Source organism: Salvelinus alpinus, chromosome 29 (assembly GCF_045679555.1).
Source record: "Salvelinus alpinus chromosome 29, SLU_Salpinus.1, whole genome shotgun sequence".
Classification (NCBI taxonomy): Eukaryota; Metazoa; Chordata; class Actinopteri; order Salmoniformes; family Salmonidae; genus Salvelinus; species Salvelinus alpinus.
The window spans coordinates 39,320,834-39,446,107 of NC_092114.1; the positions used below are offsets into that span (position 1 = coordinate 39,320,834).

The 125,274-nt window shown below is 45.2% G+C and overlaps 1 protein-coding gene across 2 annotated transcripts; it reads left to right on the forward strand.

Moving 5' to 3' along the window:
• The first annotated feature begins 4,958 nt into the window (after nucleotides 1–4,958).
• Nucleotides 4,959–89,633, forward strand: LOC139558697 (poliovirus receptor-like). 2 transcript variants are annotated; one of them, XM_071374019.1, is made up of 10 exons: nucleotides 4,959–5,235; nucleotides 30,916–31,025; nucleotides 31,325–31,568; nucleotides 31,891–32,190; nucleotides 32,561–32,678; nucleotides 33,237–33,385; nucleotides 81,719–81,857; nucleotides 82,009–82,066; nucleotides 87,306–87,401; nucleotides 87,887–89,633. In XM_071374019.1, the coding sequence occupies exons 1-10, from the start codon at nucleotides 5,148–5,150 to the stop codon at nucleotides 88,106–88,108; spliced, it is 1,524 nt and encodes a 507-aa protein (XP_071230120.1). In that variant the 5' UTR covers nucleotides 4,959–5,147; the 3' UTR covers nucleotides 88,109–89,633. The 2 variants fall into 2 exon arrangements, with proteins under 2 accessions (XP_071230120.1, XP_071230119.1); XM_071374018.1 differs by lacking the exons at nucleotides 81,719–81,857; nucleotides 82,009–82,066; nucleotides 87,306–87,401; nucleotides 87,887–89,633 and adding an exon at nucleotides 39,919–40,649 and having other exon boundaries at nucleotides 5,000–5,235.
• Nucleotides 89,634–125,274: the final 35,641 nt, after the last annotated feature.

A 125,274-nucleotide genomic window follows, 5' to 3' on the forward strand; every position in this document is an offset into this window, starting at 1 on the left:
GATAGCATTATAGAACTCTCGGCGCTATAATGCTTCCAGTTAAAAGTTGTAACTCTTTCTCAATAATTAATAAAACACGGCCAGTAACAACAGGTTCTAAGAGTACGATTCTAAAAAGTTTAAATAAATGATGTTTAGCAGAACCGAGGGGAGAATAATTGTTTTACTTATCACCACAGGCGGGCAATGGGATAGAGATAGTCCATTCATACATTCATGGCCATGTTTCGTGGTCACAAAATTGTTGTCAAATACTTAACTTAGGTTAAAATCAGCATGAAACACCTATTACACATTTCTAATTTGCCAGTTATAGAGGGATATTCATTCCACATGACCAGGCTTTATGTCACAGATAACCAACTTTGATGGATGGCCCTGATGTCAGAGGGAGGGGAGAGTAAATGTGGCAGTAATTGGACATGACATTTTAATGGCAGCCTATCTGTCGTTAGGCTCATCAGAGAGGCTTTAACATGCTGCCTGAGCATACAACACATACTGTACTGGTATCACAACATGCAATGAAATGACCAGTCTCTCACACACACACACACACACACACACACACACACACACACACACACACACACACACACACACACACACACACACACACACACACACACACACACACACACACACACAAAGGCCATCACTCACACAGCAGCATCTCACAGTGGGTGGCATGCTTCATTCTTTGAACTCAGTCCACAGGTGGTGAACAGAATAACCATCAGTCTCCAGTCCAGCTTGTATCTGCACTGTAACATCTTGAGTGATCTAGGGGTCGTGAGGTTAACATCACAAAGAGCAGTTGATTATAATTCAAAACAATTTGGCTATATCAACCCTCTAGCCTCTGGGTTTTTGAGGGATCTGGGGCCGTGAGGTTAACGCCCCTAGAATAGTTATTATCGTGAATCTTAATATGAAAACAAGATTGTATTTAACTGCACCTATGGGGTCTGTGTTGGTGAATTCTGGGGTCATTGGGTTAACAATACAAAACAAATGTATGTTTGTTGTCATCAACAGGCTCCCATCTCACTTTCCCACGTGGCTATTTCTGAGTCATAACAATTGAGTTGAGACTCAGTGGATAAAAGTAAATGGTAGCAATGGCAGGTTGCTTTATTGCAGACTGTGAAGGAGTGCCCACTTAGTCTTCCACAAGGGTAAACCGCTGTTGAACTGCCAATTATGTGATACACTTGCTCAGCATCCGCTCTGCTGCTTACATAAATGAGTATTCGTGTCTCAATCCATTCTCAGTAATTGTTTTAGCTAAGTCTATATGTGATGGGAGTAAAATGCCTACTATTTCACATGGCAGAGGGGCCAAACAGCGGACATGTGTCAAGTACAAGGGATGTAAAACCCACAGGCTCTCTCACACTGGGAGAGAATGTGAGGAAATTAAACCGGACTGGCAATCTCGCCAGACTCACACATCTAGCCAGCCAGCCCCTGCCTCAATGAGCTCTCCCCCCTTTAATCTGTCCTCCAAACATTGTTTTCTCCCCCTGGGGAGCCGGCTTTCTATTTATGGAGGAGTGTTGAGCGGATGTGAGACAATCAGAGCGCCTGCCTGCCATTGTGTTTGCGTGTGAGCTGTGCATTGTGGATGAGGAGTGGATGAGCGGACACACAAACAGGGGCCAGCGACACCGTACAGGGAACAGAACAGATGCAAATGAAACGTGTAAAAAAATGGCAAAACATGGAGAAATAAGACGTACCAGATGCAACAACGACTTCTAGGAGAGGCTCTCTCAGTATGAGGACAAAAGCCTCTCTGTGTGTGTCACATGAATGTATACACTTAAGGTGAAACAAATGATGCACACACAAGGGCCTCAGTATATATTCACAAAAACACAGTTACCACCCTTGTGCCTGAAACTCAAACCCACACAACTTCTTAAATCCGGCAACAAGCGTGCTGGAAATAAAAGAGCAGGGAAAACACTAATTAACTGTAAACAAAGTCCACGGTACTAAACTAATGAAGATATTCATGAGTCGGAGAACACCAGGGATGAGGTGGCGGAGACACCGAGAGAGAAACAGATAGCAGAAGAGGACTAGAAAAGAGTGGGAGAGAGAGATGGGAGAGAATGAAAGATAGAATGAGAGCGGGAGGGGAAGAAAGAGAGAGTATTTCAGGAGGGGTGAGAACCCTTCCTCCCCGGGGCCCCATGTCTCTCCAGCCCTTTAATGTCTTTAATTAAAGCGAACAGAACTATCTGCTGCTCCCTTGGAGTACCATTACTGAAGCAACATTTAGCTACAGCTCAGCTAATAGGGGAGGGGGAAAGGGAGAGGGTTCAACTCTAATGATGGCATGAAAAGAAAGGGGGACGAAGGAAGTCATCGTGGGGAGGGAAAATATGGCGGGAGGAGGAGAGAGGAGGTGTGAGATCAACACTTAAACAAAATGAAGCAGGCTGCCACGGCTAAGACTTACGGCGGCAAACGTGTCGCTCCGACTGACACACGATCACATTAAGCGACAGCTTGTTTAATCAATCTGATTCCTCTGAGCCAATCACTGGCCACAGGGGCAATTTCTCAAATGGCACGGACATGGTCTGGCCGAGAGAGGGGGAGACGGAAGAGGCTACCAAACCTCAGATGCATTTACTGTAGTCGTCTCTTTTGATGACATGGTTTAACCAAATCAGATTTTTGACGGGCAGTTTGTTTTCCAGAGATACTATAGGCATGGTCTTTCTGTTGGTCTGCATGTCACCGTGGAAGGACTAGTCTTCCATTGAAGCCTCCCTGCAGAATGTTGGGTTAAGCCATCAGTAGTGCCATTCAGACAATTGGCAGAGTTTTGGGTCAGAAAGGCACATTTTATTAGTTGAAAAAGATTGCCCATTGAACAGTGCATTATTTCAGTGTTTAAAGTTCACCAGCACATCTAAGACAATATCTAGAGGTAGTTGGAGGTAATAACTTTTATTGCCCCCCCCCCCCCCCCACCTCCCCCCCTTGGTCTCCATGGAGATAACCTTAACACAAACCCTAATAAACCCCAGGGCTAAAGTTAAGAATCCTTTTTGACTAAGACCCTTTAAACCTACATTTGTGCCAGCTAGATGTTGCAGATGACATGGCCAGCCCAATCTACCCTTGGTTGAGTGATGGTGAACATTGCCTCCATTTTGCCCAGGCACAATGATGGCATCCAGCTCAGCTTTGGCCTCCTGCTGTTTGTTGTGTTCAACCTCCAATCTCAGCCATGTCAGCAGGCTCCTTATCGTGATGGACAGCCACCTCTCACCCACCGCTCCACATGTTTGCAGATCGAAAGATTATCTGGCAACCTGCGGGTTCCCTTCCCTCTTAGAAAAACATACAAATCTATATCCACACAAATCAGATGGCAACCATATGGGCCTTGGGGCTTGTTGGAATGGGAGTGAAAACGGAGGACCACATATACAATTCATGGACTCCTGTACAAAGGAAACAATGAGGGAGAGAGCACTTTGCTAGCTTGCCTAGCTCCAGCGGTGGAACAAAGCATCTTGGGTAAATAACACAATAGGTGTCTGAGTTGACAGCCAGATAGCGGGTGGTAGTTGATTTATTTTCCTGCCTGGAAGGAGATTGAGGAGCCAAGGCCAGGACGACCTGTACTCAAGGCGGTGGATTTGGCCGCAATTGCATCAAATTGACAACAGATGGCACACTGTAGTTGGTGATTTGTATGCTGTGTACACCCACACACGGGGGTGGTCACTAGTTTAGAGGACAGAAGGTTTTCGATGCTCCACCACTATTAATTATTTGATTGAGAGTATTGCTAAGACAGAGAGTCAGCTGGTGAACACTATGATAATGAGCTGCTAATAGCAAAGTATCTCACAGCTTGTGGCCATACCAATCACAGGGCCATATTCTGAGGCAACATTCTCCTCTGAGCGACATGTATACATACATAAGGAGGTTATGAAGGCGTGTTTATGCATAGATATTTAAATAGGTGACATCTTGGAAAAAGTTTGGAAATTATGTTAGGATGAACAACACCAGTCTATAATCATCAATAGACTGAATACCACATTTTGTGCAGGTTGTTGATGATGAAAATCAAGCAACTAATTGTCAAATGCTCCCTATTTTTTTTTACTAGTTGCCTTTATTAATATTATTGGTGAGTGCCTTTGATCAACAGAGGATTTAAATTAATATGTGTATGCACTCAATTCTGTATATCGCCCTGGATAAGAACGCCTGCTAAATGACTAAAAATGTTTTTTTTAATTTTCTTTTTATGAAAGTCAAAATCTTATGAAACAGCTGGTCAGCTATAATATTTGTTCTGCAAATATTATTTTGAGGACATTCCTGAATTTCATGCTTCATAGTAATGAGTGTTGGTGGTGGGAAAGTTGGTGGTGATCAATTTAACGGAAGCATTTTGATATCTATCTATGCTGCCTTTCAACCTGTGGTCTCAGCATATACAGTACATATTAATCATTTGTTGCCGCTCACTCAAAATAGGCCAATTATCCACTGTGTAGCCCGCCACTGTGATATCATTCATGCCATATCATACAGGGAAAAATGTATATAAAATACAGAGAAAATGGATCTCTATGGAGACCTATATTTATCCACAAATCATATAGGTCAGTGAAATAAGAAAGAATGTTCTCTATTGGAATAATACAAAAAAATTGTCTGTATGCTTTCCTATGTTGAAGTTTTAGAGACACATTTATTTTCTTAACTTCTCAGATCGTTTTGGTGGTTTATTGTGACGATTTTGTGACATCACAATCAATGTCCCAGAATGCGTGGGAACGCTGAGTGGAACACTATCGTTACTTTCTTCCCGTTCAACAGCAACAAACACACCGTAGACCTCTACCTGTACGCGCTACGTCCGCCCCACACGGGGAGGGGTTTTGAATGCTGTTGTGCGACTGTCAAGAGTCACTGTAATTTGAAATCGAGGAAATAAGACGTCGGACTGAAGAGCAAACGGTCCGTACCCATAACTTACCGACTCCGGTCTGTTTTGCGGTTTATTCCTATTAGATTTCCCCCCTGAGAAATCAGTCAAGGAATATTCATTGCGTTCTGGTGTGGTGGTGGGGATTTCATGTCCACCCCGTCTTTTTAGAATGGCGAGAGACTACGCTAAACATTGCCCCGTATCACCAACGAAAAACAGTTTGCTGGTGATAGCAGCGATCCTTCTGATTATTCAAGGTAAGAAACATGAACATTTACTTCTATTCTGTCATCTCAGGTTATTTTATTAGCCTACCTCTCTCTGCGTGTTCTTTCTCTGTTACTATGGGTCACGTTCATTCAAAGGTTCGGGTATCGGGAAACAGACATGAGCCATCCACCGTCCCATGTGAAAAGCATGCACATTGTGTGGGTCACCCACACGGTCATACACGATTTCAGAGGTGGCGGTGGTGGATTTCTCGAGACCTGTTGTGGAAGTTGACTTGTACACAATACCGTCTGGTGCCTTTTATCCCGAGTTTTGGTACGCCATGTTATGCATGCAAGGTGTGGCCTCCCGTGGGTATTTATTTCTCAGAGCGCTTAGACAGCAGGTGTGATTGTTCTGAATCACCTTACCGGTGTGCATGTTCCGCTTCTACTCCCCGGTTGATTTCTTCAGGTCTGTTTTGGTTTCTTCAGATCTGTTCAGGTAACATGTTTCATTCAGACAATAGTGATCTAGCTGATCATTTACACGAGCAGAAAATAAGAAAAAGGGGTGTTGTACAACAACAGTCAGCCAATACAAATGGTTATGGGGTCGTGTTGTGTGGTGTCCTCTATCGTAGCCCCAAATCTTCACTGTCAAAACTGTAAAATTAAGATGGTAACTGAATTAACTACAAAGGAAGATGGTAACTACATATACCCTCAACACTTCTTTGTTTTAGCCTTATAACAATGGCAATTGTCATGTATCCAAGAACTCACCTGCATACAGCACAATTGAAGAGTGCATTGACTGAAAGCCTAACTATCAAAACCTGAGCATGGATATGAAAAAGAAAGTATGAGGTCACATAAGGTTGGACTGGTGTTTGACCTGAGAGAGTACAGCTGTCTTGTTTGTAGCCTGTTAGGGTTTAGGGCTATTTGATTTGTGAGGGATTTGGTGGTTGATCGCACAGTGTTCCGTAGCCCTAGTCTATGTGTTTACATTTACTGTAGCCTGATTCTTTTAATCATATTATGAGTTTCTGGGTAGAGGTTTGCATGGGTTTATAGGTCAAATAGATTTTGAGCTGGTTTTCATTGATACTCATTACTGGCAGGCATGAATTTGGGGAATTGAGGTGTCCATCTTGTCTGTTACTAGTGTTCTATTTGATAAATGTTGAATTCAGGCCAGGGTTGTGAAAAAATAAATACGCTTTGTGTGCTGTCATGTTTTTTTGGAACCCAAAGCATATTCCAGTTCTCTAGGAATTCTTCTTGCTCTTTTTATGCCCAAACAAATCCTTACAAACAGGTGTCAGTATATTAAGACCTGACAGTATGAAGTGAAGCGAAACCATTTCTGAATGTTCACGATTTCAGAGCTCAAGCAACATTTTAAAGCATCACGAATGCACTTAATATAACAAACACTCCCCCATCCTATACCCACATCAAAAAAAAATCCAGCCCTTTCACAGCATGCCCATTCTCTCTCTCTAGCCTATTTTCAGACTGTGCTCCAGCTCCCGTCCGGGCCCTTTGTTGGAGCAGCTTTAGTCATTGGTGAATTAAAAGGCCCAATACGCCCTCCATCTCCCCCCTGAGTTCTGGGCCCCATTGTTTATAGATGTCTGGTTTGTCAGAGACTCTGGCAGAGGGGGTGGGGAACGCAAACTGCGAAAATGTTTAGACAAAAGTCCCTGCACGTCCTCAGCTCAGCCAAATCAGGCCTCTCGCTGTAGGGGAATGTATCCACCGTTTCCTTCTTGCATGTAGAGGTTTTCAGGTGTGTTCAAAGACAATAACCAACTCCTATTATAACAACATTATCAAAAGAAAATCATTTTTAATAAATTTTTTATTAACAGTAAACCGTCTCCAAGGATTACTGTGGAATAACCCAGATAGTCTTACAGGGAAATGGAATAGAACTGCACCCGCATAAATAGGTGAAATGACGTGCGTTAACGAATGCAAATAGAATCATACATGAGTAGCCTTACGGAGGAGTAATGAGATTCGATTGAGACGTGTACACCATAAATAAATGCCCTCTCCACCGTTTGAGTAACTTCTAAATCGTTTGCAGCAAGTTGGTTAGGTCAACCCCTCTTGCTGATGCCACCGAGATGGTGGCAGATAAGCTACCGATTTTTTTTTTCTCCCAGTCTTCAAAAACCTCTCCACCCACCTGCAGTTTGAGATAAAACGGAGGCTAAAGAGATGGGTTTCTGAGTGGGCTAGGAAAACAACTCTTCTCTCGCCCGTCCATGTGCCCTCTGCCTAAATCAGAATGTCTGTCTTGGCTCCCTGCGACTCTCCTGCGTTAAACATGTCATTGTCATTCTGCACACCAACATCTCTCTCAGCCAGTGTCGGGGTGAAAATGTATTCGCAGCACTTCTCTATTTAAAACAGACACAGAATATAATTATAATTTTTTTTCGCTGGGCCAGTGCAAGCCTTATTAATTACTTTTATATCCCTCAGCAATTCCAGGGGTTGATTTGAAAATTGTGCCTGACAGCTGCAGCACAATGCTTGTCCTCACCACTTCAGTGTGCTTTCCTTCAAGCACTTCATCACGACATCTAGTCTCTGCAGACCTGGGGACCGCTCTGTCTGGCTGTTGAAAGGCATGACAAAAACAAATGCTGATTTATCTACACGGTCGAGGTCGTAACCCCTCTATGATATGTAATAGACGGTCTCTGGTCTGGATCAAACAGGAGCTGAGCACCGGCACCTTTTTCCACCGCTTTATTATCAGTTCACTTTTGTTGAGTCTATAGGCAACTTGAACCTGAGGACTAAACACAAATGGATCTAGTTGCTTCCTGTAGAGAGATCTTATTACCACTTCCTTCGCCTTCTGATTTTAATTTGTGCAGCTCCCTCAACCCCAGGCATCCAAGAAAAAATGGAATGGCATAAAATGACGTGCATGGAAAAAACGAAAACATGCATTTTAGCCAGGATGCATTTGTATGACTCTGAGCGAAAAATGTTTTTTTATTTTTATCTCAACTAGTGGCAAATGCCCCATGTTGTCTTTGGTAGCAAACAAAAACAGAAATGTTGCTTCCGTTTGGCAAATGAAACTGACAGGCATGTCTATGCCCGACAGTCTTAACCCCAGAGTCTATTTTCAGTGCAGAGGCTTTTAGAAATGTGACGAGCCTAATAGCGCGGGAGGTTTCTATGGTGATCACTTTGGGGGGGGGGGGGGGTGACTTATATTCGCCCAGTTTTCACACTGGGTGAGTGATTGCCGCAGAGGTTGCTAATAAGGTGCATTCTCTTTTCAAGTATGCTCCGTTGCATTTTTTGCATGCCATTTCTAGTAGGCCCAATCCGATGTACCTGGCGTATAAAACCCAGGCCTATACAAATGTTTAAATAGTTAAGACCGTTTAACGGGTGGGAAATGTGAGCACATACTAAGGTGACTTACTGTTTTTTTAGCATCACACATTCGTACACAGGAGGCTGGCAGAATCATCCAGCACATGGCACTGAACACAGTTAATCAGACACAGGAGCGTGATCTGATCCAACTGGAACACAGAATGATCGGAATAACACCATGTAGCCTCCATATTGAACTTGACAAGTTTGGGGGAATTGCCAACCGCTCGCTATTCCTGGAACTTTCTATAGCTTCTGAGTTTATTGCACTGCGAACACTGCCACTCTCTGTTGAGTGTCAAAATGCTTCTGGTTTTCTCTGAATCTGCCGCCCGGAGCGTGTCAGAGGGAGCGGGATGCCTCCTTGGACTGTGTCCACTGGAGACTATGGAGGAAGACACACGAGGCTTATGACGGCACGGTAGAGGGAAAACGGTTAAGGCGTTTTAGTGTGTACCATTTCACCGACCTAGAATAAGTGGTAATGGCAGCGACCCTCCACAGACTCTGGTTGTTCTCACCCGCTGATATGCAGTACATAACCCAGTGCCGTATTCTGAGGAGCACCACAACAAGCCAAGGTGACTGCATGCAATGTAAGGCATGGCAGTAACGCCGTCGTTGGCGCGCCTGCTTTCCCACAGCGCGTTACGCCTCCTTATCCAAGCTCCCCCTGGCCAGCTTGTTTGTTGGGTGGATTACAGAAGGGGATGGCATGAATTCCTCCGTTCAGGTTTTTGTCTGTCTGTGACTCACGGATGATGCAGGCTGGACTCTGCCAAAGGGAAGACATGGCAGGTCTCCCACCTCCATCATCATCATCATCAGTCACTATCGCTCAGTCGGTGTGTGTCACATGGTGTGACGCTCATCGCGTCGCCCCTGGTGATCAGAATGCAAGCTTCCCCAATGCTGGAGGTCATCTGCCTTTCTGGCTGAATTTGAAGAATTTCCAGATTAGCTTCGCAGCAAGGTTCACAAGTTCATTGGCAACTGTTTGTGTGTATTTGTGTATGCGGTGGTTTCCGTCCACTGCAAATATATTGTTTGTCTGGAAAGCACTGTAGCAAGGGTTTTGAATCAATACAGGTTAAGGTTACCCATTCGCTCACTCATCCCGTTGCCTTATATGGCCAGTGGAGCGAGACGGCATGATTACGGTGGTTCGCAGGGTTATTTAACATAATCGCTCTCTCAGCCTCTCTCCTCGCTGCTGTCTTTATCCACTCTTGCATTTATGCTCATCATCCCTCCCTTCCTCTTTGTCTTCCATCTTCACTCTCTCTCAAAATCAAATTGTATTTGTCACATGTGCCGAATACAACAGGTGTAGACCTTACAGTGAAATGCTTACTTACAAGCCCTTAAACCAACAATGCAGTTTTAAGAAACCCCCCCTCAAAATAAATATATATTATAAAAGTAACACATAATTAAAGAGCAGCAGTAAATAACAATAGCGAGGCTATATGCAGGGGTACCGGTGCTGGGAGAACCGGTGCTGGGGGAACCGGTGCTGGGAGAACCGGTGCTGGGGGAACCAGTGCAGAGCACAAGATCTCTCTTGTGCTCAATCTTTTCTCTTTCACGTCTCCCACTCTCTGTTCAAAGTGTGACCAGATAAGCAGTGAGTAACGGGAAGGTGTTAACTTGTGCCTTTAAGGCATGCAACAGATTCCTTGGCCCGCGCAAAGGTGATTAATAAATGTTTCATCCAACATTTTCCCAGGATTTTATGCTCCAGCCAGGCATAATGTGCCTCGATAGCAGGAATTGGTTTCTATTGATTGGTTTATTGTCGATGTTAAGCAAGCTCCACAGTCTGCCGAGTGTCTGCTCAGTGCTGAGAAATGCTGTCTGAAATGACACTGTCCTAAAAAAAACATATCTCGCCCTCTTTTCCTGTAAAAGGCTTACCAGCGTGATTACTTGTGAAAAGCGAAATTGGCTTTCTGCCCTCTGTCTTTCACCAACTCCCGTTCTGTCTCTCCCTCACACATTAAAGCCCGTCCTCTAAGATGAATCCCGGGCACCCTCCCTGGCTCTCTCTGTTGCGTTGATCCTTTCTCTCTTTCATATTTTCCCCCCGAAATCCCTCCATCTTTCGCTGACTCGGTGGCTGAGCGGGTCAGGCATGGTCATGTTTATTTGAGTGCTTATCTGTAATGGTGACCCTCAGACCGAGGCCACAAGCCTCCATCTATTGCCGTCTCTCTCTCTCTCACTTCACCTCTCGCCACGTCCAATCTTTCTCTCTTTGTACTCGGCCTCTCCAGCCACCATTTCCTTATTCATCCCTGTTCTCTCTCTCTCTCCTATCTTTTCAAGCCATTCCTCTGCACACTTTCCCCCCGAGTCTAGACGTCTACACACAGCAGAGCAGATTAGTTGGACTGTCTCACTTCCTCTCCCTTTCCCTCTCCTCCTGCTCAATTCAATTGAGTTTACCGTCTTGTCTTGATCAATATGCCCTGATTTTGCCAAACTATGTACATGATGCAGTAATATCTCAGAGAATACGCTACTCGCCCTCCATATCTCGTTCTCGGATTTCCCAGTTCTGTCATAGATTATTTGTCTGCTCCTGTCATTCTGACACATGATTTTCAGCCTGAGTTGTTGAACCCAGATATCATAGTGCAAAAGGCTGGAAGAAGTGCTTATTTGAACTATCTATCCCTGAGGAGTTTGCTGTCTCCCCCCCCCCCCCCCCCCTCCTCCAGCCGTGATGTTGCAGCTGTCTCGCTCTACATTGTCCTCGCTGTTCCCTCTCAATGCTGTGTTTGTGTGTGTTCAGGGAGAGAGAGAGTTCACTGAGAAAAGGCCCCTGCAGTTGATACCCCATAACGACCAACGATGATTACAGTTAGTATTGTTTGTTCATTCGCTGTTCTTGCTGGTCTGTGTTTACTAATCTAATTTTCATTTCCTCTTACAATTAATATTTCTTTAAAAAAAAACAAAAAAATGATTTTCAATAGCGTGCCTCTTTTCAGCACTTAGACCCGTAGCCAAGATGACATGCCTCCCCGTTCATTATGAATGAAGATATAAAAAATATTTCTTCTGCCTGAAAACGTATGCCAGCTCAAACATTGTCTTTGCACCATAAATCAGAACAATGTAGCACAGACTAATTGCAGTGTCGCGTTTGATGATTAATTAACGTGGCGTGTCAGAGCCTCTCAGAACCCCTACTGCTGCCTTACTCATACTGCAGACTTTAGGGGGGGGGGGGGGGGGGTGTATTGTACTGTGTGTATATAGGGTGTGTCTGCCCTGAGCGGACATTGAGCGGCACTGAGCGGATGACCCGGCGGACCTAGACAGACCTGTCCTGCAGGTACGACTTCCTACCTGGTGCCCTTTGCCCTCCTGCCTTCGGAAGTCCACAAAGCCCTGCGCCGTGGACTGTGTGACCGGTCATCTGCTGTCCTATTCATCATGTAGTCTATTTGGAAAAATGGAGCCCTGGCCTCTACAGACAGAATAGATTGCGAAGGTTCTCCCGCCCACCATCACTGTGACAGAGCATTTTGAGAGAGAGAGAGAGAGTCCCTTTGAAGCCTGAGTGCCGAACCTGTGCGAGACAAGCTCTCCCGCTGTTCTGGGATCTGTTCTCCCCTGCCCCGAACTGTAGCCCTTGGGATTCATTGACGATAAATACAAAAATCTGGATCCAGATCAACCTTTAAGTGGCTCTTGTTTTTTGTGTTTTATCCTGCGAAACGGCACTCCAGAGAGGAGACGCCTGTTTTTTGTTGTTGCCACTCATGAATGGAGGTGAATAGCTACTTTGCTGGGGTTTTGACCCCATTAGACCGTCGCTGTTTGTTGCGTGGCCCCCAGCCTGTCGCCGCGATCATTAGACCTTGTGTAAATGTTCTTCCATTATGGCGCGAAGGATAAGTGGGCTTCACTCCGATGCTATTCAGTTTCCAACAATGGTCCTTGTGGCCACGGCACATCTATCTCTGTTCTATATCTAGAATCTACTGTGGCGACAGGAACTCGGGCTGGACCTGGTTTAGAGAAACCATGTTTTTAAAGAGGTATCGTCAATAGGTAAGAGAGAGAGAGGGTGCGTAGTACTTCACTTTCTTTTTATAAGGACAACTAACAGTTCTGTAAGAGCAACGTAGCACAAATTCATTAACTCTCAAGGCCAGCACGACTGCGGAGAATTAAATGTTATCCATGTGGGTGGGGGGAAAAAATGTTAATGTATGGACATAACAATGCTGCTAATGATGATAGTGCACTGACGAAGTCAAGGCCGACTACGCAAACCCAAGGGACTTCCCAAACCCGCGCAGTCGTCCAACAATCGTTGGTTTTATTTCCTTGCGTCTGGTAAAAGCCCCTGAATTCCGTGACCTTTTCCACTCAGTTGCTAATTATATACCCAGGATGAGAATTGCCACCAGATTAGAAGAGCTCTCCCAGCGACACGACAATGGAGGGCAAACCGACCATGTTTTTTCTCTCCTCTCAGTGAGGAACCTGGTGCTAAATCAAAATGGTTTCCAGTCTTAATGGAGCCTTGACAGTATTGAGCTGTCGGGTCGAATCAGACCGCTCTCCATGTGTGGGAAGAGAAGACAGTGACACATACCAGATAGAGGTCAACGGAGGTCAGACAGGATAAGGTAACGGTGGACTGGGCGCCGGTATCTCCCTTGGACAGAAAACGGCGGGCGGACGACGACTGGAGAAACCTGAGGAGAATGTGATGCCCGAAGACTCTGAGGGGGTTTGTGCCTTGGAGTTGTCGCTGAAGAAACCGGATGAGTGAAGACCTATGATAAAAATAAAAATAATTCTGTCCAGCTTTGCTATTTGCCGTATCGCTGCACATTCTGCCTGTGGAGAGCATTAGTGCGTGTTGCTGAAGACCTCCCCTGAACTAAAAACCACCCCGCAGGCCCCCCGAGGGCCTTTTCCTTCCCCGGTTCCCCCCTTTATTGGGGCCTCGCGGTGCAACCGAGCTGTGTTTATGATTACTCTGTGTGCATGGGCGCAGCGCGTGCCAGTATTTTGGGGAGCTGAAGGGGGGGGGTGTATTCTGGGCATGCATCCACGTTCTGCCTCTGGAATCATCTCCCCGGAGTATCCCCCAAAACCCCTCAGGCGCCGCCCGGTTGGCTGCGGCCCAACTCTATTCATTCCTATATCCAGACGCAATGCTTTTTGCTTTTTTTGCCCTTCGTCACGTCCCCTCTGCGTGTGCTTACACTCGTTTGCAGCCCAAGAGTTTGTCAGCGATTTTCATTAATTCATCATCATCACTAGGCCCGGTGCTCCGGGGCAGAGGGACTACTTTATTCCCTCTCTGTTCTCCCTCTCTTTTCTCCTGCTCTCTCCCAGAGACCGGCTGAACGTGCTGCAGGCTGTGAGCAGACAGAGGGATGAGGAGAGTGAGGGGAAGAGGAGGCTGTGACGCCAGCCGCGATTAGAGCTATGACACTCCCCGATTTAAACACACATTTAAATAGACACCGCCTTGGGAGGGAGCAGAAGAGTAAAGGAGGGGGGGGCGGTGCCTGCACGTCATGCCCACAGGAACGTTTTTGCCCTCAAATGAAATACTTAAGCCGGCATAGATTAATGTACTTTGTGGAAATGTGGCCCTTCTGTACCCCCTGTCTCCATGTCGAAACGCTCCCCTTCCGCTTTGTCTCTCTCTCTTGCCCCCCCACCTCCCCTGTTCTCTCTCTCTCTCTCTCTACACCTCCCCTGTTCTCGCTCTCTCTCTCTCTACACCTCCCCTGTTCTCGCTCTCTCTCTCTCTCTCTCTACACCTTCCCTGTTCTCGCTCTCTCTCTCTCTACACCTCCCCTGTTCTCGCTCTCTCTCTCTCTCTCTCTACACCTTCCCTGTTCTCGCTCTCTCTCTCTCTCTCTCTACACCTTCCCTGTTCTCGCTCTCTCTCTCTCTACACCTCCCCTGTTCTCTCTCTCTCTCTCTCTCTACACCTCCCCTGTTCTCTCTCTCTCTCTCTCTACACCTCCCCTGTTCTCGCTCTCTCTCTCTCTACACCTCCCCTGTTCTCGCTCTCTCTCTCTCTACACCTCCCCTGTTCTCGCTCTCTCTCTCTCTACACCTCCCCTGTTCTCGCTCTCTCTCTCTCTACACCTTCCCTGTTCTCTCTCTCTCTCTCTCTCTCTACACCTCCCCTGTTCTCTCTCTCTCTCTCTCTACACCTCCCCTGTTCTCGCTCTCTCTCTCTCTACACCTCCCCTGTTCTCTCTCTCTCTACACCTCCCCTGTTCTCGCTCTCTCTCTCTACACCTCCCCTGTTCTCGCTCTCTCTCTCTACACCTCCCCTGTTCTCGCTCTCTCTCTCTACACCTCCCCTGTTCTCGCTCTCTCTCTCTACACCTCCCCTGTTCTCTCTCGCTCTCTCTACACCTCCCCTGTTCTCTCTCTCTCTCTCTACACCTCCCCCTCCATCTACTGTTAGTTTACCTCTTAAACCCAGCCCTCCATCTACTGTCAGTTTACCTCTTAAACCCAGCGCTCCATCTACTGTTAGTTTACCTCTTAAACCCAGCCCTCCATCTACTGTTAGTTTACCTCTTAAACCCAGCCCTCCATCTACTGTCAGTTTACCTCTTAAACCCAGCCCTCCATCTACTGTTAGTTTACCTCTTAAACCCAGCCCTCCATCTACTGTTAGTTTACCTCTTAAACCCAGCGCTCCATCTACTGTTAGTTTACCTCTTAAACCCAGCCCTCCATCTACTGTTAGTTTACCTCTTAAACCCAGCGCTCCATCTACTGTTAGTTTACCTCTTAAACCCAGCCCTCCATCTACTGTTAGTTTACCTCTTAAACCCAGCCCTCCATCTACTGTCAGTTTACCTCTTAAACCCAGCCCTCCATCTACTGTTAGTTTACCGCTTAAACCCAGCCCTCCATCTACTGTTAGTTTACCTCTTAAACCCAGCGCTCCATCTACTGTTAGTTTACCTCTTAAACCCAGCCCTCCATCTACTGTTAGTTTACCTCTTAAACCCAGCCCTCCATCTACTGTTAGTTTACCTCTTAAACCCAGCCCTCCATCTACTGTTAGTTTACCTCTTAAACCCAGCCCTCCATCTACTGTTAGTTTACCTCTTAAACCCAGCCCTCCATCTACTGTCAGTTTACCTCTTAAACCCAGCCCTCCATCTACTGTTAGTTTACCTCTTAAACCCAGCCCTCCATCTACTGTTAGTTTACCTCTTAAACCCAGCCCTCCATCTACTGTCAGTTTACCTCTTAAACCCAGCGCTCCAGCTACTGTTAGTTTACCTCTTAAACCCAGCCCTCCAGCTACTGTTAGTTTACCTCTTAAACCCAGCCCTCCATCTACTGTTAGTTTACCTCTTAAACCCAGCCCTCCATCTACTGTTAGTTTACCTCTTAAACCCAGCGCTCCATCTACTGTCAGTTTACCTCTTAAACCCAGCGCTCCATCTACTGTTAGTTTACCTCTTAAACCCAGCCCTCCATCTACTGTTAGTTTACCTCTTAAACCCAGCCCTCCATCTACTGTCAGTTTACCTCTTAAACCCAGCCCTCCATCTACTGTCAGTTTACCTCTTAAACCCAGCCCTCCATCTACTGTTAGTTTACCTCTTAAACCCAGCGCTCCATCTACTGTCAGTTTACCTCTTAAACCCAGCGCTCCATCTACTGTCAGTTTACCTCTTAAACCCAGCCCTCCATCTACTGTTAGTTTACCTCTTAAACCCAGCCCTCCATCTACTGTTAGTTTACCTCTTAAACCCAGCCCTCCATCTACTGTCAGTTTACCTCTTAAACCCAGCGCTCCATCTACTGTCAGTTTACCTCTTAAACCCAGCCCTCCATGTCTTATATTATATTATATTCTTTAGCTCACTCTGGCACAGACTGCCTGATTATTTGCCTTTTTCAAACCATTCCTCTCTTTAGCAGACATTCTCTCTCTCTCTCTCTCCTTTCCCCTGTGTTGAAGCCCCTCCTGCACCTCAGTAGGTAATTAGTGTTCACATAGTTGCTCCAATTCGCAGTAACACCTCTCTCTGTCTCTGTCTCTGTCTGTCTCTCTCTGTCTGTGTACACTGTCTTTCCTTGTCCTCTCTCTGCAAATGAGATAGGCTGGTACATCACATCCAGGTTGAAGTGCCCTACTTTCCCACACCTCCACCCCATGTTTATTTATTCAGATGTGAACGGGAGGGAAGGGAAGGAGAGCAAATGTGAGGGAGGGGAGGGGAGGGGGGGGGGTGCAATGGGCTCTCCATCAGTGACCAACATGAAGTGAGCATTTCTGGCATTCCATTCTTCGTTAGTGCGGTCAGCCTGCAGATGAAATGGTTAAAAGATTACAGATGAAGTTCAACGTAAAGCCAACGGAACTTGGTTTCTCAATGAGTTAAACGTCAGGGAATAGCTCCACCGCCTCCGCCAAGCTCGTTTCCATTGGGGTAGTAGTGAACAGGAGAGCCAATTTGGCGTCTCGGCAGACACTTTGAATGACTGTGAATGGAACAGTCACTCTATCCTGGGCCACCGTCTCAGTGGTAGTGTAGTATCGCTCAGCGGACACTCCTTCCTTCCAGAACAAATGTGGGCTAATGTGGCATCATATCGCTACGAATCTCCTGTGACACCGCTGCCATTGACCCCGACAGACACACTCGCACACAGACTGTCACTCTGGATCTTTGTCACTCCAGTAGTCTGCCAGATAAACTGTGCCGCGGTGCCGCCTCCCATCGGCTAAGGCAGCGAATGCTGGAGAGGGTCCATGCCCCGGCACTGTTGGAATAAGCATTGTGACGGCTCCATTAGCCGTGATGGCTGCAGGACTTCATTAGACAGTACCTACACTCTGGGGACACTGTAGGGGGGGAACCATGCTGGAGTTAACAGGAACAGGACAGGCTGACGCTGGCGTGCACCTAATTAGAGATCACACCGGGAGCCCGAGCGGAGGCCTTGTTTCGCCACGCCGGCATCCTCCTGAAGAGGTGTCCATAACAGCTGACCCGGAATCAGAAGTAAGGCGCTTCATACTGTGGTGTAGGTTTGGATCAGAGGATGCTCGGCTGAATTCGAAACTGTGCATAGGGAAAACAGCCGGGTAATCTGCCTCTATTTACCCACTGGGATAACGACACACAGGTGTTAATGAATAAGGAGGTAGCGAAAGAGAGATCTGACGGGAAGAAATCAGAGGAGAGGAAATGGAGAGAAAAAAGAGGTGGAGGGAGCTGCATGAAGAACCAGAATGGGGTGAATGCTAACAGCGAGTAAGAACAGCAGGAAAGAGCGAAACTACCGCAGCAGACGAAAGGAAGTAGTCGGAGAAGGGAGAGATAATGGAGGGAATTGTACTGCGTTAACAGAGGAGATGATCTGTCACTGAGATGGAGGGCGGAACAGAAGGCAGAGAGGAGAGAGGTGGGGTGGCCTCATAAGTAATGTAATCGAAAACCGGGGAGGGGGGGGGGGGGGGGAGTGCTAAGCTGACAAGGGAAGGTGTCTACGGTTCTCCGTAATGAGCTGAAGTGATGAAGGTCTGTACTCTGGGAGAGCACATCAGAGAGGGGCGAGACTGGGGGGGGATGATGAATGGGGAGGCCTGGCGTGGGAGATTTCCACAGAAGCCAGTGGGGAGAGTCAGAGGCTGTTTCGCATCGTCGGAACTGAGCGGCAATCTGTACAGATGTACTGATCTGACACTGAAACGGATGGACTCAAACGCCCTGTGAATCGACATCAGTAAATTCAAATGATGCAAGGGTTCTTCTACAGCCCTCATTGGTTAGAATTTAATTGAGCTGTATCGGTGCCGAGCTACTGATCTAGCTGACAGTGAAATGGATAGACTCCACACACCCTGTGCATCTCTATCCGTGAGTCAGGTGACGCAAGGATTCTGTGCAGCTGCCCATTGAATTAGGGTAGAGCCAAATGGCCAGATGAAATGACCACTGTTGCTCTTGCTGAGTGGGTAGATGGACGGCTCAAATGTTCTGCGTGGACCTCGGCTACTAAATAAACACACCAAGATAAAATCGGGAGAATAACAAAACACAATTTTTCGCATCATGGGCATTTCCTCTGGTGAAGACCTCACTGCGGCGTGTAGCCATTTGCTCGGCTCACAGACCTTGGCCAGGCTACATTTCCTCTGGTGAAGACCACACAGAAAATAGACCAGCCTGAGTTTCCTGACCAGTTTGTTTTAGCAGTCTTTTTTTTCTCCTGCCCTAGTTTTTGATGAATGTGAGAAATCAGTCCCACGGTCATAGTGGTGAACATGCTGCTACATGAAAAGGGGTCAAGTTCCATTGACTCTGTAAGCTGATACCCACGCAGGGCGCTTTTACCCAAAAAGGTGGGTGAATGTAGGAGCACCGCTTCACTGGTATTTTTATATGAGGATGTTTATGTTGAAATCAGACAGGAAAGACCTTGGTAGACCACGGTGACTGTGTACACTCACCGGCCAGTTTATTAGGTACACCCATCTAGTGCCGGGTCAGACCCCCCCCTTTGCACCCAGAACATCCTGAATTATCCGGGGAGTGTATTATAGGTCGGAAACGATCCACAGGGATGTCGGTCCATGCTGACGTGATGGCATCACGCAGTTGCTGCAGATTGGACGGCGCTACACCACCGCCAGCCGCCTGTACCGTTGACACCAGGCAGGATGGGTCCAAGGACTCATGCTGCTTACACCAAATCCTGACTCTGCCATCAGCATGACGCAACATGAACCTGGATTTGTTGGACCAGGCAACGGTTTCCTACTCCTCAGTTGTCCAGTGTTGGTGATCGCGTGCCCACTGGAGCCGCTTCTTCTTGTTTTGTAGCTGATAGGAGTGGAACCCGGTGTTGTCTGCTGCAATAGCCTATCCGTGACAAGGACCGACGAGTTGTGCGTTCTGAGATGCCGTTCTGCACACCACTGTTGTACTGTGCCGTTATTTGTCTGTCTGTGGCCCGCCTCTTATCTAGCACGATTCTTGCCATTCTCCTTCGACCTCTCATCAACGAGCTGTTTTCGCCCACAGGACTGCCGCTGACTGGATGTTCTGTTTGTCGCATCATTCTCTGTAAACCCTAGATAGACATTGTCGTGCGTAAAAAGCCCAGGAGGGTTGTCCGTTTCTGAGTTACTGGATCCGGCATGGCTGGCACCAACGATCATACCACACTCGGTCGTTTAGGTCACTTGTTTTGCCCGTTCTAACGTTCAAGTTGAACAGTAAACATGCCTGTCTGCCTGCTTTATGTAGCAAGCCACGGCCACGTGACTCACTGTCTGTAGGAGCGATCCATTTTCGTTGAACGGGGTGGTGTACCTAATAAACTGTCCGGTGAGTACATGGTTTGAGCAACCATATAACCTTGTTATTCTGTTTGTGCGTGCGTCTGTCACTTTTCTGATCGCTTTGCATGCCTTATCTGTGCTGTGACAGAGGCTTGGCAAGGTGTTAAAAGACATGCAGATGGATGGGGTATTTCCTGTTTTGTCTTTTGAGGGGAGACTGATGTGGTGCAGAGAGAGGGGAAACATGAAGGCAAGTGACTGAGAGGAAGGACAGACTGAAAGACGCAGTGGATGGGACTGAAGGGAGTCTGAGTGAAGAGACTCTTGGAGACGGGGGCTTAGCAAGTGATAAGGTTTCCTGGGGAGAAGCCTGCTTGGAATTAGAATGTTCTCGAAGCATACCTACCAGCTCTCTATTCAAACTTGTAGTCTTGTACATTAAGAGTCGTTCTTCATCCTCGTACGTTAGTTACTCTGGTCGGCTTATCGACACTTTCAAACTGCCATACCTCAGATTCTGTACTCACACGTGATCATCTGTATGTGGAGGCATATTTTCGTCATTGCTGTTGAGGATAGAATAATAGCTTTGCAAATAGGTTACATTAATATGCGACTATCCATCCTTGTATAGGCCTACATGGCTAGAGTCTGTTCCAGCTCTATTACCCCCCCCCCCCCCCAGCCACCCTTGGCAGTCTGTCTGCTCTGTGATGAGCGGGCTGTCACCAGATGTGTGACGGAGAAAGAACAGCTGTTGTTCAGCTTCACAGCTGCTTCGCCTCGTCCACACTGACTCCATCACATCTCCTTGACGACCATGCGTTCCTGGAAATCAGGAGCTGGGTTGGGGATCGAATTACATTCTGTTTACGACTTGTTTACGGTGGGCTTGATTGAGTCATGAAAATATTGATATTGTTGCCGAGGGAGGGATTTGGACAGTCTCTCTCGTCCAGACTAATCTCCCCCAAGGACATTTTGATATGTTTTGATTGAAGGGCACTGGTACAATATCTCGTGTGTGTGTGTGTGTGTGTGTGTGTGATAGTTTAGGACTGCTAACCAGATGGAACTGAGACGAAAGTTAAGACGTTTGTTGTGGCCAGAGAGTCACCAGAAACCAAAACTAAATTTATGGACTGACAAGGTTGACGCCCCACCTCATTTAGGTGCAGAGTGTGATCAGCTGGACATTGACATCCAGGAACCTTGGCCATGGTGATCTAAGCAATCGTATCTTTACTTTATTGAGGAAGCAGTGACTGCAACTTTATGACCTGCCAGTCACGTTGGTTTTATTGGAGTAGAGGTGAAAGGGACACTTCTACCGTCTCATTCGCAGGTGCTAGACATGAGTATGTTTTAGCCCAAGGATCTGATGTTATTTAATTAGATTTCTCCTGTTATGTTTTTTCCCCAACCCATCTGACAGATTGTGCCCGCGATCCGGGAAATCCAGGGATCAGAGCATAGCCAGATATGAATGTAATCAACGGGAGAGAGCAGCCCGGCCCCAGCCCAGGAGCCAGAGATGAGAGATTTGGGTCTTTTTTTTTAAAAATCGGTGTGAATCGCCAAATAGGGCTAAAAGCAGCAAGACCCCTAATTTGAGGACTTAAGTCACAAAGCCGGCATTATTTCACCACCCGCGTGTTTGTGATTTACCGGCCCAGAGTGAGAACTCCTGACACACAGCCGAGAGAAACCTCTACCAGGCTGGCTCTGACGCAACTAAACCCCTGAACCGCTGTTTTACCCTCACGACAATGTCCTTGCTGCGCTTCGAAATATCTAACGTCACCAAATATGTACCTAAGGCATGTCAATGAAAACACTGTGCAATGCATATCAGGTTTGCTGTATTGGCAGGAATGGTGTGCGCGGCGTGACCTTTGACTGCCGTCTGGAGTTGAAACGGAGGTTGTTTCCGTTGAACAGTGCACTCGCTGCATGTTGCCTCCCACTCAGGGTCGTAGTGTGCTAATACAGTAGTTTCCTGGTATTCAGCTAGCTAACCGATGGTATCATCGTCATTTCAAACAGTTGAGGGTTGACTGGGGAGCAAAACAGGGAAAGCATCTTCATTAGGGCTAGCCCAGTGCCTGGAGTGAATCAGCTGCTATTTGAATCCTCATCGTTTACAAGATGGCCTCCCACCCACTACTATGCTAGGTTGGGGGGGAAAGCAATTGCGCAATATTTGAGCTGCATTTTGTGCCCGCTTACTTAAACGAAAATGCAACCGACGTAGGCCAACGTCTGCGGTGCGGGGTATTCTTTCCTCGGTGGTTCACGCTGTTATTCCTCGATCAGCCTATCGCTCACTCTCAGGCAACAGAATAAACATAACAACCCCCCCCCCCCCCCCCCCGATGGAGTACTACAGTTTACAGAGGCTACCAGATAAGACCACTGTACAAAATCAATGACCAGGCAATTGAGTGGATGAGTCTGGAACAACCCGCAGTATGTTAATCACCCGTTTTTAATGGCTTACTGGCTGAACTGTAACAATGCAGTATGAAATAAACCCAGTCTGTGCAGGACTAATTATTCCTCCAAGGACCTTCCTCAAATGTATTTACATGAACCTTTCGCAGGATCTTTTCGTCTGTGTTCAGAAGAGTGATTGGTCTATAATACATACAGTTGAAGTCGGAAGTTTACATGCATTTAGGTTTTTCAACCACTCCACCAATTTCTTGTTAACAAACTATAGTTTTGGCAAGTCGGTTAGGACATCTACTTTGTGCATGACACAAGTAATTTTTCCAACAATTGTTTACAGACAGATTATTTCACTTATAATTCACTGTATCACAATTCCAGCGAGCCAGAAGTTTACATACACTAAGTTGACTGTGCCTTTAATTCCAGAAAATGGTGTCATGACTTTAGAAGCTTCTGATAGGCTAATTGACATCATTTGAGTCAATTGGAGGTGTACCTGTGAATGTATTTCAAGGCCTACATTCAATCTCAGTGCCTCTTTGCTTGACATCATGGGAAAATCTAAAGAAATCAGCCAAAACCTCAGAAATAAATTGTAGACCTCCACAAGTCTGGTTCATTCTTGGGAGCAATTTCCAAATGCCTGAAGGTACCACGTTCATCTGTACAAACAATAGTACACAAGTATAAACACCATGGGACCACACTGCCGTCATACTGCTCAGGAAGGAGACGTGTTCTGTTTCCTAGAGATGATCGTACTTTGGTGGAAAAGTGCAAATCAATCCCAGAACAACAGCAAAGGACCTTGTGAAGATGCTGGAGCTAACGGGTACAAAAGTATCTATATCCATAGTAAAATGAGTCCTATATCGACATAACCTGAAAGGCCGCTCAGCAAGGAAGAAGCCATTGCTCCAAAAGCGCCATAAAAAAGCCAGACTACGGTTTGCACCTGCACATGGGGACAAAGATCGTACTTTTTGGAGAAATGTCCTCTGGTCTGATGAAACAAAACTAGAACTGTTTGACCATAATCACCATCGTTATGTTTGGAGGAAAAATGGGGGAGGCTTGCAAGCCGAAGAACACCATCCCAACCGTGAAGCACGGGGGTGGCAGCATCATGTTGTGGGGGTGCTTTGCTGCAGGAGGGACTGGTGCACTTCACAAAATAGATGGCATCTTGAGGCAGGAAAATTATGTGGATATACTGAAGCAACATCTCAAGACAGGAAGTTAAAACTTGGTTGCAAATGGGTCTTCCAAATGGATAATGACCCCAAGCATACTTACAAAATTGTGGCAAAATGGCTTAAGGACAACAAAGTCAAGGTATTGGAGTGGCCATCACAAAGCCCTGACCTCAATCCTACAGAAAAGTTGTGGGCAGAACTGAAAAAGTGTGTGTGAGAAAGGATGCCTTCAAGCCTGTTACACCAGCTCTGTCAGGAGAAATGGGCCAAAATTCACCCAACTTATTGTGGGAAGCTTGTGGAAGGCTACCCAAAACGTTTTACCCAAGTTAAACAATTGAAAGGCAATGCTACCAAATACTAATTGAGTGTATGTAAACTTCTGACCCACTGGGAATGTGATGAAAGAAATAAAAGCTGAAATAAATCATTCTCTCTATTATTATTCTGACATTTCACATTCTTAAAATAAAGTGGTGATCCTAACTGACCTAAGACAGGGAATTGTTACTACGATTTAAATGTCAGGAATTGTGGAAAAACTGAGTGTAAATGTATTTGGCTAAGGTGTATGTAAACTTCCGACTTCAACTGTACTTGGGGTAAGCTGCCTATTCTCATTCTAGTGGATACGTCTCTTGCCCTTAATGTAGTTCAACGTTTCTCCTCCTGGGTGGTTTTCTTAACGTGATGATTGACTGTAAATGGAGCCCAACCCCCACCCAACCTTCCCTTACCCTGTTCTGTTTCTCACCCTCGCAAAGCTAGTTTATTATTCACCATATTTCTAGTTATAAGATTAAATTTAGATTCAGGAATACCCTTCTAAAACGCTGACTTTAATCCCTATCCAGATGGGTATTTGCTCCGGTAAGTGACAGCTATACGTTACATGACAGCCCGTAGAGCAGCATGTCCCAAACTCTGTCCCCAAGGGGTGCACGTTTTGGTTTTTACCCCACACTGCTGATTTTCAAATAATCAAAGCTTGATGAGAACCCAAAACGTGCACCTCTTGTGGTCCCCAGGACTGAGTTTGGGAAACGCTGCCATAGTTGACAAGCACTCATTAAAACAACACATTTCACTGCACCTATCCGGTGTATGTGACAATACAATGGCTTTACATGATTTTCAATGAAGAAGAAAAAAGACAAGGTGGAATTCTGGGAAGTGTAATTTTTGGATGGATTGTGGGACTTGGAGCCCATAGTCTGGGATTTCTGGCAAAGGAACCGGAGTGGGTGCCCTGTAATTGTGGTGGTGTGGCTTTTCTTTATGGCTTTGACATGTGGTAATAGGGAATATCTGGGTTCGTCCCACCACAGAAAAAAAGGCATTGTCCAAACAATGTCAAATGTGCACAAAGGACTTCTCCCTTCCCATTTCTCCAGCTCCTACGTATCTTTTCCCTTTCGTATTTGTTGCACGGACGTAAGGAAGGCGTGGCCTCCATTCTTTCAACAGACCTCTATCAAAGACATTTACATGGGCGGGGTCTGGCTCGTCATTGACCACTCTTAATAGAGACGATCGTTGACGTGCGACAAAGTCACCTGGCGCAACACTGTGCAACTGGACTTAATTCGTCTTAAGTGCTTTTCTCTGTCAGCTGACATTCACTCTGCGCCGCCTCTGTTCCATTCACTCATTAACTTCCAGTGCTGTGTGCCGGCAGACAAGTGACTGACTGTCATGGCTCTCAAATTAATATTGCGGCCCCGGTGACCGAAGCAGTGGAGTCCGTGGCAACAAGGCATCGACGAGGCTTTGAAATAATGGGGAAACTCGGCATACTCACCCAATCCACCTATACCCTCTCTCTCTCTCTCTCTCTCTCATTGCATTCCTGCTGCACCCTCACCCTCTCCTCCTCCCCATCTGTTTAGTCCCCCTCCCCTTGGTCAGGTGCAGTGTAGATGTTGCTTGTCAATAATTTAAGAGGGAGCGCTCTCTCCTCTTAACCAGACGGATGAATTATTAACTGGGCAGAATGGAGCACCAAGGCTGCAGGGCTGTGTTTGGGCTTTTGTGAAGAGGAGTGATCAAATAATTATATATAGACGTATGAAGACAAACATGTACATATCCTACGTCCACATTCATGCATGTTTGATAAGCGTGCACCTCTAGCCAAATGAATAGCTTCTTTCCTTTCTGTGTGTAGATGGGCTGTGTTTGGGGGTATGTTAGCAGGTTTGTGAGAGGGAGCGCTGAGGCCCAAGTGTACATTTATCACAGGAGTGCTGGGGAGTAGAGCTGTAGCCGTGTGGTTGGAGAGACGTTCCACAGACGTGATGCATGGCTACCGAACCACTCTGGGTCCTCTGGGAGGAGGATTCACTCCGAGTGGAACACACTGTATGCTATGCAGATCTTGCAATCGCCAGTTCTCACACACACACACACACACACACACACACACACACACACACACACACACACACACTTAAATTCATATCCTTTTGTTTTACACAGACACACACACACATTGAATCTTTTTCATTTTTTCAGTATGTCTCTTTATACAGCTTGTGCACACACTCCATGCATATCACCATCCTCCCTTTTTACAAGGACAGGCGGGCGGAATAGGAAAATTAACAAGGTAGCAGAACAGCACAAAGAGAGGGGAGAAAGTGAGTCGGTGTTTACAAGCAGGAGAGCGGCTTAAGAGGGAATGAACGATGTGACGGGACATTGGAGGTAAAGAGAGATGACTTGAGACCCTGGGAGATAAAAGGAAGAAACGCGGAAGGGCGGTGGATGAAGAGGGGCACACTGACATGGAGCAAAGTGGTGGAGATGAGAGAGAGAGAGATGGGGACTGAGGGATTGGGGAACGCAGAGAAGAGAGAAGGGAGCGCTACTTTGACCTTGAGATGAAGAGAGAACGAGCGAGAGGGGGAGCGGAGGGGCGGGAGAGAAAGGGAGATTTGGAGAGAGCTCGCCGGCAGTCAGCGACAGCCAGAGTTGAGAGGATCAGTCTGCTTAGTGTCTGTCTGATCGACAGGAGAGTCAGGGGGAAACAGCTGGAGGCACTCTGAGTGCGTGTCCCTCTGAGTGCGTGCGTGCGTGTCCCTCCTGAGTGAGTCTATCTTTGTGAGGTGTGTCTTTGTCCCTGCACGGTGTGTGTTTATTGAGTTTGTGCTCTGCCCATGTTAGGGTGTGCCTTGTGTGTTTGTATAGAAGAGAGGGAGAGAGGGATACCAAGGTGAGTGGCAGAGAGTGAGGGAGACGGAGTGAGAGAGTGGAAGGACCGAGGGAGAGAGCGGTATGACCCGAGCTGCCAGGGCCTAATCCTCTAGCGTGGCCCATTTGGCTGTGATCAGTATACCTGCAGAGCTAATGGATTCAGATGTGGGAAGGAAAGAGGGAGGGGGGGGGGGGGATGAATGGGCCGGCTCACCGGAGGTCTGCTTTAATATGGCAGAGATGTCATCACTGCACCAACGCTCATCACAGGGGTCAGTCACATAAAGAGTGGCGGGTGGGAAAAGTGCCTTTGCTTTCGACTCATTTCGTGTTGGACACATTCTGGGCTAAAGTACACAGCAGCACTCTATCCTCTTTCCTGCTTTCTTTTTTCATCTATTTTGGTGTTAAAAAAAATAAAATAACAGAGTGCCCACATGCAACTCACCCATTCTCCCAGCTCACTCTGTAGTTTCTCTGCACCTATGCCCTCTTCTAGTACTGCCTTGGCTGTCTCTCTCTCCTCATCTCCATTTCTTTCTCCCCTCTCTCTCTCTCTCTCTGTCTCTCCCCTCTCTCTCTCTTTCCCTCCCTCGATCTCAATTCCTCTCCATCTCTCTCTCTTTCTCTTTCCCTCATTCTGTTGCTCTCTCCCTCTCTCCCTCCCTTTCTGTCTTTCTTCCTCTTTCCCTCGTTCTCCCTCCCTTTCCATCTTCCTTTCTCTTTCTTCTCCTCTCTTCTCTCTCTCCCTCTTCATGTTGGTTGCTTGACAACTCAGCCAGAACCCGTACCTGTTCTTCTGTCTCCAATCTAGCCTGAAATAACACGGCTCTTCAAGGGCCTCCAGCAGAGCGCCTCCTCCCTGAACCCTTGTTATTAATTTGTGTGCTTTCCCCACTTGCCATTTTCACATCGTTCTGGCAGAAATATCGGTAATTACGCCTATGCGCTTGACTAACTATATTTTTGCTTGTTCGGGTTGTTAAATGTCAAGGGTGCTCCGCATACAGAACCGATCACCCTTTTTAAATGAGTCGGACTCCAGGTCGTAAAGCTTCCTCTAATAATTTTTCTCATTTCCACAGCTTTTTCTCTTAACCACATTTCACTTTGGCCAGCATTGCCAAATACTGTACATATGAGGTGAGCGTTAGTAAAAGCCATCAGGCAGCAGGGGAAACGTACATGCGTGAAATCTGTAATTGGCCCAGTGTGTGGATAACACAACTGATTATGGCTGAGGTGGTAATTATTTTTTCTTTCCTGCTCACTGCTGCTTACAAGCCGGAAGATGCATGTGACGTTGGCTCTGCGTGTATTCCATAGGCTCAAGTCTGCCTGTTAAATGAGCCATGTGACAATAGGCTATCGCTCGCTCCCGTTTGCTCAGTGATGTTAATGATTCCTGACTAATGCAGGAATGATCAAGGAATATTTCTGAGAAAGAATGTCTACATGAACGGAGTAGACTTGATAAGAGTCTCACAGGACTATAGAATAAAAAACTTTTTCATGATATGACGGTCAATACTGGCCAGTAAGAAGCCAGTAAGAAGCCGGGCCTAATGATTTGGGTTTTCTCTGGTCTTCTACATATGTCTGTCAGCCCGTATTGAACTGAAGCACAGCTCTCCTTCGTGATAGTGCGCTCACTCAGATCTAATGCCTGTTTTCTGTTGACGCTGGAAGTCATTGTTTTTCAAAGGCACTCCTGTGGTTGCCATCTCCAAGCTCACACTGAAGTGCTTTTGAAAGAAAGACGTAGAGAATCTTAACCTGCCTTCTCTTATTCATCTTAGCTTAGCCTGCAGAAGGCACCGGTTCAAGGCGATGCCCATGCTGGGTCTTTCATGCACAGCACCGCTGAGCATGCTCAAAGGTAGACTCGGCGAGATGACGTTGCAACGAGCCGCGCCGCAGATATTGAGATGAGCGCGTTGCAAGACATTGCTCTCACACTGTCGCACAGAGTATCTGCGCACGTACACTGCTGCACTCCACGCTGCTACAGTGTGGTAGCTACAGGATCAAAACGTCTGAAGTTTAGCCTCGCGCTTCAACGCTCGTAGTCGTTGTGGAAATGGACCCACTGTGTTTACTTGCGCGCAACGTCATCTCGCTGAGTTGACCTTTTTTTTAAAGATTCACAGTAGTCATACCTTGTTTATCTAAAAGGCTGACGTACAAGGAAATCAGTTTACTGGAAATCATAGAAAGTCAATTACAGGAAATGAGCTGGGTGGTAATTGTGTGAGTCAGAGGCTTCTATTTCGATACTTCTAAATAATAGTCTGGTGTGATGATGCAGGTAATACAGTGCATTCGGAAAGTATTCGGACCCCTTGAGTTTTTCCACATTTTGTTAAGTTACAGCCGTATTATAAAATTGATTTAATTGTTTTTTCCCCTTATCAATCTACACACAATAACCCATAATGACAAAGGAAAAACAGGTTTTTAGACGTCTCAGCAAATTTATAAAAAAATAAAAATAAACTGATATCCCAAGTCTGAGGTCCTGAGTGCTCTGGAGCAGGTTTTCATCAAGGATCTCTCTGTACTTTGCTCCGTCCATCTTTCCCTCGATCCTGACTAGTCTCCCAGTCCGTGCCGCTGAAAAACATCCCCACAGCATGATGCTGCCACCACCGTGCTTCACTGTAGGGATGGTGCCAGGTCACCTCCAGACGTGACGCTTGGCATTCAGGCAAAGGCGTTCAATCTTGGTTTCATCAGACCAGAGAATCTTGTTTCTCGTGGTCAGAGTCCTTTAGGTGCCTTTTGGCAAACTCCAAGCGGGCTGTCATGTGCCTTTTACTGAGGAGTGGCTTCATAAAGGCCTGATTGGTGGAGTGCTGCAGAGAAGGTTGTCCTTCTGGAAGTTTCTCACATCTCCACAGAGGAGCTCTGTCAGAGTGACCATCGGGTTCTTGGTCACCTCCCTAACCAAGGCCCTTCTCCCCTGATTGCTCAGTTTAGCCGCGCGGCCAGCTCTAGGAAGAGTCTTGGTGGTTCCAAACTTCTTTCATTTAAGAATGATGGAGACCACTGTGTTCATGCGCCTTCAATGCTGCAGAAATGTTTTGGTACACTTCCCCAGATCTGTGCCTTGACACAATCCTGTCTCGGAGCTCTACAGACAATTTGTTCGACCTCATGGCTTGGTTTTTGCTCTGACATGCACTGTCAACTTTGGCATTTTATATAGACAGGTGTGTGCCTTTCCAAATCATGTCCAATCAATTGAATTTACCACAGGTGGACACCAATCAAGTTGTAGAAACATCTCAAGGATGATGAATGGAAACAGGAAGCACCTGAGCTCAATTTCGAGTCTCATAGCAAAGGGTCTTACTACTTATGAAAATAATGTATTTCGTTTTTTTATTTTTAATATATTTGCTAAAAGTTCTAAAAACCTGTGTTCACTTTGTATTTATGATGTGAGTGTGTAGATTGATGAGCATTTAAAAAAAAATCTATTTCAGAATAAGGCTGTAAAAAGTGAAAGGGAAAAAGTCAAGGGGTCTGAATACTTTCTGAATGCACTGTAAGTGCCAAACTGGAAAGGCGCTTTCTCATTCATTAATGTGGCCAGTTTGGCACTTATACCTGCGACAGAGAGAGCTTTTCACCACCGTGAATAATATCCTGAAACTGGATGGTTCATTTTGATCCCGGTGATTTAAGATGTCGATTGGGGAGGGGGGGCGGCGGTGAGGTGCAATCCAAATAGATACTGAGAAAGAAAGTCTCTAAATTGAGCTGATTGCTGTTTTTTCAGTCTAGACGAATCAGTTTGACAGCCTCAGCCCCATTGTCTCCCTGCAGGGGGGGGGGCAGGCAGAGTCACTCACATATGCATTGCTCAATCACTCAGCATTAGTATGAGTTGTTCCCAGCCACTCCTCACAATCACAGCGCTGGCACAGTTAGATGCACACCCGCTAAGACTCAGTCACCCTATTTGCCCACCCTTGTCGAGCTGGCTGGCGACATGCTGTACTGATCAATCTCTACTATACACTGGTAGTGAATCGGGAGGTGGTTCTGTAAACCTGAGCCACAGAAAGAAAATGAGAGACTGATAATGCTTATTTGTTTTTCCCTTTCCCCCTCTCTCTCTCTCTCTCTCTCCATCCACAGCTGCTTCGTGTCAGCGGGTGAGGGTGGAGACGGAGGTGGAGGCGTACCCCACCGAGTCGGTCGACCTCCGCTGTCAGTTTGTCGACGGAGGAAACACCAAGCTCACACAGGTAGCCAGATATCACTTGATGAGAGAGCCTGCTGTGCATGTCGGCCTTGGCGCGGAGAAAGACAAATACTGCCCTCCGATTTTCCTTGAAAAGGAAGAACAGTACTGTGAAGATGTTGTCTAGAGTTTTAATGTTGCAACAATGTTGAAAACGTTTCTGCATTGAAATTGTTGTCAGTGTGGCTGTTATTCTTTCTCTCCATATGCTATATCATACCTCCTGGACATGTGGATAGACACTATGTGCATTGACTGCCGTCCTGCTACCCTCTAATTCCTTGTCATTCCTCTTGGATGCAGGTGTCGTGGATATGGGAGCCCACGGAAGGCCAGAGGGACAACATTGCCGTCTTTCACCCCACATACGGCGAGAGCTTCCCCGAATCTCCCTTCTCTGGGCGTGTCCGCTTCATCAAAGGCACCTTGACAAGCCCCTCCATTACTATTACCAGCCTGAAGATGGCCGACGCCGGGCGGTACACCTGCGAGTACGCCACCTACCCCAGCGGCAATGAGCAAGGCACCACCAATCTGGTCATGCTTGGTGAGCAGCTGGTGTTTTGTTTTCTGTCACTCTGTGCCCTAATTGCACTCGGCGAAGAGAGGGCTCCGGTGCTATGACTAATGGTGTCCTCAAATGAATGCGGTGTCACGAAACGCATCACTTCCAATGCGCCCACCTTGTTAAGCCGCCGCATCGATCGCCCCGCTTTCCGTCCTCGCCAGCTGAGTCGCCGCTGCCTTTCTCTTGCACTCTGTCTTCTATCCAACTCTCAGAGGGATCACACTTCCTGTATGTGCACAACAAATAAAAACCCACTCATGCATTCGCTCCCCATCTCTCCTCTCTCCTCTCTCTCTCTCAGCTAAACCCAAGAATTCGGCATCTCCCGTTGTTGTCCAAGCCAGCACCAGCGGCGAACCAGTGGTCGTGGCCCAGTGCGAGGCTGCCGACAGCAAGCCAGCGGCCACCATCAAGTGGATGGGAGCGGTCGGTGGCACTGAAAACACCACCTCCAAAAAAGGGCCGGACGGCACGGTGACGGTGAGGAGCGAGTACCTCGCAGTGCCCACGCCAGAGGACAACGGCAAGGAGGTCACCTGCATAATCAGCCAGCGCACCCAGGACAAGCCCCAGACCTTCCCCATGAAGTTGGCCGTCGAGTGTAAGCGTGAACGACTGGGTTTCGAAACCCACGGCACAAGAATGTTAACCCTCTGAGCCGAAGCCTAGGCATTACTCAAATAACCTTCTTATTCAACCAAGTGGGTAAAAAAACACTTTCAAAATGATAGGCAGTAGGTTTCAGGTCTCAGACAAGGTTGGGTTATTCATCACACGAGCGTGGTTCACAACCTCCATTTCAGAAGCATGTTAGAGCTGCTCTGTGTTTGTTTTAACCTAGCGTGAGACATCAGTCCCTAGTCATCTCAACTCTTGCTGTGAAAACCTCTTCCACTCCTGCACCCCAGTAGGTAATCAGCGTTCACTTGCAGTAACCTCTCTCTCTCTCCCCTCTCTCTCCTCTTTCTCAGATCCCCCGACTGTGTCCATAGTGGGCTATGATAACAACTGGTACATCGGCCGAACCGACGCTGTCCTGACCTGCCAGGCCACTGGCAACCCTGCCCCCACCACCGTCACTTGGACAGTGTGAGTATCCCTCTCATGACTGTCCCAGATTTACGAAGTATCCGTCTTATGACTGTCCCAGACTTTTGGAGTATCCTTCCCCATTTTGGTCTTAATTCACCCGGAGATGGAAGAATGACTTGAGACGAAGTCTCCCCTGTCTATCCCAGACAACAGGAGTCGTCAGTCAGGCATAAACAATCAATTAACAATTCCATTCTGATCTGCTAGATTACCAATATTGCCCGTCCTCTGGGGCCCAGCAGCTTGCTTTTATCTCTTAATGGGGAACACAAGTATCTCTGCAGCAGTTAAATGGAAAAGAAAACCATATTTAATTTGTTTTTCTCCTCTTGTTGATTATTACCACATGGTCTTTGTTTCGTCTCGTGGCGCTAGACAGATGGCGGTTAGATAGATAGACTGTTGTTGCAGCCGACAGCCTGCTCCTCCAGTAGAAGTTCTGAGTTAGGAAGGGGAATATGGAACAGGACCCGGTCATATGGTTGTGGTTCTTCCAAAATGGTCTCTCTCTCTACTCGCTCTCACTGCTGTTCCCCCTCTCCCTCCCACACACAGCATGTCAGGTCCTATGCCTGACACGGTGCAGATCAACGCCAACAAGCTGATCGTGCGGAAGGTGGACGAGGCTGTGAACACCACCTTCGTCTGCGAGGTGAAGAACCGGCTGGGAGTGAGCAAGCACCAGGTCACCACAGCGGTCATCGGTGAGTCAAGCCCACTGAGCGTGTGACAGCTGCCTCCCTACTCCTACTTAATGATACATACACACAATGATACAATCCCACCCACGAGCATATGTGCAACACAGACAAACATTTGTGGACACACACACACACACACACACACACACACACACACACACACACACACACACACACACACACACACACACACACACACACACACACACACACACACACACACACACACACACACACACACACACACACACACACTGGGATCAGAGCTAAACTCCTGCAGGCTGGTCTTTTCCATCATTTACACTGTCAGAGATTAACGTTCACTCACAGTTGACTCTGTCATCTGCTGGGCAGGTAACTGGGTGAAGGTTTGACTTGTAGGGGTTCTGAGAAGGGTTATTTTATTCATGCGGGGAAATCAGTTGGTGTGAGCCAGTTTGCCGGGTATTCTTTTCTCCCCCCTAACCTCAGTGTAGGTCTCCCCCCCCTTCAATTAAGAGTCCGCTCTTCCTCTGCATGCACTTTCAACAGATCTTTCCTCCTTTTAAAATGGATGTATTCGGAGATATGCTGCGGTTTCTCCTCTCTCTGCGCCCATGCGTTCACACATTGATCCAATTAACACGGCGCGGCCTTCCGTTGGCGAGCTTTGACTTTGTTACATTGTGGATTCTGCCTGGTCAAAACGGGCGCCGCCTTTTTTTAGATCAGTGGAACCAGCGCAGTTGGAGCTTGTTCTCGCCAAAGACGCCGCGAAAGCTACATTTAGAATCCGTGGGAATCCTTTTAGAGATTCTGAGTTGTCTCCCTTTGAGAACAAAGGTGCTTTGTATGCACACACTGCTGAAACGTGTGGGAGGTGGGGAAGAAGTAAGGCTCTGGTGCTCTCGCTGGCATCGTTGCCTTGAGACTACGATATCAGGGCTGGCTGGCACTCCCACCAGCCCCACATCTTTGCAAGTACCCAGGAAAACAACCTGGTTCGACCTCCATTGACTTTGTCCTTGGCTTTGTTTCATCCCGTGACAGGATGAGTTTTGTGCGAAGGAACACATTTGAAACGAAGCAACTTTGAAATGAAACCACTTTGTAGCACAAACACAATCAGTTACCTCTTTTTCTTTTTTTTTCACTCGTGAATCCTGTTAAAAGCTCTCTGTTCCTTTAACTTCTGATAGAAGCGCTGAGATATTTATCTGTGGGGGGGTGGCTTTTTATAACACCCCTTTAAGGTTGGGTTTGTAACGAGGGTGGAGAGCACAAAGTAGGAGATGAAGTCCCGTCTCTGCGTTTTTAAAAGAGGAGCGCTCGGTCACGTGACCCACGTCCTCCGAGTGAACGCAAGAACCGAGTTCTGCTGACGAACGGAAAAAGCGCCACTCTCTCGCTCGACACTTGCTCAGCGGGCACGTGTCAGAGATGGCGGGTTGGCGTCGACAAGGCGCCAGCTGGATCTGTCCGCGTAGGGAGTGAGGCAGAGCGGGGGGAAACAATAACAGAAAAGTCCCATAGAACTCTAAGATGACTCCTGCTAAACTTTCAATGGCCTGGCAGAGTGTCGCGACCGCTCTTCTCTCCAAGCCCCCCCCCCCCTCCTTAGTGGGTGGTCCAGCTGGCTCGGTGCATGGCATTATTGTCGCTGTTCACTGGAACGCTTCTGAAGGGATCAGAAGAACACACACACCACTTCACTTCCTCAGGCAAGCCATCCGCTGGACCCACACACAAGCCTCCGCAGGGACAGAATAATAAACGAATCTAGACCGAGGATATCCTGGCACTGAAATGTCTGCTGACATAAACCTGGGGCTAGTAGCCTACTGTATTGTAGCCTTCGCTCCGGTGACGTCCTCCTCGGGGCTGGACTGGCTGGAGGCCACTGGATGTTCCCCTTTTAATAAATTGTCATATCTAGATTAATCCATCTCCATTGAGCAGATTTTGTTTCCCGCCTCAGTTGTGGCCATGTTAAGGGGGTGCAGTGAGAATTGCCAGACCGTGAGGTCTCATCTCTGTGAGGGAGATAAGGAGAGAGACAGGCACATGGCCACGGTGGCTTATCAGAGGCTGCCTCGTGGCGCCCAGAGAGAGGCTAAGTCTGCCCCCATGGAGAACCTGGCGGGAAGGTACAAATAAACAAGTTGGAGAGTATCTACCATGAACATCTGCCCATTTGCAGAGCTAGTCCAATGTGACCCAGTAACCTTGCCTAAAGACGCGTGTTACAAAGAACTAACCCCAAATAACTAGCAAAATGTACAAACCTTGGACACCAGCCCTCCAGCTGACTGGGTTATCTTGCAGAGCTTAAAGGGATAGTGTGTGTATTTTATTTTTTTTTGCGATTCGAGGAAAAGCCCTTGTTCAACCTACCCAGAGTCAGATGAACTCATGGATGCAATTTTTCTGTCTCTGCGTGCAGTTTGAAGGAAGTTGAAGGTAGTTTAGCTAACTAGCACAATGACTAGAAGTCTACTGGAACAGCTAGCATGCTCATCAAGTTCATGTGACTCTGGGTAAGTAGAGAAAGGGCTTCGTCGCCAAAATGTTGCACTATCCCTTTTTAAACCTCTGCAAGTTAACCCAGTCAGGTGGGATGGCTGATGTCCAAGGTTGGTCAATTTTAAAGATGTATATAAAAAATATGTATTTTATCTCCTTGCCAAAACACAATGAATGATTGAATGAAGCCTGAGGCGTGGAGCATCTGACTAAGAATCTGAGTATATATTTCTGATAGCAATGTGTGTGGTTCAGTGTATTACTTACTAGTCAGGAAGACTTTGTTTGACTTTCATTTAAATGTCAACAACCACCCTGTGCTTCCTTCTGAACTGGGGCCACGTTCTCAATCAGGTCCTCCACCAACCCTACCTCCAGTACCAACCTGACTTTCTCAGGAGAGACCCCCTCCCCAATTCCGCTCTGCCTCAGCCGTTTGACGTCGAAGGACGACCGAACGATACGCCTGCTTTGGCGTTCCCGTGCCAGGCGTCTAAACACCCAAGCAAAGGGCAATGATTGCCTTGCCTGTGAGCGGCCGCATTTCAATTTGAATGATAAAGTCTAATCCCGAACGCTTTGCCGTTGCCTTAACCGCTCACACGCTGCCATTTTGTGCCTTTGTCATTTTCCTCATTTTTCCTGGCTTATAAATGCAACTGCCCTGACCCAGCACAAACAAGCTCCCCTATCTGCATAGCCTCAGGCTGGAGGAGCGCAGCTCTGTAATCCTCCAGGGTCATGAAGCTACCTTTCAATTAGCCAGAGGGTTAGCTCTATGACACAGCAGATGACTATCTGTCTCAATAATCCCCCATCATTAATCAATGGGAAGCCAATGGAAGACAGAGTGCCCTAAATCCTTCAGGACTAGTACTGAGGATTGCTTTTCCCCCTCTACCCCAGCTTTGGGGCCTCACTCTGTTCTGAAAGAATGAAGTTGAAACCACACACTTATTTCTTTCTCTCCTTCCTTCCTCCTCTCTCTCGCTCTCTCTCGCTCTTCAGCTTCCCCCCCATGAATGACTCACGGAAACACAGAATACCTCATTTTGAGGCAGATTGCTACATTGCTATTAACTGTGTCGGTTTGTTGATCTCTATCAACAGTCGAGGTCTGGATTCAATCACCGCAGCAGATTTGTCCAACTTAAAATGGGTCTCAAAATAATGTGCCTGTGTATAGTGCGGTCTTAGCACAGTAGTCACAGAGCTGATTGAGAAGCAGTCCTTTAGCTAAAAATAGAGACGTTCATGTTATGAATTTATTGAGTCTTAAGACAAGCAGATGCTAACGTGTGTATATTATGTATGCGCTGAAGAATTGGTGTCTAAATAAGCCTAGTGGGGAGCTCCCGAGTGGCACAGCAGTCTAAGGCACTGCATCTCAGTGCTAGAGGCGTCACTCCAGACACCCTGGTTCGAATCCAGGCTGTATCACAACCAGCCGTGATTGGGGGTCCCATAGGGCGCTGCACAATTGGCCAAGCGGCGTCCGGTTTTAGCCAGTGTAGTCCGTCATTGTAAATAAGAATTTGTTCTTAACTGACTTGCCTAGTTAAATAAATGTTAAAATAAAAAAAAATAAAAAAAGAGCTTTAAGCTAAACCAATCAAATGTGTTTAGACGGTAACCCCATAATATTTGACAGACTGCTGAAGGTTTATATTACCCAGTATGCAGAGTATACACGTTAACAGGGTGTTTAGCCTTTGCAGCTATCAAATGCAGTGTGTTTACATCTAGCCACATACCACCAGACACGGTGAGAATCAATACCCCATCCAGATTCACCCATCTCTGCTTACAGCATCTCTTTGTTTTTACGATGCAGTCATTTCTTTTCAGTAACTCCTAGCAGAGGCTCATTTCCTCCGAGCTGACATTGTTGTGGTGTGTCTGAGTGGGAGGGGCCCTCTCGGAGCTACACTAGTTCACCCCTCCCTTGTTGTGTGTATCGACACATCCTAAAAGCAGCCAGCAAGTCCACTTAAGAGTACTTGCCAACTGGGTGAATACAGGGTTACTGCTGCATAGAGACTGCAGCTGGGAAGAAGGCGTGGTGAATGAGGAAGCAGAGTGACTAAGAGAGGGATGTCACCGAGGGGGGGGATACCTCCTAGCGTTCCTCACCTCTGTAGGGGGGCGAGGGAGCAGCTCAATTAAATTCAGAGAAGAGACAGCTGTGTGTGTGGTGTGAGAAAGAGAATTAGAGACAGCACAGTGTGTTTGTGTGAGGCAGAGACGTGTGTGTGTGAGAGAGAATTAAAGAGACAATACACTGTGTGTGTGTGAGCGAGGCAGAGACTGCTGTGTGTGTGTGTGTGTGTGAGCGAGGCAGAGACGTGTGTGTGTGTGAGAATGTACTACTGAAAGGACACGTAAAGGTTCCAGGTGAAACGAGGGTGAAGTAGTGGCTGTTATTCAGTAAGGCATCTTTTCTCTGCTTCAGTTTCAGCACATCTGCCTGGCGTTCTCAGAAATAAATCATTTAGAAACTCAATATCCGAAGAGAGACGGGGGATTAAATTGTCTGTGGACTAAAATGGAGGAGTAAAAAATACATTTTGCGTGTGAGACTTTGTGTCCGCTTCCCGTATGGCTGAAAAGAAAGCGAGGGAATTGGAGTGATTGAGGAAATGCCTGGCTCGCTTCCGAGTAGTCTCCTTGAATGTGAAATGATTGAGATTGTCATGGAAACACAGGAGACTTTCAGGGAAAGGGAGAAGTTTTGGTTGATGGGACAGGAGATTTGAGTTGAATGTGCATGCAGAGGTTGAGAAGGCGCTCTGCCCCCCCCCCCCCCCCCCCCCATTGACAGAGTTCACACTGGCAGCAGAACTCGGTACATTCACGCTCCACACATTATCTGGAGGGATTTTAATAGACAAGAGTTAAGTGCACCAAGAGTGTGTCCAACCGTAGGTTATTATTGGATATTTACAGTTCTATAAATATGGGTACTTTACCTGTACTGTACAGCTAGAACCTCAAATCGTACTCATCATTATTTTCAACATCATCCCACATCCATGTTATTTTCCCTGCCTCTTTCCTGTTCGGAGAATCTCTTTCCTGTTTGCGATTCTCCGAAACAGGAAAAGATTGTTCAGGTGGTATCTGCTGTTGTGCTCCTCTTCCCCTAATCTCTCTGACGTGACAGTAATATAGGCGGTGATATAAGCTCGATGTGATCATTTTCACCCCTTTCCAGTTGATTTAGTCCTGACTACCCCTGTCCTATTTCTCCCTGTGCCATGGCTTTGACGTTTTCGCCTCCCCATACCCAGAATTAGATATAGACATCAAGGCCACGCATCTCCTAAGCCCTCTGTCTTGGCAGGGCATTCCAAGCTGCCCTGTATGAGGTCGGAGTTTGGAATGGATCAAACTGCAGGTGGGCGTCAGCCTCTTATAGCGTCATGTGGCTCTGAGTTGAGTTCCTCCATTGGACAGGTTCCTGGTTTACAGTGGGGGAGCGCTCATAGCCTGGGGTTAAACTAACTGACCCATTTGGTGCTGGGGGGGAGGGCAGCAGTATGTTGATGTATTTCATCATGCATGACCACAGTGCTAGTCATTACCACTTCTGTAGTCCCCTTTCACTTCCTAATCCCTGTCCCTCTCTCTTGTCTCTGCGTTGTTGTGCCCGATGTACGCCTCGGTCAAAATCTCAGACCCGGGATTCGTCACATCGTGTGTCACAAAATGTTTTCCTCATTTTTGTTTCTCTACCGAAACAAGAGTGGACCGGCTCAAACTTGGCTCACACCAACCGTACTAGGACCGTAGAAATGGGCAACGGGGGGCTGCAAAAAAACTGCAACTAAAGGGGAGGAATCAATCCCAGTCTAATCGCTACAACACTGATCGAGACACCACCACCTCACTGACCGCATCTCACCAGGAGAGCACCAGAACAACAGTACTACTCCTACGGAATGAGGCCCATTAAAAACCAACCAACCCCCCCTCCCTTTCCTCCCCCCATTTCTTTGTCTCTACCTTTTGCTCCCCTCCTCCCCCCTCTGCAGAGGCCATAGTGGACCCGTCCAACGCGGGCGTGGTGGCGGGGGCTATCATCGGCAGCCTGCTGGCCCTGCTGCTGGTCAGCGCGCTGATTGCCGTCCTGGTGACCCGCAGTCGTCGGCAACGGCGCGGCTACCCCGGCAACGGAGAGCCAGGCGCCTACGGGAACAAGGCCCGCCTCTTCGGCGGAGCTGGCAACAAGAATGGAGGCACTGGGCCCAACATCAACGGGCCCATCTATACGTACCGCGAGAGTGACCCCGGAACGCTGGCCAAGGTTAACGACTTCCACGGCCCGCCAGGCTCCAACCCCACCGCCCACGACATCCTGCTGAGCAGCGAAATGGATGAGGCGGAGCGCCGGAAGTTCGACGCACTCGACGACAGCCTGGAGGAGGAAGAGGAGCGCTACGACAGCTTCAGCGTGGGCATGGCGCCAGCCTATCACATCCACCGGCGCGACGAGGAGATGGGAGGGGTCAACATTTACCTGGATGACGACATGGAGTCACAGCGGGACGGGTCGGTCATCTCCCGGACTGCCATCTACGTCTAGAGAGGGACGGTCAACCAACTGGGTCCAGGAGGGAGAGCTGAGGACAGGGAGGAGAGTCCACCACCAACCTCCAACCACCTCTCTGGAATGATACCACCAACCACCCTTCCCCTGCATACTATAGAGACATGCTTCGCTTATGGTTATTTTCTATTAAAATAAATCACTACAGAAACAAAACAAGGAGTTGAAACTGATCTGTAACTGATGGACAAGCAGAATGATAACTTGAGGGCACTGCTGAATGACTAGACGTCTCGAAGTCAGTCAGTCTACCCCAACGATTAAACGATGTATCTCCTATTCGATGCTGCTTACTGCTCCATTTCATTTCAGCTTAGCAAGTGAAACGTGAAGAATGGCCGTGTGACTGCGTTAGTAGCCAACTAATCCACAGGACTGCAAACACCGTAAAGACTTTTCTTCTTGGTAAGGAAATGTACCATTCAATGTCATCATGGTAAAACTTTAGCCGCATTCATAGATGGTCACACTAGTTCTATAACCACTGCTACTGCTTCAAGATGTCCTCCGGTGAACCGCGGTGTAGAGGGCAAGGAACAAAGCTGTAACTTGCTTAATGTGCATCGTAACAGGCATTCATACACAGTGTTATGTTAATGGTCTTTGTATTCTCAAGATGTTTGGGCCTTAAGGCCTCGTGGAAGCACATTTGGTTTTAATGACTATTAGGCAGAGGTTCGTCCCACCAACTTAGTTTCCAACTTTATTTTCATGCACTTTTCCTTCTTTCTAATGGCTTTGTGATTATTTTCTTTTACATTTGGGAGACCAGCGACATGGTAGACCAAGCCGGGGATGGGGTTTGAACGAGAGAAGTGGAGTGACCAGATCCGTTTTTTGTTTTTTTCCCACCTGAATGTTGGCTCTGTTCATGTTGGTGGAATGTCACTGCTAAGCAGGGGTCAGCGGGTCAGCTGGCACCGTCCGAGGTGTGCTAGCCTACCATGCTTAGGGTCCATAACCAGCTTGTCTAGTTTGCCTAAGGACAGATAACAGACCCACTGACAGATGGACAGGCACACCCATCTCTAACTGTGCCTCCTGCTCTGCCTGTCAGTTTGACCAATTAGAAGGGAGCACACTCCATTTCCCCGGCAAGTCGATCAATGCGCCGTCTTTTTAATGGCAACGAGATGTTTCGCCGCCGACGCTCGAGGATCAGAGGCAGAGGCGGAATATTTCCCTCTCTGTTTTTACCAGAACAAGCTGTTCCTACCCCGCATGTTTAATTCAGGAGTGGAAGAAAAAGTGTTGCGCGTTATCTTGTGCAGAGGGATAGAGAGAGAGGCTGATTTCCGGCTGGTATTGAGTACTTGTGCGATTTAATCCAGTTAAACCCGAGCTGCACATAAGGCTGAAATTACGAAATTTTGCTCCCGAATACAGTAGGAATTATGAGGTGGTATGAGGTAGACTGTCTATGATCAATTATCTACTTAGACTTAGAAATATTCTCTTTTTTTTAGCAGGGCGGAATACTTAGAGTATTTTTATTTATTTTGCTGGATCTCTCTAATCTCTTCTGGCCTTCTGAGGGGGCGGTAACACATTAAATACGCCTGTGACTGTGTGTGGGGGTATTTCTGACCATGTGCGAGGCCCATTAGTTCTAAGCCTGGCCGGCATATGTGTTTTCGAGTTCTGAGTGGACCGAATTTGACTCTCTGCCAGACCTGGAACGAGGGTAAGGAGCTAACCCCACCCGCGGTATGTTCCACTGTCGGATTAGCGGCGTACACTTTAAAGCAGCGGCCGCGCGTGGGTGTGCTGACGAGTGTGTCAATTGTGCAAGGGTGTGTGTAGCGTGATTGAACAGATTTGTGTCGGCGAGTGGATTTTGAGTTGTGTGTGTATATCCCACACGCTGATTCACTGCGTAATAGCTCGATATTATGCAGGAGTTGCATAATTTCATACATATGGATTGCTAAGCCTATCATGATTTTATCTCGGAGTCATTCATCACTCATTTCATGCACAGTAACCTCACTGATGAAGGGGTTGTGGGACGGTGATAGGAAACTGCTTAGCACGAGGACCCGCATGGACATGAATATTTCACTGGCGGAGCCGGAGTGACTCAAAGGGCCTTTGGAGTGGTCTCCTGTGCCACCCCTGACAGATGAAAACTTGATTGGGTATTGGTATCCGGGCAGCTGCTCTGAAAATATTGTGTTCGACTCCTCCTTTGCCTTTTATCACATATTCATATCACATTATCAGATCATCACCACTGTGTCCAAATTAACGGGTTGTTTTCCTTATGATGTTTTGTGCGAATCGGTATAAGCATTTTTTTAAATGAAGAAAAATAACAGTCTTCTGTGAAGTGTTGGTTGTGTATTTCTTGATGTAGAATATCCATGTAATGAAGTAAGTGTGTATTTATCTTCGAGGCTTCCTATAAGAAATGTTATTTTAGAAGTGCTGTGTAGATTATGGTAAATTGGTCCATTTATCACAGACTACTATTATGGGAATTGGTTGGAAAATAACCAATGACTACAAATGACCTTACTGTAATTACATGTGTGTCAATGCATGTATCTTGTAGCCTACTGGTACATAGAGGTACATTATATTATCGAGGGCCTTGAACTCCAAGCTGCTCTCACCATCTTCTCCACACAAACACTCTCTCTCTCTCTCTCTCTCTCTCTCTCTTCCACAGATAAACTCACATGAGAGCATATAATCACCTTCTCTCAAGATCTGTTTCACCCATAGAATACGCACACACACACACACACACACACACACACACACACACACACACACACACACACACACACACACACACACACACACACACACACACACACAAATATCTTTCCCCGACCTGACACACACCTTGAGTGCAATGCCTCCCATTAGCAGGGGCAAGATTGTTCCTCGTTGGGCTCCATCATCATTGTCCATCTTGCTATTAAGATGAACAGAGAGAGAACATCTCTCTCTACAAAGGCTTAACCTTTCATTCCCCATTTCCTGGTTTTTAAGAAGTAAACCAGCACCAATTTCACCAATTTCACATGGAATAAAAAGCAACGTTTCTGGGATGCAATTACTCTCCGTGGCTAAGGGCAGTGGTGGTGGTCATTTTAAGAAGCCTAATGGGTCACGACAGCCTACGATTCATGTCCGACTCTAATCTCAAGACAACCAAACAAAGCCTTAAATTCACAATTCCACCACATGCAGTATTCCCTGTGTCCCTCGTGTACATAGTATACATAAATCGAACATAGCGTGCAACAAGCATGACTAATTGATGTGGTCATGTTAGCCTAGTTGCTGGCATAATAAGATATTAATTTTTCCCGGCTCAATTCTACAGTGGGGTATGTTTTTTTTCTTGTGCACAATATTGACAGGATTATGACCTGGAGAATATGACTAATATTAAAATGCTCCTATATTCCCAGATGTTTGTCTCTCACTACAAGCTGCTAGTATAACAATGTTTTCTGTATCACCATCTGACATTGTGGTTGTTTCGTTCCAGTTTGTCCTGTCACATTATTTTTGTATTCTGGTGTTATTAAAGTATGATGGATTTCTAAATATGATTTGAGTCTTGTGTGTGACATTCAGACAGCGTAGTGGTCCATCTGTGAATTTGATTGTGTGTAACATGTATATCGACAATGTTTTGCTTTAGCCCTTGCTGTTATTAGGTCTACCTCGATATAGAACTGAAACGATTCTCATTATTACACCAGTGGAGGTTCCTCAGAGGAAGAAGGGAAGGACCATCCTCAGTGGATTTCAGAAAAACAAAATAGTGAAACAGATTAAATATATTCACGTGACCAAATAATTGATTAAAACACACAGTTTTGCAATGAAGGTCTACCGTAGCCTCAGCAGCACTCTGTAGGGTAGCACCATGGTGTAGGCGGAGGACAGCTAGCTTCCGTCCTCCTCTGGGTACATTGACTTCAATTCAAAACCTAGGAGGCTCATGGTTCTCACCTCCTTCCATAGACTTACACAGTAATTATGACGACTTCCGGAGGACGTCCTCCAACCGATCAGACCTCTTGCTGCATGAACTGACATGTTGTCCACCCAATCAAAGGATCAGAGAATGAATCGAGTACTGAAAGCTACAGCTAGCTAGCACTGCAGTGCATTACATGTGGTGAGTAGTCGACTCAGAGAGAAAGACTAGTTATACAGTTTTGAACAAGAGAGGGAGAGAGAGGATTTTTTTATATACTATATTTCATAGTATATATTCTTTTCACTTTCACTTACATAGCTAGTGTCAAATGCAGCTAGATCGTTTAGCCTACTCAAACACCCGGCTCTAACAGAGAGGGATGCTATGTTTGCTAGCTGGTTATGGCTGTTCGACACTGGAACTCTTCCAAGTAAAGGTAAGCTTTTGGCTTTATTCAATTAATGCCACCGGGGCCTGCCGGTGTAACTGCTAAACTGATTGCTGCTGACCACACTGTTCTGCATGATTGTAGCGGGTTTACTAACGCGTTAGTTCTAGTAGCAATGCCTATGTTGACTATAACCTGACAACAATGTAGGCTGTGTGTAGCAGTCATGGTATGAAGGTTAGGCTTAAAGTTGTTTTCGCCTGGTCACAGACAGCTGATGCACTGCACTGAAGTCCACAAGCGAAGGGAAAAGGTGAGAGGAGGAGAGCACATAGATGAGAGAAGGAATTATATATATATATATAACGAGCTGTTTGTATGTGTCCGGTATGAAAGTTAACTGTTTGTGTTCAGGGGTGTATTCATTGCGGCGATTCTGTTGAAAAAAAACGTTTCTTAAGCGGAAGCGAACAAAACGGGGATAAACATACCTGAATTTGTCCAATAGAAGCTCTTGTTTGCAACCCTAGATCAGCTAGATGCAGGCAAGACTGTGCAAGGTGGTATTGAATGTGTCACTGTCACCATTATTACTCAAAATTCTCTCGAGCTGTGCACCTACGTTGTAAACTTTCATTCGTTGGCTAGTTTGTAGCAACCTCATGATGGGAACAGGGAAAATGAGAGTCATGTAATAGCCTAAACTTATCAATGTTACATTGAGCTGGGTGAATGGAATATGAAAAGTCATCCAATATGCTGTAATAAGGCCATGTTCATAAAAAAAGAATCATCCTCCCTCATCTTAAACCGCACCAACCGCCACTGTATTACACAGAGAACTGTCTGTTCTTTGTTACATTTATCACATTGTTCCACAACATTCCTATCTAGACCAGTGTAATTACCCAGAGTGCTAGAGAAACTATATGGTTATTCATGTGTAACAATGCTATAATAAACGTAGCGTAACCATCATGCCAAGACTACTGATGACAACGAGCAGTTTCTCAAGTAGATGCATTGAGGGTTCCCTGAATGAGTTGTTCACAACAAGTGGGCTGGATGGTGTTATTTTTAATGTTGGTACAGTTCCAAATGATATTGATGGACATAAATAAGGTGGCTTATTCAGACAAACCTGTGGTACTACATTGCCACAACATCCTTGACTGTAGTCTATGAGAGGGACCGTTTATGGTCCTCCTGAGGCCACTTTAGGTCCTCGTCCGTCGCCTTGACTACGCCTCTTTGCGGCACTCTGTCAAACCCTCTCTTCATTCGGACCTTTTAACTTTGTTGACCTAATGCAGGCGATTGTGACATGAATGGCATAGTTTCAGTTAAGGGAACGGTAGTGAAAAAATAACCTTTGAAGATCTCTGTACATCAGGGTTCTCCAACTGGCCCCAGGGTTCTCCAATTTGGCCCCAAAATAGAAAGACGCATGTGATCATATGCAAATGTAAGCAAGGTTTTAAATTGTGTTTTAGTCAAATATTATATCTCTTTGGTCTTTTTGCAGTCTGCAAATGATTTGTAATTAATTATGGTCCGCCCCCCGACCATCCGCTCAACAAAAAATCGGACCGTGGCTGAATCTAGCTGCTGATCCCTGCTGTACATGGTGTGGAATTGTAGTTTCCGAAAGTCAACCTACCTCAAGTCTGCTGGCATGTAAAGGCTTTGAAAGGTTAGACATTGTGAATGACAAACAATTACCTCAGACAATCTACAATCTTTGGGTGTCAACTGACAAGGTGGAAGGATAGCAATTGTTTTTGGCGGGGCACACAGGCTGAATGTTAAATAATGCACCAGGGCGCATAACGACTGAAGTAGACCTGTTTATTTTTTAAGGTAATGTAATGTAGTTTTTCAAAATTGTGTCATCAGGTAGAGCTGACATGCACAAAAAATGTGTTTGCATATTATTTGATTAGGTCCACGTTGTTTTGAACAGTGACTGAGATGGAACTTCTTTCCTCACGAGACCTATGTGTTAGAGAATGTGGATTTTGGATTTTGTAGGTCACCGTCTATGCTAATTATTTTCTTCATTAGAAACGACCCTTTATCCCCCAGTATGAATGGAAGACGGACATGTCAGAATTCCCAGGCATGTAAAAATTCCATGCCGAATTAGAAATTAATTGTCAAGAATTTATAATTTATATTGAAATTGAGATATATACAAAAACTGTAAAATAAACAGCCTAACATATTCTCCCATGGCATTATTGTGGAATGTCATTGTTGAGACTAAGTAGACCATAAAATTGCACTGGAATGCTGAATGCCGGAATATTTGAAATAATTTTCCTTGACTCGCCAATAAGTGTCTCGCCCACATGACCTGTAGCTCGTTGTTTACCTTTGGGGTTGGGACCTTAGCCAGAGGATGGCAGGGCTAGCAGAAACGCTTGATAGACTACTAAGTTCGGGTCTGCCGGCCGCTTGCCTGCCTACAATATATCGACAGGCCACTAATGACTCTGGCTGGCCAGTATTAATGGACCGGCAGGGCTGTGGACGGCCGCAGGGGGCCTTTCATTGAGCCCTGTGTGGACCGCCCTGGAGCCTAGCTGCTCTGCTCTCACCTTTCCCGCGCCACTCAGGCTGAATACATTGACATAGCTTGTCAGATTAATGGCCTAAAGCATTTTTTCTCCAGGTCAGTCTCTCAGCGGGATGGACAGATGGACAGGATTTGCTCACTGGTTGACTAGTTCGCCGCCTCCTGAATGTTCTCTCAGTTTCTCATCAGAAACTGTCACATTTGTGTCTGTTTTGCTGTCAGTTGTCACAGCACCTGAGAGCTCAAATCAAAATCAAGTAACATTTTATTTGTAACATGCTTTGTAAACAACAGGTGTAGACTAACAGTGAAATGCTTACTTTCGGGTCCTTTTCCAACAATGCAGTAAAAATATAGTGACACGAGGAATAAATACACAGTGAATACCAATAACGAGTAAAAAATAACATGGCTATATACACTGAGTGTACAAAACATTAGGAGCACCTTCCTAATATTGAGTTGCACACCTTTTGCCCTCAGAACAGCCTCAATTTGTCGGGGGATGGACTCTACAAGGTGTCAAGAGTTCCTGGCCCATGTTGACTCCAATGCTTCCCACAGTTGTCAAGTTGTCCTTTGGGTGGTGGACCATTCTAGATACACACGGGAAATTGTGAAGCGTGAAAAACCCAGCAAACACACTAACCGGTGCGGCTGGCACCTACTACCAAACCCCATTCAAAAGCACTTAAATACTTTCTCTTGCCCATTCACCCTCTGAATGGTACAGATACACAATCCATGTCTCAATTGTTTCAAGGCTTGAAAAATCTACACTGATTTGAAGTGGATTTAACTGGTGATATGAATAAGGGCTCATAGCTTTCACCTGGTCAGTGTCATGGAAAGTGTTCCTAATGTTTTGTACACTCCAAATCGACTTACAAGTAAGGTTATGGGCCTTGATCAAGGGCACACCATTAGATTTTTCACCTAGTTGGCTTGGGGATTCAAACCAGCGACCTTTTGGGTTACTGGCCCAACATTCTTAACCGCTAGGCTACCTGCTGCCCTATACAGGGAGTACCAGTACCAAGTCGATGTGCAGGGGTACGAGGTCATTCTAAAAACAGCAGCTGCCAGGAAAAGCCTACAGTAATGTGTGATACCTGTGTGAAAGATCACATGTCCCTCGCTGTTTTTGTGAAATTAGTCATCAGCAGTGGAGTTCACATTTCGCAGGTGTGGCGTCTTACGCGTGAACCTGCGCATGAGGGAAAACTCAGAGCGAGCTTACATCGCTGCAGCACCTTTGATAAGGCAAATGTAGCAACAGGATTCAATGTATTTCCTGAGGTGCTATGGCTTACCATCTGACCTGGAATCAGCCTCCACTAACCTCTCACAGTGGTTACCTGTCAGTATCTGAGGTGATGTGGGTTAAGCTAATTGTTCCTAGGACAGTGGGTAATGGACAGTCCAGTGATAGCTTTCCAGCTGATCTGGAATCAGCATTTACCAACCACCCACAAAGTGGTCACCTGTCGGTATGTGGTGTTATGCGGTCTAAAGTAGCTGATCCTAACTGATCCCAAGGCAGTGGGTAATGGATAGCACTGGCTCGCTAGCTACAATGACAAGGTTCAGAACGGAGAACCAAGGAAGTGACACTGAGACAGGGAGAGGAAGTTGACCGTGGGCACTTGGAGACTGGACATGTCATTTTTGGTTCGGCTCTCTGCACAGCGGTGACAAAAGCAAAGGGTGAGAGATACCAAACGGCTACTCTCTTTCTCTGGCTTGAAAAGATAAGACGGACACCCCTGAAACGCACCACTGCACCATCGCTTCTCTGGTGCCCATCGTTCCCTGCGAAATGATGGCCAGAGCACCAGTTATCGAAACCTTGTTATGTTGGCTGCGAAATGATAGTCATGCTCAGTCCTGCACCACTGCTCACAGCCAAATATACTGTCTAGAGGGCTTTAAACTCACTACCATTTTATATATATGTTTTCTCCTCCGTCTAGTACACTATCTTAAGCTCACGATTCAATTGATATTATTTAAAGGGGGCAATCTGCTATTGCTGAGATCTTCAGAAAGTATTCATACCCCCCGGTCTTATTCCACATGTTGTGCTGCGGCCGGAATTCAAAATGTGTTTTTTTTCCGTTTTTTTTCTCATGTTTATTGAAAACGGCGACTTGATTGGAGTCTCTGGCCAATTTCAATTGTTTGTACATGATTTAGAAAGAAACACCTGTTTTTATATGAGATCCCACAGTTGACAGTGCATGTCAGAGCAGAAAATATGCCATGAAGTCCAATGAACTGTTTGTAGACCTCCGAGATAGAACTGTGATGAGGCATATACAGTGCCTTCGGAAAGTATTCAGACGCCTTGACTTTTTCCACATTGTGTTACCTTACAGTCTTATTCTAGAATGGTTTCAATATTTTTGTTCTAAACACAATACCCCCATAATGACAGAGCAAAAACAGGTTTTTATACATTTTTGCTAATTTATTCAAATAACAGATGCAGCACTCCATCGCTCTCCTTCTTGGTCAAATAGCCCTTACACAGCCTGGAGGTGTTGGGTTATTGTCCTGTTGAAAAACAAATGATAGTCCCACTAAGCCCAAACCAGATGGGATGGCGTTTCACTGCAGAATGCTGTGTTAGCCATGCTGGTTAAGTGTGCCTTGAATTCTAAATAAATCACTGAGTGTCACCAGCAAAGCACCCCCACACCATAACACCTCCTCCGCCATGCTTTACGGTGGGGAATACACATGCGGAGATCATCCGTTCACCCACACCTCGTCTCAAAAAACACTGCGGTTGGAACCAAAAATCTTCAATTTAGACTACAGACCAATGGACACATTTCCACCAGTCTAATGTCCATGTGTTTCTTGACCCAAGCAAGTCTCTCTTCTTCTTATTGGTGTCCTTTTAGTAGTTGTTTCTTTGCAGCAATTTGACCATGAAGGCCTGATTTCACAGTCTCCTCTGAACAGTTGATGTTGAGATGTGTCTGTTACTTGAACTCTGTGAAGCATTTATTTGGGCTGCAATTTCTGAGGCTGGTAACTAATGAACTTATTCTCTGCAGCAGAGAGAGACAGTTTCATCATAGCGCTTGATGGTTTTTGCGACTGCACTTGAAAAAACGTTTACAGTTCTTGACATGTTCTGTATTGACCTTCATGTCTTAAAGTAATGATGGACTGTCATTTCTCTTTGCTTATTTGAGCTGTTCTTGCCATAATATGGACTTGGTCTTTTACCAAATAGGGCTATCTTCTGTATACCCCTTACCTTGTCACAACACAACTGATTGGCTCCAACGCATTAAGAAGGAAAGAAATTCCACAAATGAACTTTTAACAGGCACACCTGTTAATTGAAATGCATTTCAGGTGACTACCTCATGAAGCTGGTTGAGAGAATGCCAAGAGTGTGCAAAACTGTCAAGGCAAAGGGTGGCTACTTTGAAGACTCTAAAATATATTGATTTGTTTAACACTTTTTTCTGGGGGAACTACATGATTCCACATGTGTTATTTCATAGTTTTGATGCCTTCACTATTATTCTACAATGTAGAAAATAGTAAAAATGAAGACAAACCCTTGAATGAGTAGGTGTTCTAAAATGTTTGACCGGTAGTGTACGCTAAAAGTTTGAGGTCACTGAGAAATGTACTTGTTTTTGACATAACTCTAGGCAGCATTGCAAAGAAAAAGCCATATCTCAGACTGGCCAATAAAAAGAAAAGATTAAGATGGGCAAAAGAACACAGACACTGGACAGAGAAACTGCCTAGAATGCCAGCATCCTGGAGTCGCCTCTTCACTGTTAACGTTGAGACTGGTGTTTTGCGGGTACTATTTAATGAAGCCGCCAGTTGACGAATTGTGAGGCGTTTGTTTCTCAAACTACACTGTAATGTACTTGTCCTCTTGCTCAGTTGTGCACCGGGACCTCCCACTCCTCTTTCTATTCTGCTTAGAGCCAGTTTGCGCTGTTCTGTGAAGGGAGTACTACACAGCGTTGTACGAGAGCTTCAGTTTCTTGGCAATTTCTTGCGTGGAATAGCCTTCATTTCTCAGAACAAGAATAGACTGATGAGTTTCAGAAGAAAGGTCTTTGTTTCTGGCCATTTTGAGCCTGTATTCGAACCCAAAAATGCTGATGCTCCAGATACTCAACTAGTCTAAAGAAGGCCAGTTTTATTACTTCTTTAATCAGAACAAAAGTTTTCAGCTGTGCTAACATAATTGCCAAAGGGTTTTCTAATGATCAATTAGCCTTTTAAAATGATAAACTTGGATTAGCTAACACAACGTGCCATTGGAACACAGGAGTGATGGTTGCTGAAAATGGTCCTCTGTACGCCTATGTAGATATTCCATTAAAAATCAGCCGTTTCCAGCTACAATAGTCATTTACAACATTAACAATGTCTACACTGTATTTCTGCTCAATTTGATGTTATTTTAATGTACAAAAAATTTGCTTTTCTTTCAAAAACAAGGCATTTCCTAAATGACCCAAAGCTTTTGAACGGTGGTGTATGTAAATTAGATATTTCAGTATTTCATTTTCAGTACATTTGCAAAAAAGTTCATTTTTGTAATTTTTAAAAATACATTTGTAATTCAGGCTGTAAAAACAATGTGGAATACGTCAAGGGGTATGAATACTTTCTGAAGGCACTGTATATCCATTTTTGTACTGTTAAATGAATGATACATACTGTATATCCATTTATTCTTGAAGAACATAACTATTTTAGGATCCACATTTAGCTGATGCCATAATGTCAGCAAATCTTCCTGGGGTCCCAACACAGAACTAAAAAGAGATTACAAACAATTACAATTTACAAAAATACATAATCATTTAACCATTAGACATTACAGAGAATTTAAAAAGCTGACAGGTAATACATTTAACATTCGGTAGAATTTCTAGTAACACTAGTATCTCTCCAGTCATATGGTGGATCCAGTAGATTAACTTTTATTGTTTTCTTGAAGGTGGATTTACTTTGTGCCTAAGAAATGTGAGTTCAGTGACGGCTCTGTATAAAACTGTAGATGTGTCCTTCGTGGTGTCAGATGCCTTGAATTTGCCTGTCTAGTTTGGTGGTTATGCTTGTTGCTAGTATACACTAATTGGTCCGAGAAATACTGCAGTTTCTCGAAAAATTGTACATTCCTAAAGAAAATCAAAAGACTGGATAGTAATGTTAAACGGGAAGCTGTGGGAGATGCTGGTGCATTTGGTTGACGTTAATTCGTGTAGAGCAATGAAGAGCTTGTCTGGCAGCCCTGTTTTGAGCGAGGTAGAGCTTTTAAGTAATTGTTTTATACATGCCTCATGACATTAGTTCAACTGTCTTAACCAATCAGAACTCGAATTATAAGCTTGTTATACTCTACTGTTTGTAAACAATGTAATTGTAAATCCACCCTATCCCTTAGCTGTTTCCCAAAACAGTGGTGAGGTGCCACTTTATTGTTAGAACTGTTGAGTGCCCCTTTAAATCCACAGCCATGATGTTTTCTCCCCCATCTAGAACACTATATTTAGCGTACCATTACATTTATATTCTGTCCCCCAATTAACTTTCATTATTTATTCACCAAGCTATGTACAGAGTTTAGTTTCAAACCGATTCTCCGGAGGCACAATAGTGCCGCACTCCATTCCCTCCACTTAAGTTTATGTCCCTCGCAAGCCTCCTGGTCATCAGCCCATTGCTCCATCCGACAGACTACAATAACAATGTTTCAGTGGCGTCACTTCAATCCAGTCATGGTTAATTGGTGTTCTTAGAGTGGATGGTACCAGAGATTGGCGACTCGCTCCACGGAAGGAGCGCTATGCAACAGCGCCTCTGGTTCTCCAACATTCCGCTAGTCCTTTATGAGTTTGAGTATGCGTGAGGAAGGGGATATTCTTGCGCCCAAGAATAGATCTGTGAGACGGAAATGATTTTGATGCGAAGTGGAGGGTGTGTGCGCGATTGTGTGTGTGTGTTGTGTGTGTGTGGCTCCAGGCATTCTGCAGATAATTCCGTGTTTAATCCAGCACTTTCCCCGCCAGCAATGATTCCCAACAGGCAGCTCCCACTCCAGAGTTGCGCTAGATCATAACCAGGAGAAGAGATGGAGAGGAAAAAATGACGCGCTTCTGTACGTTCTGGGTTGATTTTCATTGTAGGTTTTTTCTTCTAATCATCATCTCTGCAGAGGGAATCAAAGATGGGATGACTAGGGAGTGTGTGTGGAGGGGGGTTGCTGATTGATGTGTGTAGATATGTGTGTAGGTCTGTTTGTAGATTTGTGTGTGTTTGTGTGCGTGGGTGGATGATTGGGCGTGTGTGTATAGGGTGTGTGTTTTTTTTCTCAGTCTATTTATGTGTTGTACTGAACAGAACGTTTCTACAGTTTGTGGGAATGCCTATTCTATTATTTTAGATGTTTTTGTGGGAATGCCTTTGAATTTGTTTGTTCAACATCTATCAGCTTCTAGAGAATGTGAGGATTAGTTTGAACAAAAACAGCTTGGATTGTTTATCCTACTCCTTTCCATCAGAGAGAGCATCAAGAGAGAAAGAGAGAGCCTTTTCATTCCTTAAATATTTACCTACCAATTCAGTGCGTGATGAAGAGCCACTCAACCCCTCTGTCCATTCTCATCTCTCATATCTCTCTATCATCCATCTTTTCACCTGTCTTTCTCTCGCTCTTTTCACTCGCTCCCTTCACCACCTCTCTCTGTCACCTTTCTCTGTGTATCAGTCACTCTCACACTCGTCATTGTGCAGATCACCATATTGCTTCATGTCTTGTACTTCCCTCTCTCATTTTCTCCATCCATCCGTCCGTCTACCTCTTGAACACGCTCACTCACGTTCTCATTTTGAAGACTGGGGAAATTGGGGTATTGTCATGTCAGTCTATCCCCTCTCCATCTCTCATTCAGCCGACGGATCATATCTCGTTGTCAGGATCTTCACCCGGGATATCAGTTTAATTTGTCTTTCATCCCTCCCGCCGTCTTCGTCTAGCCACTGCCTCTGCCCGACAAACGTCAGGGTGATATAATGGAGTCTCATATCCGCTTTCACATCACTCAATCCATATCGTCTGTCTTTATTTGGTTAACTCACGGCACACGTGATTGTGGGAGTGTACACGCACGTATGTACAGTAAACACATAAATATTCATATACACATTCCCTCTTTCTCTCCCTCTTCTCCATTTCATTATCTGTCTTCCTCTGTTTTCCCTATCGCTCTGTCTCGCGGACACATACGCCCACGCCGTCTCCCCCTCTCACACAGCAGCATCACTAACCGAATCCAGTTCATCATGGCTACGCTTCTCAAGGCCTCTTTCATCGGCACACATGGAGACATCTTGCCACTACCTTTCACCGTCTTTACCGTCTTAATAAACGAGTCCATCCTATGACTCCCATCTCTCTATTCGTCCCTCGCTGCCGTTGACCCAGCTGTCACTCCTTCATTCTATCACCCGTCCAAGACTCCATCCATCCATCCATCCGTCCATCCATCCATCCGCTTGCGTTAGCCTGACGAGGAGAGACGGCGAGCCGAGCGTGGCTCACCTGCTCGGCCTGATTACACACGAAATCCTGAGTGGGCGGTTCGGCCCCGTGGTCTCAAAGCACTGACTGCTGGGTAATGGGCACCCATGTGGAGCCGCACACCCAGGCGAAGATCCATTAGAAGAATTGTCGGACCTTTTGTGTCTCGGTTTCATTGTGAATTCCTTTGAGGAGGAATGGGGTTATTGCTTTGTCTTTGTTTTAGGTACAGAAACGCACATACAATGTATCTCTCTTACATCTTTTTCTGTCTATCATTCTTCCCCCTCTCTCTCTCACCCCGCCACTCTCTCTCTCACCCCGCCACTGATCTATATGTCATGACAGTCGTTACTGAGAGCAGCAGCAGACTATACTGTCGCCCACCCCACCCCACTGACACAGTAACTAATAGGGAAGTCTAACCATGCCTCTATCCACAATTAATGACCTGTTGTCCCCATGACTGGGTGGCAGCACTGTAAAACCCCTATATTTTACTGTCATTTCTGCACTTTCCGTTGTGCCTGCCTTGTACCCTCGTTATTACGCCCCACGACCCATTTCCCGCTATACTGGCGTCAGTGTTGTGATATGTGCCATGGCTTCTGTCTGTCGTGGGATGCCATCTGAACGGGCTGGCAGTCTGGTTGTCTTTCTCCCACTGGGTCGCCACTCGCCTGGCAGAGCGCGTCTCGCAGTTTGCTGTGTGTCACCCATAAAGAGGAGGCGGGAGAACGACCTTCAGGCCAGAGGGAAATTAAATGGTGCGACGAGTGCAACGGGGATCTTTATCGCTATGTTTTAATGCTATACTCAGTTAAAGCTATACAATATCGTACAAAATGCTTTAATTCAATTCGAGGCCCAATCTATTCAATCTCATTCAATATGACTAGAGAGGAGAGTGACCAGGATCTGGTTAATACTAAGTGTGCCGTCCATAGTTAGAATAACGTTATGGGGTACAATACTGGCTTTAATTCAATTCAAAGCTCATCAATCTATTCAATCAAATTCAATGTAGCCTGCAGTGCATGAATCCTATACAGTAGAATAATACGATTCCTGTAGCATAGAACATGAGAAAAGGGCTCAACTCAAAATGGACTATTGTTAATGTTCACTGTTTAACAGGTGAATCTTTTTTGTAGTACTGTAGAAAATAATATAGATCAGCACAATAATATAGATCAGTGTCAAAGTCATTCCCCCGAGGGCCGAGTGTCTGCAGGTTTTTGCTGCTCCCCTGCACTTGATTGAGGAATTAAGGTCACTGATTATAAGGAACTCCCCTCACCTGGTTGTCTAGGGCCTAATTGAAAGGGAAAACCCCAAAACCAGCGGACACTAGCTGTAATGAGTTTGACACACTGCCCTGGGGCTACATACTGAAGAAAACAGGCCTTGTGCAGAAATTACGAAAATGAAAAAGTCTTAACGCTATCACCAGTTCATATTTTTTTCTAGTTACATTGTTTTGGCAGCACAGTAAAAATGTAGTTTTCTCGCATTGGGGGTCCGACTGACTGATTTTTAGCATTGTCTGCAAGGCCATTTGAAGCAACAAGCGGGTTACCACACATATTCAAAAGTCCCCACAAACTGCCACGTGGGTCTATGGGTCTCTGTATCCCCTGTCCCCTGGGTTTCCCTATGTCATACCCGTTGTTGTAAAGGAATTACACTATTGACCTTTATATAGCTGTGTGTTGCTGTATTCCGGATCATGTCCGGATCATGTCTTGGACCAAGAAGATTCCCCTTCAGGTCATTGGCGTCTTGCCCTATGCACTTAACGGCTCGGAGATGATTACTGTAGTGCCTGGTGGGATTCGCATCGCTGTGTGTGTGTGAGAGATTGTTTGTTGTGGGGGAAAGCAGTTTCGAAGCAGAGTCCACAACGGTCAATCCTAGCGCTCTGTATATAGATTGTGTGACATTTGGAACTCTCTAAATTCTGTTTACTTAACACGGGTCCTCTGTGCATTGGGGTGTGTTCATAACGCACGCCTGAACTTGCGTTGTGTGCTCAGAGCGTCTTCAGTTTGTTCAGCGCATAAAGGCATTTCCATACGCAGTGTGTGAGCACGCTTTAACGCGCATATGCTCTCCATGCCGACGATAATAATTTGCGGTGTGTGTGTGTTCAGTGTTTGTGGCGTGTTGTGCACATTAAAGCTCTTACGTTTATTCAACGGGGCGCGCCGCCGCCGTGCGTGTTGGTTTGGATTTCCCATGTGTTCAGGCACTTTAGCCAAATGCAATGTGCAGCATATGATTATAGGCCCAGAATTCATAAAGCCCGTTTCAGTGTTTTCCCATTCTCTTGCGCTCTCTCTCTTTCTCCTTCTGTCCTCCCCCTCTCTCTGTGTCTCTCCCACTCCTCTTCATTCTTTCTCTCTCCCACTATGAATAATAGAACAACCCGCTGCTTGCCATGAAATAGCAAAAAGCCCAGGAGTGTTAATGCTTTTAGGAGCCTGGACCAGTCAGTGTGTTGATGTGCGGTGTTCACTGGGAGGATGGAGGAGGCTGTCAGCTCCAGCTCGCTGTATTCTGGCAACGTGTACGTGTCTGCTGCTGTATGTACAGTAAGCAGCGTGCGCTGTCGTGTCTGCGTGCTGCGAACAATCAACTTCATTTGTATGTTGTGTGTGTGTGTGTGCCCCTGTGCGTGTGTTTCTGACAGTTGAACAGCACTATGTCTGTTTCCGCGGTGTGTTGAGAATTCAGGATGGACTAGTTTTCTTTTCATGCAGAGGCTGTGTGTGTCTACAGCGTGTAATACTTGTGTGTGTGTGCTCTGCTGTGTGAGGAATGAGCAATGCAACCCCTTGCTGTGTGCATGGGATCTATTGTACATTCTGTATCCATGCCTGCGTCTGTCCGTGTGTGTGCCCATGGTTCTGCATGCCTCTCACACACCTTGCCATGTTAATCATATTCCATGTTAATATTCAGACTGAGTGTGTCATGGGGTGTGAGGATTGGGGTGTAACCAGTCCCCCCCCCCAAGTGCGCCATGACAGTACCCCCCCCCCCCCCCCCCCATCATCATCTGTGTGGAAGGAGACCGATATGACATTGGTGGAATATACACACACAGATCCACACACATTCCACACACGGCAGATGGGAAAGAGAGACATAGATCGGAGGAGAGCGAGAAAAGAGGAGGATGGAGATGTCTGAAGCACCCGGACAGCTGAGAAGGCCAGATGGAGCGAGTAAGAGAAATGGAGAGAGAGAGTGATGGAGGAGAGGAGGGCTACAGAGCGCTTGGTGTGACCTGAGGGGCCATTGGGGGCCGGTGTGGGTTTCTGCTCACATTTCCACAGTTGGCGAGTTGTCAACCCCCCCCCCCCCCCCCCCCCCCCAATCCCCCTCACTCCATCACGTTTCTCCTGATTCCCCTACCTCTCCACCCCCCCTGTGCTCCTGACTGAGTAGCCCTCTCTCCTGTAGTCACTTTCTAGCAGTAGAAACGTGCTCTGTCTCTGGGGAGGCTTCCTACCCTCTGCCCAAGGGCTGTGGAGGAAACAGGGGAAGGGGATGTGTGTTCCATCTCTGTTGAAGGGCTGTGGAGCTGCAGAGTTATGCTCTGTTGAATATGGCTTGTGTGTCTGTGTGTAAACTGTAGATATTTAATTGTTTTTGTGTGTATTCCATCTACCCTCTGCTCTATCTCTCTCTCACTGTGTGTGTATTCCATCTACCCTCTGCTCTGTTGAGCAGCGGTGGAGATGGTGTGTTTTGTGTGTGTAGCCGTATCTCTCTCTCACTGTGTGTGTATTCCATCTACCCTCTGCTCTGTTGAGCAGCGGTGGAGATGGTGTGTTTGTGTGTGTAGCCGTATCTCTCTCTCACTGTGTGTGTATTCCATCTACCCTCTGCTCTGTTGAGCAGCGGTGGAGATGGTGTGTTTGTGTGTGTAGCCGTATCTCTCTCTGACTGTGTGTGTGTTCTGTCTCGCCTCCGTCAAAGGGTTTCTGGTGTCCGCTCCTCTCCCCCCTCTCCTCCCGCCATTGGCTGCCCCTGAAAGGCTCCAGTCTCCCCCTAGGCCTTAGCGCTAGCTTAGCTAGGCTGCCTGAGCACGGAGGCTACCGCTAACATGGCCTTGAATATAAATCACTGTTTGTTTCATGTCGGATGCCTTAACATCACATTCCTTCTAAGCCCAGTTGTCATACGACTGCTTGACACTACCTCACATTCCTCCAACCAGGCAATAAAACGGTTTTATTTGGCACATTAGCCACATGGTAGAAAATCAATAGTGTTTTTATTATGTAGAGAGGACCATTGAATTCAAGATGGCCTCGGTTGTGTTTGTTGTAAGGGTGTTAGAGCACATTGTATTACCATTGAGCTGGGAAGAGAGCGATGGTGAGAGGAATGTGCAGGATTCTTTCATGACCTTTGGCCCCAATTATGCTAAGGCACAGAAATTGCATACCGAGATTATTCTATAAAGACTGCGCGACTCATTATACAGTGCTTGTGCCAGGTTTTATTTCACAAACTGTAAAAGAGGGCTATGAAAAGCCTGTGATCATTTATGTGGGTTAAAACCCATTCAAACGTAGCAGTTATGCACTATATATGCAACACATGCAATGCAAACGCCATCTGTTGAATTCCAAATTTATTCCGATTTAAGTGCAATGCACTTATATTTGAAGTATTATGTCATTTTTGGTAATATCCCCATGTTTTTTTTGCACTGTCTGAATGCGTGCTACGGTAATGTGTTTGCTAAACACAACCAGTCAAACTATTTGGGTCAATGGTATTACAGTGTATAGTAGGAAACGTGAGTTTTCCTGCGCCAGTGTGTTTTTTAAGTGTATGATATTCACTGGAAATCTGCTGTTTATGATACTGTATGGATCTTCTGTTGCAGTCTTGATGTTTAGGGCTGCAGCCCAGTGGCAGGCATTGCATGCTTGTTACCAACGTGCTACGTGGCCCTGAGGCTGTGTATCCGAGCGTATGTTTGTGTGGGTGTGTGCACCTGTGTAGGTGTGTTTGTGTGTCGTCTCCCCGCGTTAGCACTCCGCTTGCCTCCGGTATCCACAGGTAACCGGGTTTGACATGCTTCAAAATCCTCGCTTTGGAATGCCAGGGTTGCGCTAACCTGCCAAGATGTCAGGGAGATAGTTTTGCGCCCCCTTATACATAACCCCCCCCCCCCCCCCAAATGACAAGACCCATTAAAATGCGTTGTGTGTTTTCCCATGTGCATAGACAGGAATGGGTTGCAATTTCTAGATTTTTAGCACACAAGGCTTGGCAGTTGAAACAGATTGTACGCTAAGGGTGTATTTCCAGTGAATTGTGCCTACACACACAGGATGTCTTCCTTTTCCTCTTTGGAATCCCACCCCCCCCTCTCCCCTGCTGTTTTTAGCAACATATTTGTCTTTGTAGTCTTGAATGATTTATCTTCCTACTTTGGTGACACGAGGAGATGGCTGTGTATAAAGCTTCATTAATTAGGCGCGGTGACACTGGATAGCACAGTTTTTATTATGTTAATGACCCTGTTGATTTAAGGTGTGTGTGTGTGTATCATATGCATAGGTGTGTGTGTGGCAGACCTGGGAAGAAAAGAGTTGTATTTTGTAGTTTATTTGAAGAAAAAAAGATCATACTTGAGGTAGTCAATATAGTTTATATAGAGTTTCAACTAAAAGGCAACAATTTTCTTTGATATTCAAATACAGGTCTCAGAAAGCCAAATAACACTTGAAGGTATTTCAATATATGCAAGTTATTTGAAAACAAAATACATATTTATTTGATGGCTGACAAATATTTTATGAAGAACCAAACACTACAGCAGTTAGTTAAATTAGTGTACATATATGATCAATAGCACTTGGTTTGGAGGGCTCTCAGATATGAATCTTAGTATTATACTATAGCCTAGAATTAAATACACGAGGAACATGGAATCACCTCAGCATTAGAGTGAACCACTGTTGCAGCTTCAAAATGACAAACAAATATATTTTCAGAATGAGTGAGACACGGGTCGTAATTTTGTGATTATTGCAATAGCAACATTGTTGTTACATAGGACTTTGGAAATTGCTTTATAATTTTTGAATAAGGAAGCGGAATAAGGAAGTCACTTCCTCTTGTGTACAGTACTTATCAAAACTCTCAGCTCATTATGCAATTAAAATGCATTTACCAAAGTGTTATATTTTATTACACAGGTACAAGAACAGTTTAATGTTAAGTGTTACTGAGAATGCTAACAAATACAAAATATGTCTTTTAAGTGTCTAAAGGAAACTAAATATCCCAAAACAGTGTTCTTTACCACAGCCAAGGTAGGAGGAAAATCATGTTAGTTGTATTTTGAGTAAGCTATCCCTTTAAAGATGGTATAGTGTATGTTTGAAACAAGTACACTTTCCCTACCATGGACAGAAGTTCGCAGTTGTTTTTCCTAAGCATCCAACTTGCTGTTTGCAATGTTTGCAAATGGCTTTGGAATTTCTCTGCAGTATTTTCAGGTATCATTAAATGAATTGCTGCTTTCAACATCTTCAGTGGCGCACAGTCGTTGAGCATCACAACTTATTTACTGTATCTGTACAAAATAGAATTGGTTATTTCATTTGACTTGATTATGTAAACCTGTGACAATGAACATTGGATTGGATATTGGATATTTACAGAATGTTCAGATAGAAATGTATAGTGTAGATCAAAAATGACTGTCAGATTGGAATAGTATAGGAGATTGCGTTTGCTATCCATCATATTTCTACCTTCAACATGCAGTTCCAGATACAGCCCTGCCATTCGTTGAAGGCAGAAAATCCAATGGTTTCTGAAAAGTAGTCACTTCCTGAGATCTGTTGGGGGGGGGACTGTATTGAAATAGTTGCAGTCACCTCCAAAGTAAATATTTGCCCCCCCCCCCCCCCCCAAAAAAATAGTTATTTTCCATAAAGCATAGTTAAAACTATAGTTATCCCAGATCTGGTGTGTGGCCTGCAAGTGCTCTGTGACAGATACCATGTGCTTGAATGCATAATTAAGTGCGACAATGATTGCATGTGGCCTGAAATTGTTTGTTGATTAACAGAATTGTGTGTGTGTGTGTGTGGTATACTCCTGGTTGTGTGTGATAGCGAGAGCAGCCGCTAAGTATCTGTCATAGCCCATAGACGTCCACGTGTTACTTCCACTAGTGTAACTATCTCTGACTCCGACTAGAGTATTTCAAACGGCTTCCATTTTACCACGCCAGTAGTGTTTGTGTTTCTGTCCGGGGCTCATCTTCCTTCACGCTAGCCTAGCCACCGCAGTAATTAGGCCGTATCATTAGTAACCATTAGCATCAAGCACTGCTCATAAACCAAGCGTCAGTGCTCCGATTAACAAGAGCTGTGACCTTTGACTCCAAGACTCTGATGACGAAGAATGTTGTACATACAGTAGTAGATTTTTAAATGGCCCAATGATTCCATGGTTCGCTGCTCTCCGGAGAGAGGGTTCTGACAGAACTATTGTGTCTGAATGAATTGGATGGCTTCCTCAGAAACGGTCGTCCTTCGTCTCCATTTGCTCTTAGTCAGAACGATAGTGCCAAACTGTATGAGGAGCGCTGTGAAACGTCCAACGCCAGTGTTAGTCTGTAGATGTGTTCTAGAATCCATCAATCAAATGTATTTTAGAAAGCCATTTTTACATCAGCAATTGTCACAAAGTGCTATACAGATACCCAGCCTCAAACCTCAACGAGCAAGCAATGTAGAGGCAGAAGCAGAGTGGCTAGGAAAAACTGCCTAGAAGGAAGAAACCCATTTTTATTTTATTTTTTATTTCACCTTTATTTAACCAGGTAGGCCAGTTGGGAACAAGTTCTCATTTACAACTGCGACCTGGCCAAGATAAAGCAAAGCAGTGCGACAAAAACAACAACACAGAGTTACACATAAACAAATGTACAGTCAATAACACAATAGAAAAAATCTATGTAGAGGGTGTGCAAATGTAGAAGAGTAGGGAGGTAGGGCAATAAATAGGCCATAGAGGCAAAATAATTAAAATGTAGCATTAACACTTGAGTGATAGTTGTGCAGATGATGATGTGCAAGTAGAGATACTGGGGGTGCAAAAGAGCAAGAAGATAAATATGGGGATGAGGTAGTCGGGTGTGCTATTTACAGATTGGCTGTGTACAAGTACACTGATCAGTAAGCTGCTCTGCCAGCTGATGCTTAAAGTTAGAGAGGTTAACCAGGCTCCGAGGGCTGGACAGTCCTCTTCTGCCTGTACCGACCATGTAATATTATTTTTTTGTATTGTATTTATTTAGCCTTTATTTTGTCCGGCGGATCAATTAACAAATTAGTATTTACGCTGATGGCAGTACATGAGCAAAAGTACATGTTATTCTCGAGCTAGTGGTTAGAATCCTCGTCTTAATGCAGTTAGATCAGGGCTAATGGGTCGCTACTGTTTACTCTCTGAGGCACTCAGTGTTTTTTACCGAGTCTTTCTACTCCGCTGCTTAGTTTGCAGCCCAACATAATGCCTGCTGCGGTGCCCACTTTAAGAAGTTAATGCTTCTGGCTGCCGCCTGGGCTTGTGTACAGTAACATTATATTATGAGTGTGTGTGTGTTTTGATTTATGTGTCTATATAGAGGTGTGTGTGTGTTTGTGTAGAAATAACGGCGTTACTCCTACCCTGAAGCCTGCCCCATTCATTAACACTACTCCTGAACATCAGTGTTCAGTTACGTTAAGCCACCAGAAACCCTAGCTGAGATGATCTGCGGTATATGAAGAGAGAAAGCCATTCAGCAAACGCACTGGAGTTTCTGCCTTTAGATGTGGCTTCTGGTTCATTAGTATGCAGTCGTTGTCATAAGTGTATAATTACCACAAAGAGAAAACAAAACACTTATTCCTCGCACAGGAGAATAGGTGTGGCTTTCACCGAATGTGTTGTGATGAAAACTAAATGCTTGTGTAAAATGATGCACAGTATGAAAACCCTTGGATGGAATTATTTGGACGAGTTCCTTCTATTCAGTAGTACCTTCCACAACATACGCCGTGGCAAAATAGTATAATATATTTTCCAGTATTGTTTTGATACTGTAAACCGCCATTCAGATTGCTGCATGCTTGCTGGTAATTAACAATAACCTAGTCCTTACCCCAGCCTTCACCATAGACAATGTGGTGAACCATTAATATACAGTATAAAGGTAGATATAAAACAAATGGATTGGCATTGACAGTTCTATATACATTCGATACACGATATTCTATAATTCAGTGATAACTCACTTCCTCTGTGTATAACAGTCATTGTTGTCATAAAAATGGTGTTGTACTGTACATCAGCTCAAAGCCATATAGACGTGTACAGATCCTGTATCTATGTCCCATGTGTAGGCTATGACTGGTCTTTCCCCGCCTACATGATAACATCTTCTCACTGCTATCATAACAACAGACTCACAATATGAGCGCTTCCACCAGACATGAATTTTTAAAAATGTTTCTTTTTTTTGTTGGTTTCGCAGAAGTCATGAATACAGTCTTTCTCGTTTTCTCTCTCCTGTTCCTTACGCTTCTCTCTCTCAATTCAATTCAAGGGGCTTTATTGGCAGGGGAAACATATGTTAACATTGCCAAGCAAGTGAAGCAGATAATATACAAACGTGAAAAACAATAAAAAATGAACAGTAAACATTACACTCACAGAAGTTCCAAAAGAATAAAGACATTACAAATGTCATAGTATGTATATATACAGTGTTTTAACAATGTGCAAATAGTTAAGGTATAAAAGGGAGAAAAAAATAAGCATAAATATGGGTTGTATTTACAATGGTGTTTGTTCTTCACCGGTTGCCCTTTTCTTGTGGCAACAGGTCACAAATCTTGCTGCTGTGATGGCACACTGTGGTATTTCACCCAGTAGATATGGGAGTTTACCAAAATCGGGTTTGATTTCGAATTCTTTGGATCTGTGTAATCTGAGGGAAATATGTGTCTCTAATATGGTCATACATTTGGCAGGTTAGGAAGTGCAGCTCAGTTTCCACCTCATTTTGTGGGCAGTGTGCACATATTCTGTCTTCTCTTGAGAGTCAGGTCCGCCTACGTGGCCTTTCTCAATAGCAAGGCTATGCTCACTGAGTCTGTACATAGTCAAAGCATTCCTAAAGTTTGGGTCAGTCACAGTGGTCAGGTATTCTGCCACTGTGTACTCTCTGTTTAGGGCCAAATAGCATTCTAGTTTGCTCTGTTTTTTTGTTGTTAATTCTTTCCAATTTTTAATTCTTTCCAAGTAATTCTCTTTTTGTTTTCTCGTAATTTGGTTGGGTAGAATGCCCTTCTTGCCTTGTCTCTCAGATCATTCACAGCTTTGTGGAAGTTACCTGTGGCGCTGATTTTTAGGCCAAGGTATGTATAGTTTTTGTGTGCTGACCCAAACCGCTCTAGGGCAACGGTGTCTAGATGGAATTTTGTATTTGTGGTCCTGACGACTGGACCTTTTTTGGAACACCATTATTTTGGTCTTACTGAGATTTACTGTCAGGGCCCGGGTCTGGAAGAATCTGTGCAGAAGATCTAGGTGCTGCTGTAGGCCTTCCTTGGTTGGTGACAGAGGCACCAGATCATCAGCAAACAGTATTTGACTTCAGATTCTAGTAGGGTGAGGCCAGGTTCTGCAGACTGTTCTAGTGCTCTCGCCAATTCGTTGATATATTTGTTGAAGAGGGTGGGGCTTAAGCTGCATCCTTGTCTCACCCAACGGCCCTGTGGGAAGAAATGTGTGTTTTTTGCCTATTTTAACCTCACACTTGTTGTTTGTGTACATGGATTTTATAATGTTGTATGTTTTTCCCCCAACACCACTTTACATCAATTTGTATAGCAGACCCTCATGCCAAATTGAGTCAAAGGCTTTTTTGAAATCAACAAAGCATGAGAAGACTTTGCCTTTGTTTTGGTTTGTTTGTTTGTCAATTAGGGTGTGCAGGGTGAATACGTGGTCTGTCGTACGATAATTTGGTAAAAAGCCAATTTGACATTTGCTCAGTACATTGTTTTCACTGAGGAAATGTACAAGTCTGCTGTTAATGATAATACAGAGGATTTCCCCAAGGTTGCCGTTGACGCATATCCCACGGTAGTTATTGGGGTCAAATTTGTCTCCACTTTTGTGGATTGGGGTGATCAGTCCTTGGTTCCAAATATTGGGGAAGATGCCAGAGCCAAGGATGATGTTAAAGAGTTTTAGCATAGCCAATTGGAATTTGTTGTCTGTATATTTTATCATTTCATTGAGGATACCATCAACACCACATACCTTTTTGGGTTGGAAGGTTTGTATTTTGTCCTGTAGTTCATTCAAGGTGGTTGGAGAATCCAGTGGATTCTGGTAGTCTTTAATAGTTGATTCTAAGATTTGTATTTGATCATGTATATGTTTTTGCTGTTTGTTACAGAGCCAAAAAGATTGGCGAAGTGGTTTACCCATACATCTTCATTTTGGATAGATAATTCTTCGTTTTTGTTCTAGTGTTTTCCAATTTTCCCAGAATTGGTTAGTCTATGGACTCTTCAATTGCAATGAGCTGATTTAACGTGCTGTTTCTGTATTGTTTTAGTAATTCTCAATTTCTTTTAGGCTTTTGCATTCTTCATCAAACCATTTGTCATTGTTGCTCATTTTCTTTAGTTTTTTGTTTGAAATGTTTTAGATTTGAAAGGAAAGCTGAGAGGTCAAATATACTGTTAAGATTTTCTACTGCCAAGTTTACACCTTCACTATTACAGTGGAACGTTTTGTCCAGGAAGTTGTCTAAAAGGGATTGAATTTGTTGTTGCCTAATTGTTTTTTTGGTAGGTTTCCACAATACATTCCTTCCATCTATAGCATTTCTTAATATTACTCCGTTCCTTTGGCTATGATGCCTCATGATTGAGTATTGCTCTGTTCAAGTAGAGTGTGATTTTGCTGTGATCTTATAGAGGTGTCAGTGGGCTGACTGTGAACGCTCTGAGAGACTCTGAGTTGAGTTCAGTGATAAAATAGTCTACAGTACTACTGACGAGATGAGCTATAGGTGTACCTACAATAGGAGTCCCCTCGAAGCCTACCATTGGCTATGTACATACTCAGCGTGCGACAGAGCTGCAGGAGTTGTGACCCGTTTTTGTTGGTTATGTTGTCATAGTTGTGCCTAGGGGGGCATATGGGGGAGGGAATGCTGTAACCTCCAGGCAGGTGTTTGTCCCCCTGTGTGCTGAGGGTGTCAGATTCTTGTCCGGTTCTGGCATTTAGGTCGCCACAGACTAATACTTGTCCCTGGGCCTGGAAATGATTGATTTCCCCCTCCAGGATGGAGAAGCTCCATTAAACACACTCCAGCCGTGGCCTCGCAGGACCTGCCCTTTAGTTCCGTTGTGGCTAGCCATCCCAGAGACCTTTACCGTCGTTAGCGTAGCAAAACTTTGTGGCTTGCTACACTATTAGTGGTTAGCGGCTAACAGCTAACAGACCGTCTCAGACCGATGCACTCAAGGGAGCTCATTTTTCTCTCTCTCCATAAGGCCATTTTGCCCTTTTTCTTTCTCTCGCTCTTTCTGATATCTCTCTTTCTCTCGCTCTCATTCTTTCATTCCCACTCTCCCCACCAAACCACAGTCCGGGAAAAGCAAATTAGATGCTAAAAGACACAAATGGGGGTTAAGTGCACTCTGGGCTTCTCCTTTGTAGTCAGCACATTCTGATCTGTCCATTCTCTGAAAAACTCTGTTGTGGTTTCTTGGAGGGGGGGAGACTTACAACAAGAGTTTTATAAGACTGGAACAGAGAGGAGATGGATGAGTGTGTAGGGTAGAGAGGGAGGGATGGGGGGGTGGAGGGAGGCATTTTTGGAGAATGATGAAGCGCCTGGTTCCCGACAGACTAAGAAAAATCAGATGTTAGTTCTGCAGGGTGTGTGTGTCAAATCAAATCAAATCAATCAAATTTTATTAGTCACATACACATGGTTAGCAGATGTTAATGCGAGTGTAGCGAAATGCTTGTGCTTCTAGTTCCGACAATGCAGTAATAACCAACAAGTAATCTAACCTAACAATTCCACAACTACTACCTTATACACACACACAAGTGTAAAGGGATAAAGAATATGTACATAAAGATATATGAATGAGTGGTGGTACAGAACGGCATGGCAAGATGCAGTAGATGGTATAGAGTACGGTATATACATATGAGATGAGTACTGTAGGGTATGTAAACATAAAGTGGCATAGTTTAAAGTGGCTAGTGGTACATGTATTACATAAAGATGGCAAGATGCAGTAGATGATATAGAGTACAGTATATACATATGAGATGGGTAATGTAGGGTATGTAAACATTATATTAAGTGGCATTGTTTAAAGTGGCTAGTGGTACATTTTTACATAATTTCCATCAATTCCCATTTTTAAAGTGGCTGGAGTTGAGTCAGTATGTTGGCAGCGGCCGCTGTGTGTGTGTGCGTGTGTGGGTCTGTCCAATGATAAAATCTCCAGCTGCAACGAATCAGTCACATATAAACAAGCTGCAATTGTATTTTGTGGGAAGAAAGCGGTGGCCATTATTTTGACTGTTAGCGGAAATACCTGCATACCTGAGGTGTCTACACACAATCCATGGCATGTTGTTAAACCCCCCTAAAACAGTTCCTAAACACAGAGAGGCTCTCAAAGGATAAAGTAAAGGGGAAAAGGCTTGTATCAGGAGGGTTTTAAGCCTATTAAACCGTTTTAGCCCGGCATATGTTTCCTGTGTCATTGTCACTGGCAATGTTTATATCAGGGACTGATGCTGCATATAGCAGGGAGAGGAGGAGACTTTGAAAGTGTGTGTGTGTCGACCATCTTTGTGTGTGTCTATGTGTTTCTGCTATCCTTGTGTCTGATTGTGTGTGAGGGGAAGGTCACTCAGTGGGGGACAGATGACCGATAGCGACCCAAGGACAGCCGGGGGGCGTGGTGGAGCCCTTGGGCTGAGAGAAGGGTAAGACTGTCTGCCCAGGGCCAGCAGTGGCAGTATGAGAGTGTGGGCTGTGATTCGCTGTGGCACTGGATGGCAGGAAGCATACTGCTCCCTGCGGAGGGGGGTGGATGGAGGGAGGGAGGGAGCTGGAGGGAATAGTGTCACAGTCAGGGGGCGCACACACGCGCATAGATAGATATCTATATATTCAATTCAATTCAATTCAAGGGGCTTTATTGGCATGGGAAACATGTGTTAACATTGCCAAAGCAAGTGAGGTAGATATTATACAAAAGTGAAATAAACAATACAAATTAACAGTAAACATTACACATACAGAAGTTTCAAAACAATAAAGACATTACAAATGTTATATTATATATATACAGTGTTGTAACAATGTACAAATGGTTAAAGCACACAAGTTAAAATAAATAAGCATAAATATGGGTTGTATTTACAATGGTGTTTGTTCTTCACTGGTTGCCCTTTTCTTGTGGCAACAGGTCACAAATCTTGCTGCTGTGATGGCACACTGTGGAATTTCTCCCAGTAGATATGGGAGTTTATCAAAATTGGATTTGTTTTCAAATTCTTTGTGGATCTGTGTAATCTGAGGGAAATATGTCTCTCTAATATGGTCATACATTGGGCAGGAGGTTAGGAAGTGCAGCTCAGTTTCCACCTCATTTTGTGGGCAGTGTGCACATAGCCTGTCTTCTCTTGGGAGCCATGTCTGCCTACGGCGGCCTTTCTCAATAGCAAGGCTATGCTCACTGAGTCTGTACATAGTCAAAGCTTTCCTTAAGTTTGGGTCAGTCACAGTGGTCAGGTATTCTGCCACTGTGTACTCTCTGTTTAGGGCCAAATAGCATTCTAGTTTGCTCTGTTTTTTTGTTAATTCTTTCCAATGTGTCAAGTAATTATCTTTTTGTTTTCTCATGATTTGGTTGGGTCTAATTGTGCTGTTGTCCTGGGGCTCTGTGGGGTGTGTTTGTGTTTGTGAACAGAGCCCTAGGACCAGCTTGCTTAGGGGACTCTTCTCCAGGTTCATCTCTCTGTAGGTGATGGCTTTGTTATGGAAGGTTTGGGAATCGCTTCCTTTTAGGTGGTTGTAGAATTTAACGGCTCTTTTCTGGATTTTGATAATTAGTGGGTATCGGCCTAATTCTGCTCTGCATGCATTATTTGGTGTTCTACGTTGTACACGGAGGATATTTTTGCAGAATTCTGCATGCAGAGTCTCAATTTGGTGTTTGTCCCATTTTGTGAAATCTTGGTTGGTGAGCGGACCCCAGACCTCACAACCATAAAGGGCAATGGGCTCTATGACTGATTCAAGTATTTTTAGCCAGATCCTAATTGGTATGTTGAAATTTATGTTCCTTTTGATGGCATAGAATGCCCTTCTTGCCTTGTCTCTCAGATCGTTCACAGCTCTGTGGAAGCTACCTGTGGTGCTGATGTTTAGGCCGAGGTATGTATAGTTTTTTGTGTGCTCTAGGGCAACGGTGTCTAGATGGAATTTGTGGTCCTGGCGACTGGACCTTTTTTGGAACACCATTATTTTGGTCTTACTGAGATTTACTGTCAGGGCCCAGGTCTGACAGAATCTGTGCAGAAGATCTAGGTGCTGCTGTAGGCCCTCCTTGGTTGGTGACAGAAGCACCAGATCATCAGCAAACAGTAGACATTTGACTTCGGATTCTAGTAGGGTGAGACCGGGTGCTGCAGACTGTTCTAGTGCCCGCGCCAATTCGTTGATATATATGTTGAAGAGGGTGGGGCTTAAGCTGCATCCCTGTCTCACCCCACGACCCTGTGTGAAGAAATGTGTGTGTTTTTTGCCAATTTTAACCGCACACTTGTTGTTTGTGTACATGGATTTTATGATGTCGTATGTTTTACCCCCAACACCACTTTCCATCAATTTGTATAGCAGACCCTCATGCCAAATTGAGTCGAAGGCTTTTTTGAAATCAACAAAGCATGAGAAGACTTTGCCTTTGTTTTGGTTTGTTTGGTTGTCAATTAGGGTGTGTAGGGTGAATACATGGTCTGTTGTACGGTAATTTGGTAAAAAGCCAATTTGACATTTGCTCAGTACATTGTTTTCATTGAGGAAATGTACGAGTCTGCTGTTAATGATAATGCAGAGTATTTTCCCAAGGTTACTGTTGACGCATATTCCACGGTAGTTATTGGGGTCAAATTTGTCTCCACTTTTGTGGATTGGGGTGATCAGTCCTTGGTTCCAAATATTGGGGAAGATGCCAGAGCTAAGGACGATGTTAAAGAGTTTTAATATAGCCAATTGGAATTTGTTGTCTGTATATTTGATCATTTCATTAAGGATACCATCAACACCACAGGCCTTTTTGGGTTGGAGGGTTTTTATTTTGTCCTGTAACTCATTCAAGGTAATTGGAGAATCCAGTGGGTTCTGGTAGTCTTTAATAGTTGATTCTAGGATTTGTATTTGATCATGTATATGTTTTTGCTCTTTATTCTTTGTTATAGAGCCAAAACGATTGGAGAAGTGGTTTACCCATACATCTCCATTTTGGATAGATAATTCTTCGTGTTGTTGTTTGTTTAGTGTTTTCCAATTTTCCCAGAATTGGTTAGAGTCTATGGATTCTTCAATTACATTGAGCTGATTTCTGACGTGCTGTTCCTTCTTTTTCCGTAGTGTATTTCTGTATTGTTTTAGTGATTCACCATAGTGAAGGCGTAGACTTTTCCGGGTCTCTATGTTTTTGGTTGGACAGGTTTCTCAATTTATTTCTTAGATTTTTGCATTCTTTATCAAACCATTTGTCATTGTTGTTCATTTTCTTCGGTTTTCTATTTGAGATTTTTAGATTTGATAGGGAAGCTGAGAGGTCAAATATACTGTTAAGATTTTCTACTGCCAAGTTTACACCTTCACTATTGCAGTGGAACGTTTTACCCAGGAAGTTGTCTAAAAGGGATTGAATTTGCTGTTGCCTAATTGTTTTTTGGTAGGTTTCCAAACTGCATTCCTTCCATCTATAGCATTTCTTAATGTTACTCAGTTCCTTTGGCTTTGATGCCTCATGATTGAGTATTGCTCTGTTCAAGTAGACTGTGATTTTGCTGTGGTCTGATAGGGCTGTCAGTGGGCTGACTGTGAACGCTCTGAGAGACTCTGGGTTGAGGTCAGTGATAAAGTAGTCTACAGTGCTACTGCCAAGAGATGAGCTATAGGTGTACCTACCATAGGAGTCCCCTCGAAGCCTACCATTGACTATGTACATACCCAGCGTGCGACAGAGCTGCAGGAGTTGTGACCCGTTTTTGTTGGTTATGTTGTCATAGTTGTGCCTAGGTGGGCATATGGGGGAGGGAATGCTGTCACCTCCAGGTAGGTGTTTGTCCCCCTGTGTGCTGAGGGTGTCAGGTTCCTGTCCAGTTCTGGCATTTAGGTCGCCACAGACTAATACATGTCCCTGGGCCTGGAAATGATTGATTTCCCCCTCCAGGATGGAGAAGCTGTCTTCATTAAAGTATGGGGATTCTAGTGGGGGGATATAGGTAGCACACAGGAGGACATTTTTCTCTGTTAAGATAATTTCCTTTTGAATTTCTAGCCAAATGTAAAATGTTCCTGTTTTGATTAATTTAATGGAGTGAGTTAGGTCTGCTCTATACCAAATTAGCATTCCCCCTGAGTCCCTTCCCTGTTTCACACCTGGTAGTTTGGTGGATGGGACTACCAGCTCTCTGTAACCTAGAGGGCAACCAGTGGGTCCGTCTCCTCTATACCATGTTTCTTGCAGGATGACAATGTCTGCATTACCGATTTCTTTGGTGAAGTCCGGGTTCCTGCTCTTTAGGCCAAAGGCAGATGACCTCAGGCCTTGGATATTCCAGGATGATATAGTGAAGGCTTTTTGTTCCATAAAGTGTCCAATGTTGTTGGTCGGGGTTTGGCCTCAGGCCAGTAAGTGTGAGCAGAGCCTGCTGAGCATCTGGTACATGCCGTTGGCTTGGGCGAGTGTAAGAGTGGGGGTTGGGCCTGTTTGCCCGCTCACTACCTGGGCGTATGTGTGACTTCCATGTTGATGCCCTCTTTGCGGGGGTGGGGTGCATGGGGTGGGCAGGAGTGGCAAATCAAATCAAATCAAATTTTATTAGTCACATACACATGGTTAGCAGATGTTAATGCGAGTGTAGCGAAATGCTTGTGCTTCTAGTTCCGACAATGCAGTAATAACCAACAGTAATCTAACCTAACAATTCCACACTACTACCTTACACACACACAAGTGTAAGGGATAAAGAATATGTACATAAAGATATATGGATGAGTGGTGGTACAGAACGGCATGGCAGATGCAGTAGATGGTATAGAGTACGGTATATACATATGAGATGAGTACTGTAGGGTATGTAAACATAAAGTGGCATAGTTTAAAGTGGCTAGTGGTACATGTATTGCATAAAGATGGCAAGATGCAGTAGATGATATAGAGTACAGTATATATACATATGAGATGGGTAATGTAGGGTATGTAAACATTGTATTAAGTGGCATTGCTTAAAGTGGCTAGTGGTACATTTTTACATAATTTCCATCAATTCCCATTTTTAAAGTGGCTGGAGTTGAGTCAGTATGTTGGCAGCGGCCGCTAAATGTTAGTGGTGGCTGTTTAACAGTCTGATGGCCTTGAGATAGAAGCTGTTTTTCAGTCTCTCGGTCCCTGCTTTGATGCACCTGTACTGACCTCGCCTTCTGGATGATAGCGGGGTGAACAGGCAGTGGCTTGGGTGGTTGTTGTCCTTGATGATCTTTATGGCCTTCCTGTGACATCGGGTGGTGTAGGTGTCCTGGAGGGCAGGTAGTTTGCCCCTGGTGATGCGTTCTGCAGACCTCACTACCCTCTGGAGAGCCTTACGGTTGTGGGCGGAGCAGTTGCCGTACCAGGCGGTGATACAGCCCGACAGGATGCTCTCGATTGTGCATCTGTAGAAGTTTGTGAGTGCTTTTGGTGACAAGCCGAATTTCTTCAGCCTCCTGAGGTTGAAGAGGCGCTGCTGCGCCTTCTTCACAACGCTGTCTGTGTGGGTGGACCAGTTCAGTTTGTCCGTGATGTGTACACCGAGGAACTTAAAACTTTCCACCTTCTCCACTACTGACCCGTCGATGTGGATAGGGGGGTGCTCCCTCTGCTGTTTCCTGAAGTCCACAATCATCTCCTTTGTTTTGTTGACGTTGAGTATGAGGTTATTTTCCTGACACCACACTCCGAGGGCCCTCACCTCCTCCCTGTAGGCCGTCTCGTCGTTGTTGGTGATCAAGCCTACCACTGTAGTGTCATCCGCAAACTTGATGATTGAGTTGGAGGCGTGCATGGCCACGCAGTCGTGGGTGAACAGGGAGTACAGGAGAGGGCTCAGAACGCACCCTTGTGGGGCCCCAGTGTTGAGGATCAGCGGGGTGGAGATGTTGTTACCTACCCTCACCACCTGGGGGCGGCCCGTCAGGAAGTCCAGGACCCAGTTGCACAGGGCGGGGTCGAGACCCAGGGTCTCGAGCTTGGTGACGAGTTTGGAGGGTACTATGGTGTTAAATGCTGAGCTGTAATCGATGAACAGCATTCTCACATGGGTATTCCTCTTGTCCAGATGGGTTAGGGCAGTGTGCAGTGTGGTTGCGATTGCGTCGTCTGTGGACCTATTGGGTCGGTAAGCAAATTGGAGTGGGTCTAGGGTGTCCGGTAGGGTGGAGGTGATATGGTCCTTGACTAGTCTCTCAAAGCACTTCATGATGACGGAAGTGAGTGCTACGGGGCGGTAGTCGTTTAGCTCAGTTACCTTAGCTTTCTTGGGAACAGGAACAATGGTGGCCCTCTTGAAGCATGTGGGAACAGCAGACTGGGATAAGGATTGATTGAATATGTCCGTAAACACACCAGCCAGCTGGTCTGCGCATGCTCTGAGGACGCGGCTGGGAATGCCGTCTGGGCCTGCAGCCTTGCGAGGGTTAACACGTTTAAATGTTTTACTCACCTCGGCTGCAGTGAAGGAGAGCCCGCAGGTTTTGGTAGGGGGCCGTGTCAGTGGCACTGTATTGTCCTCAAAGCGGGCAAAAAAGTTGTTTAGCCTGTCTGGGAGCAAGACATCCTGGTCCTCGACGGGGCTGGTTTTCTTTTTGTAATCCGTGATTGACTGTAGACCCTGCCACATACCTCTTGTGTCTGAGCTGTTGAATTTCGACTCGATTTTGTCTCTGTACTGAGACTTGGCCTGTTTGATTGCCTTGCGGAGAGAATAGCTACACTGTTTGTATTCGGTCATGCTTCCGGTCACCTTGCCCATGGGTCTGATCTGAGGGGGCCTAAATTGGGTGTGGGCATGGTTGATGTGGGGGGGGTGTGTAGGTCCAGGGGGGGGTCCTGGAGGTCTTGGAGGGTGTCTCGCTGGTCTGGGTGGGGTGTCTATTGATCTCTTGCTCCTGTGTGAAGTGTTGGGGCTTCGTTTGAGAGCGATGTCCTTTAGAGTCCGGGCAAAGGTGGGCACTGCTGCCTTGTAGAGGTGGACCTGGTCATAGAGGCTGTTCAAGTCCAGGGTGGAGTGGTGGGCCAGAAAAACATTTGGTTTTGAGGCACAGTCACGGGAAATGCTTGCGTTTACCCGCTGTATTGTAGCAGGGTGGAAGTCTTTTCGTGGTAGCAGGGTGGAGATAACCACTTGTGCGTTGGGGAAAGTAGAAGAAGCTTTTTCAATCACTCCCTTCAGTGCTGTGGCCACCCTTTCCTGCTGTGCTCTCAGGTCGTTTGTGCCTGTGTGTATTATTATGTGGCTAGGTGAGCCTAGTTTGTCCTCAGACAGAAGGTCTAGGGCGCGCTGGGTGTTTGGACACCAGAGTTTAGACACACTGTGTTTGGGAAAAAGTTTTTTTTCTTCTATATATTTCCCATTTGAGTCCATAAGAAGGACAATCTGTGTCTTGTGTTTGTCCTCAGTGGGTGTGGGGGGGTTGTCAGGAGGGCTATCAGGGTGGCTGACAGGGGGGGTGCTCAGAGGGGGTGAGAGCTGCTGGGCTTGGGGTTTTTCTTTTGTCTGTTCTGTTGTGATGTCGTTTCTATGGTCAGGGTCTGGTGTGGACTGTTCTGCTGTGGTGTCGAGACTTTTGTCGGGTGCTGAGGTGGGCTGTTCTGCTGGCGTCTCTGTGGGGATGGCCACCTCCCTAGTGGGTTGTTCTCTGTCATATGCCATCCCCCTCAACCTCTCCTCCAGCAGTCTGATCCTCTCCTCTAGTGCTCTGTTCTTCTCCTGCTCCTGCTCTTTCTCCTGTTGATGTTGTCTCACCACTGTCCATAGTGCAGATATGTCTTTCTCCACCTCCAGCTCTCCAGGTCTGGTTAAGGGGGTGTTGTTGTGCTGGACTGTTGTCTGGGTCTGTGCTGACTGGAGTGTGATCACCTGCTGTTCCAGCTCCACCTGCCTTACCTCCAGCTGGGTGAATTTATCCTTAATTTCAATGAGGGAGAAGTACTCTGTACTGGGAGGTTGACTGTCTGCTGAGGGTTGCTCGTCTGTGGGGTTATATGGTGAAGAGGTTTGGTCTGACCCACTTGGGGTGGGGGTATCTTTATCAAGGGAGAGCTTCTCCTGCTGGGCTAATTCTTTGATTAGGTGAAAGTCCAGCTGAAACTGTGTGTGGTTGCCCTGTACCAATACTGTTCCAGACTTATATAGGTTTATATTAGCTGACTCCTCGTCCTCGTTGTCAAGAATCCTGAGTTTCCACCCCTCGTTAACCCCCCCTCTCTTAACAGAGGGGTAGTGTGCTAATATAGCACTGTGCCATGCCTGGGGATGGTTTGTGTGGAAGATAAGGTTGCTGATGTTCCCATTTTTGTAATAGTCAGCAAAAAGTGTCTCTTGATTTTCCATAAGGAGCTTCATTTTGTGATCTTTTCTTGTCTTGTCATTTTTTACATGCACAGGGTACTGTATTTTAATTACTTCTGAGCAGCGGGAGGCAGCTTCTAAGGCCTCTCCATTTGGTTGGGGTAGACGATTCGACTCTCCTGCCATTGTTGGGCTAATGGGCTTTGACACCTCTCACTTGACACTTAAGTGCTAGTTGAAGCTGTATCAAGCTTGGCAGAAATATGTTACTATTCAGTCCTTATAAAGTAGTGTCATGTATTTTTCTTCTTGGCTTTTGGAAATCAAATATAGTTTCAGACTAAACATTACTCACTCAGTTCCAGGTTGGGTGGTGTTCTCAGGTTTCTGTTGTTTTCCAGAGGATTTGCTGTATAGAATAATTAATCCTTGGTAGATGTGAACCTTCCAGGTGATTCCGTAAATCCGTCCAAAATCAGGTTGTAGGTTTTGAGTTTTGATTTGAAGTGAGGGTTATGTTGTAGAGGGTAGCATCCTGTATGGGTTCCTGACAAAAAATCAAAGTTTATCTAACTCTAAATGTATCTTTTTTAAAGAAAATGCTGAAAAATGCAGGAGCTCATCTGATCGTGACCTCTCTCTCTCTCTCTCTCTCTCTCTGAGAGATATAGGTCACTATATCTATCTCACAGTAGCATGTACTGACACACACAGACAGATGGATATAGCGGCACAATCTGACAAACTCACACGCATGCAGTGTCACTGACTGACCTCAGCTTAATCTCCAGATAGTTATTCAAATGCACCGGGACCAACTGGGGCGAGATCTCAGTAGATTAGCTGTGGCTCTGCTTGATGCTACTTGGCACCAGCAGCAGTGGCCACTAAGACACGCTAGTATAAATGCCTGTTGGTCTGGAGACACCCAGCTCAGTGGAGCTTAAACCTTCTGCTTCATGCCCTTCTGAGCTCCACACACACACACACACACTGCTCTCTTGACCCGGCAAGAGCCCTCCGTGGCTCCGCAAACACCCAGGCCTCATTACGTATGCGGAAGGTTACCAGGTAATAAGCGCCATGGTGGCAGCCACGGCCCCCGAAGCCCAGCCCTGGTCTACTTGACCCAGATGAGTGGCAGTCGCTGGGTACGTGACCTGTTTTAAGGCAAAGATCAGGGGACGCTGGAGCCGAAATGAAGCCTCTGAAGTGGCTGTTGCTGTCTCGCGCCTATTTGACCTAGTTTAATCCCTGGGAATGGAGTGGTTGGAGGCGTTTGCAACGATGATAAACTCATTTCGGCATCATTTTCGTAGAGAAACACAATTTTCTGGTCCAGTCATGCTATATGAGGAGGTGAACTAGGAGAGTGCTTTTAATCCACTAAGTGGCAGACCGATGGAGGGAAACCGAAACACGGGGAGAATTGACCGGCATGGAAAAAAGAGGGCATCGCTGGCATTTGATAGTTTTGGATGAAAGCTACACTTTTAAACCCTAAGAGAGACACACGAACGTACACATGCAGAAAAGGGGGATGCCTAGTCAGTTGTACAACTGAATGCATTCAACCGAAATATGTCTTGTGTATTTAACCCAACACCTCTGAATCCGAGAGGTGCGGGTGGGGCTGCCTTAATCGACATCCACGTCTTCGGCGCCCGGGGAACAGGGGGTTAACTGCCTTGCTCAGGGGCAGAACGACAGCTCTTTATCTTGTCAGCTCGGGACTTCGATTCAGCAACCTTTCGGTTACTGGCCCAACGCTCCTACCCGCCAGGCTACCTGCCGCACGGGTGTGTTTGTGAGTGTTACCATGAGGCGTCACGATCCAATGACTTTTGGATCAACTGTCATCCCTGGCGGTGCTAAAGGTCTCTGTGTGTGTGTTGCGTTGTACAGTTCACTGGTGAGCAATGGGGTAAGATAAGATGTATGCTTGTGGGATGCTAACGAGCCCATCAGTGAAACACTCCTGCAAGACTGTCCTCCAATCACAGATGGCCCTGCAAAGTGGATAGTGTGTGTGTGTGTGTGTGTGTAAGAAGGAGAGAGGGCTTGGCTCGATGGTGCAGGCGGGAAGCCGGGAACACACTAGGTCACTAAGATGGTTGGGGAGAGAGAAAGAGGGAGGGACGGAGAGTTGGATAGAGAAAGGGAGGGGTAAAGAAAACACTTAGAGGAGGGGGAGGTTGCTGTCAGTGGTAATTCTCTGTTGGCCTCTAAGCACAAGGCAGTAAGGAGCCGAATAATGTTTCCCCCTGTCGACAGATTTTCAACTTCATATCTCCATTATCGTTATCTTTGTGAAGCTTTTAGTCTTCTCTCTCTCCCTCCCCCTCTCCATTCTTTGTCCTTTCTTTCACTCATTCGCTCCCCGTCTAGCTCCAGCACTTACTGTACAAGTTTGTAATGGTTAGTTATTAAACTAAAAGGTAATTATGTAGTATTTGAATGTATCCATTTTTGAATGTATCAGTTTTCAGTCAGCTAGAGGCAAGATGGTCCTAAAAGGGCTGTGTGTGTGTGTGTGTGTGTGTGTGTGTGTGTATGTGTGTACCTCTGTGTCTGACTAAGAGAGAACATTTCGGAGCTTACTTGCCAGTGAAGGGAAAGTGAGCAATGGAGCGCGAGAGAGATGGAGAACGAGCGATAGAGAGAGATGTTCCAGTTGGGAGTTTTGCGGAGGAGTGTAGCAGCAGAATGCCAATGGCGATGAAGGCCCGGCCGACTGTGAGTGGTTGTTTCGCTAGTTGTTCCTCCCTGTCACTTAAACCGTATCCCATGGAGACGAAGGACCTTTAAAGTCTGCCTCTTGGCCCCACTGCAGGGTCTTCGCACCCCTATCACTCTCTTCTGCCCTCCCTCCTAGCACCATCCTTCCCTCCCATCTCTCTATCCCTCCATCCTCCCACATCTATTTATATATGAGACACATTAATATGTGACTGTGTAGCATGTGATGGAGGTTCGGGATAGTCTCATTCTTTCAATCTGGGCTGACAGGATAGTATCACGCACTCAATGCCTCCCCCCTTTTGATTCAGTTTGTAAAAGCTAGCTATTCTGTGTGTGGTAAGTGACTCAACTGGAAGAGATATGCTGTAGAATATGTTAGGATGACTGGCTAGGTGTGTGTCTTAGTGTGTATGTATGTGTGTGTGTGTTTGTGAGTGCTAAGAGGTTTGTCTATTCTCATCACATCTGTTATGTGAGCTAATAAGTCTTCATTGAGATCCTCTCCACTCCACCACACCTCATTCTTATATCCACCCTGACAAAATCTGTTCTCATTCCTTTCTCTTTCTCTCCCCCCCTCTTCTTACCCCACCCTGTCTTGGCCCTTGTTCTCTGTATCTTTACCCTCCTTTTTCCAGCCAATCCAATCCTCTGTTTCTCCACGTCCTTCCCTCAGCCCACTCCATCCTTCAAACAGGGTTATATTCATTAGGCACTAAACATAAGAAACAGGGGTGGGACTTTCTGGACTTGAGCAATAACAACAGCTTGTTTTAGTTTTCTGTCAATGGTTTTAAGGCGTTCGACTGCCGTTTGCCCTAATGAATACAACCCAGTTAATTTCCTCCGTGTTAGACTGCTTGTTTTTGATGCAGTAACTAACATGACTCATTATTTATTGAAAATACAGTTTATCAGTGGAGAACATCAATGGTAAACGCTGCGAATGTAAACTTTGATATCCAGCACATCAGATAAACGGCTAGGTTACCCACAGAGGGATGCCAATAGGCTGGGGGGGGCGGGCTTCTGTCTGTATAGATTTCTGTGTGTGTCTGTGTGTGTCCACGTATCCAGCTGTGAGAATGAGAGAGAACAATTTAGGACCGAGACAGCCCTGGCCACTACCCCATCTTTCTCTCGCTATCTCCCTCCATTTCATGTTTTCGTGATAATAAATGATTGAAGCTGGCCGATCTCTTTTCAGTTGTGACTGGCGTTGTTTGTATGAGGGTGCATCTCTGGATGTGTCCCCGGGCGTAGATTCAGCAGACTCCTCTACACACACACACACACACACACACACACACACACACACACACACACACACACACACACACACACACACACACACACACACACACACCTAACAGATGCGTGGGGCTGCACCACTCCCAGTGGAATCACCCATATTTGGAATCTTTGATATGGATGCAAGCCTAGCCGGAGGGAGAATCGACAAAGTAATGTATATTCTCACTCACTATCAGCAGTGAGACTTTAGCTTGGCAACAGCACACCATGTGGCCGCAAAGAGAAAGTACACCATTATTATCCTCAATGGGATCTTGTCGCCCCCAGTGGCCATCTGTGGAAACTGCAAGCTGGTTAAAACCAACGTAATGAGAGGCTTTTACATTCAATTTAGACGCCTCACTCAGCCTCAGTGCCCTCTGGAAATCACAAACACAGACATAATTGAGCAAGGAGGCGGAGGTCTACTTGGAACATCGTCGGATGATAAGATGTCTGGCAAGGATTAAATGCCTAACAGAGCTGATTTCCTCGGGTGTATTCAGTGATGAGAAACGTTCTGGATGTTGCAGATAGAAATAGAATGACCAATCATATCTGTTCTCTGCGATACATATCTATCCGAATGTTCTAGAACATCCTCCTGAACAGGCCCCTGTTCTTCAGTTCAGCTGTTTTCATTTAAAACTTCTGATTGGATTCTGATTCTAACACATTTTCCCAGCCCTTATCTCTGTCACAAGGAGTTATGACACATTCATTTGAATTGGACTAAGTCCTAAGTCCTCCGCGTTGTCTTCTCTTTCAGAGCAGCGTAAGATTAGAGCAGGGCCGTCGACGGCTGGAATCATCGGAGGCATCATTGGTGTGGTCCTCTTCTTGCTGGCGATCGTCGGCGCTGTCATCATTCTGGTCCGCAAACGCAAGCAGAATGCCGTGAATGGGGAGTGAGTATTCCGCTCCCAGCAAATGTTTCTTTCAATATATGACTTAACAAATACCTATCTTTCCTCCAATCAATGAAGTTTTATTCAGTCCAAAATGAATCTGTTAGGTATGGACAAAGTGAGTAGCACTAACCTTCTCTCATCCAATCAGTGGTCCTCCCAAGCACAAGCCCCCTCCCCCTGTGAAGGCCGGCAGCTCCACTGAAATGGTGAGTGGTCCACGTCCCTGTCATTCAGGGTTCATTATTGGTGAAGGTCATAAACAAAGTTTATGTATGTAACCACGGTTATGTGAGCTATTGGATCACTCCAGTATGGTATTCTTCTGCTATGCAGGATACATTCTGAGTAAGAATTTCAGATTGGTCCCGGATACCGAGTAGTGCTGCGGCTGACCCCCTTAAATAGCTGCTGCCACAGTACTCCCACCTCATGTCCTCTTCAAGGCGCCGTAGATCACCGACAAGAGGATTGGAGTGATCCAATAGCTCACATAACCGTGGTTACATACATAACCTTCGTTCTGTAGCACTATATTGGATCACTCTAATATGGTATCACAATACCAGATTCATCTGTGAACTAGGCATGGCCAGACAAGAGTAAAATAAGATAATAGGTAATAGCCAACAGGAATGCCACCTTCATGGATAGGTGCTTCAAAGATGCTGACCTGGCCTAGCAAGTGCTGACACCACCACATCAAGGTCTGTTTGGCACCGAAGAGGCCTTCGCTGGACGCAGATGTCTAACTCCCTTCATAAACTTGGAGAGCAATGGGTGGCCACGGGTCCCTCCAGGCGATCGTCATGACATGCCAAAATTGCGGCCAAATACACTCTCAAATTGGATGACTCTCGGCTCTCGGCCTGCATCAAGTAGTGATTGTAAAAAGTGTAAAACCATTTGTATATCACACGACTCTGGGGCAACATTATGACTCCAACACCAGAACATGTCCCACCGCATTTGATATAATGCGTTGGTCAAAGAAACCCTGGCGTTCTGCAACGTGTTCACCACATTGTCTTGAATGTCTAAACTTACCCATTTACTTCTCTCGGGCCAAGCCCAAAGCTGGAGGCAGCGCGGATGCCCCGGCATCCCCCAAGCCTGAGAGAGCAGGTCGGGTCTCAGTGGTAGCTTCCATGGGGTCCCAGAGAGGAGGGAAAACAGGAGGCAGAACCATGGTCGTCAGCCAGTATCAGGAGCAGCCGGTGGCCCTTCAAGCTGACCCTGTCTAGCGTAGCTATGATTAGTGGAAGTGCTGGGAACGCATAAAGTGTCGTTGCCGGGCAATCGTGAGCGAGGGCGTCCAAACCCAGAGGGCGAGAGGGTCTGACATCGAGAAACAGCTGGGGCAATGAGTGTTCTTCTGAAATGCAAACAGGTCCACCTGTGCCTCTCCCGAACAGCTGTAGCACCACCTGAGCATTTAGACTCCAGTCCCCTTCCGCTGGGCCACTTCTCGAAAGCATGTCGCTGCCCGCAGTGACACCTAGCGGGTCGGAGCCCACAGTAAGAGCTCCAGAGCCATTTCGTGGAGGTGCCGTGATCTCAGTCCCCCCTGTTGATTGATATACGCCACTACCGTGGTGTTGTCTGATCTAACCAGGGCATGCTTCCCCTCCATGCAGGGCAGGAACTGTTGGAGTGCCAGGCGAACTACCCTGAGCTCCAGCACATTGATGTGCTCGCCACTCCATTGGAGGCTCCTGCGTCCACTCGCTGCCATGCCTGTGAACACTGCCCCCCAACCCGCTAGTGAGGCATCGGTGCACACTAGCTCCCTGCGGTGGACTCTGTTCAGTGTCACACCCTCCAACAGAAAGGAGTGAGTACTATTTCAACAGAATCCTCCCTCACACATGCATTCGTCACCGATGGCTGACAATGTCTGTGTCGTCTAGTGTAGATGATGAGAGTTTAACCATCTCTGGAGTGGCCTGAGGTGAAGGCCCAGCGGAATCAACAGAGAAGCCGACGTGAGTAGGCCGAGTAACTTCTGGCGCTCTGATACGGACATGGCTCGTCCAAGCTGGAAACGGTCGAGGTAGGCATGTATCTTCCCCAATCTCACCCGAGGGAGACGTGCTCTCATAAGAGTTGAGTCGATCAACATCCCCAGGAAGATAATCATCTTTGAGGGAGTCAGGTTTCTCTTCTCCCTTTTTATGGTGAGGCCCAGGTCTTGAATGTGCTTCAAGATTATCCTTGTCTGCTGTGGCACTCTCCAGCCAGTCGTCCAGGTAGTTCAGCACTAGAATTCCCTGGGACATGATAGGCGCTAGGACTGCATCCATGTACTTTGTGAATGTACGAGGCGCCAGTGATAGGCCTAACGGGAGGACTTTGAATTCGTAAGCCAATCCTTTGAAAGCAAACCGGATTTACTTCCAGGGATCTCGATGAACAGGAACGTGGAAGTATGCATCCTTCAGGTTGAGTGTGGTGAACCATTAGCCACTCGAGATTGCCTGCAACGCCCGTGCTGGCGTGAGCATTTTAACATGAGCTCCTTTAAACATTTGTTGAGGCCGCGTAGGTCCAGGATCGGCCGAAAGCTGCCGTCCTTTTTCGGGAACTGAAAGATGTGGAGTAAAACCCACTTAGCCGTCCTAGCGGCTCTACCTTCCTGATTTGCGTCCTTGCTCACGATCGAGGCTATCTCTAGCCGGAGTGCCTCCTTCCTCACCCCATCTACCACGAGGTGACCCAGATGCCCCTATAGGGTGGCAGCCAGCATCGGAACTGGAGCTTGTATCCCTCCAGGACTTTGTCCAGTACCCACCTGCCTCTTCCAGTTTGTATTTTGGGCCTGGGAGAGACAGCCAAGGCCGGCTGCCATCACATTGTGCTGCTGCTTATAAGGGTGGTCATGAAGCCTGTCCGTGTGCTGTCATGGCGTAAAATGCCAGTTCCCATTTTCCTGCCCCTGTTGTCTCGGCTTTGGGTGGAGGGGAACCAAGACGTTGCTGGAGCATCCTCGAGACATCCTGCCCTGTCTTCCAGCTCCTCCAAGTGGCGGCAGTAGGGCACACAGTTGCCAAGAACTCCTGCAAAGTCTCTGTCTTTGCGCAGTTTTGTAGTCTGCTGTATGATGTTGCCAATCCTTGGCCCAAAGGTGGAACCTGGCATGAAGGGGAACTCCAAGAATGTTTTCTGAACTGGTGGTGGCTGTTTAGACTGTGCCAGCCAAAGATGGTGGTGTGAAGTCACCACTGAAGCCAAAGCCTTGCCGTTGGCATGTGCCAAGTCTGTCTGGAGCATAGTGAGCAGCCTTGACACCTCTGTGGCCTCCTTAAGAAGCTTGTCACCACCCCCTGGGAGGCATAACATGATGAAGAGGGTGCCGAAAATGCTTTGCAGCCATTCATTGCTTACTCTTTCAGGTCCTGGTTTGAGCCGATGCACCTTGTCAATGATCTCCTTGTCAGGGAAGATCATGGCAGCCACTATGTCATCCATCACCGGATAGTGTTCTAGCCCCAAGGAATCTGCATCCCTTAGGTTAGTCCACGGCCTGGTCAGGTTGTCGAAACAGAAGCGCCCTCCAATCTTACTCCAGTATTTGCGGAGAGCCAAAGCGAACTTGGGGCAGATGGGGATAAGGAGCTGTTCAGATGGTGCTTCTTCCAGCTTGATATCAAGAGCGTTAGCCACTCTACCTTAAAGCTCCCATGTTGCTTCCTTCACCACCGGAGGTGCCTCCATAACAGCGCTCCCAGCTACAGATGGCGCTGTGAACTGGGTCGATCCCTGATCTGCTTGGAACACTGAAGCCCTGTCACCCAACTCCAACTTGTCTCTAGGGTGGAGAGAGGTTTGTCGCCATCATCATCCCACCGTAAAGCGTCCACTTCCTCCCGCGGACTTTGCACCTGATGTTCAAGGCAGATCAACTCCTCAGCCATACTGAGTTTGGTCGTGGGGGTTTGGCCAAAGCGGCCAAAAGGGTGCTTCTGCGACTAAGCATTACCCCAGAAGGGGGAATACGGTCATCAGATGGGGAGGACTGTACTGTGGCCTTTATCCCCTCCAGGCGCGCTAAGCGCATGCCTTCTCCAAAGGCGGCGCAGGCCAGTCTACTATTGGGTTCATCAACTGCTCTCTGTGGGTGTTCGAGCTAGCTGCTCCAAGCTATTGAATAGCTGCGGGTATACTTCTGCGCTTATACACTCTAACATAGAGTTCCTACCAACCAAATCCTCCCTGGAATGAGCCGAGAAAAGGAAGAGGTGGGAGTAGTGTGGCGGCAGTTATTTAACTTCTCTGCGCTACGGATACCGAATACGGGTTCACTTTCCGAATTGCAGGGCGCCAAATTCAAAAATATTACAAAAAATATTTATAATCGTGCAATCACAAGTGAAATATACCAAAACACAGCTTAGCTTGTTGTTAATCCACCTAACGTGTCAGATTTTGAAAATATATTTTACAGCGAAAGAAATCCAAGCTTTTGTGAGTGTAGCTTTCAATGCTACAACAGCTAGCACCAAATTAGCATGGTCACGAAAGTCAGAAAAGCAATCTAATTAATCGCTTACCTTAGATAATCTTCGGACGTTTCCACTCACGAGACTCCCAGTTACACAACAAATCTTCTTTTTTTCGATAAATATTACTTTTATCAACAAAAAAAAAGCCATTTGGGTTGCGCGTTATTTTGAGAAAACAAAAACCGTGTTCCGTTCGACAAATCCCAAAAAGTATCCGAAATGGTCGTAGAAACATTTCAAATGTTTTTTATAATCAATCCTCAGGTTGTCTTTAACAAACATAATCGATAATATTTCAACCGGAGCATAACCTATTCATTAAAAGACAAAAGGAAAATGGGGTGCCCCTCTCTCGTGCGCAGGAAATATTTGCAGGACACTTGACTAGTTTTGAAAAAACTCGTTCATTTTTCAAAATAAAAGCCTGAAACTATGTCTAAAGCCTGTTCACAGCCTGAGGAAGCCATTGGAAAAGAAATCTGGTTGATACCCCTTTAAATGGAGGTTAGACGGGCCAGGAAACACAGATTTTTAAAAAATATATCACTTCCGGGTTACTTTTTGTCAGGTTTTCATTTGCAGAATAAGTATTATTTTTCTCACAGACAATATTTGGACAGTTTTGGAAACTTTGGAGTGTTTTCTATCATAATCTGTAAATTATATGCATATTCTACGATCTGGGCCAGAGAAAATGTCCGTTTATGTTGGGCACGTTATTAAAATAAAAAAAAGGGAGTCAGTCACAGCACTACCCGGTACATGGGACTAATCTGAAATTCTTACTCGTAATGTATCCTGCCGAGCAGAAGGATACTTTATTGGCGTGATACAATATAGTGCTTCATAACCACATGCAGTAGTGCAGTTCTTAATTGGGATAATGTCTATTGATCGGAGATGAGTGGCACAGTTATCCGACTTTGACCTCTCCACTACCCCACAGTTGAACAAGCCTGTCACGGACTCAGTGCTGACGGAGTTGACGGAGACCCATCCTTTCAGTAACGTCTACTACGAGACCAGCGGAGAGCCTGTCACGGTAAGAGGACATCCCCCAAACTCTAGGTCGTGATCATTAGGTCACACCAGAAAACAAAAATTAATGTTTCTTGTTGTACTTAAGTCCAGGTAGTTTTACTCCATGTTTTAGTCTGTTGTCTGCCATTGGGTGCCTAATGAACACGACCCTGGACTCTCTCCATATTCACATAGTGCTGCTTAAAGTCATTGATTTACTACCTGTAGGCTACTGTATATCGAAATGTCCTTTAATGAGGGACAACTGGCTGCTTTCTAGACTCTACAATCAGTCTCGATCAACTTTATCGTCAGATCACTCACCCTTTTAAACTATATTATAACATTCTGCCTCCATGGTACCTCAACAGCTTGACTATTTTGAAAAAAATGGATCCTATTGTGAAACTATTGAGCAATGCATGGCCAAGGAGTGGATTTTGCCTACCATATCACGTCTTGAGAGTTCTTGTAGCTGGTTCAACCGAGGATCTGTTGATGTTACAGGATCTGGATGCGTGCGACGATGACGATGATAACACCGTTGGCGGGGCTGCTAATGGTGGCGGCCCTGCTGTCCTGGAGGACTCGATACAGTATGCCGATGTCGACGACACGCTAAATGACGAAGCCCTGCCGCCGTACTCTGACGATCACCATGTCGACGAGCCGCCGTCGGCCGCTGTGGCCCGCGGAGAAAGCTTTGTGTCGGCAGCCATGTATGTTTAGCAGGTGGCGTTCAGGTCTCCATAACGACACAACAACAACAACACCGTGCCTCTACTCGGTTACATTGAACAGCACAGAGTCCGAGCAAGGCTCTGGAAAGATCGGCTCAACTCCAGCCTCCCGATGTGGTCAAATCCTAAATGCAGTGTTTCCTACTGTTGTGATTCAGGCAAGGTAATATCACCGGAAACATCATTCAAAAATATCACCAGAAAATATCACCCGAAACTGGTTGTTTGAAAGTTGCAATGTTACACCGTCCAGTAAGCATCCTCAGACCAAAATGCCATTTTATGGCAGTATGAACAAAATGAGGTTGTCACTGTTTTATAACATTGCAACATGACTCATGTTTTGGGTTCAGTCTAAATTGCAAGAGCTGGTAATACTGCATTATTAGGGTAACGAAATGTGACATCTTGGTTTACAGCGAAGCACACAATGCACACACAATTATCAATGCGCTCGTAATTCCCCCCCACAGGAAAGATTACTGCTTACATTTAAGTCAAATTAAGTTCAAATTATAAGGATTGTATTTTCAGAGTGTCAAAATACACGGCATGTATTGGAGAATACTGCCATTAGTACCATTTTATGTAGATTAAGTGGTTAATATGCTCTCTAATATATGCTGTATATTTTACACATAGCAAAATATGTATTTTAATATTTTATATTTTAGTCTTATTCTAAAGCCTTTTATGTACTGAAACACAAATGTGCAAAACATCATTGATGAACAATTATGTTAGACCGTGTCATGTTGGTCAACGATGTCAAGGTGAACCAAATTATCAATGAACACTGTAAATAGTATTATATTGATGCTTAATATATTGCCGGTTAAATGTCTGCACATAACAATAACTAGTGTAAGTGTTTCCAGAGCCTCTATGTATCGGGGTGTCAGTTTCCGTGTGAAATTGAAAGAAAAAAAAGTGTACATTTTACTTTAACGGGTATTGAAGTTGTCAGTCAATGAATATAAAAACGGTTTGTGGATTTGAGTCCTTATTACTCTGCATGGCATGATCGTGGCTTGTTTCAAAACAGTTGGCTCACTTTTCCCAGGGCTACTTGCAGACATCAGGCTTTATACTTTTTCAATGTTGTCGATGTCTTTGCATTCCTCCATTTGTATCGTCTACTTCAAGCACAACACATCGATGTAGAGCAGCGGGGTGGTTTAGGCCGGACAGAAGGCGCACAGCACGACTTGAGATATCATTTTGCTGATACATAAGTCAGTCAGCATATGACTATGTTCTTTCCACAGAGTGCAATAAACAAAAAGTTGAGTCGAACTCTTGCTGAGTCATGGGAACAAATCATTGGTTCTGCGTGTTCCAAAGAGCTTGAGTCGCACAATTCCACGAGGGCATTGATCTGTCAGTGTCACCTCAACAAACACCGAGAGAAGCAAGCCTATACTCACTAAGTACATTAACTTGTTAAATAAAAAAAAAAGACACAAAGAAAAAGACAGAAACATGAACAAAAAGCACATGTACTAATGTAGATATGTATGTAAATAAATAGATAGATACTATAGACACTAATGATTGATAGACAGACATAAAAAAAATAGATATACTATATAGATGGTTAAAAGTAGACGGACGGGGTAGACAGACAGGTAGACAGATATACGGACACATGGAGAAATGGATCACAGTAACTGCCTACCCCACTGTTCTTTAGTCCATCATAGTCAGTGCATTACTTCAATATTATAGTTTTTTGATGTGACAATCACTTTGAAAGCAACTGTCATTGGCTTTTGGTGGTGATTCGGTCTCTATGGTTTCGTTTAAAGGGAATGTCTGCATGCTGCATGGAACTATGGGTAGCTCAACTTCTTCTCTGTGCAAAAAGAGTCCCGCTGCCATTTTGAAAACATATGGCTGTAGGCGGCGGACTCGCATAAAGTGCTGCAGTATCAGACAATCACATCTGTATTTTATAGCCCTTACACAGGTCAGAGTTCAAAGGGAAATTAATTGTTCATTGTTTGGTTTTATAAACTGTGATTCTATTTATTTATTTTGTGTATTTTATGTATTTCATATTGTCATCAAATATATTATACTGTTTTGTGTATTGCAAAATTGAAGATGTGTTGATATATTGAGCTTAAAAAAGACAATCATTGGGGCCCCTGGGTTTGTTATTATCAAAGACCAATGAGTCAGCAGTCTGTTTAGTTTAGTTCTGTTGTTTTATGCTCAAGGCATCTGCTAACTACTTCTCGCTGTAGCAGGAGTTGCTGTGTGTGTTTGCCAATAATTTAGCCTCCTCCCCAATAGGTTTGATGCCAAAAATACAAACCGTGAATGTTAGCGATAACGCTCATCTGAATCCGGTCTTTTTCCTTCCCTGCTTGTTTAGTCATCTCACATTCATCGTTGCTTTTTTTCATCACCAAGCCAGACGTGCCTTCGTTACTTTATTTTTAGCTTGTTCATTTACACATTTGTTTCTCTTAGAAAATAAAGACAAGATTAAAGAAGAAACATGGGGTAACCTCTGATTGTGGAAAGCCAAACACTTGAGATTGTGATTTTTCTTCTCTCTTTTCTTTCTTTCCCTTTAACTGACATTTTTTTTCTGATGCTTTTTGGGAAACGTATTATATGTTTTACGGATCATTGTCTTGTTCAATAAAATGTAAACTAAATGCCCTGAACTTCTCTCTGTATTCTCTTAAACTTATGAGTCACAATGACCTCCGGGCCTTGAGCCCTTTAAGGCTCCTAAATGACCAACCAACATCAATCAATCAATCAATCAAATGTATTTATAAAGCCCTTCTTACATCAGCTGTTGTCACAAAGTGCTGTAATTAAACCCAGCCTAAAACCCCAAACAGCAAGCAATGCAGGTGTAGAAGCACGATGGCTAGGAAAAACTCCCTAGAAAAGCCAGAGCCTAGGAAGAAACCTAGAGAGGAACCAGGCTATGAGGGGTGGCCAGTTATAACAGAACATGGCCAAGATGTTCAAATGTTCATAGATGACCAGCAGGGTCAAATAATAATAATCACAGTGGTTGTCGAGGGTGCAACAGGTCAGCACCTCAGGAGTAAATGTCAGTTGGCTTTTCATAGCCGATCATTCAGAGTATCTCTACCGCTCCTGCTGTCTCTAGAGAGTTGAAAACAGCAGGTCTGGGACAGGTAGCACGTCCGGTGAACAGGTCAGGGTTCCATAGCCGCAGGCTATGCAGGCAGAACAGTTGAAACTGGAGCAGCAGCACGGCCAGGTGGACTGGGGACAGCAAGGAGTCATCAGGCCAGGTAGTCCTGAGGCATGGTCCTAGGGCTCAGGTCCTCCGAGAGAGAGAAAGAAAAAGAGAATTAGAGAGAGCATACTTAAATTCACACAGGACACTGGATAAGACAGGAGAAATACTCCAGTTATAACAGACTGACCCTAGCCCCCCGAATCATGAACTACTGCAGCATAAATACTGGAGGCTGAGACAGGAGGGGTCGGGAGACACTGTGGCCCCGTCCGACGATACCCCCGGACAGGGCCAAACAGGCAGGATATAACCCCACCCACTTTGCCAAAGCACAGCCCCCACACCTCTAGAGGGATATCTTCAACCACCAACTTAACATGTGCTATTGACAGCATTTTACATTTACATTTAAGTCATTTAGCAGACGCTCTTATCCAGAGCGACTTACAAATTGGTGCATTCACCTTATGGACAGCATCACATCCTGTGGTAACTTACACGGATTGCCCTTCGTTGCCCTGGACATGTATGTGCCTGTTACCATTCTATGTCCAGCACCCAAGTGATATAGCCTAGCCTGAGATCTATCACCATCCATTTGTTAACCTCTGTCTTAATTAGTGATATACATCTAAAGCCTGCACATCTGACGAGATGCATTCAGAGTGCAGAGATTGCCCCGTGTTAAGAGTAATTTAACTCAAGTAAAGGAAAATAACATGCTTGAATGGATTGTGATGGAAGATGATTAAATGTTACTAGCAGCAGCTACTCTTCCTGGGGTCCACACAAAACATGAAACATAATACAGAATGATGTAATACAGAACATCATTAGACAAGAACAGCTCAAGGACAGAACTACATACAATGGGCTTTTCCTGGTTAAATAAAGGTTAAATAAATAAGAGGTAGAAAGTGAAAGAGGGACAGACGGAGAGTGGAAGATGGCGTCCTCTGCTGGTTTACACTTGGATCAGCATCACAGATAACATTTTGTAAGCTCCTTTCATCTTTAGCTCATTAATGAAACCGCTCACGACTTTCAAAATTGGATTCCCTGTCTTGCCTAAATTACTCCTGGTTTTGACGAAGAGTTTAATTAGTCTGCTGACACCAGTTAATCAATGCTATCATGACTGAGGATACCTCAGGAGGTTGGTGGCACCTTAATTGGGGAGAACGGGCTCGTGGTAATGTCTGGAGCGGAATCGGTGGAATGGTATCAAACACGTGGTAGAGAAATTAACATTCAATTCTCTGGCAACAGCTCTGGTGGACATTCCTGTAGTCAGCATGTCAATTGCTCCCTCAAAACTTGAGACGTCTGCGGCATTGTCTTGTGTGAGACAACTGCACATTTTAGTGGCCTTTTATTGTCCACAGCATAAGGTGGACTAATCGTGCTGTTTAATCAGCTTGTTGATATGCCACACCTGTAAAGTGGATGGATTATCTTGGCAAAGGATGAATGCTCCCTAACAGGCATGTAAACAAATTAGTTTACATGCCTGTTTTAGAAAAATAAGCTTTTTGTGCGTGTGGAACATTTCTGCAAACTTTTATTTTATCTCATGAAACATGCCAGCAACACTTCACATATTACATTCATATTTTTAGTTCTATATATTTCTGTTTTCAGTAATTGTCCAAAATGTCAGCCCCAGTGCACGTTTCAAAGCGTCAGCCACTGTCACAGTTTATTTTACTCTCGCCATGGCAAATTACAGTATATCTGAGGGTTATGTGTGTAAACAGATCCCCTGGAGGCACAAGCACATACAAATTCAGGAGGATTTAGCCGGTAAAAGTGTTAGGCATCGCTAAGCATGCCGCTTGTGGAAATGGTTGTCATTTTTGAGCTGCTGAGGCAGGCATGCATACACGTGTTGAAACACATAAACACATCAATCACAGTCATTCCTGCAGGGGGTGGTCGGGTAAACAAAGAACCAGTAACAAACTTCTACATGATGGCCTTTAAACAGATTAGTGAGCGTTAAAGGTGCAGTCTGGGATTTGTTTTTCAGCAAAACAGCAGCACGTCAGCCTTGTTTTTGGTATACAGGTGAGGGATGCGGCTGGGGAAATGTAAACATTCCAACGCATCTGCCAATTCATAGATGGCGCTCTTGCTGCAAGAACTGACAGTCCATGACACCCACATAATAATTGTAAACCTACTTTAAAGCTCGAAGTTGTTTACAAAGGCAGTTTACAATGGAGTAAAACAACCTTACATGTTAGGTACTTGATGGAAGACAGTTGTGCTGAACTCATGAGGCATTTACAAATGATATTATATTTGACAAGAATCAAAGGGTAATGAATTAAAATGATGGATAACAGCTATACATATCACAGATTGTAGATTTGAATGAGAAGGGAACCAATAGGCAGCTAATGCTACATCATCTCCCTTGTGGTGAAGATGAAGAAGGAAGTATCTGACATCAAAGCACCACCAATTATGGTTAGAGCGCTTAGTGATGGAGATTAAATATATTCTCCCAAGTACTACCAGTGGATGTATCAGTAAGTAGGCCATGAGTCAAACAACGCCTCTTCCTTCTCTGAACCACAGGTCAACAAGTTGACAACAAAGTTGCCAACTCCGATCAAACTTATTCCTGCAGATTAAAAAAATGCTTTCCTTTGGGCTTTATCTTACTGCTATTCCAGATCATAGTTGTGCCTGGTCTTCCTTTTACCTTAACATCCACCTTTCATTAAACGTCACACATTATATATAAAATAATGAATTGATTTGAGTAATTAGGGGATTAAAACACTGTCTGATATGAAGGTTTGTCTGGTATGTTGAAGTGATATATAGGGGCAAAATGTTATTCATTTGATATTCTCACTGTCAATATTTTTAAGTCAAATCGCTCTTGTTTGTGACACCAAATAAACTCTTTGTTAACGTATTTGGGCATGACATTTAAAAAATGCCAAACGGGAGACAATGATTGATCGTTTTTTGGTATGAAAATTGCAATATTAGCCATTTGTGGCAGTGGCTAATTTAACTAAAACAAAGATTGCTGTCTTTCCTTGTCCATAGGTCTCAAGGTACGGAAAGTATTTTTCCCTCATCAATCTACACACAATACCCCATAATGACAAAGTGATAACAGGCTTAAAAATTAAGAACAGAAATACCTGATAAGTATTCAGACCCTTTGCTATGAGACTCGAAATTGAATTCAGGTGCATCCTGTTTCCATTGATCAGCCTTGAGATGTTTCTACAACTTGATTGGAGTCCACCTGTAGTAAATTCAATTGATTGAACATGATTTAGAATGGCACACATCTGTCTATATAAGGTCCCACAGTTGACAGTGCATATCAGAGCAAAAACCAAGCCATGAGGTCGAAATAATTGTCCGTAGAGCTCCGAGACAGGATTGTGTGGAGGCACAGATCTGGGGAAGGGTACCAAAACATTTCTGCAGCATTGAAGGTCCCCAAGAACACAGTGGCCTCCATCATTCTTAAATGGATGAAGTTTGGAACCACCAAAACTCTTCCTTGGTCAGGGCCTTGATCTCGAGTCTTCTTGGGTACAGAGATCCTTGATCAGGGAGGTGACCAAGAACCCAATGGTCATTCTGACAGAGCTCTAGAGTTCCTCTGTGGAGATGGGAGAACCTTCCAGAAGGACAACCATCTCAGGCCTGAATGCCAAGCGTCGCGTCTGGAGGAAACCTGGCACCATCCCTACGGTGAAGCATGGTGGTGGTGGCAGCATGCTGTGGGGATGTTGCAGAATGGGAGAAACTCCCCAAATACAGGTGTGCCAAGCTTGTAGCGTCATACCCAAGAAGACTCGAGGCTGTAATCCCCAAAGGTGGTTCAACAAAGTACTGAGTAATGGGTCTGAATGCTTATGTAAATGTGATCCTTTTATACTTTTAATAAATTAGCTAAAATTTCTAAAAAAAACGTTTTTGCTTTGTCATTGTGGGGTATTGTGTGTAGATTGATGAGGGGAAAAAACGATTTAATCAATTTTAGAATAAGGCTGTAATGTAACAAAATGTGGAAAAAGTCAAGGGGTCTGAATACTTTCCGAATGCACTGTATGCATACGTACTTTTGCTGCACCATCCTTTTAATAAATACTACTTTTTAAATGATTTTGTATTTTTTACAAACACCTAAAGGTAATCATCTTGTTTACATGTCGTCTTATAATGACTTTGCCATTATACTGAATTCCAGATCAGAGGAGAAACGTGTTACCCAGATAGGTCACCAGAGGGAGCAGTAAATTGCAGTGAACAGCACAATGTTGGGCGCATGTAAACCGTTAACCATTCAGAGGGTGGCGACTGGTTCATCTTCATACCTCATTCTGTAAATGAAAATGTCTGTATGGAAACACCTGAAGGTCATACACACAAGGCCGAAAAGCTTTTATTTCAAGACTGTCATACACTCTTAAGAATCATCCTGGTGATTCACAGCGTACTGAGCTATGAGAGGTCCAGGGTTCAAATCTCAGACAAGCCCCCAAATAGTAGTTTCTTGCAGAAAAACAAATGTTCAACAATGTGTTATTGCGGTATTGTACACTGTGTTCTGTGGGGAGCAGAGCTGAGACTGGCCCACCATCTCAAGGGATTAACTACTGGCATTAAATCAGAGTTGCCTTGAGGTTTGTATATTGTTTGTGCAGTGGGAATTAAGGGGCTTCACTTGCCCCCTCTCTCTCTCTCTCTCTCTCTGTCTCTCTCTCTCTCTCTGCCTCTGTCTCTGTCTCTCTCTCTCTTTCTCTCTCTCTGTCTCTCTGTCTCTCTCTGCCTCTCTGCCTCTCTGTCTCTGTCTCTCTCTCTGTCTCTCTCTCTCTCTGTCTCTGCCTCTCTGTCTGTGTGATTTAGTGCTGGTGTGTGCTAGTGCTGGTGATGAATTAAAGCCTGCACACCCAGTCGTAGTGTTGGAGAAGGAGAGGCAATTGAATGAAATTCTTAAAACATTTCTAGCCTGTCTATATATGGGTAATAGGGTTGACGTGTTCTGCTCAACCCTGTCACGCCCTGACCTTAGAGAGTCTTTTTATGTCTCTATTTTGGTTTGGTCAAGGTGTGATTTGGGTGTTCTTTATTTCTATGTTTTGTATTTCTTTGTTTCTGGATGAGTGTGCTTCCCAATCAGAGGCAGCTGTCATTCGTTGTCTCTGATTGGTGATCATACTTAGGCAGCCCTTTTCCCTCTTTCTGTGTGGGATCTTGTTCTTTGTTTGTGTGCAGGTAGTTTGCACAACGAAGCTGTTCGGTCGTTGTATTCTTTATTGTTTTTTCTTTTCTAAAGTTTCACTTCGTCAATAAATTACGTGGAACTCAAAGAACGCTGCGCCTTGGTCTCATCCTTCCGACGACACCCGTTACAGACCCGCTAAGTTTCCCACCACAAAACACCAGAAAATGGCTACAAAGAGTGGAACCAGCTCACCTGATTTTACTCTATGATTTGACTATTAAAAGGAAGAATATTTTAAAAGGAATACGTTTCGCCACATTAAAACGAGAGTTCAGTTCACGCAACAAAAAAACAAGGGCTTTACAATGATGGTGAAACTTGGAGAAATTATTTTATTAAGAGGATTAAAATCTTCCTAAAAGTGACACAGTGACCGAGGGATATGTCAAAATGCCTTTATTCATATAAAAAAATCTGATTTAAGGAATTCTTTATGTGGTCTACTTCAAAGGGTATATTCTATATTAACTACCTGCTGAGCCCCTTGGGTCTCTCACATGAATCAGCCATCTTAACTGCCTATCACAATCCCAGAATTATCTCTCTGTCTCTCTCTCTCTCTTAATTGAACCAGGTGTCTGTCTCTCTCTCTTAATTGAACCAGGTGTCTGTCTCTCTCTCTCTCTCTCTTAATTGAACCAGGTGTCTGTCTCTCTCTCTCTCTTAATTGAACCAGGTGTCTGTCTCTCTCTCTCTTAATTGAACTAGGTGTCTGTCTCTCTCTCTCTCTCTCTTAATTGAACCAGGTGTCTGTCTCGCTCTCTCTCTCTTAATTGAACCAGGTGTCTGTCTCTCTCTCTCTCTCTCAATTGAACCAGGTGTCTGTCTGTCTCTCTCTCTCTCTCTCTCTCTCTCTTAATTGAACCAGGTGTCTGTCTCTCTCTCTCTCTCTCTTAATTGAACCAGGTGTCTCTCTCTCTCTCTCTCTCTTAATTGAACCAGGTGTCTGTCTCTCTCTCTCTTAATTGAACCAGGTGTCTGTCTCTCTCTCTCTCTCTTAATTGAACCAGGTGTCTGTCTCTCTCTCTCTCTTAATTGAACCAGGTGTCTGTCTCTCTCTCTCTTAATTGAACCAGGTGTCTGTCTCTCTCTCTCTCTCTCTTAATTGAACCAGGTGTCTGTCTCTCTCTCTCTCTCTTAATTGAACCAGGTGTCTGTCTCTCTCTCTCTCTCTTAATTGAACCAGGTGTCTGTCTCTCTCTCTTAATTGAACCAGGTGTCTGTCTCTCTCTCTCTTAATTGAACCAGGTGTCTGTCTCTCTCTCTCTCTCTTAATTGAACCAGGTGTCTGTCTCTCTCTCTCTCTCTTAATTGAACCAGGTGTCTGTCTCTCCCTCTCTTGCCCACCAGTTCCTCTTTCCATTAATTCCCTGGCGCCCGATGTGGTGCGGAAACGGCGATTGCGATCCCCATGGACACAGCCCAGCAACAGGCTGGCCCATAACATCCAATCAGAGCGCTTGGTGGCTCTGACTCACCTCCAATGGGAGAAGTGGGCCTGATTTCAGCCTGTGAAGGTGAATGCTCAGAGGTGTGATCGTTCACCTCCTCATTGGTCCATCTAGCCGACTGAGCTGAGCTCACCGGGACTGGGCCTCATGCCTTAACATCACATGGAACATACCAAATGACACTTGTCTGCTAAAATGCCGCTGTTCTTTGAGTAACCTATTCTGTGGTGACAATATCCCAGGTGGAGAGAGAAGAGAGAGAGAGAGAGAGGAGAGATGCTGGATAGTGTGACTAAAGCCATTCCCACAAACCCACCTACAGTGGGGAGAACAAGTATTTGACACACTGCCGATTTTGCAGGTTTTCCTACTTACAAAGCATGTAGAGGTCTGTCATTTTTATCATAGGTACACTTCAACTGTGAGAGACGGAATCTAAAACAAAAATCCTGAAAATCACATTGTATGATTTTTAAGTAATTAATTAGCATTTTATTGCATGACATAAGTATTTGATACATCAGAAAAGCAGAACTTAATATTTGGTACAGAAACCTTTGTTTGCAATTACAGAGATCATACGTTTCCTGTAGTTCTTGACCAGGTTTGCACACACTGCAGCAGTGATTTTGGCCCACTCCTCCATACAGACCTTCTCCAGATCCTTCAGGTTTCAGGGCTGTCGCTGGGCAATGCGGACTTTCAGCTCCCTCCAAAGATTTTCTATTGGGTTCAGGTCTGGAGACTGGCTAAGCCACTCCAGGACCTTGAGATGCTTCTTACGGAGCCACTCCTTAGTTGCCCTGGCTGTGTGTTTCGGGTCGTTGTCATGCTGGAAGACCCAGCCACGACCCATCTTCAATGCTCTTACTGAGGGAAGGAGGTTGTTGGCCAAGATCTCGCGATACATGGCCCCATCCATCCTCCCCTCAATACGGTGCAGTCGTCCTGTCCCCTTTGCAGAAAAGCATCCCCAAAGAATGATGTTTCCACCTCCATGCTTCACGGTTGGGATGGTGTTCTTGGGGTTGTACTCATCCTTCTTCTTCCTCCAAACACGGCGAGTGGAGTTTAGACCAAAAGGCTCTATTTTTGTCTCATAAGACCACATGACCTTCTCCCATTCCTCCTCTGGATCATCCAGATGGTCATTGGCAAACTTCAGACGGGCCTGGACATGCGCTGGCTTGAGCAGGGGGACCTTGCGTGCGCTGCATGATTTTAATCCATGACGGCGTAGTGTGTTACTAATGGTTTTCTTTGAGACTGTGGTCCCAGCTCTCTTCAGGTCATTGACCAGGTCCTGCCGTGTAGTTCTGGGCTGATCCCTCACCTTCCTCATGATCATTGATGCCCCACGAGGTGAGATCTTGCATGGAGCCCCAGACCGAGGGTGATTGACCGTCATCTTGAACTTCTTCCATTTTCTAATAATTGCGCCAACAGTTGTTGCCTTCTCACCAAGCTGCTTGCCTATTGTCCTGTAGCCCATCCCAGCCTTGTGCAGGTCTACAATTTTATCCCTGATGTCCTTACACAGCTCTCTGGTCTTGGCCATTGTGGAGAGGTTGGAGTCTGTTTGATTGAGTGTGTGGACAGGTGTCTTTTATACAGGTAACGAGTTCAAACAGGTGCAGTTAATACAGGTAATGAGTGGAGAACAGGAGGGCTTCTTAAAGAAAAACTAACAGGTCTGTGAGAGCCGGAATTCTTACTGATTGGTAGGTGATCAAATACTTATGTCATGCAATAAAATGCAAATGAATTACTTAAAAATCATACAATGTGATTTTCTGGATTTTTGTTTTAGATTCCGTCTCTCACAGTTGAAGTGTACCTATGATAAAAATTACAGACCTCTACATGCTTTGTAAGTAGGAAAACCTGCAAAATCGGCAGTGTATCAAATACTTGTTCTCCCCACTGTACATGCAACCACTCCACCGAACGATTCTTCCACCAAACACTTCTTCCCGCTCCTCGCTCGTCTACATATCAGCTCGGCTGCTCATCAACCATTTTCTGTCATCCAGAATGACGTCCCTATTTCCCTCGGCTTCCATTTCCTTCCATTTTTAATTGTAAGGGTTTAAGCAATAGTTATGGAATGTTGCATCTAACATACAGCCTACAGTAATAGCTTACAATCGTTGACAAGACACTTCTTTGTCACCCCATGGTAAATGGATGTGAGGAGACTATCTTCTCGTTCGTATCCGTGTGTGTGTTTCCGATGTGGTGCCTGCAACTATGCCAAGCTTTGTGTACCAGTGTTACTACCCCTGAATTCAGGTGCCAGTAAACCCCCGTCACGTGACCCCGCAAGACAGGGTGTGGTTACCAAGCAACCGCCATCCCTCGCCCCATCCCAGTACATGGACGGATGGATCCCAGTACATGGCGGGATTGAGTGATGGGTGTGGGGGTGAGACTGAGGTGTATTTATAGAAGCAATGGCAAAAGAGAGGGAATTACGTGTTGATGCTAAAAGGAAACTCACCATCTATCTCTTTTCTTTTTTCTTCCTTCTCTTTTTTCGAGAAGGAAGGAAATAGAGATGAGCACAGAAATCCGACAACAACAATGAACGTGTGAACGTAACATTACCACAGACATCCGACAACAACAATGAACGTGTGAACGTAACATTACCACAGACATCCGACAACAACAATGAACGTGTGAACGTAACATTACCACAGAAATCCGACAACAACAATGAACGTGTGAACGTAACATTACCACAGAAATCCGACAACAACAATGAACGTGTGAACGTAACATTACCACAGAAATCCGACAACAACAATGAACGTGTGAACATAACATTACCACAGACATCCGACAATAACAATGAACGAATGAACGTAACATTACCACAGAAATTGCAAAGCAGCACTACGGCGCCAATTACAATATTCAAAATAATTCTGAAAGGTATGGCAGAGGTGTTTTCCCATTAAAGGGCCTGTCATATAGCATGATTTGCACCACGGCTCTTGGTTCCTCTACTGTTAAATTAATTCTGTGAGGGGAAACCATTTTAGATAGGGTTTTAAAATGAAGTGCCAGAGGGTACAAATGCGTATCCTGTTGTAATTAGAGCTTGTCTTATCTGGGATGGAAGTAATAGATTGATAGTGCGGCTCAGCAGGTTGAGCTGGGTTGTCAGGGTGATTGACTGGTGCTTGTCATCCATTTCTCTGCTTAAGCTGGACCCATCGAGCTACAGGGAAACATGCAAAGTCCAGTCCTTGGTAGTGCTATGTGTTAAAGATACACTATGGGAGTTCATTGTTGGCACATTTTGGCTTGAAGGTTTGCTGTGTGGTTTATATGCATAATCCATGTCTTATCTCATGAAAACACACAAATCCTTAAGCATGGGTGGAGAGACTTGGGCCTTTTTCTCTCCAATGAGGACCATTTTGCCTGGACAATATTTCTGTCCATTTAGAGGACCCCTTTAAGCTCTAGACCACCCCCAAAGGCAAAAGTTCAGTATTGCCTCTAAAACAGTTCCCCAAACGATGGTGGAAGGTTATTTCTTGATCGTGGCAGGAGATTGGGTTGTGACTACAGATATTGGCATTGTTGATTCGGTCGGTGGCAGGAAGAATCCAGAAGCTTTTGATGGGTCAGAGCACAAAGCATTTTGCGAACCACAGTGTGACAAATATCACCACAATAAAAATAGACAGGGCCATCATCATGGATGGAATGACAAACTCGCAACAGAGGAAGTCAAACCCTGTGTGTGGATATACTTGGAAAAAAAGGGGCGAAGTATAACAGGGATGGCACAAAAATGAGAGATATGTTGAAGAAAGACAAGTCTGAAAGACTATAGACTGATATAGGCAGACACAGTACCGTCTTTTATAAACAAGAATCACACACCATAGTAGGGAGACTTACTTCACACAGGAGACAGACAGACAGTTAGACGCACACTATCAATACCCTGATAACGCCCTTACACAAGACAAATCTCCAGGCATTGTAGTCCAAGTACAGCTAGTGTTCGTCCCCATTAGCTGTGGGAGCCATGGTTCATCTCAAGGTTTCGCCCAACAACACGCCGCTGCTCGCTCCAATGGAGCTCCACATTGACGGATGGGTGTGTCTTCCTGAGGAAGGTCGCCCCATGTCTTCACGAAGCGTGTACCTGAGCGCATAAAATACATACGTTTTTTAGAACAGGAGAGACAGGAGAGTGTGATTTTGATATCCTTGTAAAAAATACCAAGTTGATGATTTTTCCCCCACTACAGAATTGGAAGAGTGCTTTGATGTTTTTTTGTTGTACTTTCTACTGTACCTTTTTATTGAGGTTCTAGTACATGATCCCGACTGGTGCAGCGGTCTAAGGCACTGCATCTCAGTGCTAGAGGCATCACACTGGTTCAATCCCGGGCTCTATCACAACCGGCTGTGATCGGGAGTCCTATAGGGCGGTGCACAATTGGCCCAGCGCCGTCCGGGTTAGGGGTGAGTTTGTCCGGGGTAGGCAGTCATTGTAAAATAAGAATTTCTTCTGAACTGGCTTGCCTAGTTAAATTTAAAAAATGATGTATTTGTTATTTCAGGGTATTGCATCTTTCAGATACCCTACTTATAAGACACTAGATATTCAAAACGTACAGTACAGTATAGTTCTAGCTCTATTATACAGTGAGAACACTATCTCCTGATGTGTCTATCACTCCCCATGGTGAGAGTTATGCAACATTGTCATGGAGGCAGGGGAGGCGTTCAAGAGAGTGGAAGATAATGGAGAAGGGGGATGGATCGAGGAGAGATGGAGAGGGAGTGGCAGGGGGAAACCATAGCTGTTAGCTGTCACACTTTCCAGCTGCATCCCACTTGTCCTTTCTTATCTATATTTATCTCTCTCTCCCTCCTTATCTCTCTCTCTTTCTAACTCCATCATTCATCACTGGCTCCCTGGGCTCTCTCATTCTCACACATCCTGCCTTTCTCCTCTCCATCAATGTAGTTGGCAAGGAAGACCCTCGTCATATGAGACCCTCGACGATTGGCTGATGCTGCCAACTGGGCCTTAAAGAGACAGTGATGCTCTTTTATTGGATGGCGGCCATTTTTAAATCAACTAAAGCAATGGACTGGCAGACTGTGGAATTGTGTTGGGTTTTTCTTTCTACATTTTAAAATGTTTATAAATATGAGGTAAGGAGTTGATATTCTGGTTGGTGCTCTAATGTGCTCTACACACACAGAGCAGACAAGGTTAGACAGACTTCCTACTCTTGAGAGCTTTTGATTCCTATATAATTGAGAGCTATTGATTAATTCTATACATAATAGAATTAGCATATATTTATAGCTACTGTGACCCTTTAACATTGCCTGTCTCCCCAGACTCCTTCCTCCAGCCAAACTCTATGCCACGCCCATGGATATTCGTTTTTTTCTCCACAATGAGTGTGGAACTGAGTACCTACCCGACCCTTCACCAAATGCTAACACATTTGAAGCCGTCTGATTAGTCCAGAAACTGATGGGTTGAGCCGGAGCCAGACCACATGTGGGAAAGCGGCAGTTTGAAAATTCATCATTGGCTTTTGTTTTAGCGTTTCTATCTTTAAATGTGAAGACTTATATTATCAAATCACTTCTCTATGTGTAATTATTCCTTACGTGATTAAACTAATCATGTAACTTTAATTAACTTGGAAGTCGGGTCACCACGGGGAAAATATTTATAGAGTCTCTATTTCCCAAATGAACTCTTCAGATATTTTCATATCTTATCGACTAGTCTTCTATTAATGTATTATTATCTCATCAGTCTCATTTCTGAATGTTGCAAACCCTTGGATATCTGCACGAACCCTAACATAGATCATGAATCAGCGATATACAAATTGGCTTAATTATTTATTTACTAACTAACTAATCAATCGCAGAATTACATAAACACATACACAATAGTTATACATTGGTTGCTGACATGATACACTGAAAAGTCCCTAGTGGGCTAAACCGATATGAAGGCTTGGTAGACAAAGGAAAGGGGTGGGGAAAGCGGGAAACTCAGAGTGGATCCAGATACATACATACATACAGTTGAGTACGTTCATCGTAAATATGGATATTTAGCACCCTAACAACCACTCATTTGGATTTTAGAAATGCAATGTACATATTTACGAGTGTATGCCTTTGTTGTCCCTCTCTGTGATCGCCGGTCCGTCTGCTGGATAGATCGTCAACAGAAAGTCTCTGGCTTGTCCACCAGAGATCAAAGTCTTCCGTAGTTGTAGGTTGTTATAATGGATACGTCAGAGTACCATTTGGAAATGTTCTTAGAACGGATGCTTTTAGCAGACTAAAGTATTTAAACAGCTGCAGCCTGAATAATTGTTCTTTAGTTTGTAGATTTCTAAGCCATTCAAACGTGGGGAACCTGTACCGGCGTTATCTTGACTCGAGTTTGTAGATGTCTTAACCATTCGTGACGTCCGGCTTACCGTGGGTCTCTTAGGCATAAAATGTCAATTTTGTCACGAGTGGTTTTATACACTTCTGGGAGAAGAGGCAGTTCATGATGCCGAGGTAATGTCTGTGCTCACGTGAGCGTGGCCACTGACTTGGTTAGGGCTTCATGTGGAACACAATTTTCTCATTTAGGAGGTTAACATCACATTACATCTTTTCACAAATAGTTTCATATTTAATCATATATGTTTCACAACATTTAGATGTAAACCCCATAATTGAGAAGTGTACACAACCAAAGACACAAAAATGTTGAGTTTTTTATTTTCTAAGAACTGTTGGAATTGAGGTGTGTTCCGCCTCATTCATTCACATAAAAGTAGTCATTTTTACTTTTGCGGACCAATACATTCTTTAGACATTTCGGACCCGGACAAAATTCTCCAAACACTTCCCAATTGTTTGTGCAGTTCAAGTCTGCAGACATTTGCTCATCTCCCGTCCTGCACACACATGTTCCACATATTCCATCTGTTGCCTGCATCGCAGTCATAGTTGTTTTTGTTACCAATAATAACTTTGGAAATGTGTGCGTTTCTATTAAAGTAAGTGCCTCATTACGTTATAATAGTTTCTGCATGTTGTTTCTACTGTAGCATAATATTTTTGTGTATATCCTTATAACCGCAGACACGCGAGGTAACGTTACTCATTTCATAACCTTTATGGTGTTTTACTCAATGCTTAGGTAGCTAGCTACATGCTTCTATTAGCTCTGGAAAACAATGCTAATTGTGTCAGAGAAGTACTGGCTTGTTGTATTTTGAAGCTACCCTGGACTTATGACTCCTAAATGGCACAGCTGTCTAAGGCACTGTGTCTCAGTGCTAGAGGCGTCACTACAGACACCCATGTTCAAATCCAGACTGTGTTTGTCATGTCCTGACCTTAGAGATCCTTTTTATGTCTCTGTTTTGGTTGGTCAGGGCGTGAGTTTGGGTGGGCATTCTATGTCTGGTGTTCTATGTTGTCCTTGTGTTGTATTTCTGTGTGTTTGGCCTGATATGGTTCTCAATCAGAGGCAGCTGTCTATCATTGTCTCTGATTGAGAATCATATTTAGGTAGACTGTTCCCACCTGTGTTTGTGGGTGGTTGTTTTCTGTTTAGTGTATGTTCACCTGGCAGAACTGTTCGTTTATCATTTTTGTTGTTTTGCTAGTATTCATTAAAAGTAATTATGAGTACTTACCACGCTGCACCTTGGTCTTCTCCTCGATACGACGATCGTTACAGTGTTTCTATCAAAGTAAGTGCCTTATTACGTTATAATAGTTTCTGTATGTCGTGTTATACTGTAGCTCACTGTGTGTATGGAGCATAATATATTTGTGTATATTCCTTATAACCGTGGACACGCGAGGTAACGTTATTCATTTCATAACCTTTATGGTGTTATATTCAATCGTGCTTATGTAGCTGGCTACATTCTTGTATTAGCTCTGTAAAACAATGCTAATTGCGTCAGAGAAGTATTGGCTTATTGTGTTTTGAAGCTACCCTAGAAAAATAGAAAAATAAACTTCTTATACCACTTGGTCATTTTCTGAGGGCATTCCACAAAGCTGTTTATCATGTCCGCCTTATCCACTGCCCCCATTTTGAGGTTATAGTCAAGCACACAGTCTGGTTTGATTTCTCTCTCTCCCGTCAGGTGGTCCACATTCCCTGTGGCCGACATGGTTGCTGTATGGACAGTGGAGAGGACATGGACGTCTCATTTGTCATGCCACTTTACTGCCAGCTGTTGACATTTCTTATTTTGTATAACGGGGTCATTTAGGATGGCAGTAGCATTGTTGACGAAATGCAGGCATCGCAGCAAAACTAGGAAGCGGTCTTGGGAAAAGAGGGTGGCAAAGAAGGGAGTTGCAAACATAGGATCTGTGCTCCAGTATTCTCTTAGGGAGTTCTTCTTTACTTCCATGAGAAGGACTGTCACCAGGAAGGTATACATTTCACTAATTGTGGTTGTCACCCATTTAGCGAGTTTACCCCCCACTCCTGGCTCTCTCTTCTCCTGGAGCTCCAAGGCATAGAGATTGGTCTCCTCTACTATGTCTCCCACCAGCTCCTCTGTCAGAAACAACTTGAAGCACTCTGCCTCAGTTGGAAATGGCAGGGGGCGTTGCACTCCAGACTGGGACTCATCAAAGCAAACAGCAGGGCCAGGAGGGATGAAATGGCTGGTGGCCTTCCAGCTACCACAGAACACCTGTACCTCATCCACTGTCAGTCTGCCTCCATCACCACCAGCATCTTCAAAGGGACCTGGGACTTTTTCAGTGAACAAGGGATCCTCAGATTCAGGGATCTCAATGGCTACAAGGTTGGGGGGCAGCTCCTCACTGTCAGAACCTGATTCCTGACTTTCAGACTCATTGTCAGAATTTTTTTTTAAATCTCTTGAATTTCCACATCTGTGAGCTGTCTCCTTTTGAAAGACATTGCTAATGCTACAGCTTAGCTCACTAGCTACACACATAAACAACAACACTGAATGGCTCAGAGTGGGAGTGAGAGGTTACGTGATTGACTGCCGGCACGCGCCACTTGTATCAATAAATCACTATCAGAAAGTGTTTTGTGTGGTAATTATTTATATATTTACTGTTTTATTCACGTTTTCAATTAGGGTGACAAATCATGCATTCCGGTTCTTGCATAGATTGTAATGGGCACATATTATGTCTTTAAAAGACTTTTTTGAAGGTTGTACTGATTATGAACTAAGCTAATTCCAGCTGTGTGTAGCCATGTTTGTTGCCATACAATGCATTTTGGGTTTCACGTAATCGTCTGTTGGACCAAAGATGTTATAACAAAATGAGGTGAGTAAGGGTTCACACATTTTTTTAGGTCTTCCGGAAATGAATGGTGGGATGTGAACGATGGTAGGTGACACCCTCCCTTGAACATGCATACTATAAACAGATCAAGCTCATCTTGTCTCCTCTTATTACCTTTGGTTTCTGTGAGAGAAAAAATCCTGGTAGCGTACAGAAACTACCCATCGTTGGATTACTTTCGATTTCTAGAGAGTGTTTTACTCAATTATTTCGATCAATGGTGAGCTCACCCGTGATATTATAAATAGTAATTTCTATTAGCTAATTCATATTCTAGTTTGTCAGGGAGAGTTATACAAATATGTCCGCTTGTGTTTACTCAATCTTTCCTCAGTTAGCGCTAGGACAAATGTAGCCTACATTTTCCGGTTTGGATGATTGTGTTATGATGTAGCTACTTCTGTGAATGTCTGAACATTGCATCCAAAAAATAAACTGCACACATTCTGGACATAACTTTGTAAGGACTGGGTTTGTGCAAAATGTTTCTGAAAAAAGTGTGGCCAGCTCAAATGCTGATTGTTGCGTCATTCGAAACTGGCCGTTCTAAATAAGCGTTCTAATCACAACGGTTTGATTGTACGCTACAGGGACCACTGTAGAATGATCACACCTGTGTGTTGGTACGTGTGAAAAGGTTAAGTGTTCACGGACCATTTCAACTGCTTGGAATCCAAAAATACTGTTCAATTATTCAAACTTTTGATGCCCAAGTGTCTCTCTGTGTTCCACAGTTACATTCCAATCTCGAACACTACAGAGCATAGAGGCAACGTTTTTTACGAGCGCTTAAAGTGGCCCCCTCCCCCTCTGCGGGAGAGAGACAGGGCACCGTAGAGCGGACCCACTGCAACCTGATCCTTCAGATCTTCACAGGAGAGTTATGACACTTTGATACTCTGCTTTGTTAGAGACGATCCAATCACTGATGACTTTGTTTTGTACAACGCCCCTCTTCACCACAAACAACTTCAATGATGGCAGTCTCAGAATAAAGTATGTAGCGAACAACAGAGCAGCGGAATAATTTAGTGTGAGTCGTCAGGCTACCTTTAAACCCGTTGAAATTAGTAGATTTGGATAGTTCAGCCACACCTGTTGCAAACTCCATAGACAATCATTGGCAGTAGAATGGCCTTACTGAAAAGCTCAGTGACTTTCAACGTTGCACCGTCATAGGATGCCAACTTTCCAACAAGTCAGTTTGTCAAATTTCTGCCCTGCTAGAGCTGCCCCGGTCAACTGTAAGTGCTGTTATTGTGATGTGGAAACGTCTAGGAGCAACAACGGCTCAGCCGCGAAGTGATAGTCCACACAAGCTAACAGAACGATACCGCCGAGTGCTGAACACTCCCTACCTAGGATAGGATAAAGTAATCCTCCTAACCCCCCCCTCCCCCTTAAAAGAGTTAGATGCACTATTGTAAAGTGGTTGTTCCACTGGATATCATAAGGTGAATGCACCAATTTGTAAGTCGCTCTGGATAAGAGCGTCTGCTAAATGACTTAAATGTAAATGTACCTAGTTCCAAACTGCCTCTGGAAGCAACGTCAACACAAGAACTGTTCGTTGGGAGCTTCATGAAATGGGTTTCCATGGCCAAGCAGCCGCACACAAGCTTAAGATCACCATGCGCAATGCCAAGCGTCGGCTGGAGTGGTGTAAAGCTCGCCGCCATTGGACTCGGGGCAGTAGAAATTCGTTCTCTGGAGTGATGAATCATGCTTCACCATCTGGCAGTCAGATGGATGAATCTGGGTTTGGCGGATGCCAGGAGGACACTACCTGTCCGAATGCATATTGCCAACTGTAAAGTTTGCTGGAGGATGAATAATGGTCTGAGGCTGTTTTTCATGATTCGTGCTAAGCCCCTTAGTTTCAGTGAAGGGAAATCTTAACGCTACAGCATACAATGACATTCTAGACAATTTTGTGCTTCCAAGTTTGTGGCAACAGTTTGAGGAAGGGCCTTTCCTGTTTCAGCAGGACAATGCCCCCGTGCACAAGGCGAGGTCCATACAAAATGGTTTGTCAAGATCAGTGTGGAAGAACTTGAATGGCCTGCACAGAGCCCCGACCTCAACCCCATAGAACACCTTTGGAATGAATTGGAACGCCGACTGCGAGCCAGGCCTAATCGCCCAACATCAGTGCCAGACCTCACTAATGCTCTTGTGGCTGAATTTCCATTCCAAGTCTCCACAGCAATGTTCCAATGTCTAGTGGAAAGCCTTCCCAGAAGAGTGGAGGCTGTTATAGCAGCAAAGGGGGACCAACTCCATATTAATGGCCATGATTTTGGAATGAGATGTTTGATGAGGTGTTTTTTTAAATTTAAACTTTATTTAACTAGGCAAGTCAGTTAAGAACAAATTCTTATTTATAATGACAGCCTAACAGGGAACAGTGGGTTAATTTATACCTTGTCAGCTCGGGGATTTGATTCTGCAACCTTTCGGTTACTGGCCCTAACCACTAGGCTACCTGCTGGTAGCAGGTGGCCACATACGTTTGTTAAATGTATTCTATGTCTATACGCTTTCTGACAAAGAGGGTGGAAGGACAGAGAGCGAAAAGGAGACAGGAAGGTAGAGTATTAGGGCCGTTCATGAATTACTGTAGCATTTGGGCATGGAATTCTATTTAAATGTATTTGGGTAGAACTTCCCACTCTAAATAAACTAATATGGTAGCTTAAAGGGCAATTCCACCACTTTCAACCTCATTTTTATTAACTCCAGCACATTATCAGTGTCTACATATGTGAAAACAGCACTTTTTTACGTTTTGTAGGAGAAAAAAAAAGTTCTACCCAATGACATCAAAAGTTTTAATAACAGCGATTTTTAAACACTATGAGATTCGCTGCGACGTCGGGGGCAAGAAAACACCCTCCCTCTGGCTAGAAACTCATTGCAGGTTTTGAAAATCACTGTAATCCTACCCTGTGATGTCACAGAGAAGCATTTTATAGGATCTTTCATCTTTTATTTTTAACCAGAGATCATAGAAACACGCCATTTTCACATATGTAAGCACTGGTAGGGTGTTGGAGATAATGAATATGAAGTTGAAAAGTTTTCCTTCAAACTTTGATATTTTTTACCGTTATGATTACATTGTGCCACCAGTAGGACTAGTAACAGCAATGAGACATTTTAGGTAAATTAGGATTTTCTGAAATGGAGGCCACAATAATCCTTAAAAAAGTATTTACTAGTGATATGATTCATCATTTTGCTCACAATTGTATTTCTCTTAATTTATAATGAACAAAAATATAAATTCAACATGTAAAGGGTTGGTCCCATGTTTCATGAGCTGAAATAAAAGATCCCATATGAACAAAAAGCTTATTTCTTTCAAATTTTGTGCAGAAATTTGTTTACATCCCTGTTAGTGAGTATTTCTCCTTGGCCAAGATAATCCATCCACCTGACAGGTGTGGCATATCAAGAAGCTGATTAAACAGCATGATTATTACACAGGTACACCTTGTGCTGGGGACAATATAAAGTCACTGTAAAATGTGCAGTTTTGACACAACACAATGCCAGAGATGTGTCAAGTTTTGAGGGAGTGCACAATTGGCATTCTGACTGCAGGAATGTCCACCAGTATCATGACACAAGGCGAGACCCAGATGCAGACACAGGAGGCAGATGGTTGGAGTCTTACAATATTTATTAATCCAATAGGGTAAGGCAAGAGAATGGCCGTGGACAGGCAAAAGGGTCAAAACCAGTTCAGAGTCCAAAAGGTACCGAAGGGCAGGCAGAATCAAGGTCAGGGCAGGCAGGATGATCAGGCAGGCGGGAAAGTAGTCCAGAGTCAGGCAGGGGTCAAAACCGGGAAGACTAGCAAAAGGAGTACGGGAGAAACACGCTGGTTGACTTGACTAACATACAAGATGAACTGGCACAGAGAGACAGGAAACACAGGGATAAATACACTGGGGAAAATAAGCGACACCTGGAGAGGGTGGAGACAATCACAGGAACAGGTGAAACAGATCAGGGCATGACAACCAGAGCTGTTGACAGAGAATTTAATGTTGTTTTCTCTACCATAAGTTGCCTCCAATGTCGTTTTAGAGAATTTGGCAGTACGTCCAACCGACCTCACAAACACAGACCACATGTAACCACGCCAGCCCAGGAATTCCACATCCAGCTTCTTACATTGCAGGATCGTCTGAGACCAGCCACCCAGACAGCTGATTAAACTGAGGAGTAGTTTTGTCTGTAATAAAGCCTGTTTGTGGAGAAAAACATATTATGATTTGCTGTACCTGACTCCCCAGTGAGTGGACCTGGCTCCCAAGTGGGTGGGCCTATGCCTTCCCAGGCCCTCCCATGGCTGTGCCCCTGCCAGTCATGTGAAATTCATAAAATAGGGCCTAATTTATTTAAATTGACAGATTTTCTTATATGACTGTAACTGAGTAAAATTGTTGAAATTGTTGTGTTTATATTTTTGTTTAGTATAAATTGACTAATACAAAGTGACACTTTGGATTTAGACACACCAAATTATGTATGACATACTAAAAGGGTGTGATTAGCTAATAATTGTATTTAATATAGATCCCTACCCCGGTAACAGTTTGCCACTGGAGAGAATGTAACGCACTTCTATGCGTAGTGGGTGCGGAGTCAGGCGCAGGAAGCAGAGGGTAAAGGACAATGTTTTATTCCGGCGCAGGAAAATGGTCACGCCAAAACACCAGGCGCAATAACAAGACCGGCCCAAAACCCGGACCCAACCAGTCCGGAGAAAACCAAGAAAAACGCAAAACCACAAACATGAACAGACGAAAATAAGCCCGCACAAAGAGCAGGCCGACACCGGCCGACACCGGCCTCGAGGGCGACCCGGAGGGCGAGGCGCAGGGCGATCCGGATGGAGGCGATGGAAATCCCTCAACAGTGACGGATCCAAGATGTCCCCCACCGGTACCCAGCACCTCTCTTCCGAACCATACCCCTCCCAGTCCACGAGGTACTGCAGGCCCCTCACCCGGCGTCTAGAGTCCAGAACAGCACATACTGTGTACGCCGGGGACCCCTCGATGTCCAGAGGGGGCGGAGGGACCTCCGGCACCTCACCTTCCTGCAGGGGACCAGCTACCACCAGCCTGAGGAGAGGTACATGAAACGAGGGGTTAATACGATAGTAAGAAGGGAGTTGTAATCTATAACACACCTCGTTTATCCTCCTCAGGACTTTAAATGGCCCCACACACTGCGGCCCCAGCTTCCGGCAGGGCAGGCGGAGGGGCAGGTTTCGGGTCGAGAGCCAGACCCTGTCCCACGGTGCGAACACGGGGGCCTCACTGCGGTGGCAGTCAGCGCTCCTCTTCTGCCGTCCACCAGCTTGCTTGAGGAATTCCTGGACGGCCCTCCAGGTCTCCTTAGAGCGCTGCACCCACTCCTCCACCGCAGGAGCCTCGGTCTGACTCTGATGCCACGGTGCCAGGACTGGCTGGTAGCCCAACACGCATTGAAACGGTGACATGTTCGTGGAGGAGTGGCGGAGTGAGTTCTGAGCCACCTCCGCCCATGGGACGTACCTCGCCCATTCTCCTGGCCGGTCCTGGCAATACGACCGCAGAAACCTACCCACCTCCTGGTTCACTCTCTCCACCTGCCCATTACTCTCGGGGTGATAACCCGAGGTCAGGCTGACCGAGACCCCCAGACGCTCCATAAACGCCCTCCACACTCGGGACGTGAACTGGGGACCCCGATCAGAAACGATGTCCTCAGGCACCCCGTAGTGCCGGAAGACGTGGGTAAATAGGGCCTCCGCAGTCTGAGACCGGGGCAACGGGAGGAGACGGCAGGACTTAGAAAACCGATCCACAACGACCAGGATCGTGGTGTTCCCCTGAGACGGGGGAAGATCGGTAAGAAAGTCCACCGACAGTTGAGACCACAGCCGTTGTGGAACGGGGAGGGGCTGTAACTTCCCTCTAGGCAGGTGCCTAGGAGCTTTACTCTGAGCGCACACCGAACAGAAAGAGACATAGAACCTCACGTCCTTAACTAAGGTGGGCCACCAGTACTTCCCCCTAAGACCCCGCACTGTCCTCGCCACACCAGGATGAACCGAAGAGGGTACCGAATCAATTGATCACGGACACCAAGCGGCACGTACTTAAGACCTGTAGGACATTGTGGAGGCGCAGGTTCCAACCGTAACGCCCGCTCAATGTCCGCGTCCACCTCCCATACCACCGGTGCCACCAGCCTTGAAGCTGGAAGGATGGGAGTAGGATCGATGGGCCGATCCTCTGTGTCATAGAGACGGGACAGCGCGTTGGCTTTCGTGTTGAGGGAACCTGGTCTATACGAGATAGTAAACCTAAAACTGGTGAAAAACATGGCCCACCTTGCCTGACGAGGATTCAGTCTCCTCGCTGCCCGGATATACTCCAGATTACGGTGGTCAATCCAGATGAGGAAAGGATGCTTGGCCCCCTCAAGCCAATGTCTCCACACCTTCAGGGCCTTTACCACAGCTAACAACTCCCGGTCACCCACATCATAGTTTCGCTCCGCCGGACCGAGCTTCCTCAAAAAGATCGATAAGGAAGAGACTAATCCGCTCCCTATAATCCCCCTGCGTTACCATGTCCAGTGGAACCGTGGCCTCCCTGACCAGCCCTGACCCTAACGGTCGGCTATCTAGGGAGTGCACGGGGAAGGGTGGATCTATCGGCACCAGCGGAATCCCCAGCTTACGGGCGAGTCCGCGATCCATAAAGTTCCCAGCTGCGCCTGAATTGACTAGCGACTTATGCTGGAGAGAGGGAGAAAACTCCGAATTTTTGTTTTATACAAACATGTGACCAACAGGGAGCTCTGGGTGAGTTTGGTGCTGACTCACCTGGGGTGACCGAGAAGTGTTCTGCCTGCCCTCTCGACTCCCAGACAGGCTTCTCCAGCACCGGCCGGAAGTGTGTCTTCTCCGACCACAGCTGGTGCAGGAGGAGCCTCCTCCTCCGGTACCCCTCGATGCGGCCCCCCCTAACTACATAGGTATGGGAGCGGGAGGGCCAGGAGGTGGAACTGACAGGACCCTTTCTGAACGCCCGCGGGCAGCTAGCAGATTGTCCAGCCGGATCTACATGTTTATGAGTTCATCGAGGGAGAGAGTGGCGTCCCGACAAGCTAGCTCCCTGCGGACGTCCTCCCGGAGGCTGCACCGGTAGTGGTCCATTAGGGCCCTGTCATTCCACCCAGCCCCTGCGGCCAAGGTCCGGAACTCCAGCGCGAAGTCCTGCGCGCTCCTCGTCTCCTGCCTAAGGTGGAACAGCTGTTCACCTAGCTAGATAAAGCCAGAAGAATAATATACTTGTTGAACATAGCTATAGCTACCAGTCTTGCATGTTTTCATGGTCATCATTCACTCACTGTTAAGTTTGTTCAGACTATAGATTAAGCTATCCTGCTACAGGACTTTCTGGGGCTGGGATGCGCGAACGTGACGTTTGCTTGCAACAACAACAAAAAAACTCTTTACAATTGCTCAAATATCTCTAATAATGTTCTAGACAGTAAAAAGTAATTAATGAAGAAAATTGAAAACTGTCAATTACTGCAATATTACATACAATACAAATCAAAACTGAGTGGCCAATGAAGAAAGAAATCTAAGTCTATATCATCTCCTCTACAGTCTTGTGGTCACTTAGTGTTTTAGTCATTACATTTTAGCACACTCTTATCCAGAGCGACTAAAAGGAGCAATTAGGGTTAAGTATCTTGCTCAAGGGCACATCAGCAGAATTTTTGCTTAGTCGGCTCAGGGATTCAAACCAGCAACTTGTTGGTTACTGGCTCAAGGCTCTTAATCCCTAGGCTACCTGCCACCCCATTACAGAACCCGAAACTAAGGTAACTCAACCTCTCCTGAAACTGAGCCGAATAGACTACCCTGGAAAGGTGCCCATGAATCTCCTGGACCAAACTCAACTGCCCAGTTGGAGGAAAAGTATATTACAGCTCAAGTGTGAGAATCGAATGCTGGAATGTCAGAACATTACACCAGACAGGTAAGCTGTCACAACTAGCCAGAGAGATGACAAGATACAACCTGAGCATTGTTGGAGTCTGTGAAAGCAGAAAAAAAACAACCACCATGGGTGAAACCTTCCTTTACTCCGGAAACCCAAAAGAAGAAAACCCACACACACGGAGTTGGACTATATCTGTCAAAAGATGCAGCAAAGAGCCTAATTGAGTGGGAGCCAATATCTGCAAGAGTCATCACAGCCAGATTTATATCTAAAGGGCGGAACATTACAAGCATACAGTGGTATGCTCCAACCAACTCAGCTAACTTTGAAGAGAAAGACGCCTTCTATCAACAGCTACAGGCAGTTATTAAAAAAGCACCAAAGCGTCATGAATGCCAACATCGGACAAGACAATGACAACTGGAAATGCACAATGTGGAGAAAGGGTCTAGGACAGATGAACGAGAATGGTCTTCTGTTCGCAGACTTCTGTGCTCTCGACGAGCTGGCAATCGGAGGATGCCTCTTCCCACACAAACCCAACAGGAGCCGAAGCCACCCCCACCAGAGACAAACGAGGGAAACCTTCTCACCAAAGAATCCCAACAACTGAAGCGCTGGAGAGTACACTTTGAGGAAATCCTAAACAGGCCTCCACCTGACTTAACCCCAGACATTGTGGAAGCAACAGAAGACCTAAACATCAACTGTAGTTGGATATCTGAGGAGGAGATCAAGCAAGCCACCAAAAAGCTGAAGCTCGGGCATGGTACCAGGAAATTACCAGGCAAGTACCAACATGGAAGACAGGTTTGATTTTTACAATCCCCAAGAAAGGGAACATCAGTGAGTGCAAGAACTGGAGAGTAATCATGGTCCTCTCAATCCCTAGCAAAATCTTATTTCGGATAATCTTGGATAGGATTCTGGATACACTCGACAAGAGACTCAGAGAGGAACAAGCTGGCTTTAGGAAAGACTACTCATGTACAGACCACATTGCGACACTCAGGATAATTGATGAAAAGTGCACTGAATGACAGACACCATTTCATATCAACATTGTAGACTTCGAAAAAGCTTTCGATAATCTAGACAGGAATAGTCTATGGAAACGGCTATGACACTCTGGCGTCCCTCAAAAATATGTGAATCTGATCAGGAGTATGTATGAAGGGCTCACTGGCCAGGTCATCTCCAACAGAAAACCTTTAGACGCACTTCACATCAAAACTAGAGTACGCCAAAGCTGCATACTATCCCTTCTGCTTTTATTTTGACCCCCTTTTTCTCCCCAGTTTCGATCTTGTCTCATCACTGCAACTCCCCAACTGTCATGGTTCCTCCTGGCACCAGAGGGCGGCAGAGACCGTCCTAGAGACTATTATTGGACTCAGGTGTGTCTTATTATTTCACGATTGTGTCCCTGTTAAAAGAGATGTGTTTTCTGTCGCTCTTTGCAGAAGCTGGAATTGTTTACAGTGTGCGGTCCTTTCCTGAGTGAGTTTTCAAGACTTTGTGTTTTTTTTATTTTAAGTGTACTGTAATCCTGCGGCTACCGTATCTCAGTAAAGTATTATGTTTATCCTTAACCACTGATTCCTCGTCTGGTCTCTTCTCTGCACCTGGGTCCAACCTTACCACGTCACACCAACGGGCTCTGGAGAGGCGAAGGTCGAGTTATGCGCCCTCCGAAACATGACCTGCCAAACCACGCTTATTAACCCGGAAGCCAGCTACACCAATGTGTTGGAGGAAACACTGTTCAACTGACGACCATGGTCAGCCTGCAGGCATCCAGCCCGCCAAAAGCAGCGCTATGAGCCAAGTAAAGCCCCCCCAGCCAAACCCTCCCCTAACCCGGACGACACAGGGCCAATTGTGCGCCGCCCTATGGGACTCCCGGTCAGAGCTGGATGGAACCCCAGGCTGTAGTGATGCCGCAACACTGCGATGCAGTGCCTTAGACCACTGAGCCCCTCGGGAGGCCTCCCTTCTGCTGTTTCTAATAGCCATCGACTGGATCATGGAGAGAACCACAGCCCACCAATAAAAGGGATTGAGTCCATTCACTCAACCGGAGGACCTGGTTTTGCAGACAACATGGCTCTGGAAAACAGCAGACAACTTGGCCTCAAAATAAATGTGGGAAAGACCAAGATACTGACAATAAACACCAAATCCCCCGAATAACTCACCATAGATTGAGAAACTATTGAAAATGTTCCTGACTTTCTATGTTGGAAGCAATTTCAGCTTGGCATGCCTTCAGGACTAGGTATCCCCCTTTCCCTTTTCCCAAAAGCAATATAATATACATTTACTGCTTAATATCTTAGCCTGGGGCCTGGTTTCTACTTATCCTATTACAAAGCAAGGAAAGAATGTAGTTTGTTGGTAAATGCAGAAGTCTAGCACACTAATGGCTGAATTAGATGACATCATTGAGATAAACCGTTGATGATGTCATATTTTGAGCTCAAAGACTGAGGTTATGAATGATTTTCACTTTAGGTTTCCTCTGTCATTTGCCAAGAAAGATTCCTGATAATTTTGTGCTCCTCAAGACACCAAAGTTACAATGTCTAATAGTCATTTAAGGGGTATATGTGGCAGTAGTAGTGGTGGTGGTGGTAGTAGTAGGGGTGTTGATCTTAACAGTAGTAGTATGGCACTGATAGTGTTGTAGTGCTCAGTAATAGTAGTAGCAGTAGTTGCTGCAAGCACACAGGAACATAGAGAGAGAACATGTTTCCCAAACCAATAAAGCCCCTTGAATTGAATTAATAACATTAGCTGTAGCAGCAGTAGTAGTAGTCATAGTAGTAGTACTGGTAGTAGTAGTAGCACTGGTAGTAGTAGTAGTAGTGGTGTTGATCTTAACGGTAGTAGTATGGCACTGGTAGTGTCGTAGTGCTCAGTAATAGTAGTAGCAGTAGTTCATGTGGGTGGGCTGGCCAGAGCATATTTCTCTTCCTCCTCATCCCCTCGTCTTCTGTGTGATCTTCCCATACTGATCAGCCACTTCACCCTGAACAGTACCATATACCGCCCTTATTCTCACATCTCAAGGAGCATATGCAACAGCACAACACGTGTGTGTGTTCTCCCTTGCCTTCCCTGGAGGATATGTCAGTGCTCTGTGGACAAACGATAATGATATTCAGAGGATGCATGATGTCTCTCCTAACCTTAACCTTAACCCCAAACCCCTAACCCGAACCCTACTGTAACTCCTAGCCCTAAAACTCTCATCTTAATTGTAATCCTAATTGTAACCCTAACCCTAAACCTAACCCCTAATCCTAAATTAGCTTATTTCATTGTGGGGATCGGTGAAATGTCCTTTTGGTCCCCACAAGGATAGTAAAAACACACACACACACCTTATCCTCAGTCAGACACCTGCAATTGACTGCAAAAGTACATGCATTCCCTGTCTTCCTCCAAATCCCTCGCTCCTCTCTTCTCATCCTCTCCTCCCTCATTCCTATCACCTTCTGTCACAGTTTTCACATTCACTCCACTCCCCCCCTCCTCGTTCCCGCTTTTCTTTTTTCTCCCTATCTCTCTGGTCTCTGAGTCATCCTTAATGTGGCTTTCCTGCTCCATTCACAGCCTCCCTTCTCCTCGTCATCCCTTGTGTTTCTCTCTTCCATCCCCATTTTGTTTGATGACAGCATATGTCTGTCTGTCTGTCTCGTCCCCTCCCATTGTTTTATTCTGGGGGTCTGTAAAACAAACACACACACACACCACTGTGGTGATCTCATCAGAGATTGTGTCAGGCATGCAGCAACCTGGATTACAGTGTTCATATTAAAGCCCCCCCCAGAGCCACATACAATTAAAAATAACCCACAGCTATGTCCTAGTAGAGTCACATGTATCGACATAGTCACGTACATTGTCTTTTTGACATAACATGTCAATCCCCACTGACAAGTCACGAAACATGTGTGCGCATACTTTGCTTACTCAAAAATGTCTGTGGTTATGCTTACTATACTGTCCTACTATTTTTTGACACTCTTGTGCTAAGTACAGTGCATGGTATGGTTGTCTACCATCATGTATGTGAATGGTTAGGGTTGAACCAGGATCTGGACATTAAGCTAGGGTTAGGGTTAGGGTTAAGGGTTAGGGTTGAACCAGGATGTAGATATGAAGTTAGGGTTAAGGGTTAGGGTTTAACCAGGATGTAGACATGAAGCTAGGGTTAAGGGTTGAACCAGGATGTAGACATGAAGCTAGGGTTAGGGTTAAGGGTTAGGGTTGAACCAGGATGTAGACATGAAGCTAGGGTTAGGGTTAGGGTTAAGGGTTGAACCAGGATGTAGACATGAAGCTAGGGTTAGGGTTAAGGGTTAGGGTTGAACCAGGATGTAGACATGAATTTAGGGTTAGTGTTAGGGTTAAGGGTTAGGGTTGAACCAGGATGTAGACATTAAGTTAGGGTTCCGGTTAGGATTCAACCAGGATGTAGACATGGAGTTAGGGTTAGGGTTGAACCATGATGTGGACATGAAGCTAGGGTTAGGGTTAGGGTTAAGGGTAACAGTTGAACCAGGATGTGGACATGAAGCTAGGGTTAGGGTTAAGGGTTAGGGTTGAACCAGGATGTAGACATGAAGCTAGGGTTAGGGTTAAGGGTTGAACCAGGATGTAGACATGAAGCTAGGGTTAGGGTTAGGTTTAAGGGTTAGGGTTGAACCAGGATGTAGACATGAAGCTAGGGTTAGGGTTAAGGGTTAGGGTTGAACCAGGATGTAGACATGAAACTAGGGTTAGGGTTAAGGGTAATGGTTGAACCAGGGTGTAGACATGAAGCTAGGGTTAGGGTTAAGGGTTGAACCAGGGTGTAGACATGAAGCTAGGGTTAGGGTTAGGGTTAAGGGTTGAACCAGGATGTAGACATGAAGCTAGGGTTAGGGTTAAGGGTTAGGGTTGAACCAGGATGTAGACATGAAACTAGGATTAGGGTTAAGGGTTAGGTTTGAACCAGGATGTAGACATAGCCAGCAGCATACCACCCTGCATACCACTGCTGGCTTGCTTCTGAAGCTAAGCAGGGTTGGTCCTGGTCAGTCCCTGGATGGGAGACCAGATGCTGCTGGAAGTGGTGTTGGAGGGCCAGTAGGAGGCACTCTTTCCTCTAGTCTAAAAAATATCCCAATGCCCCAGGGCAGTGATTGGGGACACTGCCCTGTGTAGGGTGCTGTCTTTCGGATGGGATTTTAAATGGGTGTCCTGACTCTCTGAGGTCATTAAAGATCCCATGGCACTTATCGTAAGAGTAGGGGTGTTAACCTCGTTGTCCTGGCTAAATTCCCAAACCGGCTCTCAAACCATCACGGTCACCTAATAATCCCCAGTTTACAATTGGCTCATTCATCCCCCTCCTCTCCCCTGTAACTATTCCCCAGGTCGTTGCTGCAAATGAGAATGTGTTCTCAGTCAACTTACCTGGTAAAATAACGGATAAAAAAAGAAAAAAAGTGTGTGTTAGGGTTGAACCGGGATGTAGACATGAAGTTAGGGTTGAACCAGGATGTGGACATGAAGCTAGGGTTAGGTTTGAACCAGGATGTAGACATGAAGCGTCATGTAGATCCTTTGAGATGGGGACATGACTGAACATGTTTTCCACCAGATGAGTTCTATTCAGATCTCCCTGTCTTCCTATTGGGACTGATTATAAAACATCATCTTGTGGATGGAGGGTTAATTGCCTTTGTTCCATAAAGAAGACGCCTTAAAAAAAAACTGTGCAGCGGAGGATAGGAGATTATCACTCTTTCAATGAATCTCTCCTTCACTCTCGTGCTCACTCACTCTATTTAATTCTCTCCCTCCCAACACCTCTCCTGACCCCCCCCCCCCCTGTCTCATCTGTTCCATTGCCTTTCATTTAGTTAGTAGTCTGATTAGGAGGCAAGGTCACCTGACAGTCATTGCCATAGCGACCAGGTTAAGTATTTTCCCCTCCCTTTCCTCTCCTCTCATACTTTCACTATAGATCAAGTCAAAGAAAGAGATGAAGAGAGATGATGAGGAACATGTGGTCTGGGATTTGTTTTGCTTCTACACAATCTAATATGACTCGTGGAACCTCTCGCAAGGTATTTCACAATTTCCCTAGTGGAAATTCCGCACATGGAAATGTCAATAAATCCAAGAAATGTGGGGGCCTTGTGTATTGGGAGGATGGCCGTTACAGCAGTCCGCCATCGCTGCATGTATACTACCTTTTAAAACAGTATTTACATGGGTTATTGCACTGTAGTTACCATAGCGACCGTGATGGTTTGAGGGCCGGTTTGGGAATTTACCATAGTGTCTCTGAGAGGTCAGGAGAAGGTAGGGTCAATTAATCAGAGGTTGTCGACCCTCTCACACTCAACCTAGGACTACAGCCTGACGATTTCACTGATCTTGAAAACTGGCGGACAACCAGCAAATCCTATCAAAATCATTACACCAGCTTAGCCAACACGGTATGCCCATTATAAGACATTAGTTCATGTTAGTTCTCCACAAATGTCTAAGACGTTCTCCTATTTTCACCATCATAAAACCAAGAACTGTCCAGTCTGATTTATACTGTCCTCTCTGTTATATAAGGTAGAGTTCTCCCTCCCTTTCCTTTCCTCCCCTCTCATACTTTCACTATAGATCAAGTCAAAGAAAGAGATGAAGATCGATGAAGAGGAACATGTGGTCTGGGATTTGTTTTGCTTTACGCAATCTAACATGACTCGTGGAACCTCTCGCATGTTATTTCACAATTTCCCTAGTGGAAATTCTGCACATGCTGAAAGCCTAGTGTCCACCAGGAACATAGAAACCGTCTGAACCATACTGTCCTCTCTGTTATATAGGGTAGAGTTCTATGTGGTCAGTCTGTTCATGTTGACCTGCATCACCAACCCTAACATTCTCCCTTTCTCCAATCAATCCTTTCACTCTCTATCTCTCCCTCACTCTCTCTGTACATTTGCTAGTCTTCCCTGTGTGTGTGTGTGTGTGTGTGTGTGTGTGTGTGTGTGTGTGTGTGTGTGTGTGTGTGTGTGTGTGTGTGTGTGTGTGTGTGTGTGTGTGTGTGTGTGTGTGTGTGTGTGTGTGTGTGTGTGTGTGTGTGTGTGTGTGTGTGTGTGAGAGATATACAGTGCATTCAGAAAGTATTCACACCCCTTGACTTTTTCCACATTTTCTTATGTTACAGCCTTATTCTAAATTGCATCAAATAGTTTTTTTCCCTCATCAATCTACACACAATAATACCACATAGTGACAAAGCAAAAACCAGGATTTTAGAAATGTTTGCAACAGTATTGAAAATGAAAAACTGAAATATCACATTTATCCAGACCTTTTGCTCAGGTGCCTTTTGGTAAACTCCAAGCGGGCTGTCATGTGCCTTTTACTGAGGGGTTTCTGTTGAGCCACTCTACCATAAAGGCTTGATTGCTGGAGTGCTGCAGAGATGGTTGTCCTTCTGGAAGGTTCTCGCATATCCACAGAGGAACTCTCAAGCTTTGTCAGACTGACCCTCTGGTTCTTGTTCGCCTCCCTGATCAAGGCCCTTTTCACCATATTGCACAGTTTGGCCGGGTGGCCAGCTCGGCCAGTTTTTGGTACCCTTCCCCAGATCTGTGCCTCGACACAATCCTGTCTCCGAGCTCCACAGACAATTCTTTCGACCTTGTGACTTGGTTTTTGCTCTGACATGCACTGTCAACTGTGGGACCTTATATAGACAGGTGTATACATTTCCAAATCATGTCCAATCAGTTGAATTTACCACAAGTGGACTCCAATCAAGTTGTAGAAAGATCCCAAGGGTGATCAATGGAACCAGAATGCACCTGAGCTCAATGTCAAGCCTCATAGTAAAGGGTCTGAATACTTATGTAAATAAGGTATTTCTGTTTTTATTTTTTATTACATTTGCAAACATTTCTAAAACCTGTTTTCACTTTGTCATTATGGGGTATTGTGTGTAGATTGATGAGGGAAAAATTGAATGTAATCAATTTTAGAATAAGGCTGTAACGTGACAAAATTTGGAAAAAGGGTCTGAATACTGTCCGAATGCACTGTAGAAACAGACAGAGACGGAGAGATATAGAGAGAGGGTCAGTGAAAATCCAGACCTAGTCTGCTCAGTCTGTGTGTGTGGACCTGCTTAACTATACTTGTGGGGACCAGTGGTCCCCACAAGAATAGTAAACAATCAAAAATGTGACCAACTGGGGACATTTTGTTAGTCCCCATAAGGTTAAATGCTATTTCTAGGTTGTTCAGGGTTAAGGTTTGAATTAGGGTTATTGTTAGGTTTAGGGTTAGGGTTAGTTTTATGGTTAGTTTTTAGTGTTAGTGTTAAGGTGAGGTTTTCGGGTTAAAATTAGGGTTAGGTTTACAAGACTGTGTGTGTGTGTGTGTGTGTGTGTGTGTGTGTGTGTGTGTGTGTGTGTGTGTGTGTGTGTGTGTGTGTGTGTGTGTGTGTGTGTGGTGTGTGTGTGTGTGTGTGTGTGTGGGTGTGTGTCCTCCTCTCACCTCCTGTAGCTCTGATGGAATTCACAGATTGTAAGTTGCTCTGGAAAAGAGCATCTAAATGACTAAAATGTCAAATGTAGCTGTCAACTTGTAAGTTATGGTTCTGGGTGGTGAGATAAGATTGCATAAAATACATTTGAGACAAATAAATAGGAATGTTCCAAAAATAACCCCCCCCCCCAAAAAAAAACACTTTAAGGGTATTCCCAGGTGAAACAAAAAGGAGCGCAGTCCTTGATAAAGTCAATCAGAAATCTATCTGGTTTAGTTTATTACAAGTTGCCAAAGAGAGATAGACACCTCCAGCACGGCAGCATAGAACATGTCTAATGTGCCTTCTCTGAGAAGGTTCTTTTACATTAATCAGACAGCGCAAAATGTTGTCTACCAACTCAAGAAAAGACAATGACCTTGCCAGTTGCTACAGAATCACAGTTTATATGTCAGTATGTCCTCGGTCCTTGTACCTCTGACGTCCATCACTATCAAACGATATGAGAACAATCCACAACATTCAGTAACAAGTCTAATGACCATCAACCCGTGACATAAATTAATGAGTGTCACAAATAGAACACTTGGAATCATTATTACATAAAGGGAAAACATATAGATATGCTAAGCATTGTGTTAATTACTCTTAACTGGATATTCACTTTATTCATCTTAAATATTCCCTATTACACACACAAAAAGTTACACAGTTACACACACACACACACACACACACACACACACACACACACACACACACACACACACACACACACGCGCGCACAAATAATCACAAAACACAAATCCCTTTGTTCTTTCCAGGAACTCCAGGTATTCACCCGGTTTGAAGGTTCCAAAAACAAAACTTGAACTCTCAACAGCTAGTCTGGGTACCAGTCGTTTTAGTTTACATTCATTCCACTCCTTGCCACTCCTATTATTTGCCAAAGGCAAGGAGTGGCACGGAGAGGCAAGGAGTGGAATGTAAGCTACAGAGACGGGTACCCAGGCTACTCAACAGCAGGTGTTGGATTCAAAAATACACTTGTAAAGCCAGAGACTTATGCATTCAAGTGCGTTGAACAATACAATGATATCAGATGATTGAGTGTGTGTTCTCTCTGGAATGTTCGCATGGCATTTACATGCAAGGCGCAACAACTAACTTTGGTGTGGCGTGATAAGAGACGCTTATCAAATCTCCATGGAGACCACACTTGACAGTGGGAGTTTTGGGCGGAGGTAGCTGAGAGGAAC

Coding starts and splice junctions, on each gene's coding strand:
- LOC139558697 (XM_071374018.1), top strand. CDS start 5,148: ATGGCGAGAGACTACGCTAAACATTGCCCCGTATCACCAACGAAAAAC. Junction 5,236..30,915: donor GATCCTTCTGATTATTCAAG/GTAAGAAACATG, acceptor CTCCATCCACAG/CTGCTTCGTGTCAGCGGGTG. Junction 33,386..39,918: donor GGTCACCACAGCGGTCATCG/GTGAGTCAAGCC, acceptor CCCCCTCTGCAG/AGGCCATAGTGGACCCGTCC.